Source organism: Pocillopora damicornis, chromosome 5, assembly GCF_964200805.1.
Source record: "Pocillopora damicornis chromosome 5, jaPocDami1.2, whole genome shotgun sequence".
In the NCBI taxonomy this organism is placed as follows: Eukaryota; Metazoa; Cnidaria; class Anthozoa; order Scleractinia; family Pocilloporidae; genus Pocillopora; species Pocillopora damicornis.
In genome coordinates this window covers 21,739,516-21,883,694 of record NC_142674.1, presented here as the reverse complement: position 1 = coordinate 21,883,694, position 144,179 = coordinate 21,739,516, and the positions used below count along the sequence as shown (strand labels likewise).

The window sequence follows — 144,179 nt, the reverse complement described above, 5'->3', positions numbered from 1 at the left end:
AATTCCACTTCGTTACGTAAACATAATCATGACTGAATCTATCAGATCACTATGGGAGATTATGCTGATGTTTTTTCAGTTCGTTAAATCCACGTGCGACCTTTGTTGTCAAAATGAGACCTCCATAGCAAAGTTTGGCCAATAAATCTCATCTTCAGAATAAACATCTCAGGACTTTTGTATGCTAGTTATCTTGTGTTATTGATGAACAGGATCAATACTGAAAACTATCTAATGGTAATCAGATATTAGCTCTTTCAATAGAAACCCAATGAGACACCAGACACTAAAAAGCAGCTCAATTTCGTAAGCCACGCATTGCGGACCTATTTTATGTTTAGGTAGGACCCGCGAGCGAGCAGCAAACCTGTGTTCTGATCGGCTACCCGAGAGTGCAAAATGTGTTTTGTTTTAATTCCCACTTTGATACCCCACAAAAGGAAAAAAAGAAATGCTTGTAGCTTGTTGATTATCTCGTATAATGTTGTAACCAAAAAGTATATTGTTGTCACAAGAATAGAAGCTTTTCCAGTATTTTTGTCTAAAATAGAGGTCACAGATTCGTCCTAAATGACAACAAAACAAAAATCATAACGAAACAGCAGATTCATTTGGCAATTCCATGTTGCACGAAAACATTTTGTTCTCACGTAATATATCCTTTGATCCTTTGCTGACGAAGCCTTCGTCTCGCTCCTTAAAATGCAATGGGGGAAATTGGCCGATGTACAGCCTTCTTAAGCTCACACTTGTTCAGGAATACGCACGCATAAAGGAAGTATTAGATAACCGCGCGCGGATACGAATTTTACCATCGAGTGTTCATGACATCTTTTGCACCTTCAAAGAGATAATTCAATTCAAGCAGATAAATTCGTATCCACAAGCGGACATGTATCATCCTTTTTATTCAAAGTTATCGATTGTAAATTTGAATGAAACACAATTTTTATGTAAGAGCATGGAAAACAGAGATCCGCTACATCGAAACTCAGCTCGACGGAAAACAATTCAATTTCGGACATTGAAATACAACAATTTCTTATTACAAGAAATATTGAATTCAGCTTCAGATAAAGAGTTAAAAAATGTTTTAAAAAAAGCCTTCATGGAAAGTAAACTGTCATGTTGATAAATTCGGTTCTAATAACGACCTTGATACCTTTATATGTGAAGATATAAATGGTACATTTACAGCGTGCGGTGGAGATGTCACGTTTTGAAAACTGAAAAATTGTAATATTTCTGACAACCATATTACCGTTGTTATATTACCATATATCGCGAATGTTACGATATCAAAAGAAACGAAGGGATTGTGTATTTTTTTTTTCAACCTCAAGCTTCGTTTGTTTTCGATAGATAATTGCTGGTTTTGACTTTGACGAGAACTATAATTATATACATCACGTTATCTAGCTCTGTCACATACTCATCACGCGCCTCTACCGCATAATGATCACGCACATTTAAATCTTTAACACCCGTGATCTAATTGTTAATTCTCTCCTCTAGCGGCTACATGTTTCCTTTCATAGGAGATACGGAAATTTGGTGTTAGTTCAAAGAGAACAAATTCTACCAGATAAAACTTTGAGTATTTTCATTACCTGTTTGCTGGATAACGTACTGATATTACAGGGATAAGTTGCAAGTTATTTCATCTCTAGGAGTTAGAGAGTTTAGGAAATTGCATCGCGTGCAGTCTATTTAACCACGAGTCAAATGAGCGAAACCAATGAAATTTATAAGTGTATGTAAATGAGATATTTTCACGTCTGACAACAATAACCTGAGAAAATTCGACTGAAATTAAACTTAATTGTTGTCAGCTGCACGAAAATTAAGATTACGATCTTTCATTATAAATGACATGAGCTCTAAACAGCTCTAATCAGTTGCAGACTGAAAATTGGTTTGTACCTGTTAAACTGTCATCCTCTGAATCCCTGTATTCTCCAAATGATGTCATTTGTTAATTCTACATGCCTGAAAATATCAAAAATAACATTTTGCTTTACAACAATTTCGATGAAAAAATGAACAAGGTTACATATTCACGAGTTTAAAAGATCTAACCTCGTCTAATACCCAGTTTCGTGATCACAATTGCTATTCTTCTCTAAGAGAGTTATTGTGCTTGTTTTTTTGTTTGTTTGTTTTATTCTCTCTATGATTATTACTTGTTTACATGTTTCTGCATGACGATTAATTTATCTTGTAATTTAAATTTAGTTATTTCCGTTTTGGTGCAAAACACTCTCAATCCGCAAAATTCCTTTTCTCCTCAGAGCAGGCCATGTTACACTCTGTCATAATTGAATCGAAAATGATAAATTCATACCGTGAATTATATTGTACCAATGCAATTTCTCTTCAAGTGATCAACTCGATATGTCCCTTGATCAATATGATACACATTTATTTTTGGTTACTTTCCATGAGCGTTACAGTTCTCTTAAATTTTCATTTTCCGCTTTCACCGTGACAACTTCATAAAGTTTCTAAAAATAATAGCGGTAAACATTTTTCTTGTAAATAATTCCCGCCAATTCTGCACGAAATATTTTTGCAGTCAAAAGCGTAAATGTCCAGTGCAATTCAGTGGCGCTCTAGATCTCATCCCGATACAATCAGTTTTGGAATAATAAAATCTGTTCCTTTCTAATATGAAAACGATGCTGATTCACAAAATCCAGATGGGTTTGTCAGTATGTAGTCGATTTCCGAACAAGATTAAATGGGCATCCATGTCTCAGTTGTTTGCATTCACTGTCTTTCTTTTACATGCAAAAAAATTTAGTGTTACATCGAGATACTTTGCTTTTACTGATAACTTTTTCTGTTCTCAAAGATCACTCCCTTTTTGCTGCATTGATATCTACTTGTACTTTGTAATAACAAGTTGCACATATTCATCACCGGAGGAGATACAAAGCTAAAGAAATCACATCGATAATATGTATTCTTTATGTTTATTTTTTTTTCCAATTTTCCCGTCTTTCGATTATAATATCCTACATATTTCTTCATTATCTTTCCTCACCTGAAGACTACTTGCAATAAATTCAACTCCAATAAAGTTCTTTCCCAAGAAAATAATTGACTTCTCGCTTTTATCTAGAGAAAAGCATATTCAAATCGTTACGCGTCTTGTAAAGAATTAAAGCGAATACCATAAGTACTCTTCTTAGAGAAATATCCGAGGAAGTTATTCCTGAATTTTCTAAATCTATGCACTCCATGCATCTTTGTGTACAGAAACCCTCAGTGTATCTTACAGGAATTTTATAAATAAATTGTTACTGAACCAGTTGTCGTTAATTTGGAAGAGAAATCTGAGGCCCTAACTCTCTTTGTCTTTGAGCTCCAGAATTGTCTGCTGAGTTTGGATGCAGTAAGCGAGGCCATAAATAAATGTATTATAGTTCATACAGACAAGTGACACACATGATACTGAAATCAGAAATACTGCAGCTTCAAAGATCCCTCATGGGAATATAAATAAGCTACCTCAAGGTCTGGTATGTTTATCAACATGTCAGCATTGATATTTACTCTGTCGTTTAACTTGATCTGACGGATAGGGTCTTTTTTTCGGTCGTCGGTTAGAAATGTTTTTTTTTCCTTTCTCACGAAGGAGCTTGAAATTTCCTTTCTTTCACTATGTGTTGTTTAGACATGACACTTTCTACATCGATGACCTCGGCAGTATGCAGGATGATCCTTTATGTATCCACTGTATGTCATGGCTCATTGACGAGAAATCTAAAGCTATGTGGGTGAACTTCAGATCGTAAGATCCGATGGCCTTGAGAGGAAAGTTAATGATTTCCTTCCATCCCCCCGCGTTCGTGACGAGTGAATAAGATCGATATTTCTTTCATTCGTTTGTCTCATGTTTCAAATTATTTCTATTTGTATCTTTAGGTATCTTTAGTCAATACCCGTTTATCTCATTCACTGCATTAGGTCGCTATTAACTTATTCTGTCCTCACCTTACCTACTGTGAAAATGTGATTTGCCCCACAAGTGTGTAACAAAACGGTGCACGTGGTAACACCAGCAGTATTGAAGAAGCTGAATATGAGCTCATCGAACTCGAAACAGAAAATCGTGTATCATTGTTTATTTCGTGATCCATGATTCTATTTTGTAGCTACGCTGTTTCACTATTTATACGCCAGGTGAGACTGGGCCTCAGACAACATCTTTTAGGTTTTCATTAATCAGGAGTATAGCGCAATGAAATAAACATTCTCTTTTTAATTTTTTCGCTGATGTGATAATCGTTAAACCGCCGCCTGTTTAGGTTGTAGAACCGCGGACTGCCATGCGGGAGGCCGACGGTTCAGGCCCTTAATCGGACCAACACTCAGGACCTTGAAAGGACCGAGGAGAATGAGCTACTTTTGCGGTGACATCTGTAAATGGTTAGACGCTCTAGTTTTCTCAGAACAGAACGATAAACTGCAGGCCCCATCTCCTGGATTTTCTCTGTACTGGTTAACAGGGAACGTTAAAGAATCCTCGCAGTTTTCGCAAAAAGTAGGGAACGCTGCTCCCGGTGATGTGGTGTGGCCTTGTTTCCAAAAATTAGAAAAACTGGAGGCGCCTGCTAAATTTCTTTTAAAAAAGATGTGAACTGCTCAATGCAGTCTTGATAAAGTTCTCTCCAAAGGGTTGTAAGTCGCATCAGAGAATATCAATATCGTTGTTATTATCCTTATTGTTGTTGAAAATCCAGTCCTTTCAGTGATACTCAACGATGACTCCATAAGTCAGATCTAGATTTATCAAAGGAATGTATTGAGGCCAAAATCACTCGTACTTGTCCAACACACAATCTTTAATATTCTTCAACAAACAAAATAAACTTAAAAATTGAAGCGAAGTTAACAATTGGAGCGAAATGAAGATTTCAAGCGGTTGCTAAAATACGAGACTCACTTTAGACGATTCCTCTTTCCCAAGGAGAAATCTGATTATGTTTTTTTTTTAAACTCTTTTGTTACTATTATACTTCGGCAAATTAAAAAAAAACATATTTAATTAATCAAATGAAAGTGAAAAACGATTCGATAGACACCTGTGAAAAGCACTTTGGGTTGATGGCTTGGGTTGATAGCTTTTACGGATAACGGTTAAAATTTTGGCCATTTTACGGCTTACGCGTAATATCTTTGAATTTCTGACAAGGGAACTCTTTTTTTACGGTAAACTTTTTTAACGACTATTGGGTAAAATTTACCATTACCATTATTTTTTAAAATAATTTTTCAGCTGTAACTCGTATAATTTTAGAAATATATTTGTAGTTTTTATATGTAGTTTTCAATCTCTACGACAGTATTGTTTGTTTCAACTCCAGGGCTCTTCTAGATACCAGACGCGAGGCTGAATGGGCTACTCTGGAGCGGCAAAGTTCATCATTCTACTGATGTATTTATCTATGTACCTGATTTTTCCTTAAAATATCACCCCTAAATCACGCATGAAGGTCACAACAATAAAGGAAATGATCACAAAACTAAAGAAGCTCTTGATTGGTACACAAACTCTCCTTGTCAACACCTTAACAAGTCCACCTTAGGAAACGTACTGCGACACCGCCAAAATAAATGTAGATCCAATAAACCAAGCCAGTCTCGACCTAGTCTTCTTGAACGAGCTTGCGCGGCTACAAAGGTATAGTCTATTCCATGCATGTGGCTGTTTCCTCGTAGAATAAGGTTTCGTTCTTTTGCTTCCGCGCTTTGTGAGAATTTTCCTCCTGTTATTGTTAGTCGATCGGTGATGGACAAGGCTGGACTTTTCCAAAGTATTGGTTTAAGCGAGCAGAAAGCTCAGGAAACACTGTAGAATGATGCGCTTTCGAAGCGACTGGAATCTATCATAACTTTGGTGAGTAAAAGCTTGGAGTTTTCATTCGATAGATTTTAATAGCCTGTGATTTTTGTGGAGTATTAACTGATCATGGATGCACTTGCTTGAAATAATGTTTGTATATTTTTAGTGATTTCGATAGATTGGCTGAGAATGTTTGTTAAAGGTGCTACTGCAATCCCTCTATCTTATATCAGCTCGATGGAAAAAAAAATATTTTTAAGTTACTAACCTTGTTTTCTTGGTCCATACTGTAAATTAAGTGTAAGTACTGTAAATATTTTTAAGAAACAACTGAAAACGCATCTTTTTAAACAAGCTTACTTTTAACTGTGTGAACATTTTTAGACTATCTACTATATAGATTTTTAATCACTTTTTTAATTTATTGTTAAATATAATTTCGTTTTCATTTTGTAATCTAACTATCATATTCTCTGGGGTTTCTTTTGATATTTTTTAAATTTATTGTAAAGTGCATTAGATCATATACCTTTAATGAATTTTATGCTATATAACTATTAAATTTATTACTATTATTACTATTATTATTATTATTATTATTATTATTATCTTTATCATTATTACAGAACATGGTTTTTTTATGCTGGGATTTTACCCAATGGAATTTTTTTGACCTGTGCAAAAAAAATCGGTCATAAGTTACAGTATGGACCTTGAACTTGGTGATTAAGAAGTACTTATTGTTTAGTTGGTGATTAATTATTTCAAAGGTATTTCAGGGGATTGATAAATTTGACGGTCCTGTCTGATTGTCTGAGTAAATTGAGAAGGACTGCAGTTGGTGGAAGTGAGTGACATTTTAAAAATCATTGTGGAGGTCATCATCAGAATGGAGACAAGATGAAGACTTCCCCTGGGGTTGTCAAAATATCACGAACTAATATGAACATTAGTACTTCTCCAGACTGCCTTTGTCTGATTGAACAACATAAATAAATTCTACCCCTGGGTTCAATCAGGTAATTAATATTCATATTATGTGTTACTTTTATTTCATCTTAGCTGCAGTGGATTTTATGAAGGCCAATCCAGTTCTGCCTGTTGATGTGGCTGCCTTTGAAAAAAATTGTGGTATTGGAGTAAACATCACACCTGATCAGATTGAAGACTGTGTAAGTAAGAAATTGAAAGATTTGATTTACTCTTTTAAAGTAGCTCACATCAGTTTCACTTAACTTACTTGAATTGCAAGGTACTGTATATCAGTTGAAAGGGAGAATCACTTACATGTACAACAACTTAACCCTTTAACCTCTAAGAGTGACTAGCATCTAATTTCTCCTTACAATATCACCCCTGAATCACACAATAATGTCATGAGAATAAGGGAAATGATCATTAACAGAAGAAACTCTTGATTACTAAACAAATTCTCCTTGTCAGCACCTTGAGAAATGTATGACGAGCAGTATGGAGAATATGCATACTAATGTTAGGCTGTAGAGGGTTAATAATACCATTACTAATACTAAGGATTAAGATAACACTCATTTCAGGAACTTTTTGTTTGATATTATTTGTCTTTTTTTTTTTCCACAAGGTTGAAGAACTTATCAAGAAACACAAGGAAGAATTGTTGAAGAAACGCTACAAATTCAATGTTGGAATAATAATGGGTGAGTTTAGAATGAGACTTTATTCTTTCACAGTGTCTAATGAGCCCCTTTCTCCGATGAACCTTCTCAAATGAGTCCCCTCTCTCATAAGGCCTCCCTCCTGTAAATAGTCCCTCCCTAATAAGCCCCTCACTGACAAGCCCCTCTCAAATAAGCCCCTCTGTAAAAAGGCCCCCTCTAATGTGCCCCTTGTCTGAAAGCTCTGAAAATTATAAACCCTCTTGTGAGCTTATTTAATAGGTATTGTTTGTATTAGTAAAGATATATGACCTGTTTTTACTTTGTTTGAAATTTTAGGAAAGGCGAGAGAGAAGTTAAAGTGGGCAGATGGAAAAGCTGTGAAAGCAGAAATTGATTTCCAGGTTTGTAATACAATTAGCTTGCTATAAATCAGTCTTACTGTCAGCTTGTCATTCTGTATGTCCATCAGTTGTCACTCCATCCATCAGTTTTGCCAGGAACATCGAACTCACACCAGGTCAAAGGAAGCCTTCACTGCTGACAGAAATAAGTTGCCCTTAGACTGAAGAAAATGTCCTATATTAGATAGAAGATCCATGATTGCTGTCACAAGTAGACTAAGTTATGTTATGAACATTTGTTGGAAGAAATTGAAAACAATTATGCTCCAAAATGTTCAAAAGCAGGAAAATATTGATGTTTGAATATTAGGGACTTATGTTTTAGAAGGTTTGATTTCACACTGGTGTAACTATTAATATTTAACAATGGCTCTTTTGTTGGATGGTATTTATTGTTGGTATTTTGACTCTTTTACAGATCTTAGATTTGCTTGGACCTAAAACTGAAGCAGACATGCTGGCTTTCAAAACAAAGGTGATGTAATTAGAGACTTGTATTTATAGCACCATATTTTAAAGTTTCCACCTTGATATAACCAAGTGCATAGAACCAGACAATGAGCGGCATAAGTGATTGATGGAGATGGTTTATAAGTCACTCTGAGGGGTCAAAGGGTTACCCCTTTAACTCCCATGAGTGACCAAGACAGAATTTCTCCTTACAATAACAATACAATATCAAGCAGACAAGCGATGAGAATGAAGAAAAATATCAGTTAAAGGATTATGAGTTGATCCAATACCAAATTCTCCAAACACAAATCACAAGAACTGTATGGGAGATAGTAAGGAGGATTACTAATGAGATCTTGGGAGTTAAAGGGTTAAGGATAATTTACATATATGAACCATTTTTCAAACAATATTGTATGATTTGAAGTTTGGTCCTTTTACCCTCTCAGAGTGATTAGCATATAATTTCTTCACATAGTATCATCCTTTTACCCTCTCAGAGTGATTAGCATATAATTTCTCCTCATACTATCATCCTTTTACCCTCTCAGAGTGATCAGCATATAATTTCTCCTCATAGTATCATCCTTTTACCCTCTCAGAGTGATTAGCATGTAATTTCTCCTCATAGTATCATCCTTTTACCCTCTCAGAGTGATTAGCATGTAATTTCTCCTCATAGTATCATCCTTTTACCCTCTCAGAGTGATGAGCATGTAATTGCTCCTCATAGTATCATCCTTTTACCCTCTCAGAGTGATTAGCATATAATTTCTCCTCATAGTATCATCCTTTTACCCTCTCAGAGTGATTAGCATATAATTTCTCCTCACAGTATCATCCTTTTACCCTCTCAGAGTGATCAGCATGTAATTTCTCCTCATAGTATCATCCTTTTACCCTCTCAGAGTGATCAGCATATAATTTCTCCTCATAGTATCATCCTTTTACCCTCTCAGAGTGATTAGCATGTAATTTCTCCTCATAGTATCATCCTTTTACCCTCTCAGAGTGATTAGCATGTAATTTCTCCTCATAGTATCATCCTTTTACCCTCTCAGAGTGATGAGCATGTAATTTCTCCTCATAGTATCATCCTTTTACCCTCTCAGAGTGATTAGCATATAATTTCTCCTCATAGTATCATCCTTTTACCCTCTCAGAGTGATTAGCATATAATTTCTCCTCATAGTATCATCCTTTTACCCTCTCAGAGTGATTAGCATATAATTTCTCCTCATAGTATCATCCTTTTACCCTCTCAGAGTGATCAGCATATAATTTCTCCTCATAGTATCATCCTTTTACCCTCTCAGAGTGATTAGCATATAATTTCTCCTCATAGTATCATCCTTTTACCCTCTCAGAGTGATTAGCATGTAATTTCTCCTCATAGTATCATCCTTTTACCCTCTCAGAGTGATGAGCATGTAATTTCTCCTCATAGTATCATCCTTTTACCCTCTCAGAGTTATTAGCATATAATTTCTCCTCATAGTATCATCCTTTTACCCTCTCAGAGTGATTAGCATATAATTTCTCCTCATAGTATCATCCTTTTACCCTCTCAGAGTGATCAGCATATAATTTCTCCTCATAGTATCATCCTTTTACCCTCTCAGAGTAATTAGCATGTAATTTCTCCTCATAGTATCATCCTTTTACCCTCAGAGTGATTAGCATATAATTTCTCCTCATATTACATCCTTTTACCCTCTCAGAGTGATTAGCATGTAATTTCTCCTCATAGTATCATCCTTTTACCCTCTCAGAGTGATCAGCATATAATTTCTCCTCATGGTATCATCATTTTACCCTCTCAGAGTGATTAGCATGTAATTTCTCCTCATAGTATCATCCTTTTACCCTCTCAGAGTGATTAGCATGTAGTTTCTCCTCATAGTATCATCCTTTTACCCTGTCAGAGTGATTAGCATATAATTTTCCTCATAGTATCGTCCTTTTACCCTCTCAGAGTGATCAGCATGTAATTTCTCCTCATAGTATCATCCTTTTACCCTCTCAGAGTTATTAGCATATAATTTCTCCTCATAGTATCATCCTTTTACCCTCTCAGAGTGATTAGCATGTAATTTCCCCTCATAGTATCATCCTTTTACCCTCTCAGAGTTATTAGCATGTAATTTCTCCTCATAGTATCATCTTTTTACCCTCTCAGAGTGATCAGCATATAATTTCTCCTCATAGTATCATCCTTTTACCCTCTCAGAGTGATTAGGATACAATTTCTCCTCATAGTATCATCCTATTACCCTCTCAGAGTGATTAGCATGTAATTTCTCCTCATAGTATCATCCTTTTACCCTCTCAGAGTGATTAGCATATAATTTCTCCTCATAGTATCATCCTTTTACCCTCTCAGAGTGATTAGCATGTAATTTCCCCTCATAGTATCATCCTTTTACCCTCTCAGAGTGATTAGCATGTAATTTCTCCTCATAGTATCATCCTTTTACCCTCTCAGAGTGATTAGCATGTAATTTCTCCTCATAGTATCATCCTTTTACCCTCTCAGAGTGATCAGCATGTAATTTCTCCTCATAGTATCATCCTTTTACCCTCTCAGAGTGATCAGCATATAATTTCTCCTCATAGTATCATCCTTTTACCCTCTTAGAGTGATCAGCATGTAATTTTTCCTCATAGTATCATCCTTTTACTTTCTCAGAGTGATTAGCATGTAATTTCTCCTCATAGTATCATCCTTTTACCCTCAGAGTGATTAGCATATAATTTCTCCTCATATTACATCCTTTTACCCTCTCAGAGTGATTAGCATATAATTTCTCCTCATAGTATCATCCTTTTACCCTCTCAGAGTGATTAGCATGTAATTTCTCCTCATAGTATCATCCTTTTACCCTCTCAGAGTGATGAGCATGTAATTTCTCCTCATAGTATCATCCTTTTACCCTCAGGGTGATTAGCATATAATTTCTCCTCATATTACATCCTTTTACCCTCTCAGAGTGATTAGCATATAATTTCTCCTCATAGTATCATCCTTTTACCCTCTCAGAGTGATTAGCATATAATTTCTCCTCATAGTATCATCCTTTTACCCTCTCAGAGTGATTAGCATATAATTTCTCCTCATAGTATCATCCTTTTACCCTCTCAGAGTTATTAGCATATAATTTCTCCTCATAGTATCATCCTTTTACCCTCTCAGAGTGATTAGCATATAATTTCTCCTCATAGTATCATCCTTTTACCCTCTCAGAGTGATTAGCATATAATTTCTCCTCATAGTATCATCCTTTTACCCTCTCAGAGTGATTAGCATATAATTTCTCCTCATAGTATCATCCTTTTACCCTCTCAGAGTGATTAGCATATAATTTCTCCTCATAGTATCATCCTTTTACCCTCTCAGAGTGATTAGCATATAATTTCTCCTCATAGTATCATCCTTTTACCCTCTCAGAGTGATTAGCATGTAATTTCTCCTCATAGTATCATCCTTTTACCCTCTCAGAGTGATTAGCATGTAATTTCTCCTCATAGTATCATCCTTTTACCCTCTCAGAGTGATTAGCATGTAATTTCTCCCCATAGTATCATCCTTTTACCCTCTCAGAGTGATTAGCATGTAATTTCTCCTCATAGTATCATCCTTTTACCCTCTCAGAGTGATCAGCATGTAATTTCTCCTCATAGTATCATCCTTTTACCCTCTCAGAGTGATCAGCATATAATTTCTCCTCATAGTATCATCCTTTTACCCTCTTAGAGTGATCAGCATGTAATTTTTCCTCATAGTATCATCCTTTTACCCTCTCAGAGTGATTAACATGTAATTTCTCCTCATAGTATCATCCTTTTACCCTCAGAGTGATTAGCATATAATTTCTCCTCATATTACATCCTTTTACCCTCTCAGAGTGATAAGCATATAATTTCTCCTCATAGTATCATCCTTTTACCCTCTTAGAGTTATCAGCATATAATTTCTCCTCATAGTATCATCCTTTTACCCTCTCAGAGTGATCAGCATATATTTTCTCCTCATAGTATCATCCTTTTACCCTCTCAGAGTGATTAGCATATAATTTCTCCTCATAGTATCATCCTTTTACCCTCTCAGAGTGATCAGCATGTAATTTCTCCTCATAGTATCATCCTTTTACCCTCTCAGAGTGATTAGCATGTAATTTCTCCTCATAGTATCATCCTTTTACCCTCTCAGAGTGATCAGCATGTAATTTCTCCTCACAGTTTTATCCCAGAATCAAACACTAAGGTTATGAGAAAAGAGGAAATGATCATCAACTAAAGATCTGTGCTGAGATGTTCAAAGCTGGGTTAAGGTAACCCAGGGTTAGTGTGAAATTTGCTTTCAGATCTGAAAGCTGTAAAAGAAAATTCAGTACCATTCCTTTTGTCTACAATTTGATGATTAGATGCCTGAATAAGAATAAAGGTAATTATCTGGAAAAGGCTTTTAAAAAAAGTGAATGAAGAAACTCAGATTAAAATTTTACCCTGGGTTAACACTAATTGGACTTTGAGCAACCAAACTTGGAAGCTTCTGATTGTTAAACAAATTCTTGTTTAGGAAATGTGTTGGAAACAGTATGGAGAATATGCTTACTGATGTTAGGGTGTTAAGGGTTAATGTTATGGACTGTACCTGTATTGATCATAGGAGGCCAAGCCCAGCAAAGAGGGAAAGCCAGCAAAAGAGTCTTGTTCCGCAGCTGCAGAGGTTTCATTGAATGGTGATACTGGAGATGATGAAACAAGTTCTTTGTTTGGAGAGGCAAGCAAGTTCCACAAACCAGGTGAATATACAGTAGATCAGGATACAGGCCACATTACATGGTTTGTGATCAGTTTTAATCTAATCTGTTTCCAGCCATGATACTCTGGCATGTATCTAATAATTCGTCTTCATATTTGCCTCTCCTGTCTTATTATATCCCACCAAACTAAAATTTTTCAGTTTTTATAGTTTTGTGGTTAGCCAAAATTATTTTACCCTTTGAACTTTTAAAATGACTGGCATTTCTTCTTACAGACAATATCACCTCCAAGTCACAATAAAGGAAATGATCAGCTCTTGATTGTTAAACAAATTCTCCCCATCAGCACCTTAGGAAAGTAATAAGAATAGCTTGGAGAATATGCATACTGATCATGTTCAGGAGTAAAGGGTTGACTCATTTTGGTGAACTGTGGCTCCTTTACGAATAGTAAGGCCATGATGCAATAATGTTTATTATAATGGACATGTAAAATACCCTTAATCTCTTGGTAACTTTTTTTTTAGTTATGTCTATGTGCTAATGGACTTTCTCTCAACCTTTTTTAAACTTAGGTGAGAACTACCTTACACCTGCCTATGTTGTAACCCCTAAGACAATGACACTGCTAAAGGAACATTTAGAAAGAACTGGAGGAAGAGTAAGTGTCAGATAGTTTTACTGTTCAAGTAATGAAATGATTTGTACAGGATCTCGCAGTTTCAATGTTGTGCAATGCACCATACTTTGGGGATGTGTACATGTTATGAACTATCACACTTTATTATTTTTATTGTAATTTACTGTTTGAGACCATTTTTGCTGCAACACAACATGCTTAGAAATGTTTGATTCTGTCCTACTGTGATTATTGTGCTATTGCAACTACTGAAATTTGTGAAAAGAGGTTGAGTATCCAAAGAAACTGTGGTGCTGAGTCAGTCAGAGACATTACAAGGTAAAACTTGTTCTAACAATTGAGTTGTTAATTAATGTTAATTGGCCACTGTAAAGAGTTATTGAAGCTGACATTTCAAGCAGTAGCTCTTTGTCAAAGTGAAATTTGTAGACTTCCATATTTATTTTCATTAATTAATTATTATTTTCTGTCATTTTTTTCTGTGTTTCCTGAGTTAACATGCAGTACCCATGCAGTCATTGCAGAGCATCTTCTGACAAGCTAAATATTACATGGAGTTTATTGAGGGTTCTACTTTTCCAGGTGCAAGTTTTACAAGATTTCCTCCTGAACCCAATGGCATTCCTCACATTGGTCATGCCAAAGCTATCAACTTCAACTTTGGTTATGCAAGAGTAAGGTTTATGATACTGTATCACATCAGAATGCTCTGATAGCTTTTTCTGATTGTTTAATCTAATCGTCCAGATAAGGGTAGTCTGGAGAAGGAATGTTTTGGTAGTGCTTACTGATCTTTCAACAATCTAAGTGGAAGTCTTTATTGGAGTCTAAAGAAGAGTTTTTTTAGTTGAGTGGTATAAGTTGTGTGGTTTATGGGGTGAAGTGATGGTCAGTTTTTGCAGTGATGGTGTTTGCTGTTAGAATTAAAGTAGTATAAGTCTGTGGTGATTGGTAAGTTTGATCTATTGTGATGTGAGGTTGTTCTTTTTGGTTTGTTGGTTAATATGTAAAGTCATGAATAAGATGGTGCCATGTGCATTATATAACATGGGGAGTGATACAAGATTAGCTCAAGACATGGTGATTTGGAGGGACATTGTTAAGGCATTACCTGTGCCACTGGGCACAGTGAGGTTGAGTGTATGCTGCCAGTTATTGTTGAAATCTGTTGTATTTACCAGACTCCTGGCACTAAATCTCATGTTTATGTTATCATCATTATCATTTCTATCTTAACATTTAAAGATGCAATTGCCATTACAGTCATGATCGTCATTAAAGTCCCCATCCTCATTACCATCATAAATCTCATCACCATTATTAGTGTTATTGATATGTATTTATTATTTCCTATTAATTCTCCTCAGGCCCACAACAGTGTTTGCTACTTGAGATATGATGACACAAACCCAGAGAAGAAAAAGGAAAAGTTTTTCACAGGAATTTTGGATTTGGTCAAATGGCTTGGTTAGTAAAATAGTTTTGTTAAGGAAGATTTCCAGGAAAAGCTCAATATTTTCTGTTGACATATCTCTCTTATTTATCCTCTTGTCAAGTTTAAGAAGTTTTAACTGTCATTAAAGAATTTATGAATGTGAATATATGAAAGTCATATATTTGAACTGCGTATAAAGAAGTTATGCCCATCGTCAAAAATTAATCCTTTGATCCCTAAGAGGGAGGACATGTAGCAATATATCACACTTTAAGGTGACAAGAATAAAGGAAATGAACATGAACTAAAGAAGTTTTTGATTGTTAAATATTAAATTCTCCCAGTCAGCATCTTATGAAATGTATAGAGAAAAGTATAGAGAACATGCATACTGATGGCAGCATCTAAAGGGTTGATTCACAAATTTCCAAGTGGATTCATTTGCAATCCCTGTTTGATCATCTCTATCATTAGCCACATTTGATTCTTGGTGGGTTATTGATGCCTTTTACTAACCAAGTTCAAGGTCTGTGCTGTAAGTTACAGATCAAGTTTTTTTTTCTGTTGGGTTTTATGGGCCAATGGGAAAGTATGTGGGACATGTACCCTCTTGGAAAAAAACAAGGGTCCATAACTTACTGTACAAATTAAGAAAATGAGATTAGTAAGATATTTATTTTATTTCTGGATTCAAATAGAGAGGAAAGATTTCAATTCAAACAAACTTTTGAATTTAGCAGGGTGCACCATGAGATTTTTTTTTTTTTTATTTATTTATTTTTTTTATTTTCACTTAAAGCACAAATACTAGAATAATACAAACAAATACAAAGTTAATTACACTAACGCTTACGCTACTCACTAACACTAATTACGAAATACTGCGTTACATTACATTCACAGTCGGCTAGATTTAATTTATGTTGTGGTTATATAATAATATAAACCTAATTTGTACAAATACTTCTACATCAAATTCCTTTTTTGGTAGAACGACTGTATATACTGTTAATACCCGATACTCATCTATTGAGTTACAATAACATGTTTTCCCATTTTTTATAATGAATAGATTCTTTTTTATTCTTTTTTGCAATCAAAAATTCAAATTTCCGAGTTTCAGATGTTTTAGCCTTCAGTAAGGATACAGACGGCTTGATATTTTTACAACGACATGAATAAATGGTATATTTTCCAAGAATGATTATGTGATTTAACAAACAATTCCCAGGGATATTATCGGAAATACCAAAGAGGATTGTTACCTCATCAAGCTTATCAATTTTCATATTGTAAGTATTTAACCAAGAAATAACCGAAATCCAAAAGTTTTTAGTGTAGCTACAGCTGATTAGAAGATGCTCAAGAGTTTCTTCGTGATCTCCACAAAAGGTACACATCGGAGAAGGAACCAAATTCATTTTATATAGGATTTTATTGGTGTAGAGAATACGATTTAAGATTTTGTATTGAAAGGCTCTCGTTCTAGTGTCAAGAGTGACTCGACCCGGCAATAGATAAATATTTTTCCAGTCTATATTACCTGAAATATTGTATACGGAATTAAACTTAGATTGGGCAGTCGGAGAAATCTGGATTCGTTTGACCAGGGTGGAATAGATTGATTTTGAAGTCATTCTAGTTATATCTTGAACATCGTCTGAAACAGTTTTGTCAATTCGGTTGTTGTTATTCTCTCCAACGTTAAGGAGCTGTTTCCAGTTAGGCGGAATGGCGGAAAAAATGCCTTGTAGGAGTAAGTAATCTGACAAGGAGAGATTTTTCTCTCTAAAAGCGTCCCACCTTTTTAATTTTGAGTCATTTGAGAGAATATCTCCAAGTTTCACAAAACCTGCTTCTTTTATTCTCTTGTTGTATATTGATTTCTTGTTAATCAAGAGGTTCTGGTTGTTCCAGATAGTCACATTTAAAACGTCCTGTTTTGTAGCTATTATATCGTGATTGCCATTAAAGTCAGACAAAACTTCAAGACATTCTTTATAAAAAGAAGGTAGTTTACAGGGTAGGCGCGATGGATTGAAATTGCACTGAAGCAGAAAACTGGTTCCTACATTCCACACCATGAGATACAGCCTACAAAATCGACCAATCATAGTGCAAATGCTAACAAATTATTATCTCTTTATTGTTCTCTTTCCTAACTAAACCAAAATTGAATTGTGTGTAGCTTCTCCACCAGACTTTGTCATCACACTTTCATTTGTTTTTTTTTGTTTTGGTTTTTTTCAGGTTTTGAACCATGGAAGATAACCCATGCTTCAGACAATTTGGAAAATTGTATGATTTTGCTGTAGAGCTCATCAAAAGGTAAACATTTATCACATTGATGTGCATCTATAACAACAAATCTTCTAGTCACAGTAATGACAAATTTCCTTTTTTTTTTTTTTTTTTTTTTCCATCAACTTTGTGATGATTTAGGGGACAAGCATATGTCTGTCACCAGCAGTATGAAGAAATCAAAGGCCACAATCCCCCACCCAGCCCCTGGCGGGACAGACCAATAGAGGAATCACTGAGGCTGTTTGAGGTTTGCTTGAATGTTGTTTTTCTTAAATAGTTTATGTAGGGGTGGCAATGGTAAAATCCTAGACTCCCAAGATGCGAAGACTCCTGTTTAGAAACCTAAGACCCAAACAGTCTCATACAAGTCTCTGTTACATGCGGTTGCTTTACCCAGATTGTTGCGAGGTACTTGTAATGAGGAGAAAGTTATGATACCCTCTTCTGTGTTGGTTTTTGCCATATATTGACAAGCACCAGGTTAACCATTTAACTCCCAGAAGTGATCAACATGAAAGTCCTCCTGATAATATCCTTACATTTTCCCGCAAACAGCTAATGAGAATATTTAAACTTATCAGGTAAAAGTTGTTGTCTTGATCTAACAGCAAATTCTCATAACTAATTTACAAGGAAATGTGTAGCAGCTAGAGGGGAGAATTACCAATCAGATCTTGGGAGTTAAAGGGTTTGACCAACAAGCAACCCTTCAGTTACTTTTTACAGCAGAAATGGCCTTCGGTTCTTTTTTTTAAATCTTATTACAAACAAAACACATTTGTCTAGTTTCAGCCGGATGCGGATGAATTACTTCAATAACTGTCAGTAGTTTTTAAAACCGTCAATTCTAACAATCGTAAAATAAATACTGTCTAGGCTAAAACTGTCACAATTGGTAACAGGTATTGCTGTATATCAGTCTGAGCTGAATCTCTTGTTGTGTGATAAGCGCGCCCTGAACAACCGATCTACCCATGACAAACATGTGTAGACATTTATGACTAGTACTAAGCCTGACGGAATGCAGTTCAATTCGGTCCGTAATTCATCAAGTGATTGACAAAATTATAACAGCACGCATATAACGCGTGTAGTCACACAGGCATGTTGCGTTAAATGGCCAGCTACAAGTATTCAGTTCAGTTTTCAAGTACCGTGTTTTAAGGTATCTATTTTCGTCCAAACATCTCCAACAGAGCTTATATCGCCGTTCGTCTCTCTTTGTCTTTCAGGTTTAAGTTGGGTGCCCCGTTAGTGGCGCATGTCCCAAAAGGCTGTCAACCGCTGGTTCCTGGCCGTGACTCTCCAACGCAACCCATCTCTTGTCAAGTTCCGCCGCCAAGGCCGCCATCTGACGGCGTTTGTTGTGACTCTTGGAAGCGTCAACTTTAATCTGACGTTCCGTTGTAAAACTTTGAGTCTAACTCAGCAGGAAGAATACTGTTCGCTCGATGTGGTTCTCTTTGCCGGAGATCTGCTATAGTTTGGGATAAAGATCACAAAATGTAGGGGGTTCCCTCTTTAGTTACTACGGTATGATATAGTCTGTATCTGGGTGTTGTTGTTGTTGTTGCTTTTTTTTGTTGTTTTTGTTATTTCAGTTTTTGTTTGTTTCTTTTTTAGTCAAAATGTTACTCCTCTAATGGAAACTGCTCTAAATTCTGGGCTAAGCTTTATTAAACACGTAGATTGTGGTAGAGGAGTGAGTAAGGAAGCACACAAAGTACTTATTGAAAAAACAAAAAAATTGTAGATTTCTATTGCTGGCTTCGGAAATGGGAATTATGTTATCTGGAAAGCATGGAGAGGCAAATGGTAGCATTTGCAACTGAAGATGATTTTTTTGTAAACCTATTTCTATAATTATTTGTGTGCGTAAGAAGTAATGGTAATAGGATTGAGTAGAGTCCAGTTCGTTCTGTAATCATACGAGTGATAACAAAATCAGACGACCGCGAGGCGGAAGTCCGATTTGTTTAACACGAGTATGATAACAGACTGTCCGATAAAAGCATTTGCAATTTGGCAAAAAAAAAGTGCACAAACAGAGGTTTAAAATATATCAACAACGTTGAAAGTACGCGAATTTTTGAAAATCGCAAAAATTTTAAGTTTTGAAAGTCCCGCCAAAATAAGAAATCATTAGGTACGAGCAGTCATTCGTGCGACAAGAACGCTGGAGAGCGCAACTGCGCGAAGTGTTGGGGGTTGCCACTTTCCGACCACCATTAGTTTTTTACTTTTTCGCTCGACAGACTAATGAATTACGAATCCGCAGCTCTCAGGTTATTTATCTACTAAAGAAAGGAAGCATTCAAATGACGCACGTACTAAAATTCCTCGTGTGCGTAAAAAGGTGAATGATGTTATTTCTGCGGTATCCGGAACTGAAGCGGAGAGCCTCTCATCGCATTTGAATTCAGTAGAGCCGTCTATCCAAGTCACCCTTGAGCGTGAAAAGGATATACATTTGCCCTTTTTTGATTTAAATATGTCCAGAGGGGTTCGTAGGAATTTAGAGACAAAAGCCTATCGTAAACCCACCCACACCGACAAATACCTCGCTTTCGATTCTCACCACCCTATTTGCCATAAAAAGTCTGTAGCCAAACTTTACTCAGGAGGGCTGACTGTCTACCATCTTGACTCAATTCGAAGGCTTAGGAGAAGAAATATGTTTCTAATGTCTTTAAGGTGAATGGCTTTAAAAAAACTTTTCTCTGCAACTGCCAAAAACCAGTTACAACTAGTAGCACTCCTGATGAAAGGGAACCAGCGACTGGTTTTGTTGTTATTCCTTACATTCAGGGTGTTACGGAACCCATCAAGAGAATTTTGAATAGCCACAACATTAAAGTTGCTTAAAAACCTTTTCAGAATTTGGGGCATATTTTTGCCAAACCTAAGGATCCTGTCACGAAAGAACAACGAACCGACGCCATTTATTCTACTCCTTGCAACTACTGTGTTAACGAATACATCGGACAGACCAAAAGTCAGTTTGGTACACCTTCGAAAGAGCATCAAAAACCCATTTTTTTTTTTTTTTTGCAAAAAAGAAAATTCAGCTTTATCGGAGCACACATGCCTAACTAACCATACAATTGGGCGGGATAAGTCTAAAATTATCACCAACAATCGGCGTTACCACCAACGCCTTTTTTTGGAAGCTTGGCATGTTAACTCCGCCCACGTTCCTTTAAATCGTGATGATGACGGCTTACTTCCTGACGCCTATTTACACCTCGTCAGAAAAAAGGCAGCTAATTAGTGATCGTATAAAAGGACCTCTTGTTGCAGCGTTTAGATCACCCTTGATGAAGGCACTAGACAGGAGTGTTGAAACGTTGGGTCTATGAATTGTAACTTCTTCGGTTCATTCATTAAATCTGTAAACCAGAGTAGCATCAAACCATGGCAGGTGAATAATCCCCTCCCACAATTTGTTTTGTTTCTATCGCTTGCTGCTTTGTAATAACTACTGATTAGTCCTATTGTGTAATCACCCTTTGTGATCCTTCCAGAGATTTTAAGCGTTACTCGCGCGTTACTCGCGCGTTACTCGCGCGTTACTCGCGCATTGCACGCGCTCTCCGTACGTAAACTTAAGAAAAAATATGAACATTGTATCTCGAATTCGGTTTCAAATAAACTAAAGCAAACTCTGGAGAGAGTTTTTTTCACAAAGAAGACTTGTTATTCTATTAATGCAACAAAATAATCACACCTATGTTATGTGCCGCGTCCTTGAAGGGAAACAAACAGAAAAGTGATGCTGTCCGCGCTCCGGCTGCGTAAACTTGTTTTAGCCTGGACAGTATTTATTTTACGGTTGCTAGAATTCGGTTTTAAAAACTAATGACAGTTCTTAAAGTAATTTATTCGCGTCCGGCTTAAACTAGACAAATGTGTTTTGTTTGTAATAAGATTAAAAAAAACAGAAGCCATTTCTGCTGTAAAGAGTAATCACCAAACTTGTTTCTTGCGATTGAAAGCAGTCTAAACGCATTTAAGTAAAATAAAGTGCTGAGACAGTTAAATAAAGTTAATTGATTTGTTCAACAAAAGGAGCGTTTTGTTTAACAATAGTTAATATGAGTTATTTACCCTTTATTATTTATGGATTGGTTAGGATAACTGAATACTTTTGCTAAGATTGTTTCCGAAGAGAGACTTAGACGCGCAAGTACTGTACTGGAGAGAGGTGGTCTGAATAAGACACAATATATTTTGAACTCTCGATGTGCGTATGCTCGATGTGTACATTGCCACATTTAAAGTGAGAAGTTGAGCCGGAACAATAGACCATTTCTTGATACGTGAAATATTGGATTCGTGGGACTACCGGCGAAACCGGATTTCATTCAATTTAGTTTGCTCGTTTTAATCCGGGCGGGGATCCCAGCCGAGACCCGGCTGGCACCGTGGTAGAAATCACTGGCATCCCAAATCTTTGGCACCTGGAAGAAGCAGTACAAAGAATGTGATTATTACTACATTATTTAGAGAACAGTACCCCGAGGGAAAAAAAATCTATCATTTGGGGCAAAACAAGTATAACGATTGTGAAAATAATCGGTCAATAGCCTAACGGAAACAGTGATGACCGTTTTTTTTTTTCTTTTAGGGTGTTCGGCAGGAACTTGCGAAAATACCGGTGTACGCTTCAGAGGGTAATGACATCAGGGAACTCTTCTTTTTGTCTTATAACTATCCATTTCATTCTTTCATAAATTTACCAGGACAGTTAAATCGAGCAACCGCGTTTAACGCGTGATTGAGTGTTATCACTGAGTGTTATCACCGTTAAATACAGGTTAACAAATAAAAGACAAAAAAACAACATTTTATACCATAATTTCTCATTTATTTAACGTGTAGCTTATTTTCAGTTCAAAAATGTATCGAATAAAATCAACAAAATGATGATGCAGCGTAAAAACATAACAATAAATTAGAATTCTAACAGTTAGACCTCTTGGTAATTAATAATGGTAATTGAACTGAGTGGAGTGCAATTTGGGTTGAAATCATTTGCGTGATTTCAAAATCGAACGAGCGTGCAGCGCGAGTTCGATTTGAAATCACAAGTATGATTTCAGACTAAAATTGCACGACACGAGGTTCAATTACCACTTTATAACATCCATTTGAAAATTCTTGGGACTTGGTCAGTTCAAATATTTTGTTGATGCAGTACTGAGCCGGTCTGAAAATTCATCCATCTTTTGGGGGAAAAAGTAAGAGTTTTGGAAACAAAAGTTGCAAAGATGCGATTCGTGAATAAATCGCATCAATTAGAGCCAATCAGATTACGGAGACCACCAGTGATTTCAAAATGGGTGTAATAAATAAATATATATATGCAGCGTTTCCTCTCCATTAACACACATTGTAAATCTCTCCATTACTCATGGTATCGTTCCGGATGATTTGAAAATTGCTCGTGTCATACCTATTTTTAAATCAGGTGACAAAGCTCTCTTCAGCAACTACAGACCTATTTCTGTTCTACCGTGCTTTTCAAAGTTTTTGGAACGAATAATTTACAACCGTATTATGAATTATCTCAATGACTCCGAAGTCTTATGTGATAATCAATATGGCTTTAGAAAAAATCGCTCTCCTAGCCTTGCGCTTATCGATTTGTGTGACAAAATTTCTTCTGCATTTGATAGAAAAGAACATGCCATTGGAGTATTCCTAGATCTTTCGAAAGCATTCGATACGGTAAATCACGACATTCTTTTTGAAAAACTCAATCATTATGGGATCCGTGGTCTGGCACTAGAATGGGTCAAAAGTTATCTTTCTGAGAGGACACAATTTGTCGAATTTAATAACGTTAGATCTGCCCCACAGGGGATTCCCTGTGGGGTGCCTCAAGGTTCTATTCTTGGTCCCTTATTTTTTATCCTGTATGTTAATGATTTGAACAATGCTTCCCTGCTTGATGCAATCTTGTTTGCTGATGATACAAACTTATTTATCTCCCATAATGACCCTGTTTACCTAATCAACACATTAAATAGAGAATTAAACAAATTGTCAACCTGGTTTGCAGCAAACCGGCTCTCCTTGAATTTAGCCAAGACTAATTTTATGGTATTCAAGCCTTGGCAAAAGAAGCAATCCTTTGAATTTCAAGTTTTCATAAATGAGCAGCCTATTCTTCGTGTTTCTGAGACCATGTTTTTGGGTGTTTTATTAGATGACAATTTGACCTGGAAATCGCATATATCCTTAACAGCAAATAAATTATCCAAATCTATAGGTATTATTCATAAATCTAGGTTTTTTCTCTCTACTCACTCCCTTCGTACTTTATACAATTCTATGATCCTTCCATATTTGTATTATTGCAATTTAGCTTGGGCTGGTACCTATAAGTCAAACCTTCAAAGAATTGTAACCTTACAGAAACGTGCGTTAAGAATAGTAAGCAATTCTACATACATTGCCCATACTGGCCCTATTTTAAAGGAACTTAAACTCTTAAAATTTCATGATATCCATTCGTTTCAATTAGGTACTTTTATGTTTTCATTCGAGAACTCTACACTCCCTTCCAAATTCAATAACTTTTTTTTACTGAATAGTCAAATCCACAATTACAATACTAGGAATGCTCAGTCCTTCCGTTTGCCACTGTGCAGAACGAACACCAGGAAGTTTTCAATTTACTTTCAAGGTCCAAACTTTTATAATTCGTTAAATTCTGACATAACTAGTTCTCCCTCCTCCGCTTCTTTTAAAAGAAAGCTTAAGGAATTTCTTCTCTCTAAGTATTAGCTTCTGTAAGGCAGTAATTCTTAACTAACTTACTTAATATGTGTGTGCGTGTGTGTGTGTGTGTACGTGTGCGCGGTCAAAGTTAATTACCATAAGTCCATATTGTAATTCTAATATAAGATTAGTTATTTTAAGTGAGAAAACCTGACTTGTTATAAGCCTCGTGGTTTCTTTCAGGTTTTCTCGCCATTTATTTTCTGTCATCAATTTTCTTCATTTTTTTTTCCATGTGTAAATGTCGTATATGGCAAATAAATATTGTATTGTATTGTATTGTAATAAACCACCAAATCACTTGCGTAGTTTTATTGTGTAATATTTGTCAGAAACAAATAATCCTGAGAAGAAAGATAATCTACGATGAGTTGAGAAAATTTGAAATCTAAATACTAACATTGATTTTGGGAGACAAACATGGACTAAATTTTACTTCAGAGAGAATGCGTCGTTTAAGTCGAGTGGTTCAGCCCTAAGTGACCGTTCCATACAACCCGAACGGGCCGATGGGACTCAGTCAAGAATGACCACAACCGCTAAATAGAGACCACCGCGGAAAAGCGTTGAAAGTGAGAATGTTTAAGAGGAAAAAAATCGGGAATTTTACAACCGACCGCTTAATGCAGGTTCGACTATTAATTCGGAATTAGCCAATCAGCGCACGTGAAGAGCTCTATTCACCTGTATGGCCTATACTAAAAACCGCCGTAAGGTGGGTAGATGGAGTAGAGTTATGGAGCACGAAGAGAAAGTCCAAGCAGTTACGTAGGGAAATTCATATCTTTACCTTCTGAAATCGTAGCTCTAAGATTCTTGAGAATCCGCCCTGTGATGCTACACATGAAACCACGTAGCCATTTACACTCCCGACCGGGTGGATAAACGGAACCTCGACCCACCCCTCCCCCCTTCCCATGGCTCTTTCTTGAAATTAAAATGACTGTAATATATGCCATCGTCAGTAGAGACGCCCCCCTAAAACATTTCCGTCGTCGCAGTTTTTTAGATCTGGGGTGAAGTCAAAATATCAGGGCTTACTGACTTTTCGGATCCGGTTCACGTTCTTAAAAGAGGGAAGGAGATTTATCGTTGCTCGTCTTGACGTCGGCGAATATCTCGCATGATATATTTTTTTTTGCGTTAACTTAATTAAGCATTTTAGATTGAACATAACAGGAATGCCCAGTGGATCTGTGACAAAGCTCTTCCCATGCCCGTCTCTCCTAGTTTGATCCTTACTCCTCAAAAAACCAGCACTCTAAATTCAAATTGCGAATGCCACCTTACAAACTGTTTTTATTTCACATCTTGCATGTCACCCAGTCGAGGGTCTCAATGGGGTTAAGCGTTAGCAGTAGATCGGTCAAAAAACTAGCTGTTAGACGTAAAAAATTGACAAATGTTAACAGTTTATTTAGAGAAAAAAAAATTTAAAAATCTTTCCTTCCCTCAGTGTGTTACTTTGTGTTATTCTGGGTTAACCGCAGCAGAAAAATGGCCACAATTTAGCCGTTAAAAAATCCCCTCGGTCGGCCCTCCTCAGTTTCAAGAAAGTTCCGGTTTTTTGAAACAGGCTGTTTTAGTTCAGTTTGCAATCGTGGAAAAAAAAATTCATCAATATTATCTCATGATGAGGACGCTTTCGATAAAGAGAATAAAGCACCATCTCCCAAAGTGGAAGGTAATTTATTTTTCCTGGCCTCCAACGATATATGACAAAACATCATAACTGTAGCATTACATGCAAGAGGAGCGCGTTGCGTGACGGCTACCAACGAAACTAGAGGATATAAAATCTGAAAATATCGAGGTTTATATCTCATTTAATAACTCTATCAAAGGAAATGGGAAAAGTTGAGCGAATTAGACATAGGTGCGGACACTACTTCAAACGACAATGTGACAAAACATTCTCTCTCGCGCAACGAACTAAAGGAGTGCGTAGCGTGACATCCTAAGAAACGGTTCCCAATGATCGTCATTAGCAGTTATACAGTCGGAAATCGAAGTTTATCTCTCATTCAATTAACCTTTTCAAAGAAATGGACAAAAGTTATTAAGCGAATTCTACTTCAAACGACAAGAAATGGCTTATGCAGGTTGATGCAGAAATGTCCTTCCCTTTGTTATTGATTTCCTCTTCCATTCTGACAAAATGCCAAGCGACTTGTTTCATTGTTTGACATTCAAATGTTAGTTTATTGTACTTAGATAATATGTAAACAATCTAAATCGAGTGACTAAATAAAATCATCTAACTCCAACTTCCAGCTCGTTCTGAGCTTCTTCTAATGCTTTGTAGGCCAGTTACTAAAATTAAAATAAAACTTCTCGTTTTGCCTTTAGACGATTAGTCTAAACAATATACTTAAACATGATGAATCGTCCTGCTTGTAAAAAATAACACAATTTATCGCACTCAAAATTAAAGGAGAAATCTCAGAAAATTAATTCATACCAAGACTAAATCCTTGCCATTACGGCCAAACTCTATCATTGTAAGTCTAGATAAACCTAATTATGATCGGCTGAAACTGACTTTGAGTACCAATGACTGGGTACAAGTCCTCTAAAAGTTAATCATAATTTCAATCTGACATAAACTAAGATAATCTAGCAATCGGAAAACTGATTACTGTCAAATTTCCATGGAAATTCTCCACACACGCACATGGCTGTAACAGCTTTACATCACTCATGAGAAAAAAAACCGATTGAGAAAAATCTGCAAAAAAAAAACTGTGGAAAACGATTTCAAGACGTTTCAACTTCGACGTAAACGTAACGCCTTAATCCTCTTAGTAGGTAATACTTAGATTAAAAATAACTTTTTACATAGCAAGTCATGATTTCAACAGGATATCAAAGATGAAGCCCGTAAGAGCAGTTCAGACAAGCAAAAAGTCAACTTTTGAATCAAAGAAAATCCATCCTCTTGTTAAACTTGACTTTGGACTTCTTTTGGTTCTTCCTGCTTTGAAAAGAAGACTCTTGAAAAAGATTTCATCGGTAGCTTACTGGTTTCTGGTCCAAATATGAACAGTTACAGCTATCCTAAAACTCCCTGGGATTCCAATGCTCACTGCCTTAACCGAAAAAATAAAAGAATGTAAGTTTAGGGAGGATAATCGAGTTTCCATGAAATATTTCCTAGCACCTGAAACTATACATTGCACAACAGGATTGTTTTAAAACAAATTTGCTGTTTTTCTCCTGTCGTGTTTCCAAAAAAGAATGTATCGTAAACGTGTCCACTTGGTCGTACTGTATCTTAATTTGCCGGAGCAAAAAATAAATTCATAACCCAACTGAAAGGAAAATAATACGCAACTATCAGGGCGCGCATATAAGTAATAATTACGATTTAATGTAACTTTTTACTGAATAGAATGTATAAACAGAGTATTTACTTACTGCAGCCTCTAAATATCCTTGAAATCCAGGTTGACGTCGTCACCAATGAGTACAAATGGTGCCCAGTAAATCTCCTTCTTGAACTTATCGATTTCTCTCATACACTTCATGGCCTGATTGAGAGCTTCACTTGCCTTCTTGCCTTCGGCAAGTGCGTCGTAGAAGAAAGTCATGAACTCCAGGGTTCCCTCGTCGCCAATCGCCCACAAGGTTGCCACAACAGATCTAGCACCGGCACCCAAAAGTGCACGCGCCATACCGACCACACCCTCTGCCATGACCTCCCCACGAGCAGTGTGACAGCAGCTGAGTACAACCAGACGTGCTCTTAGCCCAGCTTCTATGACGTCTTTCATCGTCAGTAGATAGTCTTTCTCTTGCGGCTGAGGGTTTTCTCTTGTGGTGTTTGGTGCCAGGATAACTTCTCCAGTTTCCAGTTTACCGTGCGCTGCAATGTGAATTAACGCCACTGATGATATTCGTTTTAACACTTCATCTTTTGTTGCCATTTGTCCAGTGAGGGGGGAAACATGGAGGATACGTCCAATCATCTCCACCTCTTTCCTTGCACCTGGAAGTTGCACCAAAAGACTTCCTTGATAGATGATATGTTTAAAACATGGATCGCCGACAAGCAATGCACCAGTCTTCATGTGAAAGTCAGCTGGACAATCATGAATTAGTTTCAACGTCGTCAGAGAGGGAAGGACACGAATTCTGAAAGAATCACTCAGATATGATGACTCAGAGTCCTGCAGTGCTGCATAAGGCACAAGGCAAAATGGCCCCTCAGGAACAAATGTGATCTCGTCGTTGCCTTCGATCAGGTCAGCGATAGGAGCAACGATGATGTCATGCAGCTTCTTTAAAGCACTTGATTGGGAGTGCCTCACATCAACTGGGATCACTTGATTGGCCACTTTCTCTTCTGTCGGCGAATCAAGCGGAAGATTTCCGATTGGAACAGTATCTCTTACACCGATCTCCTTCAGAGCACTTTTGTTCAGTAGCTGGATGAAACATTTCAATTCCCTCTCATACTTATAATTGTTGACCTTTACCTCTCTCATCTGGATGTTACTATCACTGAGGCAAACCCAGAAGTAAACGCATGGTCCATTAATAGCTATGAAAACTGTGCTCAATGGAACCCAACTCAAAGATGCGCTGTGCGTTGAAGAATCTCCAGGCTGATATTTTGTGGTCATGAGATCTCTCAGACCTTGAGCACGTCCTTTCTCTGCGGCAAGAAGAGCCTTTACAACTTGACCTTGCTTGAGATTTATACGCCACAAACCTTTGTATGCACATTGGTGCTGATTACGATAAGAAATCTTCCACTGATCGTTGAGTTGAAGACTGGCCCTGATATCATCATACAACTGTACACTCGAGTCATAACAGTCAAAGGCCGTCAAGAGATTTCCTTGGCACTCAAAATGTTTTCCAAGAAAACAGAGTGAGAACGCCTCTCCAGTCTTATCTCCCACTTCTTTAGCAATTTCTAGATAACGTTGATAGTACTGCATGGCTGTTTTACACTGTCCTAGACTGCCATAAGCGTTGCCGAGACTGCCATAACTTCTTCCCTCTCCGGCCTTGTCTCCCACTTCTTTAGCAATTTCTAGACCACGTTGATAGTACTGGATGGCTGTTTTAAACTGTCCTAGACTGTAATAAGCGTCGCCGAGACCGCCATAACTAAATCCCTCTCCGGCCTTGTGTCCCACTTCTTTAGCAATTTCTAGACCACGTTGATAGTACTGGATGGCTGTTTTAAACTGTCTTAGACTGCAATAAGCGTTGCCGAGATTGCAATAACTTGCTCCCTCTCCGGCCTTGCCTCCCACTTCTTTAGCAATTCCTAGATGACGTTGGTGGTACTGGATGGCTGTTTTAAACTGTCCTAGACTGCGATAAGCGTTGCCGAGACCGCTATAACTGTTTCCCTCTCCGGCCTTGTCTCCCACTTCTTTAGCAATTTCTAGATGACGTTGATGATACTGGATGCCTGTTTTAAACTGTCCTAGACTGCAATAAGCGTTGCCGAGATTGCAATAACTTTTTCCCTCTCCGGCCTTGTCTCCCACTTCTTTAGCAATTTCTAGACTACGTTGGTGGTACTGGATGGCTGTTTTAAACTGTCCTAGACTGCGATAAGCGTTGCCGAGACCGCCATAACTGTTTCCCTCTCCGGCCTTGTCTCCCACTTCTTTAGCAATTTCTAGATGACGTTGATGGTACTGGATGGCTGTTTTAAACTGTCCTAGACTGCGATAAGCGTTGCCGAGATTGCAATAACTTCTTCCCTCTCCGGCCTTGTCTCCCACTTCTTTAGCAATTTCTAGATGACGTTGATGGTACTGGATGGCTGTTTTAAACTGTCCTAGACTGCGATAAGCGTTGCCGAGATTGCCATAACTGTTTCCCTCTCCGGCCTTGTCTCCCACTTCTTTAGCAATTTCTAGATGACGTTGATGGTACTGGATGGCTGTTTTAAACTGTCCTAGACTGCCATAAGCGTTGCCGAGATTGCAATAACTTCCTCCCTCTCCGGCCTTGTCTCCCACTTCTTCAGCAATTTCTAGATCCTTTTGATGATACTTGATTGCTGTGTGAAACTGCCCAACACGACAATAAGCACATCCGAGACTGGCATAATTGTGTGCTTTGACTTTTAGTTCGGCATTCGATTTCCTTAGTAATTGAAGCAGACGTTCGTTATTGTTTTCAATCTTAAAACGTGTCAAGGGTAGATAAATCACGAGCTGTTTTGCGAAAATGCAATGGAAATCTCTATTTAAAAATAGTGAGATTATTGTATAAAACCCTAAAATTAGAATGATAATTCGAACGTGGGTTTTTTAAAGAGATTTGATTTCAAGTTATTCGAGAGTGTTAACCAGCTCTGAAGCGCATTTATTAGTTTAGGTTCAGTCGTCATGGTGATGCTCGTTTGAAGTTAAAAATGAGGGGCATTCAGCAGAAACTCTAGGAATTAGTTAATATGGCCTCTTCTTTTAAGTGAAGTTTCGTGGAATAAAAGAAAGAACTCCTTAATAATATTTTAGCTTCTTTAAACTGCTCAGTGCAGTATAAGAGAACATCGTTTGCATAATGTGTAGAAGAATCTGCCTGGAACGTATTGATTTTCCTCGAAATATTATTCGCATTGCATCAAGTATCACGTTTGAAACATTCGTTAAAGGATACTGTCAATCCCATATGCAACCAGCTCCTTGCTTCTTTATAGCAGCAAAGTTCGACACAAGCTCTGGCTCCTGAAAAGGAGAGAATAATTGGTGGTGCGAGGTAATTTATCACTGTTAAGGTATGAAAGTATTGATAAAATTGACTTAATTTGTCATTTAGCTGGGAACAAAAATTGTCACAATGAAGGAAAGTTGAACTTGTAGAAGAACTGAAAATGAACAATAAGGAGCTAATGCAAAGCGGCTACCAATTAAGCTCCAATTGATAATGATAACGATGATTTTATCTCGCGCATTCTTCACTTTAATGTGCTCTAATACGCTTTTCAGCACTTTTCGGGGAAGTTTTCGGACAGACTGCATTGAGCAGTTTAACTTTTGAAGAGGAATTTTTCAGGTGCCTCCTTGCCGGGTTTTTTAACGTCTCCTGCTAAGAGTTACAGAGAAGATGCAGGAAACGGGGGTTACAGTTTTCCGTCCATACCCGGTACATGAATAACAAACCATTTGCAGATGTCATGGCCAGGTGGCAGCACATTCTCCTCAGATGTTTTTAGACTGAGTGTTGTTCTGGTCTAGGGCTTGAGCCCTCAACCTCCGGCGCTCTACAACGTGAACTAACCAGGCGGTGGTATTTAAGAGCTTATTGACTTTTGCTTATGCTTTTACCCACATAACAGACATTGACAAACCAGATACAATTGACATTTGGGGTGCAGTTACCTGCCACAAACCACACAATCCTCTTTTGACGAAATCAGAGAAAAGAATGTTGATGGCTTATATCTGAAAAACTCACCTTTCTCAATAGCTTTGATTAAAGTGGGTTCCAATTGAACAGCAACTGTTGCATCATCGACACATTCCACGTACTTTGCTGTGAAATTCAAGAAATAAGATTTGAAAAAGTGGTCATCAAATGCAATTGCGGCAAAGACGCATGAAAAAATTACAATTGCATAAATTTCTGTTCATTTATGAGGATCATTTCTTTGCTTAACCTTGATCTGCTCAAGGTTGATATCTCTTTCTATGCTTCTTTTCTGCAGTTTCTCAATTTTTTTCCTTTTCTTGGGGCAGATTGTGTATTCCGTTATCTTGTAACGCTGCATGAGAGATTTATATATTTAGAAATGAAATTGTTACCTAAACGGAAATGAGCTGTTGCCCTGTTGCTGTAAAGCTTGGCGTTCAGCCGTTTATCTTTGCAGTTCACTTGAAGTCCTTCCGTGTAGGAGATTATCGCATTATTAGCTTCTCCTTGTCTGTATTCTTTGTTACCTTCCTCGAGACATACTTTCGCTATCCCTGAAAACATACCGTTTTAATGATTTAGTAATGATTTAGTAATGATTTAGTAGTGAGTAATACGACCCGCGACCAATGATACCGACTTTATACTTCCAAACAAAGTGTTAAGTTAAAGGAGCTTAGAGCTATGAAAAACGAAAATCAGAAAAGTCTGGGCTGTAGCTTGGCTATTACTAGTTCAAGTTTCTCGGTTTACATTTGGGTCTAGAGACTTTCACAAACCTCCTTTAATACCTGGCTTACGTTTTCCAAAATATCACAAGTTTCACCAAGGGATCCTATTTGAACTTAGCTTTGTTTGCAATCGCCCTTCAAGAAAGTTTATCTGTGCATTTTGTTTGCTTTGAAATATGCAAGCTTTTAGGAGTTTTAGCTGTAGTTTGGCTATAACCAGATCAAATCTGTTCGGTTTACATTTAGGTCCAGAGGCTCTCCAAAAACCCTTTTACACCTGCGTTACGCATGTTTTCTCTTTTTTTGTGTGTGACTTGGTTTTTCTCATACATGTAGTTGTTTATTGAGAACATACTCGAAGAGGCTAAATGGAGAAAATCTGATTGGGAAAGTACAATTTTCCCGCGAAGTTCCATTTCGTCTGTTGTAAAAGTCAGCGGTTCTATTATATTATTGGCTGGTGGTTTACAGCGTGGGCCTGGTGTTTTCATAACTGTCCGAAAAGGCGCGAATGATCTAGAGGACCAAAACAGGCGATACGACGAAGACAAAATGCCTCCTCTTCTCTGTTGAATTCTAATATTGCGTAAAATTTCCTCCGAATATGTATTGAACAATGAGGGACAAAAACTTTCCTCGTGGTGGCCCCAAAAGTTACCCGTTTGCAAATTTTCAATACTGGACTTTAACAGGTCTACTGGTACCAACGGCTCTCTCTCGACGAAAATGACTTTCACACTAAAAATGACCACATTTTGGGTATTTTCAAATACAAAAGGATAATATTTCTTCTTCGCAATTATCATTCATTTTAGGTGCAAATTGTAGATACATCTTTATTCTTAAAAACACCTGGCGTCGAATTAGAAGTTAGCACTTCTAAAACTCAGAAAACTGAGTTTTACCAAGCCTAGGGGGCCAATTTTGTCACATTCTTTTCTAATTTAGGGCTCTTCAAAGCAAAGTCGCGTTCAGATTTATCGGTTATGAATAATTAATGATGTCTACGCATTCTGCTCGATAGGACCGAGCAATAAATTGTTTTTCCTCTGTTTTATATTTTACTGGTAACAAAGTTTGAAATTTGAAGAAACAATCTTTTGCTGTTTCGAAAACTTATCCACAGAACATAAGCAAATTTTGATGTAAATGTGACAAAAATTTCTTGATTCACCAGGTGTTCTTACCTCTTAAAGGGTCATCGTATACATCCAATTCAGCGTCACTTGACTTAACTTGACTTTTCTCTGTTGCTGAAACTACAGAGAACTTTGTTAGTGATCACGTCTATGTGCAATTACAACTAGCATTCTAATACTGGCGTATTTACTGGATCACTTAAAACCTTCGAGTCGGAATGATCCAAAAAATTGTGCATCAGAATTAAGATATACTTAATCAACAAACAGTACAAAATCACCATGACGAAGTCTTTCCCTGTTGCTTTTTCTCACCTGTGGCTGGAAACTCATTTTTCACCTCCAGTTCTTCTCCCGTTGTTGGGAGGTTGCTTTCTGCCATAGCTAGAAGTAAAATTGGATCAATTGTTCTACGTTACATTGCTAATAATCAAAAAGAGGAGACTCAGATGAAAATAACCTAAAGAAAACATTGCACACTTAATCATTGAGGAAGAATGAGAATCTCGAGGTTTTCTCCGTCACGCTGTTGTGGTTGCGTGACAGCTCCGGTCAAGTTCCATGGGTTGCGTCATGTTTGTTTTTTCATTTGTTTGTTTGTTTGTTTTCGTAGTCTCATCTGATAAAATGCCGATCAAGGCTGTCCCTTAGTTGTACGCGGTAGACACGGATAAGCATGGATCAAAAATAATGCAATAAAAGACTCTTTCTCTCATTCCTTCATTTTATCGCGTGTGAGGCTGCGAGAATTCGCGAAACTTATTCGAAACCGAAACACCTTCAACGGTTTGCGTAACCGTCACGAATTCTGCTAACACCCCGCGAGCCTATTGCGTAAAGAAACACGTTTATAAAGTTACTCACGTGAAAAATGTCCCTCAGAGTAACGAAAATTGCTGGATATAGTCTTTTTTCGACAGAATAATAAGTTCTAGTAAATAAACTCCTTCATTTATTTTTTTGAAGGAGCCAAGAAATTTGAACAACTGGAAGTAGCTAGTCCCTTTTGTTGGGGAAGGACCCGATTTGTTCATTTCGAATTAAAAAAAGGCACTGAATACGAGGTTATTTTGAGGGACTGGAAAAGATGGCACTGGAAAGTGTCTTATTCATCAAAATTCTTGTTATCAAGAAGCTTCATCTGCAACAAATTGAAAGCCAAGCGCAACACATAGACTCCTACATAGCTTAATCTTGTAGGCCATCGAATGAATTCACTGCCAGGCCATATGAGCATTTGGGGGAGGAAGTAGACTGAAAGCGAAATAAAACTAAAAAAAAAGCATTTCGATATCGGAAAGCAAAAGAGAACTTTAAAATTTTATGTGAACGAATTGCTGATCAAAAAAAGAATCTTTTGCAGTATAATAGCAAATAGGAAATTTGGGAATTTCCGTGAAGCTGCTGAGGTGGTCTTGCCCTACAGCACAGGATTCTGCTCCAATATCAGCATTTACTGAGCCCACAGTTTTATCTTCCAGCGCACGATGAAAACGCGCAAACATTGTGCCCATTTAGTAAGTCATCGCGCGAAAAGGTCCATCTACTAAAACTGAACTCTGACAGATAATCAGTGAGAAATGATACTACTAACCACCTTGTAGCTACCCAAGAGTGCAAAAAAAAAGGGAAAAAAGAAATGCTTGTAGCATGTTGAATACCTTGTATAATAATATTGTAACCAAAAAGTATATTGTTGCCACATGAATAAAAGCTTTTCCAGTATTTTTGTCTAAAATAGAGGTCACAGATTCGTCCTAAATGAAAACAAAACAAAAATCACAACGAAACAGCAGATTTATTTGGTAATTCCAAGGTGCACGAAAAGATTTTGTTCTCATGTAATATATCCTTTGATCTTTTGCTGACGAAGCCTTCGTCTCGGTCCTTAAAATGCGATGGGGGAAATTGGCCGATGTACAGCCTTCTTAAGCCCACACTTGTTCAGGAATACGCACGCATAAAGGAAGTATTGGATAACCGCGTGCGGATACGAATTTTACCATCGAGTGTTCATGACATCTTTTACACCTTCAAAGTGATAATTCAATCAAGCAGATAAATTCGTTTCCTCAAAGGGACATGTATCATCCTTTTCATTCAAAAGATATTGATTTAAAACTTGAATCAAATACAATGTTTTTTCTAAAAAGAACATCGAATACAAAGATCCGCTGCACAAAAACTCAGCTCGCCGGAAAACCAATTCAATTTCGGACATTGCAATACAACAATTTCTTATTACAAGAACTATTTCCTTAAAAAAGAATTGAATTCAGCATCAGGTAAAAACAACAACAAAAAAATTTTAAAAAAAGCCTACTTGGAAAGTAAAACTGTCATGTTGATAAATTCGGTTCTAATGACGACCTTGATACCTTTATATCTGAAGATATAAATGGTACATTTACAGCGTGCGGTGGAGATGTCACGTTTTGGAAACTGAAAAAATTGTGGTATTTCACCGACAACCATATTACCGTTATTATTATTACCATATATCGCGAATATTACGATATCAAAAGAAATGTAGGGATTGTGTATTTTTTTCAACCTCGAGCTTTGTTTCAAATTTCGTTTTTTTTCTAGAGATAATTGCTGATTTTGACTTTGACGAGAGCTATAATTATATACATCACGTTATCTGGCTCTGTCACATGCTGATCACGCGCCTCTACCGCATAATGATCACGCACATTTAAATCTTTAACTCCCGTGATCTAATTGTTAACTCTCCCCTCTAGCGGCTACATGTTTCCTTTCAAAGGAGATACGGAAGTTTGGTGTTAGTTCAAAGAGAACGAATTTACCAGATAAAACTTTGAGTATTTGCAATACCTGTTTGCTGGGTAACGTATTGATATTACAGGGATAAGTTGCAAGTTATATCACCTCTAGGCGTTAGAAGGTTTAGGAAATTGCATCGCGTGCAGACTATTTAACCACGAGGCAAATGAGAGAAACCAATGAAGTTTATGAGTGTATGCAAGTGAAATATTTTCACGTCTGACAACAATAGCCCGAGAAAATTCGACTGAGGTTAAACTTAATTGTTTTCAACTACAAAAAAATTAAGATTACGATCTTTCATTATAAATGACATGAGCTCTAAACAGCTCTAATCAGTTGCAGAATGAAAATTGGTTTGTACCTGTTAAACTGTCATCCTCTGAATCCCTGTATTCTCCAAATGATGTCATTTGTTAATTCTACATGCCTGAAAATATCAAAAATAATATTTTGCTTGACAAAAATTTCGAGGAAAAAATGAACAAGGTTACATATTGACGAGTTTAAAAGATCTAACCTCGTCTAATACCCAGTTTCGTGATCACAATTGCTGTTCTTCTCTAAGAAAGTTATTGTGCTTGTTTTTTTGTTTGTTTGTTTTATTCTCTCTATGATTATTATTTGTTTACATGTTTCTGCATGACGATTAATTTATCTTGTAATTTAAATTTAGCTCTTTCCGTTTTGGTGCAAAACACTCTCAATCCGCAAAATCCCTTTTCTCCTCAGAGCAGGCCATTTTACAGTCTGTCATAACTGAATCGATAAGGATGAATTCACACCGTGAATTATATTGTACCAATGCAATTTCTCTTCAAGCGATCAACTCGATATATCCCTCGATCAATATGATACACATTTGTTTTTGGTCACCTTCCCATTAGCGTTACAGTTCTCTTAAATTTTCATTTTCCGCTTTCACCGTGACAACTTCATAAAGTTTCTAAAAATAATAGCGGTAAACTATTTTTCTTGTAAATAATTCCCGCCAATTCTGCACGAAATATTTTTGCAGTCAAAAGCGTAAATGTCCAGTGAAATTCAGTGGCGCTCTAGATCTCATTCCGATATAATCAGTTTTGGATCATAAAATCTGTTCCTTTCTAATATGAAAACGATGCTGATTTACAAAGTCCAGATGGGTTTGTCAGTATGTAGTCGATTTCCCAACAAGATTAAATGGGCATCCACGTCTCAGTTGTTTTCATTCACTGTCTTTCTTTTACATGTAAAAAAATTTAGTGTTACATCGAGATACTTATTTAGACATGACACTTTTGACATCGATGATTTCAGCAGTACGCAGGATGATCCTTTATGTATCCACTGTATGTCATGGCTCATTAAAGAGAAATCTAAAGCTATGTGGGTGAACTTCAGATCGTAAAATCCGATGGCCTTGAGAGGAAAGTTAATGATTTCTTTCCATCCCCCCGCGTTCGTGACGAGTGAATAAGACCGATATTTCTTTCATTCGTTTGTCTCATGTTTCAAATTATTTCATTTGTATCTTTAGGTATCTTTAGTCAATACCCGTTTATCTCGTTCACTGCATTAGGTCGTTATTAACTTATTCTGTCCTCACCTTAACTCCTGTGAAAATGTGATTTGCCCCACAAGTGTGTAACGAAACGGTGCACTTGGTAACACCGGCGCTATTGAAGAAGCTGAATATGAGCTCATCGAACTTGAAACAGAAAATCGTGTATCATTGTTTATTTCGTGATACATGATTCTATTTTGTAGCTACGCTGTTTCACTATTTATACGCCAGATGAGACTGGGCCTCAGACAACATCTTTTAGGTTTTCATTAATCAGGAGTATAGCGCAATGACATAAACATTCTCTTTTTAATTTTTTCGCTGATGTGATAATCGTTAAACCGCCGCCTGTTTAGGTTTTAGAACCGCGGACTGGCATGCGGGAGGCCAATGGTTCAGGCCCCTAACCGGACCAACACTCAGGATCTTGAAAGGACCGAGGAGAATGAGCTACCTTTGGTATGACATCTGTAAATGGTTAGACGCTCTAGTTTTCTCAGAACAGGACGATAAACTGCAGGACCCATCTCCTGGATTTTCTCTGTACTGGTTAACAGGGAACATTAAAGAATCCTCGCAGTTTTCGCAAAAAGTAGGGAACCCTGCTCCCGGTGTTGTGGTGTGGCCTTGTTTCCAAAAATTAGAAAAACTGGAAGCACCTGCTAAATTTCTTTTAAAAAGTTGTGAACTGCTCAATGCAGTCTTGATAAAGTTCTCTCCAAAGGGTTGTAAGTCGCATCAGAGAATATCAATATCATTGTTATTATCCTTATTGTTGTTGAAAATCCAGTCCTTGCAGTGATACTGAACGATGACTCCACAAGTCAGATCTAGATTTATCAAAGGAATGTATTGAGGCCAAAATCACTCGTACTTGTCCAACACACAATCTTTAATATTCTTCATAAAACGAAATAAACTTAAAAATTGAAGCGAAGTTAACAATTGGAGCGAAATGAAGATTTCAAGCGGTTGCTAAAATACGAGACTCACTTTAAACGATTCCTCTTTCTCAAGGAGAAATCTGATTATGATTTTTTTTAAAACTCTTTTGTTACTATTATACTTGGGCAAATTAAAAAAAAACATATTTAATTAATCAAATGAAAGTGAGAAACGATTCGATAGACACCTGTGAAAAGCACTTTGGGTTGATGGCATGGGTTGATGGCTTATTGGCGCAGTGATAACCTAGTAAATAGCTCAAACATACTGAAAAAAATTTTATCAGTTTTTGTATATCTTTATCTGAGAGTCACATGTGACTAAACAAAAACGGAGAAGTATGTATTGATGGCTTGTTTTCATGAATCTAGGATTTCGGGAATCGCTGTAAACTACACGATCACGCATTTAGTAATATTTCTTCTTCTAATGATTGATACTGGAAGAAAATAGTAAGGGTGTCACGCTGTTTTATATGCCCATTATAAAAATATATTTGTATTTGCATTTAGCTCACGGGTAAAAATCCCGTGAAAATTGTTTAAAAGAAATATGTCACAGTAGTTATTTTATGACAACCACAAAATACTCAAAAGAAAATCAAGAAACTGAGGCTCCTCTTCAGGACGATCTTGTACATCTCTTGAACTTTTCGTGGGAACAAGTGCTGAAGCTTTCATAACCTATTTTAAATTTAATTGCTGTACTATAAACTTGTGTGTTCGACCCTCGACGAACGCCTTCGATATAGCGTCACCCGAGCTCGTCGGTAGTAGCCGATGATTTCCAGAGTCCATGGTTCGGCCAGATATGTTTTCTTGCCTGTTTGATCGTAAGAACTCTGGGTACAGAATAGTTTCAACGCAGGGTGTTAAACATCATGAGCAGCCATGGAGGACTTTCCTGGTAAGTAGCTGCGTTTTCTTCCTTATTCTTTTTTAACAAGGATAAGGCACTGATGTTAAAGGATCGAGAAGAAAACATAGTTACTCACCAGGAAAGTCCTCCGTAGCTGCCCACGATGTTTTTGACAGTTTCAGGTCAAATAAGCAAGAAAACATGTCCTGCCGAACCATGAAAGCTGAATACCATCGGCTACTACTAACAAGCTCTCCAGCATAAAATAGCTTTCTCGAGACCACCGAAAATTATACTCTACAAATTCAGCGCAAATAGCAGGTGTTTTTTGTTTATCACGTCCCCGAGTCCCCGCGCGTTCCCGAGTCCTCGCGTCCCACGTCCCCGAGTCCCACTTCCCCGAGTCCCACGTCCCCGAGTCCCACGTCCCCGAGTCCCACGTCCCCGAGTCCCACGTCCCCGAGTCCCACGTCCCCGAGTCCCACGTCCCCGAGTCCCACGTCCCCGAGTCCCACGTCCCCGAGTCCCACGTCCCCGAGTCCCACGTCCCCGAGTACCACGTCCCCGAGTCCCACGTCCCCGAGTCCCACGTCCCCGAGTCCCACGTCCCCGAGTCCCACGTCCCCGAGTCCCACTTTTAGTCACAGCCCAGACACGAGGCTGAATGGGCTACTCTGGAGCAAAGTTCATCATTCTATTGATGTATTTATCTATGTACCTGATTTTTCCTTAAAATATCACCCCTAAATCACGCATGAAGGTCACAACAATAAAGGAAATGATCTTAAAACTAAAGAAGCTCTTGATTGGTACACAAACTCTCCTTGTCAACACCTTAGCAAGTCCACCTTAGGAAACGTACTGTGACACCGCCAAAATAAATGTAGATCCAATAAACCAAGCCAGTCTCGACCTAGTCTTCTTGAACGAGCTTGCGCGGCTACAAAGGTATAGTCTATTCCATGCATGTGGCTGTTTCCTCGTAGAATAAGGTTTCGTTCTTTTGCTTCCGCGCTTTGTGAGAATTTTCCTCCTGTTATTGTTAGTCGATCGGTGATGGACAAGGCTGGACTTTTCCATTGGTTTAAGCGAGCAGAAAGCTCAGGAAACACTGAAGAATGATGCGCTTTCGAAGCGACTGGAATCCATCATAACTTTGGTGAGTAAAAGCTTGGGGTTTTCATTCGATAGATTTTAATAGCCTGTGATTTTTGTGGAGTATTAACTGATCATGGATGCACTTGCTTGAAATAATGTTTATATATTTTTGGTGATTTCGATAGATTGGCTGAGAATGTTTGTTAAAGGTGCTACTGCAATCCCTCTATCTTATATCAGCTCGATTAGTTCTTCGTAGGCTGATGCAATAACTGGTACTTACATGTAATAGTAACATTAGTGGATAACATAAAGTCTTAAGTTTTTCTCTTTCTTACGATTCTTGCAATAATTGGAAATCTTGTTTATGTGTGATGAAATTAAAATTAATGCACAACTGGAATGAAGATTTGTTATGTAAATGAACATATATTGGTTTTGAACAGTACATTGGTAATACATTGAGTACAAATTGAGTGAGTGAGAGGACTGGGCGAGAATGTACTAGGTTTGTATGTCATGACTCAAAGCTAAATATTCGCTGTCCAACTGGACCTAACTCAGTCACTGAGGGCTGATTATTTAAACAAAGTTTAGCTGTTGTTTAACAAAACCACATTGAAACAATCCTCAGTTTAACTAAACCCTTTATCTGAACATTTTTTTTGGGAACAGGGTCGAGATAGCTGAAAGCTTGCAGTGAAAGGGCATTTTTAAGTCAATCAACCCTCTTATAGAGTGTGCCTCAGGCCCATTGATTGTGTAAAACCTTGGTTTATCCTAGACCTTGTGTAAATATCTGGCTTTATGTTCATGCAAACAGTCTTTTTTATCCTTCTGTACTTGCATCCTGCATGTTCATTTGTAAAGCAGGGCTGAGTTAAGATAACCCAGGGTTAGTGTGAAACCTGATTTCAGATGTGAAAGTTTAAAAAGAAATTCTAATTTTGGTTCAGACAAGTATTTGATGATGGCAGTAGGTCATGTGTTCAGGCGCTTTCGCAGTTTTCAGCTATTTCTTTCCCTTATCTTTACTGGGGAAGTTGTTTTCGCTCTCGCGAGACCGCATACATCTGATAATCATGATTTTACACGGTTTCCTCTTCATGGACCGTCGATTGGATTGTTTGACCGAGCTGTCGCCTACAACCAAACACGATGCGGCCGCCATTACACACCGACTATCAGTTGCAAAGGGTTTTCATCCTCGAGAGTTGCCTACTATCCAAACTCCGTCTCAAGCTTCCAAACATCATTTCTAATGAGAAGTGGTGATATTAATCCAAACCCTGGCCCAGTTAACTCCAGCACTGCAAACCCAGAGCCACGACAAGATGGGTTTAACCTCCGCGGGCTTCACACATTTTATGCAAACGCTCGCAGTATCATCAACAAACTCGACCTACTTGAGTTGGAAATGTCGCGGAGGAACTACGATTTAATTGTACTAACTGAGACGCATTTGAACCATTCCATTCTCGACTCCGAAATTTTCCCTTCACACTACACTGTCTTCAGGAAAGATCGTACGACCAATGGCCGTCATGGCGGTGGTGTGTTAATTGCAGTTCGAGATTGCATTCCAGCTACTCTTCGCGTAACGCATCAGTGTGAGTCTGAATTGCTTTTCATTGACTTGCTCTACTCTCACGAGCGGCGGATAACCCTTGGTGTGTTCTATCAGCCCCCTGGAGGAGATACAAAGCCTTTAGAAGACCTCCGGATCTGTATTCAAGAATTGAATTCAACAGCCGAATTAATTCTGCTCGGAGATTTTAACTTGCCGGACATTGACTGGTCATGCAATAGAGCTCTGCATCAATCAGATATTTATATTCATTTAATTGACATAATCCAGGATAATTTCTTAACGCAATTAGTCAGAGAGCCTACAAGGAATCAGATTAATCAGATATTGTGGATCGATTACTCGTTGGAGATTGTTTTTCTGATCACAGATCCCTTAGTTTCAGGATCCTCTGCTCGCCTTATGTACAGCGTAAATCCCAGAAGCTTCTCTATTCGTACAGCAAGACTGACTGGACACATTTGAAGTCTTTATTATCTTATATTCCTTGGAGCTGTGCCTTTTTCAATGATGACATTGATTATAACTGGTCCTGCTGGAAAGACTTGTTGTTTACAGCTATGGATCAATGTATTCCCTTGTGTCAAAGCAAGAGAAAAAGTAATGCACCTTGGATAACAAAGGTCCTCATTAAACTGTGCAGGAAAAAGAAATCGCTTTATAGCAAAGCTCGAAAAAGTGCCAACCCCGTCCTTTGGGAGAAATACCGAAAGCTAAACAATGCTGTGAAAAGAGAATGCAACCAAGCTCGCTGGACTTACATCAATAACATGGCCTTGGAACTTGACTTCAGTGGTGATTCTAAGCCTTTCTGGAATTACGTTAAGCGTAAACGCAATGGTACTAATAATTTAGTATCCTTAAATGTTGGCGACGAAGTCTTGACAGATGATTCTAGCATTGCTAGCAGCTTAAACTCGTACTTTTCCTCTTTATTCACTATTGAGGACCTCGCAAATATGCCTTCCTTAGAACCTACAGTCAGCGAGAAACTCGATGTTATTTCTTGCACTTCTGGCGAAGTAATGAAGTGTCTCAAGTCCCTCAATCCGAACAAGTCCCCGGGACCAGATCGTATTTCACCAGTAATTTTAAGATCGTGCGCATTGGAGTTAGCTCCTTCGATCTCATATTTGGTAAACAAATCTTTCCAGCTTGGGCATTTGCCCGAAGACTGGAGGTCATCTCGCCAAGGCTTTTGACAGTGTTCCCCACGAGCGCCTACTTATTAAACTACGTAGCCTTGGTATTGTAGGAAACTTAATCAACTGGCTAAGGCGCTTCCTCACCTGCCGTAAGCAACAAGTTGTTGTTAGAGGTACCTTTTCTGAATGGGCGCCCATGGTATCTGGTACCTCGCAGGGCACCATCCTTGGCCCAATTTTATTCGTGTCATACATAAATAATATTGCTGACTGTGTTTCGTCCAATATTAAATTGTATGCGGATGACACTAAGATCTATAGAGAACTCCGTAATCCGACTTCTGACATACAAACACTTCAATCTGATCTTGAGAGCCTCGGCCACTGGGCGAATACATGGCAATTACGTTTCAATGAGGAAAAGTGAAGCAATGCGTATAACGGATTACACTCTCGGCTCAGTCTCTGAATCATTTTGAAGTAATCTAAAGTTTTTAAGAATGATGCATTTAACTGCGTGGTTGTGAGGGTGAAATTTGAGAGTGAATGGAATGCGATCGGTATTTTCCTTCTATTATGTTTGTAGGGCTGACTATCGATGAATTTATTGGACGCCCTATCTTTTCCAATACAAGTACTTTTTCACTGCTTTACAAATCTTTGGTGAGACCTCTGTTAGAGTATGCTGTACCAGAAAGATATACATGCAATCGAGAACGTGCATCGAAATTAGCTCTCAGACAGAAAGGAGGTGAAATGCCATACAAGGAACGATGTAACATTTTAAATAGGCCTCTTTTATCCACACGGAGAACCAACTTTTCACTTGTGGAATGTTACAAGATTGTTTTTGGCCTCTCCCATTTAGACTTTCAAGAATTTTTTGAATTTACAAAAGTGCACTCCACAAGGGCTAATCGTTCTTATAAACTTTACTTCAAATCTTTGAGGATAAATTGTTTTAAAAATTCTTTTTTTATTAGGGTAGTTAGCGATTGGAACAATTTACCAAAGCATGTTGTAGAGGCAGGGACTCTGGAACTTTTTAAATTAAGATTAAAAATATTTTTAAAATTGTAAACATTAGATAGTTCCTTTCTTCTTCTTCTTTTTTTTGTTTTGTTTTTTTTCTGTACATAGTTCTACATTTGTTACTTTTTATTTTTTATTCAGGGGAGTTGTTATATAGGACTAACCTCCAAACTCCCCTTTTCAAATTTTTATATATAAATTTATTTGTATATAGAATTTGAATAAAGGTGTATGTATGTATGTATGTATGGTATAACTTTTTTTGCCTTTTTTGCCTTGGATCCTATAAAAAAAAATCACGAAAATTATCCCAAGAAGGCTATTGATCAAAGGAATAAAGAAACCGTGCTTAAAATTTAACTTTGGATTAGTGCTAATTGGCCTTTGAACAACTTGCCTCAGAGTGCTAATGGAGATGAAGTAATCAAGACACAAAATGAAGCAACCAAAATAAGGACAAGCAAGATCAATTTTGAGTTGTACTTTTTTAAGCCCATGGTTACTCTGTAATCTTTTGGCCTTGTAGTTGATCTCCTTTTTCCTTTTTGCCCTTTTCTTTGTATCTAATGAATTGTGAAGACATGCTTGTACCTTTGTGAAACAGTCAGTATGACACTAGGCTGGGGCAAATAGATTTTAGTGTCTATCGTACAATTGTCCTACGCTGTAGAATTGATGATTGCTATTTCTTGTGTTCACTGCTTCTCTATGCTTAGATTGAGCATCACAATTTTTTTGTTTTTAACAGGTGAAAGAAAAATCCAAAGACACGATTGAAAAACCCACTGGCGTTTTGATGTACTCCTTGGCAAGCAGCAATATCAAAGATGAATCACAGATCAAGTTTGTTAGTAACTACACTGCAAACAAGAAGTTGGCATCTGCGATACCACTGACAGGTATAATGTTGCTATCTAGCGTAAGAAAGGGAGGAGAAGCTGGAATTGATCAGGTTTTTTATTATATCTCTGAATTACTATGTGCATCATGATTGGTCAGTTCATATTTAGCCTTTTTTTACTATATGGTGTGCTAAATCAAAAAGTGTGTTTAGGTCAAAATCTACACCCTCTAATTTAACCCAGAGATGGAAAAAAAAATATTTTTAAGTTACTAACCTTGTTTTCTTGGTTCATACTATAAATTAAGTGTAAGTAGTGTAAATATTTTTAAGAAACAACTGAAAACGCATCTTTTTAAACAAGCTTACTGTTAACTGTGTAAACATTTTTAGACTATCTACTATATAGATTTTTAATCACTTTTTTAATTTATTGTTAAATATAATTTGTTTTCATTTTGTAATCTAACTATCATATTCCCTGCATTTTCTTTTGATATTTTTAAAATTTATTGTAAAGCGCATTAGATCATATACTTATAATGAATTTTATGCTATTAGGTATTAAATTTATTATCATCATCATTATTATTATTACAGAACATGGTTTCTCTATGCTGGGATTTTCCCCAATGGAATTTTTTTGACCTGTGCAAAAAAAATTGGTCATAAGTTACTGTATGGACCTTAAACTTGGTGATTAAGAAGTACTTATTGTTTAGTTGGTGATTAATTATTTCAAAGGTGTTTCAGGGATTGATAAATTTGATGGTACTGTCTGATTGTCTTGGTAAATTGAGAAGGACTGCAGTTGGTGGAAGTGACTGACATTTTAAAAATCATTGTGGAGGTCATCATCAGAATGGAGACAAGATGAAGACTTCCCCTGGGGTTGTCAAAATGTCGCAGACTCATATGAACAGCAGTCCTTCTCCAGACTGCCTTCATCTGATCAGATGACATAAATAAATTCTATCCCTGGGTTCAATCAGTTAATTAATATTCATGTCATGTGTTATTTTTATTTCATCTTAGCTGCAGTGGATTTTATGAAGGCCAATCCAGTTTTGCCTGTTGATGTGGCTGCCTTTGAAAAAAATTGTGGTATTGGAGTAAACATCACACCTGATCAGATTGAAGACTGTGTAAGTAAGAAATTGAAAGATTTGATTTACTCTTTTAAAGTAGCTCACATCAGTTTCTCTTAACTTACTTGAATTGCAAGGTACTGTATATCAGTTGAAAGGGAGAATCACTTACATGTATGACAACTTAACCCTTTAACCTCTAAGAGTGACTAGCATCTAATTTCTCCTTACAATATCACCACTGAATCACACAATAATGTCATGAGAATAAGGGAAATGATCATTAACAGAAGAAACTCTTGATTACTAAAGAAATTCTCCTTGTCAGCACCTTGAGAAATGTATGACGAGCAGTATGGAGAATATGTCTACTGATATTAGGATGTAAAGGGTTAATAATACCATTACTAATACTAAGGATTAAGATAACGCTCATTTCAGGGACTTTTTGGTTTGATTTTATTTGTCTTTTTTTTTTCACAAGGTTGAAGAACTTATCAAGAAACACAAGGAAGAATTGTTGAAGAAACGCTGCAAATTCAATGTTGGAATAATAATGGGTGAGTTTAGAATGAGACTTCATTCTTTCACAGTGTCTAATGAGCCCCTTTCTCCAATGAACCTTCTCAAATGAGTCCCCTCTCTCATAATGCCTCCCTCCTGTAAGTAATCCCTTCCTTATCAGCCCCTCTCAAACAAGCCCCTCTGTAATAAGGCCCCTCTAATGTTCCACTTGTCTGGAAGCCCTGAAAATTATAAATCCTCTTGTGAACTAATTTAATGGATATTGTTTGTTTTAGTAAAGATATATGACCTGTTTTTAATTTGTTTGAAATTTTAGGAAAGGCGAGAGAGAAGTTAAAGTGGGCAGATGGAAAAGCTGTGAAAGCAGAAATTGATATGCAGGTTTGTGGTACAATAGCTTGCTATAAATCAGTCCTAGTGTCTGCCTGTCATTCTGTATGTCCATCAGGTGTCACTCCATCTGTCAGTTTTGCCAGGAACATCAAACTCACACCAGGTCAAAGGAAGTCTTCACTGCTGACAGGAATAAGTTGCCCTTAGACTGAAGAAAATGTCCCCTATTAGATAGAAGATCCATGATTACTGTCACAAGTAGAGACTACTATATTATGAACATTTTTTGAAAGAAAGTTATAGAGAACCATGCTCCAAAATGTTAAAAAAAAACAGAAAAATATTGATGTTTGAATGTTATGGACTTATCTTTTGGAAGGTTTGATTTCACACAGGTGTAACTATTCTATATTTAACAATGACTCTTTTGTTGGATGGTATTTATTTTTGGTATTTTGACTCTTTTACAGATCTTAGATTTGCTTGGACCTAAAACTGAAGCAGACATGCAGGCTTTCAAAACAAAGGTGACATAACTAGAGACTTGTATTTATAGCATCATATTTTAAAGTTTCCACCTTGATATAACCAAGTGCATAGAACCAGACAATGAGTGGCATAAACAATTGATGGAGATGGTTTATAATTCACTCTTAGGGGACAATGGGTTACCCCTTTAACTCCCATGAGTGACCAAGACAGAATTTCTCTTTACAATATCAATACAATATCAAGCAAACAAGTGATGAGAATAAAGAAAAATATCAGTTAAAGGATTATGAGTTGATCCAATACCAAATTCTCTGAACACAAATCACAAGAACTGTATAGTAGATAGTAAGGAGGATTACTAATGACATCTTGGGAGTTAAAGAGTTAAGGATAATTTATATATAGTAACCATTTTTCAAACAATATTGTATGATTTGAAGTTTGGTCCTTTTACCCTCTCAGAGTGATTAGCATGTAATTTCTCCTCATAGTATCATCCTTTTACCCTCTCAGAGGGATTAGCATATAATTTCTCCTCATAGTATCATCCTTTTACCCTCTCAGAGTGATTAGCATGTAATTTCTCCTCATAGTATCATCCTTTTACCCTCTCAGAGTGATCAGCATATAATTTCTCCTCATAGTATCATCCTTTTACCCTCTCAGAGTGATTAGCATATAATTTCTCCTCATAGTATCATCCTTTTACCCTCTCAGAGTGATTAGCAGATAATTTCTCCTCATATTACATCCTTTTACCCTCTCAGAGTGATTAGCAGATAATTTCTCCTCATATTACATCCTTTTACCCTCTCGGAGTGATTAGCATGTAATTTCTCCTCAAAGTATCATCCTTTTACCCTCTCAGAGTGATTAGCATGTAATTTCTCCTCATAGTATCATCCTTTTACCCTCTCAGAGTGATTAGCATGTCATTTCTCCTCATAGTATCATCCTTTTACCCTCTCAGAGTGATTAGCATATAATTTCTCCTCATAGTATCATCCTTTTACCCTCTCAGAGTGATTAGCATGTAATTTCTCCTCATAGTATCATCCTTTTACCCTCTCAGAGTGATTAGCATGTAATTTCTCCTCATAGTATCATCCTTTTACCCTCTCAGAGTGATTAGCATATAATTTCTCCTCATAGTATCATCCTTTTACCCTCTCAGAGTGATCAGCATATAATTTCTCCTCATAGTATCATCCTTTACCCTCTCAGAGTGATCAGCATGTAATTTCTCCTCATAGTATCATCCTTTACCCTCTCAGAGTGATCAGCATATAATTTCTCCTCATAGTATCATCCTTTACCCTCTCAGAGTGATCAGCATATAATTTCTCCTCGTAGTATCATCCTTTTACCCTCTCAGAGTGATTTTACCATTTGAACTGAATTTGAACTACTTAACCCATTTGGACTTGGGTTACAAAACTGATAGAGATCATTTTATTTTGAGATTATTACCAACAATAACTTGTTCTCTCGCACTGACTGTTTACTCTGGGGAATACAAATGTGCAATGCTGGACTGCACAGAAATCAAAAGTACATTTTAATAAGGAATTGTTGTTGATTGTCCAACATCATACATAGAGAGAAAAGCCCCACATTGTAATCTTCGGGTGTTAGAAAATAGGTACTCTAAAATACAAGTAAGCATGGTTCCCAGCTCACACTTTATTATTTTTTATTGTAATTTGTAGACTTCCATATTTATTTTCATTAATTAATTATTATTTTCTATCATTTTTTTCTGTGTTTCCTGAGTTTACATGCAGTGCCTACACAATAATTACATAGCATCTTCTGACAAGCTAAATATTACATGGAGTTTATTGAGGGTTCTACTTTTCTAGGTGCAAACAAGATTTCCTCCTGAACCCAATGGTATACTTCACATTGGTCATGCCAAAGCTATCAACTTCAACTTTGGCTATGCAAGAGTAAGGTTTATGATACTGTATCACTTCAGAATGCTCTGATAGCTTTTTCTGATTGTTTAGTCTAATCATCCAGATAAGGGTAGTCTGGAGAAGGAATGTTTTGGTAGTGCTTACTGATGTTTCAACAACCCTAGTGGAAGTCTTCATGGGAGTGAAATGAAGAGTTTTTGTTAGTTGAGTGGTAAAAGTAATGTGGTTTATGGGGTGAAGTGATGGTCAGTTTTTGCAGTGATGATATTTCTGTTAGATTCAAGTAGTATAAGTCTGTGGTGATTGGTCAGTTTTGATCTATTGGGATGTGAGGTTCTTTTCGGTTTGTTGGTTAAATATGTAAAGTCATGAATAAGATGGTGCCATGTGCATTATATAATGTGGGGAGTGATGCAAGATTAGCTCAAGACATGGTGATTTGGAGGGAAATTGTTAGCTGTGCCACTGGGCACAGTGAGGTTGAGTGTATGCTGCCAGTTATTGTTGAAATCTGTTGTATTTTACAGACTCCTGGCACTAAATCTCATGTTTATGTTATCATCATTATCATTTCTGTCTTAACATTTAAAGATGTAATTGCCATTACAGTCATGATCGTCATTAAAGTCCCCATCCTCATTACCATCATGAATCTCATCACCATTATTAGTGTTATTGATATGTATTTATTATTTCCTATTAATTCTCCTCAGGCCCACAACAGTGTTTGCTACTTGAGATATGATGACACAAACCCAGAGAAGAAAGAGGAAAGTTTTTTACAGGAATTTTGGATATGGTCAAATGGCTTGGTTAGTAAAATAGTTTTGTTAAGGAAGATTTCCAGGAAAAGCTCAATATTTTCTGTGGACATATCTCTCTTAGTTTTCCTCTTCTCAAGTTTAAGAAGTTTTAACTGTCATTAAAGAATTTATGAATGTGATTATATGAAAGTCATATATTTGCTTCAGACAATTTGGAAAATTGTATGATTTTGTTGTAGAGCTCATCAAAAGGTAAACATTCATCTCAGTGATGTGCATCTATAGCAACAAATCTGCTTGTCAGAGTAATGACAAATTTCCTTTTTTATTTATCAACTTTGCGATGATTTAGGGGACAAGCATATGTCTGTCACTAGCAGTATGAAGAAATCAAGGGCCACAATCCCCCACCCAGCCCCTGGCGGGACAGACCAATAGAGGAATCACTGAGGCTGTTTGAGGTTTGTTGAATGTTGTTTTTCTTAAATAGTTTATGTAGGGGTGGCAATGGTAAAATCCTAGACTCCCAAGATTCGAAGACTCCTGTTTAGAAACCTAAGACCCACACCAAACAGTCTCATACAAGTCCCTGTTACATGCGGTTGCTTTACCCAGATTGTTGCGAGGTACTGGTTATGAGGAGAATGTTATGATACCCTCTTCTGTGTTGGTTTTTGCCATATATTGACGAGCACCAGGTTAACCATTTAACTCCCAGAAGTGCTCAAAATGAAAGTCCTCCTGATAATATCCTTACATTTTCCCGCAAACAGCTAATGAGAATATTTAAACTTATCAGGTAAAAGTTGTTGTCTTGATCTAACAGCAAATTCTTATAACTAATTTACAAGGAAATGTGTTGCAGCTAGAGGGGAGAATTACCAATCAGATCTTGGGAGTTAAAGGGTTTGACCAACAAGCAACCCTTCACTTACTTTTTACAGCAGAAATGGCCTTCGGTTCTTTTTGTAAATCTTATTACAAACAAAACACATTTGTCTAGTTTCAGCCGGACGCGAATGAATTACTTTAATAACTGTCAGTAGTCAATTCTAACAATCGTAAAATAAATACTGTCCAGGTTAAAACTGTCACAATTGATAACAGGTATTTCTGTATATCAGTCTGAGCTGAATCTCTTGTTGTGTGATAAGCGCGCCCTGAACAACCGATCTACCCATGACAAACATGTGTAGACATTTATGACTATTACTAAGCCTGACAGAATGCAGTCCAATTCGGTCCGTAATTCATCAAATGATTGACAAAATTATAACAGCACGCATATAGCGCGTGTAGTCACACAGGCATGTTGCGTGAAATGGCCAGTTACAAGCATAACGTGAACTTTACACTGTCCCATTGGTGCACTAATCAATACTGTAGTAAAGTTCTCGAACGTGATTAGTTATCACCAGCCCGATTTGAGCTCTAATAGGACAGTGTACACTTACTTTTCAAGCCGACCTTCAAAAAAAAGATTGCATTCTGGGTGATATAGAACAGTTTTAAGCCTTTCACGAGGAGAAAAAGAAACATCCCTACCTATGTAACCTTTTTTTCACCTTGAGTCTGAAGTGCTTAAGTATTCCATTCAGTTTTCAAGTACCGTGTTTTAAGGCATCTATTTGTCGCCAGATCTCCGACAGGGCCTGTATATCGTAGATTTGGCATCGGGGCAGGACGCTCTGAAGCTTTGTAATAATGGTTTTTAAATGACTTTTCGTTGCCATTCCAAAACAATAGTGAAGGAAAAAAAGACATTTTGTCTCCCTTTTTATTCAAAGCACGAGAGAAATTTCTTCCTTTTGGTCTATTTTATCTATTGCTATGATTCCTTTGTTGTCATGAACTAACTTTTTGAAGGGTAATTAACTTGAAATACTCGACGAAGTCCCTCCAGATCTCGTCCAAACATCTCAAACGCAGCTTATATCGCCGTTCTTCTCTCTTTGTCTTTCAGGTTTAAGTTGGGAGCCCCGTCAGCGGCGCATGTCTGAAAAGGCTGTCAACCGCTGGTTCCTGGCCGTGACTCTCCAACGCAACCCATCTCTTGTCAAGTTCCGCCGCCAAGGCCGCCATTTGACGGCGTTTGTTGTGACTCTTGGAAGCGTCAACTTTAATTTGACGTTCCAATGTAAAACTTTGAGTCTAACTCAGCAGGAAGAATACTGTTCGCTCTCTGTGGTTCTCTTTGCCGGAGATCTGCTATAGTTTGGGATAAAGATCACAAAATGTAGGGGGTTCCCTCATTAGTTACTACAGTATGATATAGTCTTTATCTGGGTGTTGTTATTGTTGTTGCTTTTTTTGTTGTTTTTGTTTCTGTTTTTTCAGTTTTTGTTTGTTTTTTTTTTATTCAAAATGTTACTCCTCTAATGGAAACTGCTCTAAATTCTGGGCGAAGCTTTATTAAACACGTAGATTGTGGTAGAGGAGTGAGTAAGGAAGCACACAAAGTACTTATTGAAAAAACAAAAAAAATTGGAGATTTCTATTGCTGGCTTCGGAAATGGGAATTATGTTATCTGGAAAGCATGGAGAAGCAAATGGTAGCATTTGCAACCGAAGATGATTTTTTTGTAAATCTATTTCTCTGCCAAGCGGGCTTGCACGCTCTGAAGCGCTTTCAAGAAAATATCGACGGCATTGTAATTACTCCTGCAAAGTCTTGTTTGCTGAACTATCTGCCATTTTCGAATCAATCAAAGAAAACTGAGTTTGTTTCAATTTTAGTCTCCCTTGTCTGACAGCTTGGTACAGTTAGCGAACTCCAACATCGTGAAGATGGACTATCGAATCACGACTTCGCCGCTCTCAAGTTAATCTTTCGTAGTATGAGAGCAGTTCAAATCTTGCGCGCGCTACACAAGTCAGACATAATTATTTTTGCGCGTAATAAGTAATGGTAATAGGATTGAGTAGAGTCCAGTTCGGTCTGTTATCATAGGAGTGATAACAAAATCGGACGACCGCGCAGCGGAAGTCCGATTTGTTTATCACGAGTATGATAACAGACTGTCCGATAAAAGAATTTGCAATTTGGCACAAATAGTGCGCAGAGAGAGGTTAAAAATATATCAACGACGTTAAAAGTATGCGAATTTTTGAAAATCGCAAAAATTTTAAGTTTTGAAAGTCCCGCGAAAATAAGAAACCATTAGGTACGAGCAGTCATTCGTGCGACAAGAACACTGGAGAGCGGAACTGTGCGAAGCGCTGGAGGTGGCTACTTGCCGACCACCATCAGTTTTTTACTTCTTCGCTCGACGGACTATTGAATTAAGAATTCGCAGCTCTCAGGTTATTTATCTACCAAAGAAAGGAAGCATTCAAATGACGCACGTACTAAAACTCTTCGTGTGCGTAATAAGGTGAATGATGTTATTTCTGCGGTATCCGGAACTGAAGCGGAGCGCATTGGAATTCAGTAGAGCCGTCTATCCAATTTACCCTTGAGCGTGAAAAGGATATACATTTGCCTTTTCTTGATTTAAATGTGTCGAGAGGGGTTCGTGAGAATTTAGAGACAAAAGTCTATCGTAAACTCACCCACATTCTCACCACCCTATTTGCCATAAAAAGTCTGTAGCCAAAACTTTACTCAGGAGGGCTGACTGTCCACCATCTTCACTCAATTCGAAGCCTGAGCAGAGGAAATATGTCTTTGGTGTCTTAAAGGCCAATGGCTTTACAAAAACTTTTCTCCGTAACTGCCAAAAACCAGTTACAACTAGTAGCACTCCTGATGAAAGGGAACCAGCGACTGGTTTTGCTGTTATTCCCTACATTCAGGGTGTTACGGAACACATCAAAAGAATTTTGAATAGTTACAACATTAAAGTTGCCTCAAAAAACCAGACTTTGGGGCATATTTTTGCCATTTATTCTATTCCTTGCAACGACTGTGACAACGAATACGTCGGACAGACCAAACGTCAGTTTGGTACACGTTTGAAATAGCATCAAAAAGCTGTTTTCTTTTCCAAAAAAGAAAATTTAGCTTTATTGGAGCGCACGTGTAACCATGCAATTGGGCGGGATAAGTCTAAAATTATCACCACTAATCAGCGTTACCACCAACGCCTTTGCTTGGAAGCTTGACATGTTAACTCCGCCCACGCTCCCTTAAATCGTGATGATGACGGCTAACTTCCTGACGCCTATTTACACCTCGTCAGAAAAAAGGCAGCTTTAGTGATCGTGATGAAAATTAGTGATCGTATAAAAAAACCTCTTGTTGCAGCGTTTAGATCACCCCTGATGAAGGCACTAGACAGGAGTGTCGAAACGTTGGGTCTATGAATTGTAACTTCTTCGGTTCCTTCATTAAATCTGTAAACCAGATTAGCATGAAACCATGGCAGGTGAATAATTCCCTCCCACAATTTGTTTTGTTTCTTTTGCATGCCGCTTTGTAATAGCCACTGATTAGTCCTATTGTGTAATCACTCTGTAGGATCCTTCCAGAGATTTTAAGTGTTACTCGCGCGTTACTCGCGCATTGCGCGCGCTCTCCGTACGTAAACTTACGAAAAAATATGAACATTGTATCTCGAATTCGGTTTCAAATTAACTAAAGCAAACTCTGGAGAGAGTTTTATTCACGAAGAAGACTTTTTATTCTATTAATGCAACAAAAAAATCACACCTATGTTGCATGCCGCGTCCTTGAAGGGGAACAAACAGAAAAGTGATGCTGCCCGCGCTCCGGCTGCGTAAAGTTGTTTAGCCTAGACAGTATTTATTTTATGATTGCTAGAATTCGGTTCTAAAAACTACTGACAGTTCTTAAAGTAATTCATTCGCATCCGGCTAAAACTAGACAAATGTGTTTTGTTTGTAACAAGATTAAAAAAAAAAAACCGAAGGCCATTTCTGCTGTAAAAAGTAGTAACCAAACTTGTTTCTTGCGATCGAAAGCAGTCTAAACGCATTTAAGTAAAATAAAGTGCTGAGACAGTTAAATAAAGTTCATTCCTTTGTTCAACAAAAGAAGCGTTTTGTTTAACAATAGTTAATGTGAGTTATTTACCCCTAATTATTTATGGATTGGTTAGGATAACAGAATACTTTTGCTAAGATTGTTTCCGAAGAGAGATTTAGACGCGCAAGTACTGAACTGGAGAGAGGTGGTCTGAATGAGACACAACGTATTTTGAACTCTCGATGTGTGCCTTGCCACATTGAATGTGAGAAGTTGGGCCGGAACAATTGACCATTTTTTGATACGTGAAATATTGGAATCGTGGGACTACCGCCGAAACCGGATTTCATTCAATTTTGTTTGCTCGTTTTAATCCGGGCGGGGATCCCAGTCGAGACCCGGCTGGCACCGTGGTAGAAATCACTGGCATCCCAAATCTTTGGCACCTGGAAGAAGCAGTACAAAGAATGTGATTATTACTACATTATTTAGAGAACAGTACCCCGAGGGAAAAAAAATCTATCATTTGGGGCAAAACAAATATAACGACTGTGAAAATAATCGGTCAATAGCCTAACGGAAACAGTGATGACCGATTTTTTTTCTTCTAGGGTGTTCGGCAGGAACTTGCGAAAATACCGGTGTACGCTTCAGAGGGTAATGACATCAGGGAACTCTTCTTTTTGTCTTATAACTATCCATTTCATTCTTTCATAAATTTACCAGGACAGTTAAATCGAGCAACTGCGTTTAACGCGTGATTGAGTGTTATCACTGAGTGTTATCACCGTTAAATACAGGTTAACAAAAAAAAGACAAGAAAACAACATTTTTATACCATAATTTATCATTTATTTTAATGTGTAGCTTATTTTCAGTTCAAAAATGTATGGAATAAAATCAACAAAATGATGATGCAGCGTAAAAACATAACAATAAATTAGAATTCTAACAGTTAGACCTCTTGGTAATTAACAATGGTAATTGAACTGAGTGGAGTGCAATTTGGGTTGAAATCATTTGCGTGATTTCAAAATCGAACGAGCGTGCAGCGCGAGTTCGATTTGAAATCACAAGTATGATTTCAGACCAAAATTGCACGACACGAGGTTCAATTACCACTTTATTACATCCATTTTGAAATTCTCAAATGAAGGACTTGGTCAGTTCAAATATTTTGTTGATGCGGTACCTGACTGAGCCGGTCTGAAAATTCATCCATCTTTTGGGGGAAAAAGTTAGAATTTTGGAAAAAAAAGTTGCAATGGTGCGATTCGTGAATAAATCGCATCAATTAGAGCCAATCAGATTACAGAGACCACAAGTGATTTCAAAATGGGTGTAATAAACCACCAAATCACTTGCGTAGTTTTCTTGTGTAATATTTGTCAGAAACAAACAATCCTGAGAAGAAAGATAATCTACGATGAGTTGAGAACATTTGAAATCTATATACTAACATTGATTTTGGGAGACAGACATGGACTAAATTTTACTTCAGAAAGAATTCGTCGTTTTAGTCGAGTGGTTCAGCCCAAAGTGACCGTTCCATACAACCCGAACGGGCCGATGGGACTCATTCAAGAATGACCACAACCGCTAAATAGAGACCACCGCTGAAAAGCGGTGGTCTCTATTTTGCGGTTGTGGTTGTGATCAACCGTTAAAAATTCCCCTCGGTCGGCCCTCCTCAGTTTCAAGAAAGTTCCGGTTTTTTGTAACATGCTGTTTTAGTTAAGTTTGCAATCATGGAAAAAAAATTCATCAAAATTTTCTACACTCGAGGAACCACACCAACCTAGGGTACCTCTCATGATGAGGACGCTTTCGATAAAGAGAATAAAGCACATCTCCCAAAGTGGAAGGTAATTTCTTTTTCCTGGCCTCCAACGATATATGACAAAACATCATAACTGTCGCATTACATGCAAGAGGAGCGCGTTGCGTGACGGCTATCAACGAAACTAGAGGATATAAAATCTAAAAATATCGAGGTTTATATCTCATTCGATAACTCTATCCAAGGAAATGGGAAAAGTTGAGCGAATTAGACATAGGTGCGGACACTACTTCAAACGACAAGATGTGACAAAACATTCTCTGTCGCGCAACGAACTAAAAAAGTGAGTAGCGTGACGTCCTGAGAAACGGCTCCCAATGATCGTTATTGGCAGTTATAGAGTCAGAAAATATCGAAGTTTATCTCTCATTCAATTAACCTATTCAAAGAAATGGACAAAAGTTATTAAGCGAATTCTACTTCAAACGACAAGAAATGGCTTATGCAGGTTGATGCAGAAATGTCCTTCCCTTTGTTATTGATTTCCTCTTCCATTCTGACAAAATGCCAAGCGACTTGTTTCATTGTTTGACATTCAAATGTTAGTTTATTGTACTTAGATAATATGTAAACAATCTTAATGGAGTGACTAAATAAAATCAGCTCGTTCTGAGCTGAATCTAATGCTTTGTAGGCCAGTAGCTAAAATTAAAATAAAACTTCTCGTTTTGCCTTTAGACGATTAGTTTAAACAATATACTTAAAATGAATCGTTCTGCTTGTAAAAAATAACACAATTTATCGCATTCAAAATTAAAAAAGAAATCTTAGAAAATTAATTAATACCAAGACTAAATCCTTGCCATTACGGCCAAACTCTTTCATATTAAGTCCAGATAAACTTAATTATGATCGGCTGAAACTAACTTTAAGTACCAATGACTGGGTACAAATCCTCTAAAAGTTAATCATAATTTCCATCTGACGTAAACTAAGATAATCTAGCAATCGGAAAACTGATTACTGTCCAATTTCCGTGGAAATTCTCCACACACGCACATGGCTGTAACAGCTTTACATCACTCATGAGAAAAAAACCGATTGAGAAGAATCTGCAAAAAACCCTGTGAAAAACGATTTCAAGACGTTTCAACTTCGACGTAAACGTAACGCCTTAATCCTCTTGGTAGGTAATACTTAGATTAAAAATAACTTTTTACATAGCAAGTCATGATAATTTCAAGGCATCATATGAAAAAAAAACAGTTGTTTCAGCAGGATATCAAAGATGAAGTTCGTAAGAGCAGTTCAGACAAGCAAAAAGTCAACTTTTGAATCAAAGGAAATCCGTCCTCTTGTTAAACTTGACTTTGGCCTTCTTTTGATTCTTCCTGCTTTGAAAAGAAGACTCTTGAAAAAGATTTCATCGGTAGCTTACTGGTTTCTGGTCCAAATATCAGCGTTTAGAAGTATTCTAAAACTCGCTGGGATTCCAATGCCTTAACTGAAAAAATAAAAGAATATATGTTAAGGGAGGATTACTGAATTGCCATGAAATATTTCCTAGCACCTGAAACGATACATTGCACTACAGGATCAGTGTTTTAAAACAAATTTGCATCATGTTTCCAAAAAAGAATGTTATTACCGTAAACGTGGTTGTACTGCATCTCAATTTGCCGGAGCAAAAAATAAAATCCTTAAACCAACTGAAAGGAAAATAATACGCAAGTACCAGGGCGCACACGTAATTAATAATTATGATTTAATGTAACTTTTTACTGAATAGAGTGTATTAACAGAGTATTTACTTACTGCAGCCTCTAAATATCCTTGAAATCCAGCTTGACGTCGTCACCAATGAGTACAAATGGTGCCCAGTAAATCTCCTTCTTGAACTTATCAATTTCTCTCATACACTTCATGGCCTGATTGAGAGCTTCACTTGCCTTCTTGCCTTCGGCAAGTGCGTCGTAGAAGAAAGTCATGAACTCCAGGGTTCCCTCGTCGCCAATCGCCCACAAGGTTGCCACAACAGATCTAGCACCGGCACCCAAAAGTGCACGCGCCATGCCGACCACACCCTCGGCCATGACCTCCCCACGAGCAGTGTGACAGCAGCTAAGTACAACCAGACGTGCTCTTAACCCAGCGTCTATGACGTCTTTCATCGTCAGTAGATAGTCTTTCTCTTGCGGCTGAGGGTTTTCTCTTGTGGTGTTTGGTGCCAGGATAACTTCTCCAGTTTCCAGTTTACCGTGCGCCGCAATATGAATTAACGCCACTGATGATATTCGTTTTAACACTTCATCTTTTGTTGCCATTTGTCCAGTGAGGGGGAAAACATGGAGGATACGTCCGATCATCTCCACTTCTTTCCTTGCACCTGGAAGTTGCACCAAAAGTCTTCCTTCATAGATGATATGTTTAAAACATGGATCGCCGACAAGCAATGCACCAGTCTTCATGTGAAAGTCAGCTGGACAATCATGAATTAGTTTCAACGTCGTCAGAGAGGGAAGGACACGAATTCTGAAAGAATCACTCAGATATGATGAGTCAGAGTCCTGCAGCGCTGCATAAGGCACAAGGCAAAATGGCCCCTCAGGAACAAATGTGATTTCGTCGTTGCATTCGATCAGGTCAGCGATAGGAGCAACGATGATGTCATGCAGCTTCTTTAAAGCACTTGATTGGGAGTGCCTCACATCAACTGGAATCACTTGATTGGCCACTTTCTCTTTTGTCGGCGAATCAAGCGGAGGATTTTCGATTGATGATATGTCATGCAGCTTCTTTAAAGCACTTGATTGGGAGTGCCTCACATCAAATGGGATCACTTGATTGGCCACTTTCTCTCTTACACCGATCTCCTTCAGAGCAGTTTTGTTCAGTAGCTTGGTGAAACATTCCAATTCATCCCCATACTTATAATTGTTGACGTGTACCTTTCTCATCTGGATGTTATCTTCACTGAGGCAAACCCAGAAGTAAACGCATGGTCCATTAATAGCTATGAAAATTGTGCTCAATGGAACCCAACTCAGAGATGCGCTGTACGTTGAAGAATCTCCAGGCTGGTATTTTGTGGTCATGAGATCTCTCAGAGCTTGAGCACGTCCTTTCTCTGCGGCAAGAAAAGCCTTTACAACTTGACCTTGATTGAGAATTATACGCCACAAACCTTTGTATGCACTTTGGTGCTGATTACGATAAGAAATCTTCCACTGATCGTTGGGTTGAAGACTAGCCCTGATATCATCATACAACTGTACACTCGAGTGATAACAGTCAAAGGCCATCATAAGGTTTCCTTGGCGCTCAAAACTGCTTCCAAGAGAACAGAGTGAGCACGCCTCTCCAGTCTTATCTCCCACTTCTTTGGATATTTCGAGGTGACGTTGATAACACTCGATTGCCGTTTTCAACTCTCTTTGACGGGAATGAATCTCGCCCAGAAGGCAATAACTTCCTCCCTCTCCGGCCTTGTCTCCCACTTCTTTAACAATTTCTAGATCACGTTGATGGTACTCGATTGCTGTTTTGAACTGTCTTAGACTGCAATAAACAGCGCCGAGATTGTAATAACCTTTTCCCTCTCCGGTCTTGTCTCCCACTTCTTTACCAATTTGTAGATGACGTTGATGGTACTGGATGGCTGTTTTAAACTGTCCTAGACCTTGATAAGCGTTGCCGAGATTGCCATAACCTTTTCCCTCTCCGGCCTTGTCTCCCACTTCTTTAGCAATTTCTAGATGACGTTGATGGTACTGGATGGCTGTTTTAAACTGTCCTAGACTGCAATAAGCGTTGCCGAGATGGCAATAACTAATTCCCTCTCCGGCCTTGTCTCCCACTTCTTTAGCAATTTCTAGATGACGTTGATGGTACTGGATTGCTGTTTTAAACTGTCCTAGATCTTGATAAGCGTTGCCGAGATTGCCATAACTTCTTCCCTCTCCGGCCTTGTCTCCCACCTCTTTAGCAATTTCTAGATCACGTTTATGGTACTGGATGGCTGTTTTAAACTGTCCTAGACCTTGATGAGCGTTGCCGAGACCGCAATAACTTCTTCCCTCTCCGGCCTTGTCTCCCACCTCTTTAGCAATTTCTAGATGACGTTGATGGTACTGGATGGCTGTTTTAAACTGTCCTAGACTGTTATAAGCGTTTCCGAGATTGCAATAACTTATTCCCTCTCCGGCCTTGTCTCCCACCTCTTTAGCAATTTCTAGATGACGTTGATGGTACTGGATGGCTGTTTTAAACTGTCCTAGACTGAGATAAGCGTTGCCGAGATTGCAATAACTTCTTCCCTCTCCGGCCTTGTCTCCCACCTCTTTAGCAATTTCTAGATCACGTTGATGGTACTTGATGGCTGTTTTAAACAGTCCTAGACTACGATAAGCGTTGCCGAGACGGCAATAACTTCTTCCCTCTCCGGCCTTGTCTCCCACCTCTTTAGCAATTTCTAGAGCACGTTGATGGTACTGGATGGCTGTTTTAAACTGTCCTAGACTGTGATAAGCGTTGCCGAGATTGCCATAACTTCTTCCCTCTCCGGCCTTGTCTTCCACTTCTTTAGCAATTTCTAGACCACGTTGATGGTACTGGATGGCTGTTTTAAACTGTCCTAGACCTTGATAATCGTTGCCGAGACCGCAATAACTTCTTTCCTCTCCGGCCTTGTCTCCCAGTTCTTTAGAAATTTCTAGAGCACGTTGATGGTACTGGATGGCTGTTTTAAACTGTCCTAGACTGCGATAAGCGTTGCCGAGGCCGCAATAACTTCTTCCCTCTCCGGCCTTGTCTCCCACCTTTTTAGAAATTTCTAGACCACGTTGATGGTACTGGATGGCTGTTTTAAACTGTCCTAGACCTTGATAAGAATTGCCGAGACCGCAATAACTTCTTCCCTCTCCAGCCTTGTCTCTCACCTCTTTAGCAATTTCTAGAGCACGTTGATGGTACTGGATGGCTGTTTTAAACTGTCCTAGACCTTGATTAGCGTTGCCGAGACCGCAATAACTTCTTCCCTCTCCGACCTTGTCTCCCACTTCTTTAGAAATTTCTAGATGACGTTGATGGTACTGGATGGCTGTTTTAAACTGTCCTAGACTGCGATAAGCGTTGCCGAGACCGCAATAACTTCTTCCCCCTCCGGCCTTGTCTCCCACCTTTTTGGAAATTTCTCGACCACGTTGATGGTACTGGATGGCTGTTTTAAACTGTCCTAGACCTTGATTAGCGTTGCCGAGACCGCAATAACTTCTTCCCTCTCCGGCCTTGTCTTCCACTTCTTTAGCAATTTCTAGAGCACGTTGATGGTACTGGATGGCTGTTTTAAACTGTCCTAGACCTTGATAAGCGTTGCCGAGACCGCAATAACTTCTTCCCTCTCCGGCCTTGTCTTCCACTTCTTTAGCAATTTCTAGACCACGTTGATGGTACTGGATTGCTGTTTTAAACTGTCCTAGACCTTGATAAGCGTTGCCGAGATTGCCATAACTTCTTTCCTCTCCGGCCTTGTCTCCCACCTCTTTAGCAATTTCTAGATGACGTTGATGGTACTTGATGGCTGTTTTAAACTGTCCTAGACTGCCATAAGCGTTGCCGAGATTGCAATAACTTCTTCCCTCTCCGGCCTTGTCTCCCACTTCTTTAGAAATTTCTAGATGACGTTGATGGTACTGGATGGCTGTTTTAAACTGTCCTAGACTGCCATAAGCGTTGCCGAGATTGCAATAACTTCTTCCCTCTCCGGCCTTGTCTCCCACTTCTTTAACAAGTTTTAGATCCTGTTGGTGATACTTGATTGTTGTGTGAAACTGCCCAACATGACAATAAGCACATCCGAGACTGGCATAAGTGTTTGCTTTGACTTTTAGTTCGGTATTCGATTTCCTTAGTAATTGAAGTAGACGTTCGTTATTGTTTTCAATCTTAAAACGTGTCAAGGGTAGATAAATCACGAGCAGATTTGCGAAAATGCAATGGAAATCTGTGTTTTAAAAATAGTGAGAGTATTGTATAAAACCCTGAAATTGGAATGATAATTCGAACGTGGGTTTCTTAAAGAGATTTGATTTCAAGTTATTCGAGAGTGTTAACCAGCTCTGAAGCGCATTTATTAGTTTAGGTTCGGTCGTCCTGGTGATGCTCGTCTGGAGACAAAAATGAGGGCCATTCAGCAGAAACTCTGGGAATTAGTTAATATGGCCTCTTCTTTTAAGTAGAGTTTCGTGGAATAAAAGAAAGAACTCCTTAATAATATTTTAGCTTCTTTAAACTGCTCAGTGCAGTATAATGGAACATCGCTTGCATTATGTGTAGAAGAATCAGCCTGGAACGTATTGATTTTCCTTGAAATATTATTCGCATTGCATCTCGTATCACGTTTGAAACATTCGTTAAAGGATACTGTCAATCCCATATGCAACCAGCTCCTTGCTTCTTTATCCCAGCAAAGTTCGACACAAGCTCTGGCTCCTGAAAAGGAGAGAATAATTGGTGGTGCGAGGTAATTTATCATTGTTAAGGTATAAACGTATTGATAAAATGGACTTAATTTGTCATTTAGCTGGGAACAAAAATTTTCATAATGAAGGAAATTTGAACTTGTAGAAGAACTGAAAATGAACAATAAGGAGCTAATGCAAAGCGGCTACCAATTGATGATGATAACGATGAAATTGTCTCGCGCATTCTTCATTTTAACGTGCTCTTATGCGCTTTTCAGCACTTTTCGAGGAAGTTTTCGGGCAGACTGCATTGAGCAGTTTAACTTTTGAAAAGGAATTTTCAGTAGCTTCCTTGCCGGGTTTTTTAACGTCCCCTGCTAGATTAAGATTATTAAACAATTTGCAGATGTCATAGCCAGGTGGCAGCACATTCTCCTCAGATGTTTTTAGACTGAGTGTTGTTCTGGACAAGGGCTTGAGCACTCGACCTCCGGCGCTCTACAACGTGAACTAACCAGGTGGTGGTATTTGAGAGATTATTGACATTTGCCTATGCTTTTTACCCACATAACAGACATTGACACACTAGATACAATTGACATTTGGGGTGCAGTTACCCACCACAAACCACACAATCCTCTTTTGACGAAATCAGAGAAAAGAATGTTGATGGCTTATATCTGAAAAACTCGCCTTTCTCAATAGCTTTGATTAAAGTGGGTTCCAATTGAACAGCAACTGTTGCATCATCGAGACATTCCAAGTAGTTTGCTGTGAAATTCAAGAAATAAAGTTTGAAAAAGTGGTCATCACATGCAATTGTGGCAAAGACGTATGAAAAAATTAAAATTGCAAAAATTTCTGTTCATTTACAAGGATCATTTCCTTGCTCAATCTTCATCTGCTAAATGGTGATATCTCTTTCTATGCTTCTTTTTTGCAGTTGCTCAATTTTTTTCCTTTTCTTGGGGCAGATTGTGTATTCCGTTATCTTATATCGCTGCATGAGAGATTTATATATTTGGAAATGAAATTGTTACCTAAACGGAAATGAGCGGTTGCCCTGTTGCTGTAAAGCTTGGCGTTCAGCCGTTTATCTTTGCAGTTCACTTGAAGTCCTTCCGTGTAGGAGATTATCGCGTTATTAGCTTCTCCTTGTCGATATTCTTTGTTACCTTTCTCCAGACATTCTTTCGCTATCACTAAAAGCACACCATTTTAGTATTAATGATCTAGTAATGAGTAATACGACCCTTAACCAATGATGCCAACTTAATACTTCCAAACGAACTGTTAGGTTAAAGGAGCTTAGAGCTATGAAAAATGAAAATCAGAAAAGTCTGGGCTGTAGCTTGCCTATTACCAGTTCAAGTTTCTCGGTTTACATTTGGGTCTAGAGACTTTCACAAACCTCCTTTAATACCTGGCTTACGTTTTCCAAAAAAACACAAGTTTCACCGGGAGATCTTATTTGAACTTAGCTTTGTTTGCAATCGCCCTTCAAGAGAGTTTATCTGTGCATTTTGTTTGCTTTAAGTATGCAAACTATCAGGAGTTTTGGCTTTAGTTTGGCTATAACCAGATCAAATCTGTTCGGTTTACATTTAGGTCGAGAGGCTCTCCAAAAACCCTTTTACACCTGCGTTACGCATGTTTTCTCTTTTTTTGTGTGTGACTTGGCTTTTCTCGTACATGTAATTGTCTATTGAGAACATACTCGTAGAGGCTAAATGGAGAAAATTTGATTGGGAAAGTACCATTTTCCCGCGAAGTGCCATTTCGCCTGTTGTAAAGGTCAGCGGTTCTATTATGTTATTGGCTGGTGCTTTACAGCGTGGACCTGGCGTTGTCATAACTTTCCGAAAAGGCGTAAATTATCTAGAGGACCAAAACAGGCGATACGACTAAGACAAAATTCCTCCTCTTCTCTGTAGAATTCTAATATTGCGTAAAATTTTCTCCAAATTTGTATTGAACAATGAGGGACAAAATCTTTCCTCGTGGTGGCCCCCAAAAGTTACCCGTTTGCAAATTTTCAACACTCGACTTTGACAGGTCTACTGGTACCAATAGCTCTCTCTCGACGAAAATGACTTTCACACTAAAAATGATCACATTTTGGGTATTTTCAAATGCAAACGGATAGTACTTCTTCTTCGCAATCATCAGTCATTTTAGTTGCAAAATGTAGATACATCTTCATTCTTAAAAACACCGTGCGTCGAATTAGAAGGTAGCACTTCTAAAACTCGGAAAACTGAGTTTTACTAAGCCCAGGGGGCCAATTTTGTCACACTCTTCTCTAATTTAGGGCTCTTCAAAGCGAAGTCGCGTTCAAATTTATCGGTTATGAATAATTAACGATGTCTACGCATTCTGCTCGATCGGATCGAGCAATTAATTGTTTTTCCTTTGTTTTATATTTTACTGGTAACAAAGTTTGAAATTTGAAGAAACAATCTTTTGCTGTTTCGAAAACTTATCCACAACATAAGCAAATTTGGAAGTAAATGTGACAAAAACTTTACTGGGAAGTCTTTCAAAAACTCTTGATTCACCAGGTGTTCTTACCTCTTAAAAGGTCATCGTATACATCCAATTCAGCGTCACTTGAAGTAACTTGACTTTTCTCTGTTGCTGAAACTGCAGAGAACTTTGTTAGTGATCACATCTATGTGCAATTACAACAAGCGTTCTAATACTGGCGTATTTACTGGATTACTTAAAACCTTCGAGTCGAAATGATCCAAAACATTGTGCATCAGAATTAAGATATATTTAATCAACAAACCGTACAAAATCATAATGACTTAGTCTTTCCCTGTTGCTTTTTCTCACCTGTGGCTGGAAACTCATTTTTCACCCCCAGTTCTTCTCCCGTTGTTGGGAGGTTGCTTTCTGCCATAGCTAGAAGTAAATTGGATCGATTGTTCTGCGTTACATTGCTAAAAATCAAAAAGAGGAGACTCAGATGAAAGTAAGTTAAAGGAAATATTGTATACTTAATCATTGAGGAAGAATGAGAATCTCAAAGTTTCCTCCGTCACGCTGTTGTGGTTGCGTGACAGCTCCGGTCAAGTTCCATGGGTTGCGTCATGTCTGTTTTTTCATTTGTTTGTTTCTTTGTTTTCTTAGTCTCATCTGATAAAACGTCGTTCAAGGCCGGCCCTTAGTTGTACGCGGTAAGCACGGATAAGCATGGATCAAAAATAATGCAATAAAAGACTCTTTCTCTCATTCCTTCACTATATCGCGTGTGTGGCTGCGAGAATTCGCGAAACTTATTCCAAACCGAAACACCTTCAAGGGTTTGCGTAACCGTCACGAATTCTGCTAACACCCCGGAAGCCCATTGCGTAAAGAAACACGCTATGTCATGATCCAAGATACTTATTCCCTACTGGATTTGTCACGGTGAACAGAGCGCTTGTCACGTGGTTTACTATTGTCGAAGATAGGTTCCAGTCTATGCTCGGCTAAGTTATCTAAGCTTCAAAGCTTCAGAAAGCGACCATTTTGCAAAGGTGGCTGCAACACGCTGTCAAAGATCGTTTTTTTACCTAGTTTTTCATTCATCTTTGTTACGTAGATTTCACATGCCAGCTTTCCTATAGTCGGCTTGTCTTCTAAATGCGGATTACAGCATAAAGTTGTGCTCTCACAGGCCAACGTTTCATGGTCTGGACCTTTAGTGCAGGTCGCACCACATTGAAACTTAAGAGTCATTATTGACTCTCTGTGCGGTCACATTTAACGAAAGTCATTTACCGGAACGTTTTTTATCCTGAATTTCTGTTTATATCACATGCTCAGTAAGAAAATTACTTAACCAGTCTCTTAAGTACATGCTAAGATAAAATTTTGGTTAAACTGCAGAACACCCTGCCTCCCATGGCATTACATGTCATCGAATACGAATAGAATAAACCATCATTAGCCAGTAGTGAAAATAGGACTTTTTTGTTGTCATTACAAAAACACTCACTGCTGTTGTCTGGAAATTCAATTTGACGGCCTCTTTAAATAAAATTATACTTTCATGTTTACATAGCTAAAGCAATAAAAGTCACAAACATCTAATGCCTAACCTGAAACTGCGGTTTGTCGTTAACATGGTGCTAAATGTCTATTGTGATTGATTCCAAACTTTGGGGAGTAATCCATTGAAACTCAGTTACAAAGTGGTTTTGCTTATATTAAAATATGAATAGGAGCCTAGTGCTTTAAAGTTTTAACTGAAATGTGATTAGTGTTATGTTTTCCAAGTTATGGCCAGAATTACTCAGACCTTAACATTTCATGACTTCCTTCAAGCTTGGCAGTCTTCTAGATTCTCTTCATAATGATTCAGATAAGCATTGGTATCTATTCTTGGTAGCAATAAACGTGTATTAGGCCTTTATTTGGTAGACTACAACTCCTTCTCAGTTACTTGTTTGGTTTGGTGAACTCATCACAATACTGATATACATGAAAAATTACACTTTTTTGATTGGCTGAAAATAGGTAGGTGCCTTTTTCATTTATCGTTAGTGAAAAAGTAATAACTCGTGTCCAAACTAAAATAAACTAGGCTAAACTAACAAATTTTGATAGCACACACTTCATTTAGTCAATACTGTCAAATTTATCTGCCATCAGTTTGTTGATTTCCTGTGAATGTGTATCTTTCATGTATACATTATGAATAATTAATAACATGATTTCTCATATGATAAGCACTTGTAAATTTTTCAAATACTTTAAACTGCACAGACGCTATGAGCTCAGCATTTGTTGTTTGTGAAAAATTTACTTCTGCTTATTTAGAATACCAAAGTACACTTTAATTAACTTAGCTTAGACTTTGTTGAGTTTTTATAGAGACAGTTCAATGGAACTGACATTTGTTACGTTTATAGTTAAAAGTTAGAGCTACTTGATGTGGATTAGATAACCATCAGGTATCCTCAGGGACCCAGGGTTCTGACCACGTCTGTAGACTCCTTAGAAGCACAGTCTTAACAGATCAGTTCCAAACTGTCATAGTCATTCTGAATTTTGATTGGTACCAGAAGTTCAATCTTGTTCTGGCAAATGAGAGTGAAGCAGGTCTCACAAGTCCTCTTGTGTGCTCTAATACAAAGTGATACATGAAGTTCAGTTGCTTACCATGTTTGTTTTGGACCTTTTTGTACGGTAGATTAGCACTTTGCATGATGATGTGAAGTTGACCATTTGCATGATGATGTCAAGTTCACCTATTCATTTCTCCACATAACTTGAATTTGGTAGACTCGCTGGCATGAAATTACAATTTCAATAATAAGAAAACTTCATACCATCAAGCACTTGCCTGTACATTGAACTCTGCTGTGTTTAAGTTATGTCTCTGATTACTGTCCCTGAACCTCCAGGTCAAATTGTAAATCTTATTGGGTTAAAAATTATTGCAACGTTAATGTAATGTTACTTCAGAGTACTTAACTCAACATATGATTTATTAAAATATTGCTTGTGTTCTGATCTTGTAATGCACCTATCTTTTTTCCCTAGACTCTTCCATTCGCAAACTCATATTTACCTACCTGAACTAAATTTTTTTGTGTTCTTTATTGAAAATACAGTCCCACAAAACCTAAATACAATAATTATAGAAAGCGTTTTGCTCTCAACCAACTGAAAGTTTAACTTTATGCCCTAATGAACTAAAGAAACCTACACTCAGCATTGTGTCACTTTACATGTAGGTATTGTCCAACATTAGTCATACATTCAAACCAAATCAAGCTCCCAATGATTTCTAGTGTAGATTACATCATTTCCCGAATGTCCCTGCCCTTCTCCAAATTTTCGTCCTTGTGTACTGGTACACAAAATGTCAAAAATATTCATATGAAATTCTTCCCTAGAGTACATTTCACATCACTTGCCTTGGAAAAGACAATCAACCTACAAACTTCAGAAGTAAATTCCACTTCGTTACGTAAACATAATCATGACTGAATCTATCAGACCACCATGGGAGATTACGCTGATATTTTTTTTTAGTTCCTTAAAACCTGAGGTTACATGTGCAACTTTTGTTGTCAAAATGAGACCTCCATAACAAAGTTTGGCCGATAACTCTCATCTTCAGAATAAACATTTCAGGATTTTTGTATGCTAGTTATCTTGTGTTATTGATGAACAGGATCAATATTGAAAACTATCTAATGGTAATCAGATATTAGCTCTTCTAATAGAAACCCAATGAGAAACCGGACACTAAAAAGCAGCTCAATTTCGTAAGCCACACATGTACGCATTGCGGACCTATTTTATGTTTAGGTGGGACCCGCGAGCGAGCAGCAAACCTGTGCTCTGATCGGCTACCCAAGAGTGCAAAATGTGTTTTGATTCCCACTTTGATACCCCACAAAAGGAAAAAAGAAATGCTTGTAGCTTGTTGAATACCTCGTATAATGTTGTAACCAAAAAGTATATTCTTGTCACAAGAATAAAAGCTTTTCCAGTATTTTTGTCTAAAATAGAGGTCACATATTCGTCCTAAATGACAACAAAACAAACAAAACAAAAATCACAACGAAACTAGCAGATTCATTTGGTAATTCCATGGTGCACAAAAACATTTTGTTCTCATGTAATATATCCTTTGATGCTTTGCTGACGAAGCCTTCGTCTCGGTCCTTAAAATGCAATGGGGGAAATTAGCCGATGTGGTACAGGCTTCTTAAGCTCACACTTGTTCAGTAACACACAAGTATAAAGGAAGTATTAGATAACCGCACGTTGATACGAATTTTACCATCGAGTGTTCATGACATCTTTTGCACCTTCAAAGACATAATTCAATTCAAGCAGATAAATTTGCATCCACAAGCGGACACGTATCATCCTTTTTATTCAAAGTTATCGATTGTAAATTTGAATGAAATACAATTTTTATGTAAGAGCATCGCAAACAGAGATCCGCTACATCGAAACTCAGCTCGCCGGAAAACAATTCAATTTCGGACATTGAAATACAACAATTACTTATTACAAGAAATATTGAATTCAGCTTCAGATAAAAAATTAAAAAATGTTTTTAAAAAAAGCCTTCATGGAAAGGAAATTGTCATGTTGATAAATTCGGTTCTTATGACGACCTTGATACCTTTATATGTGAAGATATAAATGGTACATTTACAGCGTGCGGTGGAGATGTCATGTTTTGAAAACTGAAAAAATTGTAATATTTCAGACAACCATATTACCGTTGTTATATTACCATATATCGCGAATGTTACGATATCAAAAGAAACGAAGGGATTGTGTATTTTTTTTTTCAACCTCGAGCTTAGTTTGTTTTCGATAGATAATTGCTGGTTTTGACTTTGACGAGAACTATAATTATATACATCACGTTATCTAGCTCTGTCACATACTCATCACACGCCTCTACCGCATAATGATCACGCACATTTAAATCTTTAACTCTCGTGATCTAATTGTTAATTCTCCCCTCTAGCGGCTACATGTTTCCTTTCATAGGAGATACGGAAGTTTGGTGTTAGTTCAAAGAGAACAAATTCTACCAGATAAAACTTTGAGTATTTTCATTACCTGTTTGCTGGATAACGTATTGATATTACAGGGATAAGTTCCAAGTTATTTCATCTCTAGGAGTTACAGGGTTTAGGAAATTGCATCGCGCGCAGACTATTTAACCACGAGTCAAATGAGCGAAACCAATGAAATTTATAAGTGTATGTAAATGAGATATTTTCACGTCTGACAACAATAACCTGAGAAAATTCGACTGAAATTAAACTTAATTGTTGTCAGCTGCACGAAAATTAAGATTACGATCTTTCATTATAAATGACATGAGCTCTAAACAGCTCTAATCAGTTGCAGAATGAAAATTGGTTTGTACCTGTTAAACTGTCATCCTCTGAATCCCTGTAGTCTCCAAATGATGTCATTTGTTAATTCTACATGCCTGAAAATATCAAAATAATATTTTGCTTTACAACAATTTCGATGAATAAATGAACAAGGTTACATATTCACGAGTTTAAAAGATCTAACCTCGTCTAATACCCAGTTTCGTGATCACAATTGCTGTTCTTCTCTAAGAAAGTTATTTTGCTTGTTTTTTTGTTTGTTTGTTTTATTCTCTCTATGATTATTACTTGTTTACATGTTTCTGCATGACGATTAATTTATCTTGTAATTTAAATTTAGCTCTTTCCGTTTTGGTGCAAAACACCCTCAATCCACAAAATGCCTTTTCTCCTCAGAGCAGGTCATGTTACTCATAACTGAATCGATAAGGATGAATTCATACCGTGAATTATATTGTGCCAATGCAATTTCTCTTCAAGTGATCAACTCGATATATCCCTCGATCAATACGATACACATTTGTTTTTGGTCACCTTCCCGTTAGCGTTACAGTTCTCTCAAATTTTCATTTTCCGCTTTCACCGTGACAACTTCATAAAGTTTCTAAAAATAATAGCGGTAAACCTTTTTCTTGTAAATAATTTCCGCCAATTCTACACGAAATATTTTTGCAGTCAAAAGCGTAAGTGTCCAGTGAAATTCAGTGGCGCTCTAGATCTCATCCCGATACAATCAGTTTTGGAATAATAAAATCTGTTCCTTTCTAATATGAAAACGATGCTGATTCGCAAAATCCAGATGGGTTTGTCAGTATGTAGTCGATTTCCGAACAAGATTAAATGGGCATCCATGTCTGAATTGTTTTCATTCACTGTCTTTCTTTTACATGTAAAAAAATTTAGTGTTACATCGAGATACTTTGCTTTTACTGATAACTTTCTCTGTTCTCAAAGATCACTCCTTTTTTTGCTGCATTGATATCTACGTGTACTTTGTAATAACAAGTTGCACATATTCATCACCGGAGGGAGATACAAAGCTAAAGAAATCATATCGATAATATGTATTCTCTATGTTTATTTTTTTTCCAATTTCCCGTCTTTCGATTATAATATGCCACATATTTCTTCATTATCTTTCCTCACCTGAAGACTACTTGCAATAAATTCAATTCCAATAAAGTTCTTTCCCAAGAAAATAATTGACTTCTCGCTTTATCTAAAGAAAAGCATATTCAAATCGTTACGTGTCTTGTAAAGAATTAAAGCGAATACCATAAGTACTCTTCTAAGAGAAATATCTGAGGAAGTTATTCCAGGATTTTTTTAAATCTATGCAGTCCACGCATCTTTGTGTACAGACTGACCCTCAGTGTATCTTTCAGGAATTTTATAAATAAATTGTTACTGAACCAGTTGTCGTTAATTTGGAAGAGAAATCTGAGGCCCTAGCTCTCTTTCTCTTTGAGCTCCAGAATTGTCTGCTGAGTTTGGATGCAGTAAGCGAGGCCATAAATAATTGTATTATAGTTCATACAGACAAGTGACACACATGATACTGAAATCAGAAATACTGCAACTTCAAAGATCCCTCATGGGAAGATAAATAAGCTTCCTCAAGGTCTGGTATGTTTATCAACATGTCAGCATTGATATTTAATCTGTCGTTTAACCTGATCTGATGGATAGGGTCTTTTTTTCGGTGGTCGGTTAAAAATGATTTTTTTCCTTTGTCACGAAGGAGCTTGAAATTTCCTTTCTTTCACTATGTGTTATTTAGATATGACACTTTCGACATCGAAGATCTCAGCAGTATGCAGGATGATCCTTTATGTATCCACTGTATGTCATGGCTCACTGACGAGAAATCTAAAGCTATGTGGGTGAACTTCAGATCGTAAAATCCGATGACCTTGAGAGGAAAGTTAATGTTTTCCTTCCAACCCCCCGCGTTCGTGACGAGTGAATAAGATCGATATTTCTTTCATTCGTTTGTCTCATGTTTTAAATTAATTCTATTTGTATCTTTAGGTATCTTTAGTCAATACCCGTTTATCTCATCCACTGCATTAGGTCGCTATTAACTTATTCTGTCCTCACCTTAACTCCTGTGAAAATGTGATTTGCCCCACAAGTGTGTAACGAAACGGTGCACTTGGTAACACCAGCACTATTGAAGAAGCTGAATATGGGCTCATCAAACTCGAAACAGAAAATCGTGTATCATCGTTTATTTCGTGACCCATGATTCTATTTTGTAGCTACCGTGTTTCGCTATTTATACGCCAGGTGAGACTGGGCCTCATACAGCATCTTTTAGGTTTTCATTAATCAGGAGTGTAGCGCAATGACATAAACATTCCCTTTTTTTATTTTTTCGCTGATGTGATAATCGTTAAACCGACGGCTGTTTCGGTTGGAGAAATCCCTGAAGTTACTATGCCAAATGAATATAACAATAGCCTTGATTAACAAAAAGGAAATCATAAGGTTTTTCGTCCTTTCAGAACCTTGATCTCACCCATCTGTTAACGACCAAATCATGCTAAGCATCGATCAAAAAGGTTTTGATCCTCGACCTTAGAGGTTGGTCAAGATGTCGCTGCACAAAGCTGTTTGGGTGACATTATGTTTGTTAATGCTCCTCATTTTATCTTCGTTGTGTTATTTTGGAACTTGGAAGATTACTATCGGTGGACTTGCAGATGATTTCGGTAAGACTCTCTTTTCTTAATTGATAACTAGGAACTCTTCCTCGACAAAAATGGGAACAACGATTTCTTCGTAAAATGTTTAAGTATTGTTTAAACGCAATGGAAAAACAGTTACAACCTTATTGGCAAAGGTACATAATCCATATCTCTACTCAGCTGTATCAGTGTAATTAATTCTTTGCCACAACCCATCAATTAAGGTGAGTCCTTGAAAATTTCTAATCATCGAATTAAAAACTACAAGTTTTCGTAACTTCTTTTTTTTTAAAATAATTTTTCACCTGTAACTCGTATAATTTTAGGAATATACTTGTAGTTTTTATATGTAATTTTCAATCTCTACGACAGTATTGTTAGTTTCAACTTCAGGGCTCTTCTAGATACCAGACACGAGGCTGAATTGGCTACTCTGGAGCGGCAAAGTTCATCATTCTATTGATGTATTTATCTATGTACCTGATTTTTCCTTAAAATATCATCCCTAAATCACGCATGAAGGTCACAACAATAAAGGAAATAATCACAAAACTAAAGAAGCTCTTGATTGGTACACAAACTCTCCTTGTCAACACCTTAGCAAGTCCACCTTAGGAAACTTACTATGACAACGCCAAAATAAATATGGATCCGTAGAAAACCAAGCCAGTCTCGACCTAGTCTTCTTGAACAAGCTTGCGCGGCTACAAAGGTATAGTCTATTCCATGCATGTGGCTGTTTCCTCGTAGAATAAGGTTTCGTTCTTTTGCTTCCGCGCTTTGTGAGAACTTTCCTCCTGTTATTGTTAGTCGATCGGTGATGGACAAGGCTGGACTTTTCCAAAGTATTGGTTTAAGCGAGCAGAAAGCTCAGGAAACACTGAAGAATGATGCGCTTTCGAAGCGACTGGAATCTATCATAGCTTTGGTGTGTAAAAGCTTGGGGTTTTCATTCGATAGATTTTAATAGCCTGTGATTTTTGTGGAGTATTAACTGATCATGAATGCACTTGCTTGAAATAATGTTTATATATTTTCAGTGATTTCGATAGATTGGCTGAGAATGTTTGTTAAAGGTGCTACTGCAATCCCTCTATCTTATATCAGCTCGATCAGTTCTTCGTAAGCTGATGCAATAACTGGTACTTATATGTAATAGTAACATAAGTGGGTAACATAAAGTCTTAAGTTTTCCTCCTTTTTACGATTCTTGCAATAATTGGAAATCTTGCTTATTTGTGGTGAAATTAAAATGCACTACTGGAATGAAGATTTGTTATGTAAATGAGCATATATTGGTTTTGAACAGTACATTGGTAATACATTGAGTACAAATTGAGTGAGTGAGAGGACTGGACGAGAATGTACAAGTTTTGTATGTCATGACTCAAAGCTAAATATTCTCTGTCCAGCTGGACATAACTCAGTCACTGAGGGCTGATTATTTAAACAAAGTTTAGCTTTTGTTTAACAAAACCACATTGTAAACAATCCTCAGTTTAACTGAACCCTTTATGTGAACATTTATTTTTTGGGAACAGTGTCAAGAGAGCTGAAAGCTTGCAGTGAAAGGACATTTTTAGGTCAATCAACCCTCTTATATAGTTTGCCTGAGGCCCAGTGTAAAACCTTGGTTTATCCTAGACCTTGTAAATATGGCTTTATGTTCATGCAAACACTCTTTTTTATCCTTCTCTACTTGCATCCTGCATGTTCATTTGTAAAGCAGGGCTGGGTTGTTCAAAGCTTGGTTAAGATAACCCAGGGTTAGTGTGAAACCTGATTTCAGATCTAAAAGTTAAAAAATAAATTTTTAATTTTGGTATAATTTTTTTGCCTTTTTTTATCTTGGATGCTATCAAAAATTGTGAAAATTATCCCAAGAAGGCTATTGATCAAAGGAATAAAGAAATCCTGATTAAAATTTAACTTTGGATTAGTGCTAATTGACCTTTGAACAACTTGCCTCAGAGTGCTAATGGAGATGAAGTAATCAAGACATAAAATGAAGCACCCAAAATAAGGACAAGCAATGACCAATTTTGAGTTTTACTTGTTTAAGCCCATGGTCACTCTGTAATCTTTTGGCCTTGTAGTTGATCTCCTTTTTCCTTTTTGCCCCCTTCTTTGTATCTAATGAATTGTGAAGACATGCTTGTACCTTTGTGAAACAGTCAGTATGACACTAGGCTGGGGCAAATAGATTTTAGTATCCATGGTACAACTGTCTTACACTTTAGAATTGATGATGGCTATTTCTTGTGTTCACTGCTTCTCTATGCTTAGATTGAGCATAACAATTTTTCTGTTTTTAACAGGTGAAAGAAAAATCCACAGATGCAGTTGAAAAACCCACTGGTGTTTTGATGTACTCCTTGGCAAGCAGCAATATCAAAGATGAATCACAGATCAAGTTTGTTAGTAACTACATTGCAAACAAGAAGTTGGCATCTGCGATACAACTGACAGGTATAATGTTGCTATCTAGCGAAAGAGAGGGAGGAGAAGCTGTGATTGATCAGGTTTTTTATTATATCTCTGAATTACTATGTGCATCATGATTGGTCAGTTCATTAAGGCTTTTTTTTTACTACATGGTGTGCTAAATCAAAAAGTGTGTTTAGGTCAAAATCTACCCCCTCTAATTTAACCCAGAGATGGAAAAAAAAAATATTTTTAAGTTACTACCCTTGTTTTCTTGGTTCATACTGTAAATTAAGTGTAAGTATATAGTGTAAATATTTTTAAGAAACAACTGAAAACGCATCTTTTTAAACAAGCTTACTTTTAACTGTGTGAACATTTTTAGACTATCTACTACATAGATTTTTAATCACTTTTTTAATTTATTGTTAAATATAATTTTGTTTTCATTTTGTAATCTAACTATCATATTCTCTGGGGTTTCTTTTGATATTTTTTAAATTTATTGTAAAGTGCATCAGATCATATACCTTTAATGAATTTTATGCTATATAACTATTAAATTTTTACTATTATTATTATTATTATTATTATTATTATCATTATTATTATTACAGAACATGGTTTTTTTATGCTGGGATTTTACCCAATGGAATTTTTTTGACCTGTGCAAAAAAAATTGGTCATAAGTTACAGTATGGACCTTGAACTTAGTGATTAAGAAGAACTTATTGTTTAGTTGGTGATTAGTTATTTCAAAGGTGTTTCAGGGATTGATAAATTTGATGGTACTGTCTGATTGTCTGAGTAAATTGAGAAGGACTGCTGTTGGTGGAAGTGACTGACATTTCAAAAATCATTGTGGAGGTCATCATCAGAATGGAGACAAGATGAAGACTTCCCCTGGGGTTGTCAAAATATCACAAACTGATATGAACATTAGTACTTCTCCAGACTGCCTTTGTCTGATTGGACAACATAAATAAATTCTATCCCTGGGTTCAATCAGGTAATTAATATTCATATCATGTGTTACTTTTATTTTATCTTAGCTGCAGTGGATTTTATGAAGGCCAATCCAGTTTTGCCTGTTGATGTGGCTGCCTTTGAAAAAAATTGTGGTATTGGAGTAAACATCACACCTGATCAGATTGAAGACTGTGTAAGTAAAAAATTGAAAGATTTGATTTACTCTTTTAAAGTAGCTCACATCAGTTTCACTTAACTTACTTGAATTGCAAGGTACTGTATATCAGTTGAAAGGGAGAATCACTTACATGTACAACAACTTAACCCTTTAACCTCTAAGAGTGACTAGCATCTAATTTCTCCTTACAATATCACCCCTGAATCACACAATAATGTCATGAGAATAAGGGAAATGATCATTAACAGAAGAAACTCTTGATTACTAAAGAAATTCTCCTTGTCAGCACCTTGAGAAATGTATGATGAACAGTATGGAGAATATGCATACTAATGTTAGGCTGTAGAGGGTTAATAATACCATTACTAATACTAAGGATTAAGATAACACTCATTTCAGGGACTTTTTGTTTGATTTTATTTGTCTTTTTTTTTCCACAAGGTTGAAGAACTTATCAAGAAACACAAGGAAGAATTGTTGAAGAAATGCTACAAATTCAATGTTGGAATAATAATGGGTGAGTTTAGAATGAGACTTTATTCTTTCACAGTGTCTAATGAGCCCCTTTCTCCAATGAACCTTCTCAAATGAGTCCCCTCTCTCATAACGCCTCCCTCCTGTAAATAGTCCCTCCCTAATAAGCCCCTCTCTGACAAGCCCCTCTCAAATAAGCCCCTCTGTAAAAAGGCCCCCTCTAATGTGCCCCTTGTCTGTAAGCCCTGAAAATTATAAATCCTCTTGTGAGCTTATTCAATGGATATTGTTTGTATTAGTAAAGATATGTGACCTGTTTTTAATGTGTTTTAAATTTTAGGAAAGGCAAGAGAGAGGTTAAAGTGGGCAGATGGAAAAGCTGTGAAAGCAGAAATTGATTTCCAGGTTTGTGGTACAATAGCTTGCTATAAATCAGTCTTACTGTTTACTTGTCATTCTGTATGTCCATCAGTTGTCACTCCATCCATCAGTTTTGCCAGGAACATTGAACTCACACCAGGTCAAAGGAAGCATTCACTGCTGACAGGAATAAGTTGCCCTTAGACTGAAGAAAATGTCCTATATTAGATAGAAGATCCATGATTGCTGTCACAAGTAGAGACTAAGTTATGTTATGAACATTTGTTAGAAGAAATTGAAAACAATGCTCCAAAATGTTCAAAAGCAGGAAAATATTGATGTTTGAATATTAGGGACTTATGTTTTAGAAGGTTTGATTCACACTGGTGTAACTATTAATATTTAACAATGGCTCTTTTGTTGGCTGGTATTTATTGTTCATATTTTGACTTTTTTTACAGATCTTAGATTTGCTTGGACCTAAAACTGAAGCAGACATGCAGGCTTTCAAAACAAAGGTGACATAACTAGAGACTTTAATTTATAGCGCCATATTTTAAATTTTCCAGCTTGATATAACCAAGTGTGTAGAACCAGACAATGAGCGGCATAAGTGATTGATGGAGATGATTTATAAGTCACTCTCAGGGGTCAAAGTGTTACCCCTTTAACTCCCATGAGTGACCAAGACAGAATTTCTCCTTACAATATCAATACAATATCAAGCAGACAAGTGATGAGAATGAAGAAAAATATCAGTTAAGGGATTATGAGTTGATCCAATACCAAATTAATGAATTTATGCCCATTGTCGAAAATTAATCCTTTGATCCCTAAGAGGGAGGACATGTAGCAATATATCACACTTTAAGGTGACAAGAATAAAGGAAATGAACATGAACTAAAGAAGTTTTTGATTGTTAAATATTAAATTCTCCCAGTCAGCATCTTATGAAATGTATAGAGAAAAGTATAGAGAACATGCATACTGATGGCGGCATCTAAAGGGTTGATTCACAAATTTCCAAGTGGATTCACTTGCAATCCCTGTTTGATCATCTCTGTCATTAGCCACATTTGATTCTTCGTGGGTTATTGATGCCTTTTACTAACCAAGTTCAAGGTCTGTGCTGTAAGTTACAGATCAAGTTTTTTTTTCTGTTGGGTTTTATGGGCCAATGGGAAAGTATGTGGGACATGTACCCTCTTGGAAAAAAACAAGGGTCCATAACTTACTGTACAAATTAAGAAAACGAGATTAGTAAGATATTTATTTTATTTCTGGATTCAAATAGAGAGGAAAGATTTCAATTCAAACAAACTTTTGAATTTAGCAGGGTGCACCATGAGATACAGCCTACAAAATTGACCAATCATAGTGCACATGCTAACAAATTATTATCTCTTTATTGTTCTCTTTCCTAACTAAACCAAAATTGAATTGTGTGTAGCTTCTCCACCAGACTTTGTCATCACACTTTCATTTGTTTTTTTTGTTTTGGTTTTTTTCAGGTTTTGAACCATGGAAGATAACCCATGCTTCAGACAATTTGGAAAATTGTATGATTTTGCTGTAGAGCTCATCAAAAGGTAAACATTCATCACACTGATGTGCATCTATAACAACAAATCTTCTAGTCACAGTAATGACAAATTTCCTTTTTTTTTTTTTCCATCAACTTTGTGATGATTTAGGTGACAAGCATATGTCTGTCACCAGCAGTATGAAGAAATCAAAGGCCACAATCCCCCACCCAGCCCCTGGCGGGACAGACCAATAGAGGAATCACTGAGGCTGTTTGAGGTTTGCTTCAATGTTGTTTTTCTTAAATAGTTTATGTAGGGGTGGCAATGGTAAAATCCTAGACTCCCAAGTTGCAAAAACTCCTGTTTAGAAACCTAAGACCCAAACAGTCTCATACAAGTCCCTGTTACATGCGGTTGCTTTACCCAGATTGTTGCGAGGTACTGGTAATGAGGAGAAAGTTATGATACCCTCTTCTGTGTTGGTTTTTGTCATATATTGACAAGCATCAGGTTAACCATTTAACTCCCAGAAGTGATCAACAAGAAAGTCCTCCTGATAATATCCTTACATTTTCCCGCAAACAGCTAATGAGAATATTTAAACTTATGAGGTAAAAGTTGTCGTCTTGATCCAACAGCAAATTCTCATAACTAATTTACAAGGAAATGTGTTGCAGCTAGAGGGGAGAATTAACAATCAGATCTTGGGAGTTAAAGGGTTTGACCAACAAGCAACCCTTCGGTTACTTTTTACAGCAGAAATGGCCTTCGGTTCTTTTTGTAAATCTTATTACAAACAAAACACATTTGTCTAGTTTCAGCCGGACGCGAATGAATTACTTTAATAACTGTCAGTAGTCAATTCTAACCATTGTAAAATAAATACTGTCTATGGTTAAAACTGTCACAATTGATAACAGGTATTTCTGTATATCAGTCTGAGCTGAATCTCTTGTTGTGTGATAAGCGCGCCCTGAACAACCGATCTACCCATGACAAACATGTGTAGACATTTATGACTAGTACTAAGCCTGACAGAATGCAGTCCAATTCGGTCCGTAATTCATCAAATGATTGACAAAATTATAACAGCACGCATATAACGCGTGTAGTCACACAGGCATGTTGCGTTAAATGGCCAGTTACAAGCATAACGTGAACTTTACACTGTCCCATTGGTGCACTAATCAATACTGTAGCAAAGTTCTCGAACGTGATTAGTTATCACCAGCCCGATTTGAGCACTAATAGAACAGTGTACACTTACTTTTCAAGCCGAGCTTCAAAAAAAATAATTGCATTCTGGGTGATATAGAACAGTTTTAAGCCTTTCACGAGGAGAAAAAGAAACATCCCTACCTATGTAACCTTTTTTTCACCTTCAGTCTGAAGTGCTTAAGTATTCCGTTCTTAACGTTAACATCAGTTTTCAAGTACCGTGTTTAAGGCATCTATTTGTCGTCGGATCTCCGACAGGGCCTGTATATCGTAGATTTGGCATCGGGACAGGACGCTCTGAAGCTTTGTAATAATGGTTTTAAATGACTTTTCGTTGCCATTCCAAAACAATAGTGAAGAAAAAAAAGACATTTCGTCTCCCTTTTTATTCAAAGCGCGAAAAAAATTTCTTTCTTTTGGTCTATTTTATCTACTGCTATGATTCCTTTGTTGACATGAACTAACTTTTTGAAGGGTAATTAACTTGAAATACTCGACGAAGTCCTTCTAAATCTCGTCCAAACATCTCAAACGCAGCTTATATTGCTGTTCCTCTCTCTTTGTCTTTCAGGTTTAAGTTGGGAGCCCCGTCAACCGCGCATGTCTCAAAAGGCTGTCAACCGCTGGTTCCTGGCTGTGACTCTCCAACGCAACCTATCTCTTGTCCAGTTCCGCCACCAAGTCCGCCATTTCACGGCGTCTGTTGTGACTCGTGGAAGCGTCAACTTTAATATTAATAATAATTAATAATTTATTACTTATATAGCGCAAAATATATGTGGATATGATCTAATGCGCTATACAGTAAGACTAAGCAAAATAAAATATGAAAACGAACTATAAAAGGCTAAGAATATACAATTTGACTAACTAAAAAAAAAAAGTATGAAAACGAACTATAAAAGCAATCACGAACATGCCTGTCTAAAGAGATGTGTTTTAAGAAGTGTTTCAAAACAATTAAGATCCTTTACTGCTCTTATATTTGAGGGCAATCTGTTCCAAAGTTTAGGAGCAGATGCCATAAATGATCTATCACCTAAAGTTTTCTTAGTTATGGTCCTGGGTGGCAATGATTATAGTTCTGACTGAGATCGTAACATCATACGTCCGAATTGTTGCTTAACGTTAATTAGATCCGTAATGTACTGAGGTGCCAGCCCGTGGATAGCCTTGAACGCTAAAATAAGTAATTTAAATTCAATTCTGAAACAGACAGGTAATCAATGCAAGGAAAACAAAGTAGGAGTTATATGACAAAAACGAGAAAGGGAACAAACAAGACGGGCAGCATTGTTCTGAATACGTTGCAACTTGTTGAGATGTGCGGCTGGTAGACCATACAGCAAACCATTGCAATAATCAACGCGTGCGGTGATGAATGCATGCCCGCGTGTTTTTGGAGTCTTTAGATAAATACTTTCTGATGCGTCTGGTGTTATACAGGTGAAATGACAAGGTCTTACACATCTTGTTTATATGACAGCCCATGTTCATGTTTTCATCAAACCACGATCCAAGGTTTTTAACGGCAGTCACAGGACTGATAGTAGCGTCACCAACGACCAACCCCTTGCAATTGATGTCGACTTTAGCGAGCTGTTGTCTCGTTCCGATTAGTATAAATTCTGTCTTACTATCATTTACTTTAAGCTTATCTTTAATCATCCAACATCTGATGGCGCTGATACAGCGTTCCATAGCGTCCACTGCGTTGCTTTGAGAAGATGTAGTGTCGGGCCTAAATTATAAATACAATTGAGTGTCATCTGCGTAGGCGTGTGTCCGAGGAAGATGACCTAACAAATTAAAGAAGCTCTTAATCTGAATTTAATGCTTAATACAGTGAGAGTTATTAAAACTTTCAGCTTGTATCAAAGATAAGCATTTATGCTCCTTATCGAGAGTGGTAATTAAAAAGGATTCCTATCGATCGTTTAGGGTTCCACCATCACCCCACTCATGGTGGTCTGCAGCCTTCAGTTACTCAAATAACTCCAAATAACTGAACAATTGCTACATCTAGTTTTGGAGACTATCCATCCAGTTGAAGAGATGCAGGTCGACGTAAAAGACTTGAATATTTCTGGATAAGCACGTGGAGAAACAATGGATGAGACAGGTTTGCACATGATCTCTGAGATAACCAGTTGCTTATTCAGTGATAATCATTTGAACCAAAGTCAAATTTTCGCCGGAACTGAGTTGGTTTGTTATTTCTCTTTTCCTGTATGTCGATATCCAGATAGTTAATCCAGAAGGTCTTCGTGATCAATATTTTTATGAGCCCGCTGTGTTTCTCCCTCACTATTCAATAACAATTAACTGATTGGCAAGATCAACGTTACTAAACCATATCTAGAAGCTCAATAATTTATATCACAAAGAATTCATTGCTCATTCTATAAAAGTTCCCTTTCTTTATCTGATCTCAAAACTAGTTAAGCGTGATGCATTGCGCCATTCGTGATCTCGCTGGCGAGATGGGCTTTAACGTGACGAAAGTTGTAGAGTTACATTCATAATCGAATCCAACCCAAGCTGTTCTGAAGGACTGTTGGAATGTAATCATAGAGGACTTTATGGTCAACGTAGACCAAATTGGATCAAAGCCGGCTGCACAAGAAGAAATTGAAAAATGGAAGAGTGAAAATTGCTAATGTGTAAGGTGCAACAATTAGCAACTGGATCGATATATTTATTAACACTTTTCAAATCGTACTTAGTTGCTTTCCTCTTGGCTTGCATCGTTTTAGATTAGTATTATAATGAAGAAATGTATCGATAAGCTGGAAACCACTCCGCTTCGCGTCGTGGTTTCTTATGCTTATCTCGTGTTCTCCCGATCTCCCGCGTGTTTACATCAGGCTATGTAAACACGGAAACCATTTTACATTTCTTTTATAAAATAACTAATGAAAGAGGAACGAAAACCGTGTTTACATACGCTCATGTAAAATGGTTTATGGCCAATCAGAGCGCGCGTACTATTAGAATTATTTTATAGAACCTTTTGGTTGCCCCCTTTTTTAATATTATATCACTTCTTTCGTCTTCAGTCTGCCTATATCCGGAACGAGGAAAACAAAGCCCTCTGCAGTTGAGGAAATAACGATATTGATCAATTGGATCATATCTCTGACTGCAATTCATTGACGCCGTGGATATGTTCTTAATGTTCAAAGAAAGTCTTCTGGTGAGCGCCGGATACACTAATCTCTTAACAAGGGCCAATATTCAAGCAAAGTTGAACCTGCTTTCCTCATACGTTCATGTAATTGTCCTCTATTTCAAATCTGTAAGTTAAAGTTTTGGCTGATGTGATCGTATCAAATAGAAGTTTAAATGATAACTAATAATATTTGGAAGTTATTTTTTAACGTGTTAAAAATATTTTCATAAAGTTGTGGAGAACTCTGATTCTTAATTACTAACACTACTGGCTTTCTTGTTCCTTTAAAGTTGCGCGGGCGTAAAGGGTCGTGTCGCAAATGTAAATGTATACGATTGATTCCCTTTTCTTAGACCCGCCGTATACGAAAAAACGAGCGGCACTGGGAACAAGTATAAACTCGGCTTCTTGTCTTTCCCAGCTATTCTTTCTTTTCCTCTTAAGAAACTTTAGCATCCGTCTTAGCTTCGCAGTTTATCGGCGAGAAGCTGTGAAAGCAATATCGACAGAGAGCTATTTTGAGAACACACTTCTATTCATGGCCAGTCAAGTGTAGACATGTTCACAATCCATGGGATTTTTCCCGGAAACTCTCAATGTGTTAACAATATATATGGTTTTCCCCTTTTCCTTTTCGTCTCGATCTTGCCATAGGTGCGGTCACGCTTTGGTGGTTAAAAGTTTGTAGCGATGAATATTCGATGGTTAAAGTTGCGATGTTATTTTTGGTTTTATTTACGGCTGGAGCATCAATAGTTTCATGTCATTGTCCGCAGTGATACGAAACATATATTGTAGAGCTGATTCAATTTTGCTGTGTTTGAATTTTAGCATTATCTCATCAGGCACCATTTAAGAATCTTCAGTTTCTAGAATATTGAGAAGTTAGAGCTCTTTTTCTTTATTTCTTGAAGGATTTCTTTGACAAATTTTTATATTCATTAGGTATCTCATTCCAGACTTCGACACCAACACGCGAAAAGGCCTTTCTTTGCATTTTAAGCTTGGAGTACTTAACACTAAAGAGTTGTGACGTTGATGAACGAGTAATATATGTATGGATGTTTGAAGTTCTCGTTAAACGTTTCATGATGTTAGAAGGTGCACTGTCGTTATGAACATCGAGCATTAATTTACATACAGCTTCATAATATAAGAAGGTAACAGGCAGAATTTTTTCATTTACAAATAAGGGGATTGCATGTTCTTTTCTATCAACGAAGTAGATTAGACGTAATATATACTCGCTTTTGGAGAACAATAATTTTGTGTAGATAGTTTTTAGACGCATTACCTCAAGCAACGAGTCCATGAGTAAAATAAAGTAAAATTTAGGATTTATTAATATTTACTAGTACAGATGATGGAACAAAGTATCTCAGCTCAGCAATCATAGCTATGGTCTTACCTATTTTTGTGATGACACAGTTCACATGGTTTTTCCAAGAGAGATTTATCTCTTATGTTCCAAACTGACTCTTCTATTATTTTTTCACCATCTAATAATATACATGGAAAAATTACTCAGTTCTGATTGGTTAAGATAAATGCAGTTTTCAGGTAATTCAGTGCAGAAGAGAGTTAATTCAGTGCAAAGAAAGTAACAAATCAGACATTCTGATTGGTCAATAATCAAAGAAACTCACAGATAACCAATCAAATGCGAGCCTTGGATGTCGCAACAAAATTTGAAAATTTGAACATTTGCGAGCGAAACAATGGCCGGCGTTTTAAGTAGGTTTTCTTTCGCCACCGCAGCTGAAAAACAGCTCAAACAACGAAAACACTGTAAAAAGCACTGCTTTTTGATTGTCAGTTTGGAAAAAGTGGTGTTTAGAGAAGGGGATTGCCGAGGAAATCGAAAATTACGGATCGACCCAGCTTTACACTTTGCTCGAGCGATCCAACGCCGAAATTAAAAATAAACATGGTTAAACCTCGAAAACGACGATTCCATTTCATCGAAAGTGATACGGACACAGACTGAACAATTGCTTTAACTTTTTAGCCGGACTTTGAACTTTTTTTGCGCCTTGAAGATGTGAAGATACCACTGCATATTATTGTTCTGATTGTACGTTGTTGTTGACTGAACGCACGGTTTGAATAAATTAGTTTTGCACTTGATGCGCGCGCTTTGCTTATGTTTAATTACGATAAGCCATCTCGCATTTTTCCATGTATATTATTAACACGTAATCACATGATTTTTCTCGTGCAATTTGGAATAAATAAGCACTTGTTAATTTTTTCAAAGACCACAAATTGCACTCGCCCTACGGGCTCTTGCAATTTTGTTAGTCTTTAAAAAATTTACTCGTGCTTATTTATTCCAAATTGCACTCGAAATCATGTGATTACCTAATGGCACAGGTAAACTGTCCTAATAGGAGTCAAACGTACAACCTCCCGATTGTACTTAATTCGGGTGCTTCACTGACTGAGCGAAAGGAGACTCGTGACAGGCCGGCTCTGGGTTGTTTAACTAGGACCATGGTGTCAAACTTCCTTCATACTGCCAGGAGAGGAGTTTCGATATGTGATGCTTTTACGCAATTAAGAAGTAGGTAAATGAAGATGGTAAATTTTAACTCTGGTGATTTTCAAGTAAAGACGATATTAATCAAGATTTAGGTTCCCGTGCGACATTTGGTTTGTCTCAATTTTCCAAGTTCGATTGATTTCAACCAGTGTTCATCTGCAACCATCCTCGTTTCTTTTTCTGTGCATTTCTGCTTAGGACGTAAAAAGGAGATTAGAAATCTTGATTGTAATCCCTTGAGCATAGCTACAATTTTTTTTTCCGAGGAGGGAGGGGGGTTGGAATGGAAGGGTACAGGTCACGTTTTTCAGCACTCATTACATGAAGGAGACTATTGCAGTGCTCAGCCTTGTTTATCGATCAGCAGGCTCAAGAAAGATCGACAAATGGAGTACTCAGCACTGGAAAATTTTTGACTCGTTTTTTTAAATAAATTTTCCAAATCTTCGCGTTCTCACTTCCTGAATTATGAAGTTTCGATGATGTCACAAAGAATGAGGGGATGGGGGAGGGGGGTACAGGTACCCTTAGTTACGCCTCTCGTAAACTATGATGTTAAGGTTTTTCCTACTTAAACCAAATCTCCTAAAAACTCGGAAATTCATGGAAACATTGCGGCTCCTTAGCTTCTGCAGTTTTTATTATGCAGTTTGTATTATTTTCTCCTGACTAATGCATGCAGTCGAGAGACTGCAGTTTATTTTCTCTTTATGCAGTTCTGCTTCACTTCAGCCTCATTTACCTCAGGTATTTTAAGTAGTTCTATGTAGATGCTTATCTTAGAAATGCATGTCGTTTTATTTTTGTGGAAAGAGCTTATCAAAGTTCCTACGCATTTAATCACACACAAGAACTAGGCCGTGAGGACAATGTAGTGTCTAAAGTGTTGACTCTGTTCTAACAGACGACATCTATCTGTAGTTAAGAGGCAGAGCTGATTTTTAAGGATTATTCAGTGACCGTGAGAACATCTTGTGGACTTGTGCAACTCGCTCGATGCCGCCTCATTCTAGACACGGAGAAATGTAAAATTAAGTTCAAGTCGGCTGCTCTTGCCCTGGTGATACCTGGTGCCGTGACCAAAGCCGTGCTTGCTTTGAACACCGCCCTTAGCTGTCTTCCTCTTCAGACCAAGGCGTCAATTGTCAAAGCGCTCGATGCCAACTTCAAAGTGCTCACAGCCGGGAGCTCCATAGATGACGTTACAACTCAGGATGACGTCAGCAACGACGAAATGTTCGAAGATGACGTCACGATCCGGAAAAAGCTCTGAGCAAGGCAGCCTTCACTGCACCTTGTAGGCTGTTTTCTACGATCTTAAAGTGGATGTTAAGAAAATATGCCCGAGAAATGTGGTCGTGGAGTTCAAGAAAAGAGAGATCTTGGCTTCCTTAAGGAGACAGAGAGTGGTTCTGGATGCGAATCAAAGGCTGCAGATCATCAAAGAACCCCGCGTAATTTTTAGAGGGAAACAAGTCCAGGCAGCAATGACAGCTCTAGTGTTGTGGGTTTCGTCTTGTTTGCAATTTAACACTTGGCAAAACACTTTTGAAGTTGTGCAATGATTGCAGAAAGCCCGCCCTTAAACGCACTGAACGATCAAATGATAAAAGAGGCTTTTTACAAGCACAGTGATAAAAAATTTTGTGATTCCTAGCTGCTTACCCATGTTAAACTACGGAACTAAATTATTGTTTTCTTTCTTTTTCGTTGTTGCGTGTTATTTCGTTCAGTGACCCCTCACCAGAAAACATTTCTAATAAAAGCCGCGAGAATTCTATTTATGCTTTTTGGGCGATGCAGCGATGAAATCCCTGTAAATTTTGTAGTATAGCATATTCTCCCAGCAGGATTGGTTTGGTTTGTCTTACTGGAAAAGGACGAGAGAGAGAATGTGATGTCTGTCAAGTTGTCGTGCGTAGAGAATACGTCTTCTTACGTAACACTAGTGCACTACTCCGCTTATGTCACGCAGACTTAATTTTTTTGGCTGATGCCACTTATCGAATTTGGACCCAACATATTGACTAGCTCCCAGTTGACTTGTTAGCTCAGTTGTTAGAGCACTGCACCGGTATCGCAGAGGTCATGGGTTCAAATCCCGTACGGGCCTGAATTTTTTCGGGTCCTATTTTCAACTACTAGTTCAGTAGTGTCCTTAGCTGCGAGGATCTCTTAAATTAAAATTTTTGGCATTTCGCTCACTGATAGCTTTCCGACTGCTTCACAACCAAGCTGCGCAGACTTAGTAGGGTCGAAATGGACGGAATAGAGCTAGCGTCACGACCCGCTGACTATCCTAAATTTCTGCCCATGCAGTTAGTTACGCGATGTCCGTTCATGGTGAATATACATCTTGGGGAAAGTTCATTGTGCTTTTAATGCCGTCTTTGCTTTAACGTATCGAGAAAAAAGGATTTGGTTGTTTGTTTTCTGTGTAAATAACATATTTCTCTTTTTTTTTGCTGAAAAGCAGAGCTGCTCCAGGGATAGGACGCCTACGTAACATTTACCCACGGATCTTAACCGCCACACGTAAGAACCACCGATATTTCAAGGCAACTACGCTCCATTACTTCGTTAAGTTCGTAACCCTGTCCAGCACTCTCACGTAACCTGTCATAACTAAAATTTGCCACTTAATAATCGACGAGAACCACATCATAAGTCTGGTGCTCTATCACTAAGTTGAAGGAAAATTTTGATAGGACAATTTACTTACTGTTTTCCGCATACTGCTAAGCTCGTATGTGATTTGGCTTTTTCCTGGCTCATCAGAACAATGGTGAATGATACAAAGAGCAAGCGAAATATCAAAGTAAAAAATAATTACCAGGGGCTTTCATTGCCCATCTGTTAAATTGAATTTGTATTTCTATTTTATAAATGATTACATTGCTTAAAAATCAAATCGGATGTGAGACTGAGTTTGCTGTTGTTTGTTTATCAGCGCCAGTCATTGTTTTCAGTGATCTACGTATAATTTTGTTGCTCGTCAGAAGACCAAAATGCACTGCAGTTGCGACAGTTTGAGGAATTTCACAGTCTGATGCACTCACACATGATGGTCCATTTGACCTTTTTTATTGTTCTTATCACATCACTGCCTCTGTTCAAAATCACTAATTCGACATTAGTAGTTTTCTCGCTATAACCTCTTTGTTATTTAATGTCCCCTAAATATTTCGAGTACAAAGACAGCTGCAGTCATTTCGATAGGTTAAGAACTTTCCCTTTCCCTCCGTTGTGTTTATGTAATATCTTCATGAAATCTTTTGCAAGGTTATTGGCTACAACTTGCATGAAGTTATATTTTCAGTCCTTGTCAAATCCGATGGACACAGTGCTGTAGGGCTGCAGGAACGTTCCTTTATGGAGCTCAGGGATAAACTCCAAATTGAAATTGGCCAAATGGAAGCGTCGTTGAAATTACAGTTTGCACCAATATAAACACAGATCAAGTTCTAACTTCAGTATCAGAAATATAACTTACCCGAGTTTTTAATCATAAGAAAATGCAGCTTCAAAATAAGTTTCATCTTATGAATGATGTCTTAAGATTCCTGTAAATCTGTGCTCAAGTTTATTATTTTTTTTATTTTCACTCAGTTTTGAGTGTTTTCTGATTGTGGAGACATCTTTGATTTCATGACTTCAGTCCTTTAGTTTGTTTGGCACACTGTCTTATGTGCCTTATCCGTCTTGGATAGAGCACAGGTGTGGTGTTAACTTTCAAGCTTAGAATATAGAAACAAGCGAGCATTTAAGCATGTAACTTTTTGGTTATTGAATAAGAAACTTTTGTAAAAATTGTAGCAGGATAGTAGTGGTACATTGAAGAAGGAGCTCTGTGAGATTCAAGACCCTTGGTGTCTTTGGCTTAGTCTGACAGGTTACTCCGGTTTTTCCCCCTGACATTCAAAAATAATTTTAATTCGTTTTTTTTGGGTAAGATCTTCCCCCTAGTTTCCCCGTTTTACATCAGTGATCATGGTTTAAACCATCCTCGGAGACGCAGGAGCTGTGAGTCGATTTCAAGACTGGACTGTACTTGGGAGTCCCGCCCTGACTTGAAATCGACTCAGCCCCTGGGTCTCCGAGGATAGGTTTAAACGTTTCCGTTTTCGAATACTCCCAAGTCCAGTCTAGCCAGTATTTCCATATCCTACTTGCAGGAAAAACGTCCACGGTCCCTTTTCTCTGATCCATTAACCTACAGATACTGCGGGCTACGAATAAGAATTGGAGAAGATGAATTATGAGGATGGTCCGATGGATTCCCATCGGGTTCGATGGACATGAATAGAATTCAGTGTTTTCCATTAGTGAAACCGATTATCTGATGGTAGGCAGACATAGAAAAAAAATTTAGTTTGAAAGAAAGGTTTCGAAAGTCTTTAACATCGGAGTTGCAAAGCGGACGATGGGCTTTCAATTTCTCGCACTAGGAGGTTCGACCACCCCAGTCCTGGAAACACACCAACGTTGCCCTTATTCCTAAGCAGACCCCTTTTTACGACGTAAACAAGCACTTAACACAAATTTCACTTACACCTATCCTTTCCAAGTTGGCTGAGGACTTTGTGGTCGATCGTTATGTCAAACCTGGCGGTTATGGGGCTACTGTGAGGGCGATTCTTTTCGACTTCAAAAAAGCTTTTGACCTCATCAACCATCAGATATGGGTCACCACATATGAAATTCCTAAGGATGTCATCTTTTGGATCACCGACTTCCTCACCTCGCGCAAATAGCGAGCTAAGCTCAGCCACGACTACTTTTCGGAATGAGCCGCAGTCCTGGGGGGCGTTCCTCAAGGTATTATTATTGTTGTGATCAAAGAGCTAGATGTTCCTGGCACCGATATCTGGAAGTACGTTGACGATACTTCTTTTTCGGAGACGATAAGCAAGAATCAAAACAGTCATATCCAAGCCGTTGTTGACATCTTAGCAAACTGTGCGTCGTGGATAAGTTTTAATTTAACGAGACGAAATACAAGGAACTGCATAATTATAAAATTTAACACTGACAACACTTCATTTGATCCGGTTGTGGTCAATGGCATGCCTATTGATCTAGTTGCCCGTGCCAAAATACTAGGCTTTAAGACTTGAAAATTGCTGGACAAGTAAGTAGAGAAACAATGGACGAGACAGGTTTTCTCATGATCTCTGAGGTAACCAGTTGCCTATTCATTGATGATCATTTGAACCTAAGTCAAATTTTCGCCAGAGCAAAGTTGGTTTTTCATTTCTCTTTTCCTGCAGGTCGATATTTAGGCGGTTAATCCAGAAGGTCTTCGCAACCAGTATTTTATGGGCCCGCTATGTTTCTCCCTCACTTTTCAATAACAATTAAATTGACAAGGTCAACGTTACTCCACCATGACTGGCAAATCAGTAATTTACATCAAAAGGAAATCATTGCTCATTCTGTAAAGGTGTCCTTTCGTTATCTGATCTCAAAACTAGGTTCACAGTTTTGCAAAGCCAACCACGTCATCGTCAGTTTACCATTCAGAGTGCGAAGACAGCTGATCATATCAAACTCTTTCCCCAGTGCGACGAACATTTGTTTTTCTCGGTTCCAGGTGTACGCAACCACTAACCCCACGTAATGTGCATGCTCTCCGTTGCGAACAGACCAAAGAGGGAAAAAGAAAAAACAAAGCAATTTTGCAATGAATACTCAACATACACCCCCGTTAGAAAGGCGAATCCACGGAAGAAATATACAAACCTGTATGATATTGAGATCGATATGATATTAGATCGATACCGAGGGCCCGTTTCCAACTTGCTAAGAAGTGCATTTAATTGCCTTCCACTACGATTACTAGTTTTCTTGACAGCTTTCTGAAGACAGAATATTTTCTTTCTGAAGGCTTCTGATATGCAGCTATTGATTATTACTCCTCGTATACCTGATTGCTCAAACACTTTGTTTACGATTGTTGAGAGGACCGACTCATGGTTCTCCGTCTTCGTCTTTGCCTTGCTTTGAAATAGTATAGATTAGTAAGCTGAAACGAAAAATTAATCAGGGAAGTTTACGAAAAATCCAGCAAACAAGCGCATTATTTAGACTTCATACTTCAACGAACTTCACAAATCTTACTTGTTCATCTTGTAAGTAAACGATGGCAGATTAATTCCCGAAGCGCTTTCTGAGTTTCCCGATCCCTCTCCTACTGCTTTCACGCTTACAAAACAGGAAAAAATCAAAAGGAGGAAGATACAGCTGTTTTGAAACGCCATTTGACGAGGGTAAACCTGCTTTTTGTTCAACACTTTACATATCAAAACAAAGGAAATTTGTTCCTCTTTTTGATTCTGGCAGCACATTTTTAAAATACGCCTGCGTAAAAGAGATATCGCCCGAGACCCTTCGCTCGGTCGTGTTTTGATCAAAAACCCCAACCGCTCTGAGAAAAGGCAAAAATGACGAGGGAAAAACTTTACCTTCAAGTTAGAAAATTAGCGAAATAGAAAGCCACAATATTCTAGTTTAATATTTCAGAGGTACATTGAGTGCTTTTTCCGTAGAGAATCCGCACAATGGTAAAGCATTCGAAAATTACACTCGATTTGAGTGGGGCGTTGAAGTGGGCGTGGTCACTACATTCATGTTAAGACTATTTGTACCCCATGAGTTTGATATGGTTAAGCTTGATCCTTTGCGCCATTTGTGATCTCGCTGCCGAGATGGGCTTCAAAGTGACGAAAGTTTTAAAGTTACATTCGTTATCAAATCCAACCCAATCTGTTCTGAAGGGCTGTTGGAATGTTATCAAAGATGACCTTACGGTTAAAGTAGACGAAATTGGACCAAAGCCAGATGCGAAAGAAGAAATTGAAAGGTGGATGAGAGAAAATTGCCAATGTACAAGGTGCAAAAATTAGTTGCTGGATTAATTTATTTACTAACTCCTTTTCAAATCGTTCTTAGTTGCTTTTCTCTTAGCTTACATCGTGTTAGATATTTGAGTATTATAACACCTTCTCGTTGCCCTCTTTATTTAATATTGTACCACTTCTTTCGTCTTCAGTTTGTTCATATCCGGAACGAGAAAATCAAAGCTCCCTGCGGTCGAGGATATAACGTTTCTGATGAGTTGGACCATATCTCTGATATCTGTGGATATGTTCTTAATTAATGTTCAAAGAAGGCCTTCTAGTGAACGCTGGATACACTCTATGTCTCAACAAGGGCCAATATTCAATCAAAGATAAACCTGCTTTCCTCATACGTTCTTTTTATTGTCTTCTATTTCAAATCTCAATCTCAAATTTCAATCCGTAAGTTAAAGTTTTGGCCAATGTGATCCTACCAAATAGAAATTTAAATGATAAATATAATATTTAGAAATTATTTTGACATGATAATATGTTGTCATTGGGTTGGGATGTTATTTTAGTGCATTCAGAACTCTGATACTACTTTCTAACACCACTGGCTTTATCGTCCCTTTAAAGTTGCGCGGGCGAAAAGGGTCCCACCGCAAATATCATTGTATAGGGGCCATTCCCTCTTCTTAGACCCCGCCGGATACGAAAAAAAAATAAGTGGCATTAGGAACAAGTATGTACTCGGCTTCCTATCTCTCCCAGCTATTCTTTCATTTCCTCTTCAGAACCCTGAGCATTCTTTTCCACTTCGCAGTTTATCGGCGAGAAGTTGAAAAAACCAATATCGACAGAGAACTATTTTGAGAAAAAAAAATTTTTTTCATGGCCAATCAAGTGCAAACATATTCACAATACATGGGATTTTTACCGGAAACTCTCGATGTGTTAACAATATATAAAGGTCTTCCTTTTCCTTATCTTTTAGACCTTGCGGTCACGCTTTCGTTGTTAAAAAGTGTGTAGCAATGAATATTTGAAGGTTAAAGTTGCGATGTTATTCTAGGTTTTGTTAACGGCTGGAGCGGCAGTAATTTCATGTTATTGTCCGCAGTGATACGATTTACGTGGGTAGTAACTCCACAATCGCATTGTGCTGAAATTGTCCAGCTGAAGTTTCTAGTTTCGCTCTGACGAAGGGCTAACGCTCGAAACGGCAGCTTTATTACGTCTCTGAGGTGGCCAATTCACATCATCAATTCGGTTGAGAAAACCCAGTTTTTTGAGTTTAGAGCTGGGCTAGTTGTAGCTCTGTTAACATTGTACGCTAAGTTTTCCGAACCACATATCGGTCGAGAGTTTTATTTGAAGTACTACAAAGAAACGTAAATATATAATTAGCTACAGCGCAAAAGCAGCAGTCGGCGTGTCTGAAAAGTTAGGAGTTGCAAACCAACTAACCTTTCCAAAGTCATTTATTAGAGGCTTACTGTACAAATGCACAAATAAACTAATGGTATTTTTAACACGACTTTTGATTAGGTGTCAGGCAAAAGGTCCATCACTGAAACCAAGGAAACTTCACCCCTTTCCTGTGCCCCACAAGATAACTCAAGTGACAACTGATGAGGTTTCTCTCTTTCCTTTATTTCTTTCCTTTTTGAATCTTTCTGGCAGCTTTGGATACCAGATTAAGATATTTTGGGAGTTGCAAACCAACTAACCTTTCCAAAGTCTTTTATGAGAGGCTTACTGTAGCACTGAGATGTGTTTTTCTCAATGTACCACTGTCACCTTAAATATCTGACTGCTTGGAATGTTATCAATCAAAACCGCAAAGATTAAAATCTGTAATCTAATTCATTAGTCTGGTCAGAGTTTCTGTACATGTAATAAAGAAACATGGTTATGAATAAACCAGATATCTTTGCTTTGTGTTATTTTCCTCCATTTTTTCTTTAACTTGACTGTGCAACAATACCATATCAGTAAAGTTTAACTGACCAACTGGTAAAAAGTTTCCTTTGATTTAGCCAGTCACATTGTGTGCTAACTTTTACACATGTTCAGGGGCTCCCAAAACAAATTGCAGCACCATTGGTTTGTTGTTTGATCTTTCCAGGCTTTTAATACTAATAAACTTTATGCTGCAAGAATATTCATTTCAGCATTATCAACATTAATTTCATTAACAGGATGACGTATGAGCTGCCGCAAGCTCACCATGCACAAAGAGCAATCGAAAGGCAAGTTACAGGCAAATTATGATTAGTTTGATTAAAGCAGCTCAGTTTTTAAACCTCTATTTTAGGCTACTGGAAAGGAGAGTAAGAACAAAATTGCAGTAAAGTTTGATAAAAGCAGCCAAGTTCTTTTCACAGCTTTAATTTAGTATAAATATTTACCGCATTGCTCCTTGCCCTAATACTGCAGCGTGCTACCTCAAGCTCACTATCAATGGCCTCATAGGGGGCAAAAGCCAAGCAAAGAGGACAAGGCAACAAGAACCTGAGACAGTAAGTTTCTGTGGGAACTTCATCACTCATGACTAAAATACTCCAAGTATTTTTAAAGAAGTTAACAAGAGGCCAAATTGTTAGTTTAAACAATTTGGAAGATTGGACAACGGAAAATCTTCTAATTTGATGAGGGGATACATAAGGCAAAACAATTATACAGTGTAATGTAGTTACAATGTGTCCTTGCATTCAGCGCTTTTTTAGTATGTTCAGCTGAATTGTTCACTTATACACCCAAATCCAACAGCTCTAGCTCTTCTAATATACTTCATTTATTGCAGGGATATGCAACACCATCCCTACGGTCAAAATCTGTTGTCATAGCAGATAGTGCTACTGGAGATATTCTCTCCATAGCACAAATGAGACTTGTTGTCCTAGTAAGTGTAAAGGACTGTAGAAGGAAGAATGAGCAAATAACTAGCCGTGCTCGCAATGAGATGATCAAGTCATCTTTAGTAATAGTAAAAGCAACTATTGGGAGGAATGCACCCTCCCAAAGTTTGAACTGTGAAAATCGTGTCATTGGCGCCTGAGATGAAGGATCCTATTCCTTCAATTCTTCAAGACACTTTCAAGCAATGGGTAAGCATATTTTTAGAAGGTACAATGTGCGCATGTCATGTTATCTATACTACCGCATTAAATTCAAGGTGTAGAAAAATCTACAACAAAAATATTTATTATCCTAAAGGGTTGTTTCTTCATATACTACCTGTGATACATTTTAGTAAGGAAATCATTTTCATTTAAATATCATCCAGAGTACGACCCTAATGCAGCTAAAGAGGGCTTACTACTGTAGAAGATGACAGTCTGCAATTATTCATTATCATAGATAATGAAGTCTTCCTCGAGACAATTAGTTTCTTAAATGGGGTTTTTTGTATAGTTGGAGCTCAACTTGTTTTTAATTTGGAGTATGGACACAAACTAAAGCTGTGTTTTAAAGTCTTGGAGGAGTTTATCTTTGGCTTACCTTAGAAAAATAGGATAAAGCAGTACCAAAATGGTATAGCCAAGCGTCTTTCTTAGACAGTTAGCTGACTTTATTGAAGACTTGGGGCAAATGTTAGATTTTCAGTTGCATGTATTAGCATCATAGCATACCTTGAAATAATTAAGGAAAAATATCTCCAATCCATCTTGAGATTTCTAGCTATATATGTTCATTGATAATTTGATTTTTACATTATGAATATATAAATTAATTTAATTCTATATATAGTGATCATATGTTAAAAAATAAAACCAAACAAAATGGAATATGATTTGGGAATCACATGTTACTAAGATACAAAGAATGAGATAATTAAACATAAGTGAAAATTGTTGGTGCAGTGAATCGTGATGTAATTGTTACATTCATGATAATTTGATGAATATACATCATATATGCATGAATATGTAAATTAATCATAAATTATATTGATCAGTTGTTGAAAAATATAATGAAACCAAATAAAAATGAGGTTCTTTTCATGTTATTTCTGTGTTAAATGAAGAACAATCCTTTTGATGATTCAACAAAGCTTATTTAAAGAATGAAATTCTGCTTATTAGCATATTAATCAGTCTTCAGAAGAGCAAGAATCCTTTAAAATATGAGTCTTCACAAAAGCAAAGTCAGTCTCTGGAGAAGAACAAGAGTCTTAATGATCAATTTATAAAAGAAATATTCATTCTTGGATGAAAGACAAAAATTCCACCGAGAAGACTCAGAAAACTGAGGTTCTTCTTCTCCAACAATAGGCTCTTCAGGGAAGAACAATAATTCTTCTGATAAGCATGCTTAAAATATGGGATATCTTAGGAGGAGAGTAGTGTTTCTTCTCAGAAGAATACATTATTGACTGGTTCTTTTCAAAAGAATTACACTTCTTTTGGTTATTCTTCTAACAAGAATCAGACAAATCAGTTTCTTGTCAAAATAATTTAATTTTCTTTTAATATTCTTCTAACAAGAATCAGGCAAAATCAGATTCTTCACATAAGAATTTTTAACCTTAGGAGAAGACCCATAGTTCTTTCCACAAGAACCAGATGTCTTCTCCTTAAAACCATAATTCTCCTCTGGGGACGAGGAATCTGAACTTATCAATTCTTATCTGAATAGACATGAATCTTGCAAAAAGAATTAAATTTCTGTTCAAAAGAATTGAACTTTAGATTGATTTAGAGTGATAATTTTGTGACGACTAACCACTATTTTAAAGGTGTCCTCTTATAATAAAATAAGGTGGGATTTCGTGATGAAGCTTCCTGTCGAAGGTATGTAGAGGGGATTGTTGACTGTCTTCGTTAAATGATTTGTATGTAAAATGTAAAATGGTTTCCGTGTTTACATAGCCTGATGTAAACACGCTTCCGCTTCGCGTCGTGGTTTCCTACGCTTATCTCGTGTTCTCCCAACCTCCCGCGTGTTTACATCAGGCTATGTAAACACGGAAACCATTTTACATTTCTTTCATAAAATAACTAATGAAAGAGGAACGAAAACCGTGTTTACATACGCTTATGTAAAATGGTTTTATGGCCAATCAGAGCGCGCGTACTATTTGAATTATTTTATTAAATATGTTGGGATCACTCATGTGGCATCTCACTACTGTGCATTGCTGGAAAGCTGTTTGCCCGAGTAGCATTATACCGCCTTCAAAAGATTGCTGAAAGGGTGTACCCTGAATTGGTTGGATTATCACAAATCAAGATATGCTCGCCACTGGCCTGCCAACAGATAACTGGGAGCTACATGCTGCAGATCGGAGAGATTGGAGGTCTGTGTGCAGTCTGGCTCTCCAGGCGGGAGAGGAAAGGCTGAAAGCTGAAGCCGTTGAAAGAAGAGCTAAGAGAAGAGCAGAAATGAACAAAGCAACGTGTGTTCCAGTGGCATGTGTCTTTGTGTGCAGTGGATGCGGCCGTGTCTGCCGTTCTAGAATTTGGCTTTTTAGTCACGAGAGAAAGTGTTTGTCGCAATTGCGCTAGTCATGGCCATGGTCCGACGACTACCTAGAACATCTTCTATATGAGATGTCTTCGTCGCATCCTACTCAAGGTTTCTGGTAAACCAGATCAAAAGCTCTCGATATTAAACGACCACGATACCTCGTTTTGCCGCTCTACAACATACGAGGCTTGATTTTTCAATATCGACAGACAGCTATTTTGACAGGACACTTGACATGGCCAGACAAGTGTTGACATAAATAACAGCAGTGAACGATACATGGGATTTTTCCGGAAACTCTTAATTTGTTAACAATACAAGGGGTTTTTCCCTTTTCCTTATCTTTTAGATCTAGCCTCAGGTGCGGTCACGCTTTTGTTGTTAAAAATTGTGTAGCAATGAGTATTCGATGGTTAAAGTTGCGATTTTATTCTAGGTTTTGTTTACGGCTGGAGCATCAATAATTTCATGTCATTGTCCGCAGTGATACGATTTACGCGGGTTTCTTTCTCCGTTTGGTGACTCCACAATTGCATTCTGCCAAAAATGTACACCTGAAGTTTCTAGCTTCGCTCTGACAAAGGGCTAACGCTAGAAACGGCAGCTTTATAATCTCACTAAAGTGGCCAATTCACATCAATTCAGTTGAAAAACCCAATTTGTTGAGTTAAGAGTTGAGCTAATTGTAGTTGTGTCAAAATTGTAAGCTAAGTTTTCCAAACTTCATATCGGTCGAGAGTTTTATTTGTAGTACCACAAAGACACGTATATAAACTGTTACAGCACATAAGCAGTAAACAGCGTAAACCATTCGCTCGAAGTCTGAAAAGTTGCTTGGTAATTTTGTGACGTAGAACAACATTTTAAGAGGTGTTCTCTAAGCAAAATAAGGTGGGGTTTCCTGCCTTCCCATTTCCGAAGATTAACCACCCAACGGGCTTCGAACATGATTTACGATACAGCGAAGCCAAACAAATTTGTTCGCATGGCTATTAATTTGATGTCAGGGCACATACCGACTGAATTTATCCACTTTTTTCTGGAGGGTGTAATTTGTGATAAGCTTTAGCTGTTGCTTCTGATTAGAAATCGAAAGTCACGCGGGAAAATAACGACAACACCAAAAAAAATTTAAATTTTCTCTGCGAGATTTTCATGATGTTTGGCTTCGAATTTTTACTACATAAGTTAAATCGCGCTCAATACCTCGGTGATCTAATTTAGGAGACTGATCTAAAGAGTAGGAGACTACCAAATGTTTCATATCAAGCGGAAGCATCTGGTACATCTTCTGGAGGAGTCTAAATTTCTGTGGTGCCTTCGTACAGCGAGCGGCAGTTCGGTAGTATGTTTTACGGCAAATACAAAATTTTAACGCGCAACCAACAGCACATGAATGATACACGGTTAACTCTCGGTAGAAATCCTGTTTGTTCGTCATGAGTGGAAACCCTTCAGGCGACCCAAACTACAATGATTGCATCGCGAGATAGATACCTGACTACAAAGGCATTGAGCTCACAAAATAATAAAAAGACAAAACTATTTGGTACAGCCTTAATTAAGTATGCGGAGGTAAGAAAGAGAGTTTTGATGAGCTGATGTACTCACAGAAAAAAGTCTAAAATTTTCTAGCACAAAGCGAAAGAGACATAAAAATATAAATTCCAGCATTTTATTGTATGAAAAAATGAAGGAAATGCTTGCTACTACAAAGGTGGCCCAAGCTCACGTCTGGAGAAAAAGCCAAGATCAATTCATAAAACGTCACGCGTTTGTGTGATTCTGTGTAAAAAGTTACGTGAGGAACCGTTTAGGAACGAAATATGGTCAATTTACAACGATAAATATTTCGAAATATTAACATTTTACTCGTGAAATCAGTAAAACTTACTTACGTCCTGTGTGTCCGTCGTAGTTTCTGGCGATTTCTGTCGTTTAAGCTTGCTAAATAACAAACTGATTTTGGGGACACGTGTTTTTCTTTCTAAAGTGACATCCCACATGACGCCCTCGTGGTTCTTGTACTTCTCGGAAAATCACATCACGTGCTCTAAAGTGGGCTCGACCTTGAATGGTATTGACATTTGCTATGATTGGCCATTGCAGTGGTGTGGTTTACTTTCTTTCTCTTTCACTAAGGCACGTGTTCTAGCATTGGCAAATCACTGTTTGCCACGTCAAAGAGAGCTGATGACCTTTGGGTTTTATTAAGGTAATATTCACGATCCTTAAATCACTTTTGTGAAGATGGTGGAAGGTGAGGTTGTCTTATGCTAGTGAATTTCTCATGAAAAAGACAGACTGTGGACTTTTATTACCATAGCGTAACGTTCTTTAACCGTTTTCCCACAATGGCGGCCCAAGTACGAAACGAGTGTGGAAGGAAAGGTACGAAGATAGCCTATTGAAGTACTCTGCTTTAGTTTTTGTTTCATGATTGCGTTCCTCAATGATTGACATAGATTCCGCCGCTATGTCACGGAAAGTTTCGTTACATAATATGACAATTAATTATATGCAAAGCACATCATTAACTGGAGAGTTTTGGCGGGAAATCGTAGCGGTGACTCTAGTTCTCGGAAAATTACATCAAGCGTTCTAAATTTGGTTTGACCTCGAGTGGTGGCGTAGTTTTCTTTGATGTAAGGAGCATACTCAACGTCGGCAAATCACTTTTCGCCAAGTCAAAAATTATGTGACGACCTCTGGGCTATATAAAGCAATGCTCACAATGCACAAATCATTTTTGCGGAGATGGTGGTTAGTTTCTCTTTTGCAAAGTGCTCTTTTAGTGAGATGCCGACTGTAGACTTCCGTTTTCAAGGCTTAACGTTCTTTAACGGGCTTATATCGTTTCTTCAAAATGGAGGCGTACGAAATAATAGGTATGTATTTTAGTGAGATGGACATGTCACCTTCTGAACTCGAATAGCGACGCGAAACGAAAATGTTATTGAGAGGAATGCGTGACAAACCAAATATCACCAAAATAGCTTTGCAAAGTTAGAATATCGCAAGGATCCTTAGGAGGTCACGCGTCTCAAATAGCGCTCAAGATTTGGCCTTGCAGTGTGGAGCACTCAAGTCGATCGGTTGGCAAAATATGGCTTTCAATGCGCCTCACGCGCTGGCAACGGAAGAAGCTCGAGGACCCCAAGTTGTGGATCGTGCCCCTTTTTTTACTATGAGCGGAAGGGCGGCGAGTATTTCATGCAGGTTTAAGTTTTGATCGAATTTTTTGGGGGGTTTGCTATTATTTTTTGTACGGTTTTGCGGTTTCTAATAGACCCCAATGCGCCCCCACCCCCTCCCCTCAAGTATGCATTGACAGAATGACTGGCTTCTTCGCCCTGCTTCTCCATTTTAACTGTTTCCAAATCTCACCCACTCATTCATATCCTTCTTGTTCAGCCACAGGCGTCCCAGGCTCACGTCTCGAGAAAAAGTAAAAGATTAATTCGTGAACGCGTCACGCGCTGCGTGACGAGGTGTAAAGTTACGCGAGGAGCCTTTGGGAATTTGAACGCGATATAAGAAATAGTAGACCATACTGTAGGGAAAGAAATATGGTCGATTTACGACGCTAAATGTTCAAAAACATGAATGTTTTATACTAAAGATTGATGAAACTTTCTCATTCTTTGAGTGTCCGTTGTGATTTCTGGTGTTCTCTGCCCGCGTTTTAGACTTGCTTTGCTATCACTGTTATTCCTGTTATAAGACAGAATTAAGGCTACACACTACGATTTTCGACCGTAGTCCAAGCGGAGGCGGTTACCACCCACGTCGCTTACCTTGCATCATTACATCACTACATATACGATCGAGAGAAAATTTACCTAGGACCCAAGCTTCTTCCGCGGCCGTGTCCGATCTTGACATCAAAACAGAGGTAGAAGGAAGCGAACTTGGAAACGCTGGTGGAAAACGCTCGTTTTCAGTGTAATGCGCAAGGAGTTTTGGAATAGAGGCATTTTCCAGGTTGGGATGATCTTAAATCGTGAACTTTGGATGAAAAATTGCCAATCGGAATGACAACGGTCGAAATTCTCAACGGTTCCTCGCGTAACTTAGCACCGCGTCATACAAAATGTGATGCTGTTACGAATTAATCTTTTCCTTTTCCTCGAGACGTGAACTTGGTACGCTTGCGATTTGGCGTAAGAGGCTGACTACGCTTCTTTTATTCCTCCTGATACCACTGAGACAATCAATTGACAAGGTCATAGTCATTCAGGGCTTAGGGGCCGACTATGTTCCTCCCTCACTGCTTGCTAACCCCAAGTAGTCAATTGACAAAACGAGTGGTCTATACGTCAGAGTGCTCCGTGAGTGCAGCTACCTATAAACTTCGCGAGTAGAAGTGGCAATGACATGACTTTGGAACAGTTGAGAAATTCATTGTCTCTTCAGCCGACTTTTATCAGACTTGTCCCTAAATGAGGTCTGACTATCGACGTTCTTCACTCGTTCTATGCTCCTTTGTCATTGCTCACCTATGTCCATCTCATTGAAATTTACGGTGAGGCCCTTCTTCTGAAAGAAAAGTGAATGCCCTCCTTATGGCGGTGTTCCGAGTTTCAATTACATATCTCTCTTACTGCCTGTTACTGGCCAAATTTAATTTCCTTGACCTGCTATAACTACCTTAATTTAATTTCAGTCACTCAAGCCTTAGGGAACCACCTACATTCTCTCTCTCAATATTTTAAAATTATCTAAAGAAATGACTGAGTGTATCGCTGTACACCCTCTACTCTAAGGCGTCCCTTTTTTATTTATACTTCCAGTCACACAGATTGTGCATCTTGCTGAAGAGGTTGTCCACCTTCTTGAAGATGGTTTGTTGTCAGAGGTTCAATACGAACTCGCACTCCCTGGACAAGCGAATGGAGAGGCCTTGGAAGAAAAAGGTTTGCTCATGATCTGTGAGATTATCATAACTTATAATGTAGAGGGCAAAATAACGAAATTCTGATTGACTGGGACAGTGGGCATTTATCGTTAACTTTGATGATTACCCCGGGTATAATTACTCGAAGTTGATTGATTCTTAGGTCTTTTGGCAACAGCGAAAAAATTATATTGTTTCTGGTTGTTTTAGAAACGAAAGTGTCTCCTTTAGAAGCAGTGAATGATGCATTTATTGAAGAAACGAGACAAACCACCGAAAATGAACAGAATACTGAAAACCGTTTTCGTGAAGTAGGCAAATCAAGGAGAGCAGGAAAAAAATCTAGAGGTGTGCAACCGCGAAACTCTTGACAAAACACTGTTGAAATTTTATGCCGAGTTCAGAAAATGAAAAAGAGGTCACCGCCTGAGATCGTTTTCAGAAAAGATGATCAATATAGCGCTAGGAAAACTGTGGTGACGAAGCTGAAAAGTTCCGAAGTGCAAAATGAATAATATTACAGGCACACATCAACCTAAGATTTTGACTCAGGAGACGAGCGAGAACAACAAATAATGTTAGGAGTCGTTCACAAGCCAAGAGCTGCAATGAGTCAGCTATTACCACAAAATTGTCCAACATTTGCTGCCTCATGTACCTCAAGCCAACCTGTGTACGATTTCAGTCGCTGTAACGACACATAAATTATTTTTCATGAAGATACTTCAGCCTCCTGTTGACTCTGAGTAGCGTTTGAACCTTTCAATGCAACTTTTAAACGTTTAAAAAAACCATAACAACGGCTTAACTTGTTGTACAACGATAAAATTTCAATCAGCTGATTCGTGCGTTTTACAGTTCATCGACGCTAACTGAACATGGCTTCCTACGAAATTGCACAACAGTGTGCCATGTTGACCATCTGAATAAGAAGTGATTTTGCCCTTTACTTCATAAACAAGTAATCGCATGTTTCCCGGTATAGTTAAGGATTAATATCACTTGCATTTACAGAAGTTGCAGAAATAGACCTTATTCGCCGCCGCGTACGTCACGATGTCTGTTCAGATCGTTTTCACGTGATGCCACAGAATTAATCTCCGCCATGTTGGTGCAGATTTGAGTCACATGTTTCGGCTATTATTTATATGCAAACATGGTCCAAATTTACAACTCTATTCATTTTACGATTTTAAAAAAAATCTATGGCGTGCACCGAAAAAATTGCTATTCCTTCGTCTCAATCAATCAATCAATCCTTTATTTAAACACGTGACACCTAGGAGTACAGAAGTTCTCGTTAAAACGTGTACGTGTATGTACAATTAGAAATAAAGCATAATTTCTGTAAGAATACAAATAATAAGTAAATCTATTAAAAGACTAAAAACAGGATCGAAAATCATGGACATGAGCTATCAATTAGAAGTTACAATATTAACAATATTAACAATAACGATATTTACAATCACTACCATTAAGCCATGTGGGCTTTAAGAGAATGCTTAAATGAAGCAATATCTTGAGATTCTCTGAGTCTAGGGGGTAGCGCATTCCAAAGTTTACTAGCTAAAAATGAAAAAGACCGATGTAAAAACTCAAGATTAAAAGGAGGTAAATCTAGCCTTGTACTGAGCCCGCGTAAACTATACGGTACATTTCTAAAATGAAAAAAATCACTTATATAAGGAGCCCCCTTATCATACAAGCACTTATATAACATAACCAACGATTGGAATTGTCTACGATTCTCCAAAGACTTAATGTCGGCCAACTTGAGGAGGAAGTCGTATGACACAGACTTCGAGAAGCCTAATATAGTTCTTAATATAAAGTAATTAGTTGTCTCTATTTTTGTAGTCTCCGCGTTACCTACTCCCAGTAAAAGGGGACTGCAGTACTCAAGATGAGGGAGGACATAGGCCTTATATAAACGAACTAACACGTCCTTTGAAATAAACTTACGCATTCTCCGCAAAGCCGAAGCCTTTGCGCATCCCTTATTCAGCTGTTGCTTTATGTGCGCTTTAAATGTTAATTTGCTATCTAGGACCACCCCAAGGATTTTGAGTGTGTCCTTTGTATGGACATTAGAATCATTAAGATGGAAATCATACTGGTATGAAGACGGGCCAATAGCGATAGCTTGCGTTTTGGCGGCATTAATCTGTGAAAAATTCATTGAGAACCATCTCGATAGAACGCTCAGATCAGAGTTAATTATATACTGCAATACTGTTGGTGAGACATCAGAGGCGTAATGAGTAGTGTCGTCAGCATATAGCCTCAAGGACGTACTAGTAATAAAGTAATTAAGATCATTAACATACAAATTAAATAGGAGAGGGCCCAACAGGGACCCCTGTGGTACACCAGTTTTAACGGTTCTCCACGAAGAATGTACACCGTCAAGTTTGACTCTCTGTCTTCGTCCAGTAAGGTAAGCGGTCATAGTTTCCAGCGCATCATGCGTAAAACCATATGCCTTTAATTTAGCTAGGAGAAGCGGGTGACAAACAGAGTCAAAAGCTTTACTTAGGTCGATAGCCACCGCTGCAACAGCTTCTCTTCTGTCAAGACAGGCTCTCCAATCTTCAGTCAATTTCAATAAGGCCGTGCAACACGAGTGACCCTTGAGAAAGCCAGACAGGTTCGGTGAGAGTCGCCAATGAAAGGCTTCATAGATTTGATCGAACAATACCTTCTCATATAATTTCGATAAGGAAGTCAGAACAGAGACTGGACGATAGCAGGTCTTATCCGTCATACTTTCCTTCTTGAAAACAGGAACAACGTCGCTGCTTTTCCAAACTATTGGCCATTGACGGTTGGTGATAAAATAATTGATTAAACGGGTAACCGGCTCGGCAATAACAGGTGAGGATAAACGAAGTAGCCTCTGAGATATCTTATCGCACCCAACAGCCTTGCGAGGGTCAAGAGAATCCAAAATTTTCCTTATGTAGCCAACATCAACTGGGACGAGGTCAAAAACATCATCACAAGTTTTCTCAGCAATGACTTTAACGCTAGGATGATCAACAAACTCAACCATTTCCTTACTGTCACCATCACTCCTGGACACCTCGCAAAAGTAGTTGTTAAACATTTCAGCCACCATTAATGAATCGGTAATTACACGCTCATTCTCAATCAGAATTATCTTTGATTGCTTCTTTTCTTTGCTTGGCAACAAAGGTCTTAACTTATTCCAAAACTCACCATGATGTTTAGTGTTTGACGATGCCTCCATGCAGAACGCCTTCAACCCTTTTCGTTTCAGGGATGTGACCTTGTTTCTCTGTTTCTTGAATTCCTCCCAAGAGGTTGTTGTTGGGCTCTTTGCATGTTTCTTAAACAGTCGATTACGACGCGAGATTTCGCGTTGAATTAATGGAGTTATCCATGGCAACTGATCACCTCTGACCCGTTTTTTCTTTATTGGTGCGTGTTTGTCCAACACTTCAGTGTACAATTGATCCCAATGGTGCCATAGATCATCAACGTCGTCATAAATGTAAGCGGAACTCCAGGGAATAGTTTTTAGGTCATTTAAAAATTTTTCTAAGTCAAATTGTCGCATACTTCTGTATTCAATTTCACGTGCCTTAGCCCTAGGTAATTTATTCTTTCGCACCGCATAGATAAGATCGTGATCACTGAGACCCATATGCAAATTACCACAAGTTGCATATCGTTCCGGATGGCTAGCGAGAATGACATCGAGTAAAGACTTTGTTTTTTCAGTCACCCTTGTCGGTTCACTAATTTGGTTTTGCAAACAGAACCTATCACAAAGGTCCATGAGTGAGTTATCCTCAGCAACAACACCGTGCTCCCCAACAAGCAAGTCGATATTAAAATCACCAATCAATAATATTTCCTGACGGCTTGTATACATAAGTTCAATAGCTGATGTAAGCGACGACAAGAAATCAGTAATTTTACAGAATTTAGGTGATCTGTAGCACGCACACACAATAAAGCGAGCCTTTTTAGAATCCATGACATCAAGACATAATGATTCGACTGATTCGGGCTCCAGATTACGTCGTCGACAGACAGGAATATCTTCCCGTACAAAAGCTATCAAGCCACCAGCTCCTTTCTTGCGATCACGTCGAATAGTGTGATATCCCGGTTGTTGGAGAAAACTATCTGAGGTTGTACCATCGAGTTTTGTCTCCGAAATAAAGAAAATGTCAAATAGGCACTTGTTAAGAATATTCTTGACCTCGTCAAGCTTATTTTGTAAAGAGTTGATGTTCAAATGACCTATTTTCAGATTGGATTTGTAGTAACCATTGACGTTCCTAAAAAACCAGTCAACAGTGTCTCCTGAATGTTCCTCCGCAATCTCAAAGACCTCGCCAGTGGAGCTTGAATCACATACCGCCGAAGGTGAGAGATCATCAAAGAAGCTGTCAGAAAACTGAGGCATCGTACAAGAAAAGCAATACCAGATCCCTTCTCTCCGATAGCAGGACAGCTCGTTCTTGCTCATTTTCGTACATTTGATGTGGAATACTGCCGGGCAAGACGAGCAGCGGACGCCATTTTGGTTCCTTCTCATGGTTTTAGCACAATTACTACAAAGTGTTTTAGAAGAATTATTAAAACTTCTTTGAGGCCCTTGAGGGCCGGGATTAGACTCCACGTTTCCAGATAGCTTCAAAAGTAATAGCTGAGTCGTAGCAGTACTGTTACTATAGTACAAAGCACGCCGTCCGAGGTATGCCTTCTTGCTTCTTCGCATGTAATTTTGACGATGCAGACATGAGCTCAAAGAACCAAAGAACTGAAGCTGGGTAGAAACATTACCCATGTCCTTAGGTCCAGCACATATATATTTGGTGGGAGATAAGTATGCGAGACCAGAACCGAATACTCCAAGAGTGAAGAGAGCGAAAAGTAGCAGCGCATACCAACGCGTGTAAGTCGCCATCTTTGATTGCTTGATTGATCCAATTTATTGATCCAATGTCTGATCCAAACCATGTCGTCCAAATTCCATTGTCTCTAAAAGTCACAGAGGGCTATCTAAAGAAGACCTCCACTATTGGAATCGATGCTGTTTTGATAGATAGGAAACCATTGGAGCCTGGTTGCTTACCTCAGGTGGAATCCATAGATTTGCTTTGCTATTTGGTTATTGAGACAAGCTTTTACACGCAGAAACAATTTAAAGCCTTCCGCAGTCTCGAGGCCAACAATCAAATGGTGTCGGGCTTTATTTACAACGCTGAAGGACATATCATCGCAAACAAGTTCGTGGTGTTGGCAAAAGTGCGGCACTCGCAGCGCACGAGCGATATCTTGGTTCACATTTGGATTATTATTGCTAAGGAAGGGATAATAAACTGCCCTCATTGTTTGGATGGGATGCAAGGCAGGCCTTGCCGAATCAGGCCCACACTTAGCCAGTGTGCTATTTTACCTTAAGGCTTTAACAAAGGTAAGTGGAAGGTGCAAAAACCTCTTTGGATAATCTCCTCTCTCTCCTAGTAGACATGTAGTCGTGAATGTTTCTCTACAATGATGAATTTAAGGGCTTCTTAGCTTTTTCATTCATGATTATGCCAAAAAGACCAAAGCCTACATGATCAAAATAATCTTTTATTAAATTTGGAAAATGTTATCCTTCCAATGTGTCTGATTAAAGGGCTGATCACCTCAACATTTTAATTATGAGAACCTGAGAGATAGACAACAGTCACACCATGGATGCTCAGTGACAGCCCTCAATAAATATTCAGAGGAAGGGTTTTTTTCTTTTTGTAACTTTCTCAAAATTGGATGCAGTGAGTCTCAAATAAAAGTTTTATTGAAACACAACATAGTGGGAAAATTTTGACAAAACATCTTCAGTCAACCAACGTCTGCTACTCGCAGCCATGCGACCTTATATCTAGCTTTGACTGCAGCTATATAGAAAGCGGTTGTCGTCTATTTGGACTTTGAGCATATCATTATTGACTCTTAATAAGGCGAAATCTTTTTGCTCCATACTAAATCCTTTTAATTTAATAAATCTTTTTTTTTTCGCTTTTATGGACCTCGACTTTGTCTCGGTAAAAACGTGGAAAAAGAGATCAGCCAATATCCAGCCATGTTGACTTCAAACTTTATCAATAACACATATATACTTGTTGAGATTGTTCACCTAATACAGACCACGTGACCTGAGCGCAAATAAGGTCTATTGAGCCCTCGCGATCGTCCTTTCATGACTTGGGCAATTTAAGCACTTATGATATTAATTCCTAATTCTACTTGGCCCGATGCGATTGCATTTATTAATTGTCTCTTCATCCAAATGTCTGTATTGGTTGATAAACTCTCTTTCTCTACATGTAGATATCAGCGGAATTAATCCAGAGGGTCTTGATCACAGATATAGTAGGGGTGAACTATCTTCGACCTTCGCTCATAAATAGCTTTAAAAAATTCCTTAGGTCAGGATATCAGGGCGTAAATTTTTTTTTTTCTGACAGCCACTTGGCTTCTAAATTTTTCAAAGTGGTAGCCAATTCAAAAAACGTTGGTCGCCATTTTTAGAGACAAAAAAACCCTTTTTTACGCTATGAGAGTTCTAGATAAACCCTCCAAAATTAAGTTCAACAAAGTTCTACAAAGTGGACACTATGTTGGATGATATACAACAATAAACTCACCTAAATCCAAGATGGCGTCTAGTTTTCGATCTAGACGCATGTGCTGCGTTTTGGAAACGAACTTAACGAGAAAGTTTGCCGCGGATTTGTCTTTGCAAATCTTTTTCATTCACTATATCTCTAGGTATGGTTATGATGAAGCATTCTGGTCGCCAATTTGGTTACTACATTTCAGGATTTGGTCGCCAAAGTGAAAAATTTAGTCGCATTGGCGCCTGTGTTAGGCGCAATTTTACGCCCTGGATATCCTCCGCAATTCTCTCCCACTTGTCATTTCCGAATAGGCAGCTGTCCACTTAAATGTCATTTTATCGTCACTAGCAGCTTCGCTGTAGAGTAAAAGAGTTTATGATTTATATCTCAAAGAAATCATTGCTCATTCTGTAAAGATGTGTTTTCTTTATCTGATCTACAAACTAGCTTCACAGCTTTGCAAAGCCAAAAACGTCATCGCCATGTTACCATTCAGCGTGTGGAGAGAACTGATGATTAAGCTAGATCCATTGCGTCCGTTGACAGGTGATTTTCGTGACCTCGCCGACAAGATGGGCTTTGATGTGAAGAGAATTTTCAAGTTTCAGGCGATGCCTAGTCCAACGCAAGCAGTTCTGAAAGGCTGCATGAATTCAACCATAGATGACCTAATGGTTAAACTAGAAGAAATTGGTAGAGACGATGCGAAACGAGACGTTGAAAGGTGGATAAGGGCAAATTGCCAATGTGCAAGGTGCCACAATTAACTGGGTCGATTTGTTTACTAAACTCTTTCTAGTATATTGTACTCAGTTTCATTACTCTTGCCTCATATTATGGAACATATTTCTGTATGACCAAACCTCATCTTTGCCCCTTTTTTCAAAATACAGTTTCACTTCTTTCGTCTTCAGTTTCCTCATGGAACAGGGATATCAAAAACAAAAATCTCTGCAATCGAGGAAGTAACGATCTTCATTAGTTCGACTGTAACTCTGACTGTCATTCATTGACGCCGTGGATATGTTCTTAATGTTCGAAGAAGGCCTTCTAGTGAAGCTGGTTACACTAATGTCTACAAAAGGCCAAATGAGAATAAAAAGGTTTTCACTTGATGGGATGATTTTCATCAAGATGAATCTTTTGGCGTAAAGACGAGGAGGATATTGACTTCCTACATAAAATGTCTTGTGTTTTCCTTTCCCCGAACATAACCCACCCTCCCCTCTCACCCACCCCCTCATCATAGTTGACTTCGACTTTTCGACAAACGATAGATAGTGTTAGATACGATGGTGATCTGTTTTAAGAAGCTGATTCAAAGAGTATGAGATTACGAAATATAGGGTAACCTATGAAGGTATTGAAGTATTGCCTATTAGAATTTGAATTTCTATTTCCCTTTCGCCCTGTGATCGGCAGGATCGCAAGTATGTTTTGAAAGTATTAGAAAATCACTTGCAACCCGCTCGGTTAAATTACATATGACTCAAAGGCCGACTACGTTCTTCTCTCACTGTGACAGAATGACTGGTTATCCACCCTGCGTCTCCACGTTTACGGCTTCCAAAACCCACCCACTCAATAATGTCCTTTCTTTTTGGCTAATAGGCCGACCATGCTTCTTTTGTGGCTTCCTGTTACCACCGAGGTAGTCAATTGACATGGTCATAGTCATCCATGGCTTAGGGGCCGACTATGTTCCTCCCTCACTGCTTGCCAACCCCAAGTAGTCAATTGACTAAACGACTGGTCTGTGCGTCAGGCTGCTCCGTTTGTGTACAACTTCAAAAACAAGTCCTGACACTTCGCGGGGAGAAGTTGCGACGACAATTCGCCGCGTGCGACATGATAAAATTTGTGTCATTCCCTGTCTTTGAGACACAAGTTTACCATTCTGATCAGTCGCGTGAATTACAACTAGTTTGATTTGGGTTCATGCAACTGATTTCAGCGACGAGATTGTGTCGTAAAAGAAGGTAATCATACAAAATGTGACCAAAGTCTAAAGATGCAAATTGTCGTGATGGCTTTGATCCTGTTTTGGAGGTGATGCGGACTGAGCAACTTTTCGCAGAGACCAGTTCCTTCAACTTGTCTCCCTCAATGAGCCCTGGCTCTAGCTGACCAAGTTCTTCATTCGTACTCTATTCATATGCTGTAGATGTTCTTTACCCACCCATGTCCTTCTCATCATAATCAGCAAATTAAAGAAGCTCTTAATCTGAATTTAATACTAAATAGAGTGAGAGTTATAAAAACTTTCAGCTAGTTATGCTCCTTATCGAGAGTGGTAATTAAAAAGGATTCCTACCGATCGTTTAGGGTTCCACCATCACCCCACTCATGTCAGTCTGCAGCATTCAGTTACTCAAATAACTCCAAGATGGAAGAATAAACCAAGTTTATTCCTTTACGACTGGCACATAGCCAAGTGAACAAGTCGTCCATAATTTGCGATTTACGCCAACCTTGTTTTTCGGCCCGGTTCATATTTTAGGTGCCGAGTTCCCATGCACATAGGTATCGACCATGTATTCTTCTTTATGCCTGGTACGGACCAAACGTGTTGCCTTGACTTATTATTAGAGTTCTTGTGATTTAGTCACGTAAAACTAAAGGAAGCATCGGTAGTCTGACTCCTTATTTTATCATAATTAGAGAAATGGTTAAGTTTGTCTCTCTTTTATTGGTGCATCTAGTTTTGGAAACTATTCATCCAGTTGAAGAGAGTCAGGTCAACGTAAAAGATTTGAACATTTCTGGACAAGCATGTGGAGAAACAACAGACGAGACAGGTTTGCTCATGATCTCTGAGATAACCAGTTGCTTATCTAGTGATAATCATTTGAACCAAAGTCAAATTTTCGCTGGAAATGAATTAGTTTGTTATTTTCATTTTCCTGCATGTCGGTATCTTGATAGTTAATCCAGAAGGTCTTCGTAACCAGTATTATATGAGCCCGCTGTGTTTCTCCCTCACTATTCAATAACAATTAACTGAATGGCAAGGTCAACGTTACTATACCATATCTGGAAGCTCAGTAATTTATATCACAAAGAATTCATTGCTCATTCTATAAAGGTTTATCTTTAGGTTCTTTATCTGATCTCAAAACTAGGTTCACAGTTTTTCAAAGCCAACAACGTCATTGGCAGTTTATCATTCAGAGTGTGGAGACAGCTGATAGTTAAGCGTGATCCATTACGCCATTCGTGATCTCGCTGGCGAGATCGGCTTCAACGTAACGAAAGTTGGAAAGCTACATTCATAATCGAATCCAACCCAAGCTGTTCTGAACGACTGTTGGAATGTAATACATAGAGGACTTTATGGTCGAAGTGGACCAAATTGGATCAACGCCAGATGCAAAAGAGGAAATTGAAAAATGGAAGAGTGAAAATTGCCAATGTGCAAGGTGCAACAATCAGCAACGATATATTTACTAACTCTTTTCAAATCGTACTTAGTTGCTTTCCTCTTGTCTTGCATCGTTTAGATATTTTAGTATTATAAAACCTTTTAGTAGCCCTCTTGTTTTAATGTTGTATCACTTCTTTCGTCTTCAGTTTGCATATATCCGGAACGAGGAAAACAAAGCCCTCTGCAGTTGAGGAAATAACGATATTGATCAGTTGGACCATATCTCTGACTGTCATTCATTGACGCCGTAGATATGTTCTTAATGTTCAAAGAAAGTCTTCCAGTGAGCGCCGGATACACTAATCTCTTAACATGGGCCAATATTCAAGCAAAGTTAAACTTGCTTTCCTCATACGTTCTTGAAATTGTCTTCTATTTCAAAGCTGTAAGTTAAAGTTTTGGCTGATGTGATTGTGTCAAATAGAAGTTTAAATGATAACTAATAATATTTGGAAGTTATTTTTCAGCGTGATAAAATGTTGTCATAAAGTTGTGGAGAACTCTGATTCTTAATTACTAACGCTACTGGCTTTATTGTTCCTTAAAAGTTGCGCGGGTGAAAAGGGTCGCGCCGCAAATATAAATGTACACGATTCATTCCCTCTTCTTAGACCCGCCGTATACGAAAAGACGAGCGGCACTGGGAACAACTATGCACTCGGCTTCTTATCTCTCTCAGCTATTCTTTCATTTCCTCTAAAGAAACCTTAGCATCCGTCTTAGCTTCGCAGTTTATCGGCGAGAAGTTGTGAAAGCAATATCGACAGAAAGCTATTTTGAGAACACACTTTTTTTCATGGCCAATCAAGTGTAGACATGTTCACAATCCATGGGATTTTTTCCAGGAAACTCTCGATGTGTTAAAGTTTTCCCCTTTTCCTTTTCGTTTCGATTTTGTTATAGGTGCGGTCACGCTTTGGATGTTAAAAAGTGTGTAGCAATGAATATTTGATGGTTAAATTTGCGATTTTATTCTAGGTTTTATTTACGGCTGGAGCATCAATAATTTCTTTTGGTCTATTTTATCTATTGCTATGATTCCTTTGCTGTCATGAACTAACTTTTTGAAGGGTAATTAACTTGAAATACTCGACGAAGTCCCTCCAGGTCTCGTCCAAACATCTCAAACGCAGCTTACATCGCCGTTCTTCTCTCTTTGTCTTTCAGCTTTAAGTTGGGAGCCCTGTTAGGCGCGCATGTCTCAGAAGGCTGTCAACCGCTGGTTCCTGGCCGTGACTCTCCTTCGCAACCCATCTCTTGTCAAGTTCCGCCGCCAAGGCCGCCATTTCACGGCGTCTGTTGTGACTCTTGGAAGCGTCAACTTTAATTTGACGTTCCAATGTAAAACTTTGAGACTAACTCAGCAGGAAGAATACTGTTAGCTCGATGTGGTTCTCTTTGCCGGAGATCTGCTATGGTTTGGGATGAAGATCACAAAATGTAGGGGGGGTTCCCTCATTAGTTACTACAGTATGATGCAGTCTGTATCTGGGTGTTGTTGTTGTTGTTGCTTTTTTTGTTGTTTTGTTTTTGTTGTTTCAGTTTGTTTGTTTGTTCGTTTTAGTCAAAATGTTACTCCTCTAATGGAAACTGCTCTAAATTCTGGGCTACGTTTTATTAAGCACGTAGATTGTGGTAGAGGAGTGAGCAAGGAAGCGCACTAAGTACTTATCGAAAAAACAAAAAAAAATGTGGATTTCTATTGCTGGCTTCGGAATGGGAATTATGTTATCTGGAGAGGCAAATGATAGCATTAATGCAACTGAAGATTATTTTTTTGTAAATCTATTTCTCTGTAAACGACAATGGATTCTATATATTAATTAATTTTCTTTGGTACATTTGACTTTGATGGTTTTTTTTAAAGATAATATATCAAGTATTAGAAAGTAATCTATACAAAAAAAATAGGAAGCAGTTTACGTTTGGCCAAAAGCCAAGTATATACCTAGAAAGAAAAAAAGAAAAGAGAAAAAATAATAAATATTGCGGTTTGCCCAGGTGTTTTAAGCGAGTTTTAATCATTATTATTATTATCATGATTATTATAATTATTATCGTCATTATCATGATTATGATTATTATTATCATGATTATTATTATTATTATCATTATTATTACCATTATTATTTTTGTTATTATCATTATTATTATTGTTATTATCATTATTATTACTGTCATTATTATCATCATCATTATTATCTTTACTATTATAATTATAATCATTATTATTATTATTGTTATCATTATAATTATTGTTATTATTATTATTCCCTGCTATTACAGAGCATTTAAAAAAGTTATGAAGTAAAAAAAAGTAAAACGTTGTTGCACGAGACAAAAAATGTTGTCAATCAATGAGGTCCGTGACCAGGCGAAAGATTTGGGAAGGGAGGTGTGAGTTAGGAATTGAGGAACACAGAACCAGCGGCAAGAGAGAATACGTAGTTGGCAGACAGTTGCGAGCATTTACCACACAGGTGTTTCGGCGAAGGCAAATATCAGAACGATTTCTTTCACACGTGCTAATTATTCATATTTCGATACAAGTCTTGATTAAGACATGGACTAAAAAAATATACTAGGAACAAAGAAAATGAATTCTTGTCTTGCAGGCTACTTCGAAAGACTTTGCGCGAAGGCTTGACATACCGTAATTAACCAGACAAGAAGAGCTCAGAGCGGGCTTGCACGCTTTGATGTGCTTTTAAGGAAATATCGACAGCATTGTAATTACTCCTGCAAAGTCTTGTTTGCTGAACTATATATGCCATTTTCGAATCAATCAAAGAAAACTGAGTGTGTTTCAATTTCAGTCTCCCTTGTCTGACGGCTTGGTACAGTTAGCGAACTCCAACATCGTGAAGATGGACTATCGAATCACGACTTCGCCGCTTTCAGATTTATCTTTCGTAGTATGAGAGCAGTTCAAATCTTGCGCGCACTACGCAAGTCAGACAATGATTTCTGTGTTTGATAAGTAATGGTAATAGGATTGAGTCAAGTCCAGTTCGGTCTGTAATCATACGAGTGATAACAAAATCGGACGACCGCGAAGCTGGAGTCCCATATGTTTATCACGAGTATGATAACAGACTGTCCGATAAAAGAATTTGCAATTTGACTAAAAAAAGTGCGCAGAGAGAGGTTAAAAATATATCAAAAACGTTGAAAGTACGCGAATTTTTTGAAAATCGCAAAAATTTTAATTTTTGAAAGTCCCGCGAAAATAAGAAACCATTAGGTACGAGCAGTCATTCGTGCGACAAGAACACTGGAGAGCGGGACTGTGCCGACCACCATCAGTTTTTTACTTTTTCGCTCGACGGACTATTGAATTAAGAATCCGCAGCTCTCAGGTTATTTATCTACCAAAGAAAGGAAGCATTCAAATGACGCACGTACTAAAATTCTTCGTGTGCGTAAAAAGGTAAATGGTGTTATTTCTGCGGTATCCGGAACTAATGTGGAGCGCATTTTAATTCAGTAGAGCCGTCTATCCAATTTACCCTTGAGCGTGAAAAGGATATACATTTGCCCTTTCTTGATTTAAATGTGTCGAGAGGGGTTCGTGAGAATTTAGAGACAAAAGTCTATCGTAAACTCACCCACACCGACAAATACCTCGCTTTCGATTCTCACCACCCTATTTGCCATAAAAAGTCTGTAGCCAAAACTTTACTCAGGAGGGCTGACTGTCTACCATCTTCACTCAATTCGAAGGCTGAGGAGAGGAAATATGTCTCTAGTTTAAAGGCCAATGGCTTTACAAAAACTTTTCTCCGTAACTGCCAAAAACCAGTTACAACTAGTAGCACTCCTGATGAAAGGGAACCAGCGACTGGTTTTGCTGTTATTCCCTACATTCAGGGTGTTACGGAACCCATCAAGAGAATTTTGAATAGTCACAACGTTGAAGTTGCCTCAAAAAACCAGACTTTGGGGCATATTTTTGCTATTTATTCTAATCCTTGCAACGACTGTGACAACGAATACGTCGGACAGACCAAACGTCAGTTTGGTACACGTTTGAAATATCATCAAAAAAGCTGTTTTCTTTTCCAAAAAAGAAAATTTAGCTTTATTGGAGCGCACGTGTAACAATGCAATTGGGCGGGATAAGTCTAAAATTATCACCACTAATCGGCATTACCACCAACGCCTTTGCTTGGAAGCTTGGCATGTTAACTCCGCCCACGCTTCCTTAAATCGTGATGATGACGGCTAACTTCCTGACGCCTATTTACACCTCGTCAGAAAAAAGGCAGCTTTAGTGATCGTGATAAAAATTAGTGATCGTATAAAAAAACCTCTTGTTGCAGCGTTTAGATCACCCCTGATGAAGGCACTAGACAGGAGTGTCGAAACGTTGGGTCTATGAATTGTAACTTCTTCGGTTCCTTCATTAAATCTGTAAACCAGATTAGCATGAAACCATGGCAGGTGAATAATTCCCTCCCACAATTTGTTTTGTTTCTTTCGCATGCCGCTTTGTAATAGCCACTGATTAGTCCTATTGTGTAATCACTCTGTATGATCCTTCCAGAGATTTTAAGTGTTACTCGCGCGTTACTCGCGCATTGCGCGCGCTCTCCGTACGTAAACTTAAGAAAAAATATGAACATTGTATCTCGAATTCGGTTTCAAATTGCTTAGTGAGAGAGTTTTATTCACGAAGAAGACTTTTTATTCTATTAATGCAACAAAAAAAATCACACCTAGTTGCATGCCGCGTCCTTGAAGGGGAACAAACGGAAAAGTGATGCTGCCCGCGCTCCGGCTGCGTAAACTTGTTTAGCCTAGACAGTATTTATTTTATGATTGCTAGAATTCGGTTCTAAAAACTACTGACAGTTCTTAAAGTAATTCATTCGCATCCGGCTAAAACTAGACAAATGTGTTTTGTTTGTAACAAGATTAAAAAAAAAACCGAAGGCCATTTCTGCTGTAAAGAGTAGTATCCAAACTTGTTTCTTGCGATCGAAAGCAGTCTAAACGCATTTAAGTAAAATAAAGTGCTGAGACAGTTAAATTAAGTTCATTCCTTTGTTCAACAAAAGAAGCGTTTTGTTTAACAATAGTTAATATGAGTTGTTTACCCCTAATTATTTATGGATTGGTTAGGAGAACTGAATACTTTTGCTAAGATTGTTTCCGAAGAGAGATTTAGACGCGCAAGTACTGTACTGGAGAGAAGTGGTCTGAATGAGATACAACGTATTTTGAACTCTCGATGTGTGTATTGCCACATTTAATGTGAGAAGTTGAGCCGGAACAATAGACCATTTTTTGATACGTGAAATATTGGAATCGTGGGACTACCGGCGAAACCGGATTTCATTCAATTTGGTTTGCTCGTTTTAATTCGCGCGGGGATCCCAGCCGAGACCCGGCTGGCACCGTAGTAGAAATCACTGGCATCCCAAATCTTTGGCACCTGGAAGAAGCAGTACAAAGAATGTGATTATTACTACATTATTTAGAGAACAGTACCCCGAGGGAAAAAAAATCTATCATTTGGGGCAAAACAAGTATAACGATTGTGAAAATAATAGGTCAATAGCCTAACGGAAACAGTGATGACCGATTTGTTTTTCTTTTAGGGTGTTCGGCAGGAACTTGCGAAAATACCGGTGTACACTCCAGAGGGTAATGACATCAGGGAACTCTTCTTTTTGTCTTATAACTATCCATTTCAATCTTTCATAAATTTACCAGGACAGTTAAATTGAGCAACCGCGTTTAACGCGTGATTGAGTGTTATCACTGAGTGTTATCACCGTTAAATACAGGTTAACAAAAAAAAGACAAGAAAACAACATTTTATACCATAATTTCTCATTTATCTTAATGTGTAGCTTATTTTCAGTTCAAAAATGTATCGAATAAATCAACAACATGATGATGCAGCGTAAAAACATAACAATAAATTAGAATTCTAACAGTTAGAACTCTTGGTAATTAATAATGGTAATTGAACTGAGTGGAGTGCAATTTGGGTTGAAATCATTTGCGTGATTTCAAAATCGAACGAGCGTGCAGCGCGAGTTCGATTTGAAATCACAAGTATGATTTCAGACCAAAATTGCACGACACGAGGTTCAATTACCACTTTATTACATCCATTTTGAAATTCTCAAATGAAGGACTTGGTCAGTTCAAATATTTTGTTGATGCAGTACCTGACTGAGCCGGTCTGAAAATTCATCCATCTTTTGGGGGAAAAAGTAAGAGTTTTGGAAACAAAAGTTGCAATGGTGCGATTCGTGAATAAATCGCATCAATCACTAGAGAGCTAATCAGATTACAGGGACCACCAGTGATTTCAAAATGGGTGTAATAATCCACCAAATCACTTGCGTAGTTTTCTTGTGTAATATTTGTCAGAAACAAACAATCCTGAGAAGAAAGATAATCTACGATGAGTTGAGAACATTTGAAATCTATATGCTAACATTGATTTTGGGAGACAAACATGGACTAAATTTTACTTCAGAGAGAATTCGTCGTTTTAGTCGAGTGGTTCAGCCCTAAGTGACCGTTCCATACAACCCGAACGGGCCGATGGGACTCAGTCAAGAATGACCACAACCGCTAAATAGAGACCACCGCTGAAAAGCGTTGAAAGTGAGAATGTTTAAGAGGAAAAATATCGGGAATTTTACAACCGACCGCTTAATGCATGTTCGACTGTTAATTCCAAATTAGTCAATCAGCCCACGTGAAGAGCTCTATTCACCTGTATGGCATTTACTAAAAACCGCCGTAAGGTGGGTAGATGGAGTAGAGTTATGGAGCACGAAGAGAAAGTCCAAGCAGACGAAAGGAGCCTAAGTCCAGCAATTACGCAAGGATATTCATATCTTTACCTTCTGAAATCGTAGCTCTAAGATTCTTGAGAATCCGTCCTGTGATGCTACCCATGAAACCACGCAGCCATTTACACTCCCGACCGGGTGGATAAACGAAACCTCGACCCACCCCTCCCCCTTTCCTATGGCTCTTTCTTGAAAATGACTGTAATATATATGCTATCGTCAATAGAGACGCCCCCCTAAAACATTTACGTTGTCGCAGTTTTTTAGATCTGGGGTGAAGTCAAAATATCAGGGCTTACTGACTTTTCGGATCCGGTTCACGTTCTTAAAAGAGGGAAGGAGATTTATCGTTGCTCGTCTTGACGTCGGCGAATATCTCGCATGATACATTTTTTTTTCGTTAACTTAATTAAGCATTTTAGATTGAACATAACAGGAATGCCCAGTGGATCTGTGACAAAGCTCTTCCCATGCCCGTCTCTCCTAGTTTGATCCTTACTCCTCAAAAAACCAGCACTCTAAATTCAAATTGCGAATGCCACCTTATAAAACTGTTTTTATTTCGCATCTTGCATGTCACCCAGTCGAGGGTCTCAATGAGGTTAACCGTTAGCAGTAGATCGGTCAAACAACTAGCTGTTAGACGTAAAAAATTGACAAATTTTAACCGTTTAATTACAGAAAAAGAAAAAGAACTTTAAAAATCTTTCCTTCCCTCAGTGTGTTACTTTGTGTTATTCTGGGTTAACCGCAGCAGAAAAATGGCCACAATTTAGCCGTTAAAAAATCCCCTCGGTCGGCCCTCCTCAGTTTCAAGAAAGTTCCGGTTTTTTGAAACAGGCTGTTTTAGTTAAGTTTGCAATCGTGGAAAAAAATTCATCAATATTATCTCAAGATGAGGACGCTTTCGATAAAGAGAATAAAGCACCATCTCCCAAAGTGGAAGGTAATTTCTTTTTCCTGGCCTCCAACGATATATGACAAAACATCATAACTGTCGCATTACATGCAAGAGGAGCGCGTTGCGTGACGGCTACCAACGAAACTAGAGGATATAAAATCTGAAAATATCGAGGTTTATATCTCATGTAATAACTCTATCCAAGGAAATGGGAAAAGTTGAGCGAATTAGACATAGGTGCGGACACTACTTCAAACGACAAGATGTGACAAAACATTCTCTGTCGCGCAACGAATGAAAGAAGTGCGTAGCGTGACATCCTAAGAAACGGCTCCCAATGATCGTCATTAGCAGTTATAGAGTCAGAAAATATCTCTCATTCAAATATCTCTCATTCAATTAACCTATTCAAAGAAATGGACAAAAGTTATTAAGCGAATTCTACTTCAAACGACAAGAAATGGCTTATGCAGGTTGATGCAGAAATGTCCTTCCCTTTGTTATTGATTTCCTCTTCCATTTTGACAAAATGCCAAGCGACTTGTTTCATTGTTTGACATTCAAATGTTAGTTTATTGTACTTAGATAACATGTAAACAATCTAAATGGAGTGACTAAATAAAATCATCTAACTCCAACTTCCAGCTCGTTCTGAGCTTCTTCTAATGCTTTGTAGGCCAGTAACTAAAATTAAAATAAAACTTCTCGTTTTGCCTTTAGACGATTAGTTTAAACAATATACTTAAAATGAAACGTTCTGCTGGTAAAAAATAACATAACTTACTGCATTCAAAATTTAAGGAGAAATCTCAGAAAATTAGTTAATACCAAGACCAAATCCTTGCCATTACGGCCAAACTCTGTCATTTTAAGTCCAGATAAACCTAATTATGATCGGCTGAAACAAATTTTAAGTACCAATGACCGGGTACAAATCCTCTAAAAGTTGATCACAATTTCCATCTGACATAAGATAATCTAGCAATCGGCAAACTAAGATAATCTAGCAATCGGAAAACTGCTCACTCTCCAATTTCCATGGAAATTCTCCACACAAGCACATGGCTGTAACAGCTTTACATCACTCATGAGGAAAAAACCGATTGAGAAAAATCTGCAAAAAAAACCTGTGATAACGATTTTAAGACATTTCAGCTTCGACGTAAACGTAAGGCCTTAATCCTCTTAGTAGGTAATACTTAGATTAAAAATAACTTTTTACATAGCAAATCATGATAATTTCAAGGCATCATACGAAAACAAAACAGTAGTTTCAGCAGGATATCAAAGATGAAGGTCGTAAGAGCAGTTCAGACAAGCAAAAAGTCAACTTTTGAATCAAAGGAAATCCGTCCTCTCGTTAAACTTGACTTTGGCCTTCTTTTGGTTCTTCCTGCTTTGAAAAGAAGACTCTTGAAAAAGATTTCATCGGTAGCTTACTGGTTTCTGGTCCAAACATCAACGTTTACAGGTACCTTAAAACTCCCTGGGATTCCAATGCTCACTGCCTTAACTAAAAAATAAAAGAATCTAAGTTTAGGGAGGATAATTGAGTTTCCATGAAAGATTTCACAGCACTTGAAACGATACATTACACAACGGGATCAGTGTTTTAAAACAAATTTGCTGTTTTACTCCTGTCATGTTTCCAAAAAAGAATGTTATTATCGTAAACGTGTCCACTTGGTTGTACTGCATCTCAATTTGCCGGAGCAAAAAATAAATTCGTAACCCAACTGAAAGGAAAATAATACGTAAGTATCAGGGCGCACACGTAAGTAGTAACTTTTTACTGAATAGAATGTATAAACAGAGTATTTACTTACTGCAGCCTCTAAATATCCTTGAAATCCAGGTTGACGTCGTCACCAATGAGTACAAATGGTGCCCAGTAAATCTCCTTCTTGAACTTTTCAATTTCTCTCATACACTTCATGGCCTGATTGAGAGCTTCACTTGCCCTCTTGCCTCTGGCAAGTGCATCGTAGAAGAAACTCATGAACTCCAGGGTTCCCTCGTCGTCAATCGCCCACAAGGTTGCCACAACAGATCTAGCACCGGCACCCAAAAGTGCACGTGCCATGCCGACCACACCCTCGGCCATGACCTCCCCACGAGCAGTGTGACAGCAGCTGAGTACAACCAGACGTGCTCTTAGCCCAGCTTCTATGACGTCTTTCATCGTCAGTAGATAGTCTTTCTCTTGCGGCTGAGGGTTTTCTCTTGTGGCGTTTGGTGCCAGGATAACTTCTCCAGTTTCCAGTTTACCGTGCGCTGCAATGTGAATTAACGCCACTGATGATATTCGTTTTAACACTTCATCTTTTGTTGCCATTTCTCCAGTGAAGGGGGATACATGGAAGATACGTCCGATCATCTCCACTTCTTTCTTTGCTCCTGGAAGTTGCGCCAAAAGTCTTCCGTCATAGATGACATGTTTAAAACATGGATCGCCGACAAGCAATGCGTCAGTCTTCATGTGAAAGTCAGCTGGACAATCATGAATTAGTTTCAACGTCGTCAGAGAGGGTAGGACACGAATTCTGAAAGAATCACTCAGATATGATGAGTCAGAGTCCTGCAGCGCTGCATAAGGCACAAGGCAAAATGGCCCCTCAGGAACAAATGTGATCTCGTCGTTGCCTTCGATCAGGTCAGCGATAGGAGCAACGATGATGTCATGCAGCTTCTTTAAAGCACTTGATTGGGAGTGCCTCACATCAACTGGGATCACTTGATTGGCCACTTTCTCTTCTGTCGGCGAACCAAGCGGAGGATTTTCGATTGGAACAGTATCTCTTGCACCGATCTCCTTCAGAGCAGTTTTGTTCAGTAGCTTGGTGAAACATTCCAACTCTTTCTCATACTTATAATTGTTGACGTGTACCTGTCTCATCTGGATGTTATCTTCGCTGAGGCAAACCCAGAGATAAACGCATGGTCCATTAATAGCTATGAAAACTGTGCTCAATGGAACCCAGCTCAGAGATGCGCCGTGCGTTGAAAAATCTCCAGGCTGATATTTTGTGGCCATGAGATCTCTCAGAGCTTGAGCACGTCCTTTCTCTGCAGCAAGAAGAGCCTTTACAACTTGACCTTGATTGAGATTTATACGCCACAAACCTTTGTATGCACTTTGGTGCTGATTGCGATAAGAAATCTTCCACTGATCGTGGAGTTGAAGACTGGCCCTGATGTCATTATACAACTGTACACTCGAGTGATAACAATCAAAGGCCATCATAAGATTTCCTTGGCACTCAAAACTTCTTCCAAGAGAACAGAGTGAGCACGCCATTCCAGTCTTATCTCCAGCCTCTTTGGATATTTCTAGGTGACGTTGATAACACTCGATTGCCGTTGTCAACTCTCTTTGATGGAGATGAATACTGCCAAGAAGGCAATAACTTCTTCCCTCTCCGGCCTTGTTTCCCGTTTCTTTAGCAATTTCTAGATAACGTTGATGGTACTCGATTGCTGTTTTGAACTGTCTTAGACTGCAATAAACAGTGCCGAGATTGCCATAACTTTTTCCCTCTCCGGCCTTGTCTCCCACTTCTTTAGCAATTTCTAGACTATGTTGATGGTACTGGATGGCTGTTTTAAACTGTCCTAGACAGCAATAAGCGTTGCCGAGATTGCCATAGCTAATTCCCTCTCCGGCCTTGTCTCCCACTTCTTTAGCAATTTCTAGATCATGTTGATGGTACTGGATGGCTGTTTTAAACTGTCCTAGACTGCGATAAGTGTTGCCGAGATTGCAATAACTTCTTCCCTCTCCGGCCTTGTCTCCCACTTCTTTAGCAATTTCTAGATGACGTTGATGGTACTGGATGGCTGTTTTAAACTGTCCTAGACCTTGATAAGCGTTGCCGAGACCGTTATAACTTCCTTCCTCTCTGGCGTTGTCTCCCACTTCTTTAGCAATTTCTAGATGACGTTGATGGTACTGGATGGCTGTTTTAAACTGTCCTAGACTGCAATAAGCGTGGCCGAGATTGCAATAACTTCCTCCCTCTCCGGCCTTGTCTCCCACTTCTTTAGCAATTTCTAGATGACGTTGATGGTACTGGATGGCTGTTTTAAACTGTCCTAGACCTTGATAAGCGCTGCCGAGATTACTATAACTAATTCCCTCTCCAGCCTTGTCTCCCACTTCCTTAGCAATTTCTAGATCACGTTGATGGTACTGGATGGCTGTTTTAAACTGTCCTAGACCTTGATAAGCGTTGCCGAGATTGCCATTACTTCTTCCCTCTCCGGCCTTGTCTCCCACTTCTTCAGCAATTTCTAGATCCTGTTGATGATACTTGATTGGTGTGTGAAACTGCCCAACACGACGATAAGCACATCCGAGACTGGCATAAGTGTGTGCTTTGACTTTCAGTTTGGCATTCGATTTCCTTAGTAATTGAAGGAGACGTTCGTTATTGTTTTCAATCTTAAAACGTGTCAAGGGTAGATAAATCACGAGCTGTTTTGCGAAAATGCAATGGAAATCTCTGTTTAAAAATAGTGAGATTATTGTATAAAACCATTAAAATTAGAATGATAATTCGAACGTGGGTTTCTTAAAGAGATTTGATTTCAAGTTATTCGAGAGTGTTAACCAGCTCTGAAGCGCATTTATTAGTTTAGGTTCAGTCGTCATGGTGATGCTCGTTTGAAGTTAAAAATGAGGGGCATTTAGCAGAAACTCTAGGAATTAGTTAATATGGCCTCTTCTTTTAAGTTAAGTTTCGTGGAATAAAAGAAAGAACTCCTTAATAATATTTTAGCTTCTTTAAACTGCTCAGTGCAGTATAAGAGAACATCGTTTGCATTATGTGTAGAAGAATCTGCCTGGTATGTATTGATTTTCGTTGAAATATTATTCGCATTGCATCTCGTATCACGTTTCAAGCATTCGTTAAAGGATACTGTCAATCCCATATGCAACCAGCTCCTTGCTTCTTTATCCCAGGAAAGTTCGACACAAGCTCTGGCTCCTGAAAAGGAGAGAATAATTGGTGGTGCGGGGTAATTTATCACTGTTAAGTATGAACGTAATGATAAATTGGACTTAATTTGTCATTTAGCTGGGAACAAAAATTGTCATAATGAAGGAAATTTGAACTTGTAGAAGACATGAAAATGAACAGTAAGGAGCTAATGCAAAGCGGCTACCAATTGATAATGATAACGATGAATTTATCTCGCGCATTCTTCATTTTAATGTGCTCTTATGCGCTTTTCAGCACTTTTCGAGGACGTTTTCGGGCAGACTACATTGAGAAGTTTACCGTTTGAAAAGGAATTTTACAGGTACCTCCTTGCCGGGTTTTTTAACGTCCCCTGCTAAGAGTTACGGAGAAGATGCAGGAAACGGGGGTTACGGTTTTCCGACCATATCTGGGAGAAGATTATCAAACAATTTGCAGATGTCACAGCCAGGTGGCAGCACATTCTCCTGAGATGTTTTTAGACTGAGTTTTGTTCTGGTCTAGGGCTTTAGCCCTCGACCTCCGGCGCTCTACAACGTGAACTAACCAGGCGGTGGTATTTGAGAGGTTATTGACATTTGCTTATGCTTTTTACCCACATAACAGACACTGACACACCAGATACAATTGACATTTGGGGTGCAATCCTCTTTTGACGAAATCAGAGAAAAGAACGTTGATGACTTATATCTGAAAAACTCACCTTTCTCAATAGCTTGGATTAAAGTGGGTTCCAATTGAACAGCAACTGTTGCATCATCGACACATTCCACGTAGTTTGCTTTGGAATTTAAGAAATGAGGTTTAAAAAAATGGTCATCACATGCAATTGCGGCAAAGACGCATGAAAAAATTACAATTGCATAAATTCCTGTTCCTTTACGAGGATCATTTCTTTGCTTAATCTTGATCTGCTAAAGGTTGATATCTCTTTCTATGCTTCTTTTTTGCAGTTGCTCAATTTTTTCCTTTTCTTGGGGCAGATTGTGTATTCGTTATCTTGTAACGCTGCATGAGAGATTTATATATTTAGAAATGAAATCGTTACCTAAACGGAAATGAGCTGTTGCCCTGTTGCTGTAAAGCTTGGCGTTCAGACTTTTATCTCTGCAGTTCACTTGAAGTCCTTCCGTGTAGGAGATTATCGCGTTATTAGCTTCTCCTTGTCGATATTCTTTGTTACCTTTCTCCAGACATTCTTTTGCTATCCCTGAAAGCACACCATTTTAGTGTTAATGATTTAGTAATGAGTAATACGACCCTTGACTAATGATGCCAGCTTTATACTTCCAAACGAAGTGTTAGGTTAAAGGAGCTTAGAGCTATGAAAAACGAAAATCAGAAAAGTCTGGGCTGTAGCTTGGCTTCAAGTTTCTTGGTTTACATTTGGGTCTAGAGACTTTCACAAACCTCCTTTTATACCTGGCTTACGTTTTCCGAAAAAACACAAGTTTCACCGGGAGATCCTATTTGAACTTAACGCTGTTTGCAATCGCCCTTCAAGAGAGTTTATCTGTGCATTTTGTTTGCTTTAAAATATGCAAGCTATCAAGAGTTTTAGCCGTAGTTTGGCTATAACTAGATCAAATCTGTTCGGTTTACATTTAGGTCGAGAGGCTCTCCAAAAACCCTTTTACACCTGCGTTACGCATGTTTTCTCTTTTTTTATGTGTGACTTGGTTTTCCTCATACATGTAATTGTTTATTGAGAACATACTCGAAGAGGCTAAATGGAGAAAATCTGATTGGGAAAGTACCATTTTCCCGCGAAGTGCCATTTCGTCCGTTGTAAAAGTCAGCGGTTCTATTATATTATTGGCTGGTGGTTTACAGCGTGGGTCTGGTGTTATCATAACTGTCCGAAAAGGCGTGAATTATCTAGAGGACCAAAACAGGCCATACGACGAAGACAAAATGCCTCCTCTTCTCTGTAGAATTCTAATATTGCGTAAAATTTCCTCCGAATATGTATTGAACAATGAGGGACAAAAACTTTCCTCGTGGTGGCCCCTAAAAGTTACCCGTTTGCAATTTTTTAATACTGGACTTTAACAGGTCTACTGGTACCAACAGCTCTCGCTCGACAAAAATGACTTTCACACTAAAAATGACCACATTTTGGGTATTTCCAAATGCAAAAGGATGATACTTCTTCTTCGCAATTATCATTTATTTTAGGTGCAAATTGTAGATACATCTTTATTCTTAAAAAGACCGTGCGTCGAAATAGAAGTTAGCATTTCTAAAACTCAGAAAACTGAGTTTTACTAAGCCCAGGGGGCCAATTTTGTCACATTCTTTTCTAATTTAGGGCTCTTCAAAGCGAAGTCGCGTTCAGATTTATCGGTTATGAATAATTAATGATGTCCACGCATTCTGCTCGATCGGATCCAGCAATAAATTGTTTTTCCTTTGTTTTATATTTTACTGGTAACAAAGTTTGAAATTTGAAGAAACAATCTTTTGCTGTTTCAAAAACTTATCCACAGAACATAAGTAAATTTTGACGTAAATGTGACAAAAATTTCACAGGGAAGTCCAAAAAATCTTGATTCACCAGGTGTTCTTACCTCTTAAAGGGTCATCGTATACATCCAATTCAGCGTCACTTGACGTAACTTGACTTTTCTCTGTTGCTGAAACTACAGAGAACTTTGTTAGTGATCACATCTATGTGCAATTACAACTAGCGTTCTAATACTAGCGTATTTACTGGATAACTTAAAGCCTTCGAGTCGAAATGATCCAAAAAATTGTGCATCAGAATTAAGATATACCTAATTAACAAACAATACAAAATCACTATGACGAAATCTTTCCCTGTTGCTTTTCCTCACCTGTGGCTGGAAACTCATTTTTCACCTCCAGTTCTTCTCCCGTTGTTGGGAGGTTGCTTTCTGCCATAGCTAGAAGTAAAATTGGATCGATTGTTCTGCGTTACATTGCTAAAAATCAAAAAGAGGGAGACTCAGATGAAAGTAACTTAAAGAAAACATTGTATACTTAGTCATTGAGCTGGTTTATAAAGTTACTCATGTGAAAAATGTCCCTCAAAGTATCGAAAATTGCTGGATATAGTCTTTTTTTTGACAGAATTATAAGTTCCAGTAAATGACTCCTTCATTAATTGTTTTTGAAGGAGCCAAGAAATTTTGGATAACCGAAGTAGCTGGTCCCTTTTGTTGGGGAAGGACCCAATTTGTTCATTTCGAATTAAAAAAAGGCACTGAATACGAGGTTATTTTCAGGGACTGGAAAAGATGGCACTGGAAAGTGTCTTATTCATCAAAATTCTTGTTATCAAGAAACATCATCTACAACAAATTGAAAGCCAAGCGCAACACATAGACTCCTGCATAGCTTAATCTTATAGGCCATTGAATGAATTCACTGCCGGGCCATATGAGCATTTGGGGGAGGAAGTAGACTGAAAGCGAAATAAAACTGAAAAAAAAAGCTTTTGATATCGGAAAGCAAAAGAGAACTTTAAAATTATTTGTGAACGAATTGTTGATCAAAAGAAGAATCTTTTGCAATATAGTAGTAAATAGGAAATTTCCGTGAAGCTGCTGAGGTGGTCTTGCCCTACAGCACAGGATTCTGCTCCAATATCAGCATTTACTGAGCCCACAGTTTTATCTTCCAGCTCACGATGTAAACGCGCAAACATTGTGCCATTTAGTCAGTCATCGTGCGAAAAGGTATATCTACTAAAACCGAACTCTGACAGATAACCAGTTAGAAATGATACTATTAACCACTTTGTAAATACGTAGTTCGACCATTTGAATACAAAAATTTATTCACCGTCGACGATGACCGTGTCAAGTTTCGCGAGGAGGTGGATTGATGTTCCAGGGCGTTTAAGAAAAAATTAGTATAATTAATCGTGTCGTTGACGAGGTTTCGTTTTCATACGTGATCAAGAAGTCGTAGTCGTCGTGATTCTGGTGTTGACACGTTTTTCCAATTTCTCTGCTATTTATTGTGTGGCTTACACAACCTGTGCAGCCACATTATGGCACGATCGGATTTATTTATTTATTTGTCCACGAGAGTCGAGCGCCTTTCACGTGGTCTAGTATCGTGGTATCGTACAGCGCACTAATCTGAGTCAGCCATCTTGATTGTAAGCGTGGTCTCGAGTAACTTTTTCAGGTGATCGTATCACGCGTTACTTCTCCTCACACAAGCCAACACACCCAGACCCGCCTTGTGTTATAAGTGCAGCTTGTGCAAGAGCTTTTAAGTTCCTAAAAGACAATATTTAACCGCTTGAATCTTCGGTACGGGTTGTACCACACTGAAAGGAGTCATTGCACTCTCACAAGCCAACAACTATCGGCTTGATCTATCGGTGCGGGTTGCACCACTGAGTGTCTGAAATTTTTTGAAAGTGTATAAAAGTGTCTGAAGCCACCCGAAAGTGCCAGGAAGTGAAATAAGTTGTATTGCAGTTGCTTTCTCCTTGCACTGTTGAGAATTCACGGAGGCATATCTCGAAACGAGAAAAGTAAGTATGGGAATCTCGATTGAACAATACCGGTCAAGTAATGGCTTTCATGACAATTTCGTGAAAACAAAGGATATCTTATCACGTTTTAATGATCATTTTTGGAGTTTAATGTTTGTGATGTTCTATTTAAATGTATTTTACTTGCCAGTATTGAAACAAGTTGTTGGACAACACAAAATGTGGAATGATGTGATGTTTTGGTTTTCACAAATGATTTTCTACAATGCCTATATTTCATTGCTTATAAGGCAGGCAAGTGATGAAGAGGAAAATCCAGGCCCTACAATATTTAATGTCATCAATCTAACAAGAACAATATGTGCTGATTACAGTCAAGGAAATGAAGCTCTCTTTGGTGAAAATGCTGGTAAGCAATGGGTAGCAATGTCACTTACTGCTATTATTTATCATCACATAGAAGATATCAGTTTGTGGACTTCTTCCACTTTGAATAATATTCTTACCATTGGAAATAATTTTTATACTTCTATAAGATGTTCTATCCAGACAAATGATTATTTGCTTTTAACTGATGTTTCATGCATTGTTTCAATTTACAATAAAGTGTACACATTAGAATATAGTGAGTCATTAACAGGAAGTTTCTTCATGACATCAAATAATGGGCCATACATGTCTCTTCAAAATTCTCTGACAGAAGTGTTTTCAAATTGTCAACTTAACTACAATTGTTGTTTGTTAGCGATTGGAATTAATACTGTTGCAGTGATTAAGAATTCAGAACAAAGCTTTAAAATTTTTGATGCTTATTCCAGGGATTTGCATGGGATGTGCCACTCATTTGGGAAATGAACTTTGCTTACCGTTGAAGGAATTGAAAACCTTGTATCATGTTTGAAAATTTTCCTGCTTACAAATAGGGGTTGTTCCTTTTGAAATTAAAGGTGTCTTTGTCAGAGATAATGAACTTGATTTGTAAAATGTTCACGAGAGTCCAAAAATTGAACATTTGCCTTTCAGAAATAAAAGAAACCAAACAAAACACAGAAAAGGAAGCAAAAGTCTTTAACTGAAACACCAGAAGAAAAAGAAAAACGATTGATTGCTAGACGTGACTATGAGAAACGAAGAAGGGTAAATGAAAGTGAGGAATCAAGGGAAAAGAGGCTGGCCCAGCAGCATCTGAACAGGGAAAAGAAACATGCAAATGAATCTTCTGAATCAAGAAAAAGAGGCTGGCAACCCAATCTCAGTGTCAAAGACAAAAAATTGCAAATGAATCAGCAGAATGTAGAGAGAAGAGACTGTTAAACCAACGTCAATATCAGAATGATACAAGACACATAATTGTGTTCACCCAGGCTTTCTGTTGGAAATAAACTTTGTTTTTTGTGCTTGCATTTCCCTAAGTTTTTATGCAACTGTTGGTTTATCCTGTAACTGTTTTTGTGTGGTTTACACAAAGTGTAAACCATGCTATGTCATGATCCAAGATACTTATTCCTGGCTGGATTTGTCACAGTGAACAGAGTGCTTGTCACGTGGTTTACTATCGTCAAAGATAGGTTCCAGTCTATGCTCGGCTAAGTTACCTAAGCTTCAAAGCTTCAGAAAGTGACCATTTTGCAGTGGTGGCTGTAACGCGCTGTCGAAGATGGTTTTTTTATCTAGTTTTTCATTCATCTTTGTTGCTTAGATTTCACACGCCAGCTTTCCTACAGTCAACTTGTCTTCTAAATGCGGATTACAGCATGGAGTTTTGCTCTCACAGGCCAACATTTCATGGTCTGGACCTTTAGTGCAGGCCGCGCCACATTGAAACTTAGGAGTCATTATTGACTCTCTGTGCTGTCACATTTCACCTTAGTCATTTACCGGAACATTTTTTATCCTGAATTTGTGTTTATGCCACATGCCCAGTAAGAAAATTGCTTAACCAGTTCTTTTAGTACATGCTAATATAAAATTTTGGTTAAACCGCAGAATACCCTGCTACCCGTGGCATTACATGTCATCGAATATGAATAGAATAAATCATTTTTAGCCAGTAGTGAAAATAGGACTTTTTTGTTGCCATTAGAAAATCAAACACTGCTGTTGTCTGGAAATTCAATTTGACAGCCTCTTTAAATGAAATTATACATTCATGTTTACATAGCTAAACCAATAGGTCACAAACATCTAATGCCTAACCTGAAACTGCGGTTTGTCATTAACGTGGTGCTAAATATCTATTGTGATTGATTCCAAACTTTGGGGAGTAATCCATTGAAACTCAGTTACAAAGTGGTTTTGCTTTTATTAAAATATGAATAGGAGCCTAGTGCTTTAATATTAATTGAAATGTGATTAGTTTTATGTTTTCCAAGTTATGGCCAGAATTATTCAGACCTTAACATTTCATGACTTCCTTCAAGCTTGGCGATCTTCTAGATTCTCTTCATAATGATTCAGATAAGCATTGGTATCTATACGTGGTAGCAATACATGTGTATTAGGCCTTTATTTGGTAGACTACAACTCCTTTTCAGTTACTTGTTTGGTTTGGTGAATTCATCACAATACTTATATACATGAAAAATTACACTTTTTTTGATTGGCTGAAAATAGCTAGGTGCCTTTTTCATTTATCGTTAGTGAAAAAGTAATAACTCATGTACAAAATAATATAAACTGGGCTCAGCAACAATATATCACATTAGAAACCAATCAGATTTACACAAAGTAGATTGTTCTGGGAAAGCTTGGATACTTTTATGTATATTCATTTGATAAACACTAACAAAATTGCATTCCTGAGTAATAATTCAGCTGAAGGACAAATTTTGATGGCACACACTTCATTTAGTCAATACTGTCAAATTTATCTGCCATCAGTTTGTTGATTTCCTGTGAATGTGTATCTTTCATATATACATTATGAATAATTAATAACATGATTTCTCATATGATAAGCACTTGTAAATTTTTCAAATACTTTAAACTGCACACATGCTATGAGCTCAACATTTGTTGTTTGTGAAAAACTTACTTCTGCTGATTTAGAATCCCAAAGTACACTTTAATTAACTTAGCTTAGACTTTGTTGAGTTTTTATAAAGACAGTTCAATGGAACTGACATTTGTTACGTTTATAGTTAAAAGTTAGAGCTACTTGATGTGGATTAGATAACCATCAGGTATCCTCAGAGACCCAGAGTTCTAATCACATCTGTAGACCCCTTAAGAGCACAGTCTTAACAGATCAGTTCCAAACTGTCACAGTCATTCTGAAATTTGATTGGTACCAGAAGTTCAATCTCGTTCTGGCAAATGAGAGTGAAGCAGGTCTCACAAGTCCCCTTGAGTGCTCTAACACAAAGTGATACATGAAGTTCAGTTGCTTACCATGTTTGTTTTGGACCTTTTTGTACAGTAGATTAGCACTTTGCATGATGATGTGAAGTTGACCATTTGCATGATGATGTCAAGTTCACCTATTCATTTCTCCACATAACTTGAATTTGGTAGACTCACTGGCATGAAATTACAATTTCAATAATAAGAAAACTTCATACCATCATGCACTTGCCTGTACATTGAACTCTGCTTTGTTTAAGTTATGTCTCTGATTACTGTTCCTGAAATCTATTATGGTGACACTCTATCTCTATTGAACTTTCTGTTAAATAAAACCTCCAGGTCAAATTGTAAATCTTATTGGGTTAAAAATTATTAGCAACGTTAATGTAATGTTACTTCAGAGTACTTAACTCAACATATGATTTATTAAAATATTGCTTGTGTTCTGATCTTGTAATGCACCTATCTTTTTTCCCTAGACTCTTCCATTTCCAATCTCATATCTACCTACCTGAACTAAATTTTTTTGTGTTCTTTATTGAAAATACAGTCCCACAAAACCTAAATACAATAATTATAGTAAACGTTTTGCTCTCAACCAACTGAAAGTTTAACTTCATGCCTTAATGGACTAAAGAAACCTACACTCAGCATTGTGTTACTTTCTCCATCTACGGGTATATAACGAACTCACAATTGACCAGCTCCCAGTTGGCTTGATAGCTCAGTTGGTTAGAGCGCTGCACCGGTATCGCAGAGGTCATGGGTTCGATTCCCGTTCAGGCCTGAATTTTTTTCAGACCTTATTTCTCAACTGCTTAAGTTGAGTACATACTGCGATGATCTTCATTTGCTTAAAATGTATTTTCCGCAGTACAAATATATGACTTTCATGTATTCTTATCACACTCTTCTCCATCTACGGGTATATAACGAACTCACAATTGACCAGCTCCCAGTTGGCTTGATAGCTCAGTTGGTTAGAGCGCTGCACCGGTATCGCAGAGGTCATGGGTTCGATTCCCGTTCAGGCCTGAATTTTTTTCAGACCTTATTTCTCAACTGCTTAAGTTGAGTACATACTGCGATGATCTTCATTTGCTTAAAATGTATTTTCCGCAGTACAAATATATGACTTTCATGTATTCTTATCACACTCTTCTCCATCTACGGGTATATAACGAACTCACAATTGACCAGCTCCCAGTTGGCTTGATAGCTCAGTTGGTTAGAGCGCTGCACCGGTATCGCAGAGGTCATGGGTTCGATTCCCGTTCAGGCCTGAATTTTTTTCAGACCTTATTTCTCAACTGCTTAAGTTGAGTACATACTGCGATGATCTTCATTTGCTTAAAAATTAGTCATACATTCAAACCGAATCAAGCTCCCAATGGCTTCTAGTGTAGATTACATCATTTCCCAAATGTCCCTGCCCTTCTCCAAAGTTTTGTCCTTGTGTACTGATACACAAAATGTCAAAAATATTCATATGAAATTCTTCCCTAGAGTTCATTTCACATCACTTGCCTTGGAAAAGACAATCAGCCTACAAACTTCAGAAGTAAATTCCACTTCGTTACGTTAACATAATCATGACTGAATCTATCAGACCACTATGGGAGATTATGCTGATGTTTTTTCAGTTCCTTAAATCCTTCGGGTTACATGTGCAACCTTTGTTGTCGAAATGAGACCTCCATAACAAAGTTTGGCCAATAACTCTCATCTTCAGAATAAACATTTCAGAACTTTTGTATGCTAGTTATCTTGTGTTATTGATGAACAGGATCAACATTGAAAACTATCTAATGGTAATCAGATATTAGCTCTTCTAATAGAAACCCACTGAGACACCAGACACTAAAAAGCAGCTCAATTTCGTAAGCCACACATGTACGCATTGCGGACCTATTTTATGTTTGGGTAGGACCCGCGAGCGAGCAGCAAACCTGTGCTCTGATCAGCTACCCAAGAGTGCAAAATGTGTTTTGTTTTGATTCCCACTCTGATACCCCACAAAATGAAAAAAATAAATGCTTGTAGCTTGTTGAATACCTCGTATAATGTTGTAACCAAAAAGTATATTGTTGTCCCATGAATAAAAGCTTTTCCAGTATTTTTGTCTAAAATAGAGGTCACAGATTCGTCCTAAATGATAACAAAACAAAAATCACAACGAAACAGCAGATTTATTTGGTAATTCCAAGGTGCACGAAAACATTTTGTTCTCATGTAATATATCCTTTGATCCTTTGCTGACGAAGCCTTCGTCTCGGTCCTTAAAATACAGCCTTCTTAAGCTCACACTTGTTCAGGAATACGCACGCATAAAGGAAGTATTAGATAACCGCGCGCGGATACGAATTTTGCCATCGAGTGTTCATGACATCTTTTACACCTTCAAAGTGATAATTCAATTCAAGCAGATAAATTCGTTTCCTCAAAGGGACATGTATCATCCTTTTCATTCAAAAGATATTGATTTAAAACTTGAATCATATACAATTTTTTTCTAAAAAGAACATCGAATACACAGATCCGCTGCACAAAAACTCAACTCGCCGGAAAACCAATTCAATTTCGGACATTGTAATACAACAATTTCTTATTACAAGAACTATTTCCTTAAAAAAGAATTGAATTCAGCATCAGGTAAAAACAACAACAAAAAAAAGCCTACATGGAAAGTAAAACTGTCATGTTGATAAATTCGGTTCTAATGACGACCTTGATACCTTTGTATCTGAAGATATAAATGGTACATTTACAGCGTGCGGTGGAGATGTCACGTTTTGGAAACTGAAAAAATTGTGGTATTTCACCGACAACCATATTACCGTTATTATTATTACCATATATCGCGAATGTTACGATATTAAAAGAAACGTAGGGATTGTGTATTTTTTTCAACCTCGAGCTTTGTTTCAAATTTCGTTTTTTTTCGAGAGATAATTGCTGGTTTTGACTTTGACGAGAGCTATAATTACATACATCACGTTATCTGGCTCTGTCACATGCTGATGACGCGCTTCTGCCGCACAATGATCACGCACATTTAAATCTTTAACTCCCGTGATCTTATTTGTTAATTCTCTCCTCTAGCGGCTACATGTTTCCTTTCAAAGGAGATACGAAAGTTTGATGTTAGGTCAAAGAGAACGAATTCTACCAGATAAAACTTTGAGTATTTGCATTACCTGTTTGCTAGATAACGTATTGATATTACAGGGATAAGTTACAAGTTATATCACCTCTAGGAGTTAGAGGGTTTAGGAAATTGCATCGCGTGCAGACTATTCAACCACGAGTCAAATGAGAGAAACCAATGAAATTTATGAGTGTATGTAAGTGAAATATTTTCACGTCTGACAACAATAGCCCGAGAAAATTCGACTGAGGTTAAACTTAATTGTTTTCAACTGCACTAAAATTAAGATTACGATCTTTCATTATAAATGACATGATCTCTAAACAGCTCTAATCAGTTGCAGAATGAAAATTGGTTTGTACCTGTTAAACTGTCATCCTCTGAATCCCTGTATTCTACAAATGATGTCATTTGTTAATTCTACATGCCTGAAAATATCAAAAATAATATTTTGCTTTACAACAATTTCGATGAAAAAATGAACAAGGTTACATATTCACGAGTTTAAAAGATCTAACCTCGTCTTATACCCAGTTTCGTGATCACAATTGCTGTTCTTCTCTAAGAAAGTTATTTTGCTTGTGTTTTTGTTTGTTTGTTTTATTGTCTCTATGATTATTATTTGTTTACATGTTTCTGCATGACGATTAATTTATCTTGTAATTTAAATTTAGCTCTTTCCGTTTTGGAGCAAAACACTCTCAATCCGCAAAATTCCTTTTCTCCTCAGAGCAGGCCATTTTACAGTCTGTCATAATTGAATCGATAAGGATGAATTCACACCGTGAATTATATTGTACCAATGCAATTTCTCTTTAAGTGATCTAGTCGATATATCCCTCGATCAATATGATACACATTAATTTTTGGTCACCTTCCCATTAGCGTTACAGTTCTCTCAAATTTTCATTTTCCGCTTTCACCGTGACAATTTCATAAAGTTTCTAAAAATAATAGCGGAAAACTTTTTTCTTGTAAATAATTCCCGCCAATTCTGCACGAAATATTTTTGCAGTCAAAAGCGTAAATGTCCAGTGAAATTCAGTGGCGCTCTAGAACTCATCCCGATACAATCAGTTTTGGAATAATAAAATCTGTTCCTTTCTAATATGAAAACGATGCTGATTCGCAAAATCCAGATGGGTTTGTCGGTATGTAGTCGATTTCCGAACAAGATTAAATGGGCATCCATGTCTCAATTGTTTTCATTCACTGTCTTTCTTTTACATGTAAAAAAATTTAGTGTTACATCGAGATACTTTGTTTTTACTGATAACTTTCTCTGTTCTCAAAGATCACTCCTTTTTTGCTGCCTTGATATCTACGTGTACTTTGTAATAACAAGTTGCACATATTCATCACCGGGGGGAGATACAAAGCTAAAGAAATCACATCGATAATATGTATTCTTTATGTTTATTTTTTTTTCAAATTTTCCCGTCTTTCGATTGTAATATGCTACATATTTCTTCATTATCTTTCCTCACCTGAAGACTACTTACAATAAATTCAACTCCAATAAAGTTCTCTCCCAAGAAAATAATTGACTTCTCGCTTTTATCTAGAGAAAAGCATATTCAAATCGTTACGCGTCTTGTAAAGAATTAAAGCGAATACCATAAGTACTCTTCTTAGAGAAATATCCGAGGAAGTTATTCCTGAATTCTCTAAATCTATGCACTCCATGCATCTTTGTGTACAGAAACCCTCAGTGTATCTTACAGGAATTTTATAAATAAATTGTTACTGAACCAGTTGTCGTTAATTTGGAAGAGAAATCTGAGGCCCTAACTCTCTTTGTCTTTGAGCTCCAGAATTGTCTGCTGAGTTTGGATGCAGTAAGCGAGGCCATAAATAAATGTATTATAGTTCATACAGACAAGTGACACACATGATACTGAAATCAGAAATACTGCAGCTTCAAAGATCCCTCATGGGAAGATAAATAAGCTACCGCAAGGTCTGGTATGTTTATCAACATGTCAGCATTGATATTTACTCTGTCGTTTAACTTGATCTGACGGATAGGGTCTTTTTTTCGGTCGTCGGTTAGAAATGTTTTTTTTTCCTTTCTCACGAAGGAGCTTGAAATTTCCTTTCTTTCACTATGTGTTGTTTAGACATGACACTTTCGACATCGATGAGCTCAGCAGTATGCAGGATGATCCTTTATGTATCCACTGTATGTCATGGCTCATTAACGAGAAATCTAAAGTTATGTGGGTGAACTTCAGATCGTAAGATCCGATGGCCTTGAGAGGAAAGTTAATGATTTCCTTCCATCCCCCCGCGTTCGTGACGAGTGAATAAGATCGATATTTCTTTCATTCGTTTGTCTCATGTTTCAAATTATTTCTATTTGTATCTTTAGGTATCTTTAGTCAATACTCGTTTATCTCATTCACTGCATTAGGTCGCTATTAACTTATTCTGTCCTCACCTTACCTACTGTGAAAATGTGATTTGCCCCACAAGTGTGTAACAAAACGGTGCACGTGGTAACACCAGCAGTATTGAAGAAGCTGAATATGAGCTCATCGAACTCGAAACAGAAAATCGTGTATCATTGTTTATTTCGTGATCCATGATTCTATTTTGTAGCTACGCTGTTTCACTATTTATACGCCAGGTGAGACTGGGCCTCAGACAACATCTTTTAGGTTTTCATTAATCAGGAGTATAGCGCAATGAAATAAACATTCTCTTTTTAATTTTTTCGCTGATGTGATAATCGTTAAACCGCCGCCTGTTTAGGTTGTAGAACCGCGGACTGCCATGCGGGAGGCCGACGGTTCAGGCCCTTAATCGGACCAACACTCAGGACCTTGAAAGGACCGAGGAGAATGAGCTACTTTTGCGGTGACATCTGTAAATGGTTAGACGCTCTAGTTTTCTCAGAACAGAACGATAAACTACAGGCCCCATCTCCTGGATTTTCTCTGTACTGGTTAACAGGGAACGTTAAAGAATCCTCGCAGTTTTCGCAAAAAGTAGGGAACGCTGCTCCCGGTGATGTGGTGTGGCCTTGTTTCCAAAAATAAGAAAAACTGGAGGCGCCTGCTAAATTTCTTTTAAAAAAGATGTGAACTGCTCAATGCAGTCTTGATAAAGTTCTCTCCAAAGGGTTGTAAGTCGCATCAGAGAATATCAATATCGTTGTTATTATCCTTATTGTTGTTGAAAATCCAGTCCTTTCAGTGATACTCAACGATGACTCCATAAGTCAGATCTAGATTTATCAAAGGAATGTATTGAGGCCAAAATCACTCGTACTTGTCCAACACACAATCTTTAATATTCTTCAACAAACAAAATAAACTTAAAAATTGAAGCGAAGTTAACAATTGAAGCGAAATGAAGATTTCAAGCGGTTGCTAAAATACGAGACTCACTTTAGACGATTCCTCTTTCCCAAGGAGAAATCTGATTGTTTTTTTTAAAACTCTTTTGTTACTATTATACTTCGGCAAATTAAAAAAAAACATATTTAATTAATTAAATGAAAGTGAAAAACGATTCGATAGACACCTGTGAAAAGCACTTTGGGTTGATGGCTTGGGTTGATGGCTTTTACGGATAACGGTTAAAATTTTGGCCATTTTACGGCTTACGCGTAATATCTTTGAATTTCTGACAAGGGAACTCTTTTTTTACGGTAAACTTTTTTAACGACTATTGGGTAAAATTTACCATTACCATTATTTTTTAAAATAATTTTTCACCTGTAACTCGTATAATTTTAGAAATATATTTGTAGTTTTTATATGTAATTTTCAATCTCTACGACAGTATTGTTTGTTTCAACTCCAGGGCTCTTCTAGATACCAGACGCGAGGCTGACTGGGCTACTCTGGAGCGGCAAAGTTCATCATTCTACTGATGTATTTATCTATGTACCTGATTTTTCCTTAAAATATCACCCCTAAATCACGCATGAAGGTCACAACAATAAAGGAAATGATCACAAAACTAAAGAAGCTCTTGATTGGTACACAAACTCTCCTTGTCAACACCTTAACAAGTCCACCTTAGGAAACGTACTGCGACACCGCCAAAATAAATGTAGATCCAATAAACCAAGCCAGTCTCGACCTAGTCTTCTTGAACGAGCTTGCGCGGCTACAAAGGTATAGTCTATTCCATGCATGTGGCTGTTTCCTCCAACATGATCTCGAGACCGAAATTACGATTATCGTTATTTCTAAATTGGCACCAAATTTATGGATATAGTAATTTCGTGGCACTCTTTACCAATCCTCTTTAAACGTGTTAAATAAAGAGAAGGACTCGGTTGCACTGTCTTACAACATTCAAGATGGCGGAGGAAAGGGGTAAATGTGCGTTCAGTTGTGATCAGCATGATCTCGACACCAAAATAACGATTACCGTTATTTCTAAATTGGCCCTGAAATAACGAATATCATAATTTCAGTGCATGTCTGAGACCTTCGGGCTCGAAGCTTGAGAACTAGTATTCAGGGAAAGATAAAATGGCGGCTTACGGCGGCGAAGGAAATCTCAGTAGTTTAATATTTAGCGTGAAAAGGTTTGGGTGTTGTGATCTGGTTCTCAAGTTAAAAAAAAATCACGGTCTGCAATGGCCCTACCACCTTTTGAACAACAAGAAAACATTGAAACGGTGGTAAAAAGCAGCAAGTTTCGAAGTCTAAACGAAAGATGGGTAAGCTGAGTTTCAGTCAAATATCATGACATTTGGGATGTAATTTCGATACCGAATAAATAGTTCTACATGGTTATACACGCATAGGATTCTGTTGTGTTCACGTGAAGGCCATTTCAGCCATTCCTGCCACTTGTAAGTGGTAGGAAATAAAAGATATGTATAGTTGTTTCGTATTGAAGCCCTGTGAAATCAAAAATTTGATTTATTTCTTCTTTGTTTTAGGTGGTCATTATCCATTACTTTGGAAGTCGATGCTGATGAGAAAGAAAAAATGTTTATGATTATTTCCCCTCTCGTACATTTTACTATTCAGGTACCAAATAATCTTGATACTGAAGATCATTGCATCCATTATGAAAAAATTACCCTTGATTGCTTTGTCAACTGGAATGTATAATGTAATATACCTTGTGATTTGTGGGATTTTCACAAGTAAACTAGAAATACTTGAAGAGGGTAATGATGTACTTAATGCAGAGCATTTGGTACAAAGTCTGCTTTGCTGTAATCTACCTGAAGGTGCTTTTTATATGCTAGTAAGACTTGCACAGCCCAGTCAAAATGTTTTTGAGTAGTAGAAAAGCTGGCCAAACCTCTTCCTGAAAAGCAGTCTGAAAAATGTGAAGTTAGCGGAAGGTACTTCATTGTAGGCGGCCAAATTGTAAGCTGCCAGCCCATTTTGAGTGAGCAGTAAAACTCAAGATTGGCTATTTTAGCTAATTTTATTGAGAACCAAATTCCCAGCAACGGGCACAATTTTACTGGGCCATTTGTTATTTAACTACTTAGTAATATTCTTATTAAAATTTACTGCATTCCTTTCTAATAATTTGCTGTTGATTGTATGCTGTATATAGCTTATGATTTGTGTGATTTTCACAAGTAAATTAGAAATACCTGAAGATGGTAATGATGTACTAGATAATGTACTTGATGCAAAGCTATTTTGGTGCAAAGTGTGTGCCTTGTCTGTAGGTGATTTTGCATGCTAATAAGACTTGTAATTCAAATAATACACATCAGCTGGAGTGGGAATATTAAAAGAAAAATAATAATATTTAGCTATACCAAGTTCTGGTTTTATGTCCGAAGTGTGTGCCTTGTCCATAGGTGATTTTGCATGCTAATAAGACTTGTAATTCAAATAATACACATCAGCTGGAGTGGGAATATTAAAAGAAAAATAATAATATTTAGCTATACCAAGTTCTGGTTTTATGTCCAAATTAAGCACTTAGTTGAAGATCACTACACTGCTCAGGTCCAGAAGGCTGAAAGAGTACTGTCTGCTGTTAGTTTGATTTTTGTCATTTCTATTGATTTATTTTATTTATCAATGTTTCTTTGAATTGTAATTCATTGATCTCTTTCAATAGTGCAGGTTCGCTCATGTAACCTAATCTTCCACTTATGTATGTATGTATGGATGAGCTCAGTCAAAATGTTTTTGAGTGGAAGGCAAGCT

General features: G+C 37.9%; 7 protein-coding genes, 1 long non-coding RNA gene and 2 pseudogenes across 13 annotated transcripts; 6 read left to right on the top strand and 4 right to left on the bottom strand.

The window, feature by feature from the left end:
- Window positions 1-6,113: 6,113 nt before the first annotated feature.
- Window positions 6,114-22,337, top strand: LOC149045969 (glutamine--tRNA ligase-like; annotated as a pseudogene). The gene is made up of 11 exons (XR_016186693.1): window positions 6,114-7,023; window positions 7,452-7,527; window positions 7,825-7,889; window positions 8,308-8,364; window positions 13,012-13,147; window positions 13,684-13,773; window positions 14,331-14,422; window positions 15,116-15,215; window positions 17,434-17,511; window positions 17,626-17,734; window positions 18,720-22,337. The product of XR_016186693.1 is annotated as a glutamine--tRNA ligase-like (transcript).
- Window positions 22,338-27,563: 5,226 nt separating this feature from the next.
- LOC149045967 (uncharacterized) lies at window positions 27,564-67,381 on the bottom strand. Its single transcript, XM_089205988.1, has 7 exons — window positions 67,216-67,381; window positions 64,696-64,857; window positions 64,349-64,426; window positions 63,616-63,683; window positions 60,658-63,136; window positions 59,140-59,143; window positions 27,564-30,342 (listed from the first exon to the last, which is right to left on the bottom strand). Exons 1-7 carry the CDS (start codon window positions 67,379-67,381, stop codon window positions 27,699-27,701), a joined length of 5,601 nt encoding a protein of 1,866 aa, XP_089062114.1. The 3' UTR covers window positions 27,564-27,698.
- Window positions 40,293-53,217, top strand: LOC149045968 (glutamine--tRNA ligase-like). 2 transcript variants are annotated; one of them, XM_089206697.1, is made up of 10 exons: window positions 40,293-40,821; window positions 45,274-45,424; window positions 46,402-46,511; window positions 46,939-47,014; window positions 47,296-47,360; window positions 47,783-47,820; window positions 49,667-49,753; window positions 50,437-50,535; window positions 50,840-50,948; window positions 52,451-53,217. In XM_089206697.1, the coding sequence occupies exons 2-8, from the start codon at window positions 45,322-45,324 to the stop codon at window positions 50,459-50,461; spliced, it is 504 nt and encodes a 167-aa protein (XP_089062823.1). In that variant the 5' UTR covers window positions 40,293-40,821; window positions 45,274-45,321; the 3' UTR covers window positions 50,462-50,535; window positions 50,840-50,948; window positions 52,451-53,217. The 2 variants fall into 2 exon arrangements, with proteins under 2 accessions (XP_089062823.1, XP_089062822.1); XM_089206696.1 differs by having other exon boundaries at window positions 47,783-47,839.
- Window positions 67,382-74,889: 7,508 nt separating the features above from the next.
- LOC149045965 (glutamine--tRNA ligase-like) lies at window positions 74,890-88,785 on the top strand. 2 transcript variants are annotated; one of them, XM_089206695.1, is made up of 9 exons: window positions 74,890-75,144; window positions 76,535-76,685; window positions 77,693-77,802; window positions 78,229-78,304; window positions 78,602-78,666; window positions 79,083-79,139; window positions 80,134-80,211; window positions 80,317-80,425; window positions 81,938-82,211. In XM_089206695.1, the coding sequence occupies exons 1-7, from the start codon at window positions 74,947-74,949 to the stop codon at window positions 80,152-80,154; spliced, it is 678 nt and encodes a 225-aa protein (XP_089062821.1). In that variant the 5' UTR covers window positions 74,890-74,946; the 3' UTR covers window positions 80,155-80,211; window positions 80,317-80,425; window positions 81,938-82,211. The 2 variants fall into 2 exon arrangements, with proteins under 2 accessions (XP_089062821.1, XP_089062820.1); XM_089206694.1 differs by lacking the exons at window positions 80,134-80,211; window positions 80,317-80,425; window positions 81,938-82,211 and adding an exon at window positions 84,426-88,785.
- On the top strand, window positions 87,866-88,785 carry LOC149045966 (uncharacterized; annotated as a pseudogene).
- Window positions 88,786-101,629: 12,844 nt separating this feature from the next.
- Window positions 101,630-116,364, top strand: LOC149045963 (myeloid differentiation primary response protein MyD88-A-like). 3 transcript variants are annotated; one of them, XM_089206703.1, is made up of 6 exons: window positions 101,630-101,785; window positions 104,188-104,310; window positions 113,641-113,736; window positions 114,061-114,357; window positions 114,509-114,747; window positions 115,530-116,364. In XM_089206703.1, exons 1-4 carry the CDS (start codon window positions 101,749-101,751, stop codon window positions 114,156-114,158), a joined length of 354 nt encoding a protein of 117 aa, XP_089062829.1. In that variant the 5' UTR covers window positions 101,630-101,748; the 3' UTR covers window positions 114,159-114,357; window positions 114,509-114,747; window positions 115,530-116,364. The 3 variants fall into 3 exon arrangements, with proteins under 3 accessions (XP_089062829.1, XP_089062828.1, XP_089062830.1); XM_089206702.1 differs by lacking the exons at window positions 113,641-113,736; window positions 114,061-114,357; window positions 114,509-114,747; window positions 115,530-116,364 and adding an exon at window positions 111,386-113,618 and having other exon boundaries at window positions 101,633-101,785; XM_089206704.1 differs by lacking the exons at window positions 113,641-113,736; window positions 114,061-114,357; window positions 114,509-114,747; window positions 115,530-116,364 and adding an exon at window positions 111,090-111,526 and having other exon boundaries at window positions 101,635-101,785.
- On the bottom strand, window positions 105,714-109,233 carry LOC149045964 (uncharacterized). The gene has a single exon (XM_089206681.1). The coding sequence runs from the start codon at window positions 109,114-109,116 to the stop codon at window positions 105,769-105,771; it is 3,348 nt and encodes a 1,115-aa protein (XP_089062807.1). The 5' UTR covers window positions 109,117-109,233; the 3' UTR covers window positions 105,714-105,768.
- Window positions 116,365-123,268: 6,904 nt separating the features above from the next.
- On the bottom strand, window positions 123,269-125,659 carry LOC149045962 (tetratricopeptide repeat protein 28-like). The gene is made up of 2 exons (XM_089206638.1): window positions 123,908-125,659; window positions 123,269-123,594 (listed from the first exon to the last, which is right to left on the bottom strand). Exon 1 carries the CDS (start codon window positions 125,377-125,379, stop codon window positions 123,916-123,918), a length of 1,464 nt encoding a protein of 487 aa, XP_089062764.1. The 5' UTR covers window positions 125,380-125,659; the 3' UTR covers window positions 123,269-123,594; window positions 123,908-123,915.
- On the bottom strand, window positions 125,387-130,096 carry LOC149045961 (hsp70/Hsp90 co-chaperone CNS1 homolog). The gene is made up of 7 exons (XM_089207826.1): window positions 129,901-130,096; window positions 129,634-129,705; window positions 128,112-128,273; window positions 127,767-127,844; window positions 127,002-127,069; window positions 126,346-126,522; window positions 125,387-125,452 (listed from the first exon to the last, which is right to left on the bottom strand). The coding sequence occupies exons 1-7, from the start codon at window positions 129,965-129,967 to the stop codon at window positions 125,387-125,389; spliced, it is 690 nt and encodes a 229-aa protein (XP_089063952.1). The 5' UTR covers window positions 129,968-130,096.
- A 625-nt stretch (window positions 130,097-130,721) lies between these two features.
- LOC149045960 (uncharacterized) lies at window positions 130,722-135,331 on the top strand. Its single transcript, XR_016186695.1, has 2 exons — window positions 130,722-131,946; window positions 132,561-135,331. It is a non-coding gene; the product is annotated as an uncharacterized LOC149045960 (long non-coding RNA).
- Window positions 135,332-144,179: the final 8,848 nt, after the last annotated feature.

What these genes read in the sequence shown, in the direction of transcription:
- LOC149045964 (XM_089206681.1), bottom strand. Translation starts at nt 109,116, where the DNA reads ATGGGTAATGTTTCTACCCAGCTTCAGTTCTTTGGTTCTTTGAGCTCA.
- LOC149045961 (XM_089207826.1), bottom strand. Translation starts at nt 129,967, where the DNA reads ATGGCAGAAAGCAACCTCCCAACAACGGGAGAAGAACTGGAGGTGAAA. An exon ending in AATCCAAGCTATTGAGAAAG is followed by an intron (nt 127,070 to 127,766) that starts GTGAGTTTTTCA and finishes TCTCCTTTTCAG; the next exon opens with GAGCCAGAGCTTGTGTCGAA. An exon ending in GGTTGCATATGGGATTGACA is followed by an intron (nt 126,523 to 127,001) that starts GTATCCTTTAAC and finishes ACACGTTTTAAG; the next exon opens with ATTGAAAACAATAACGAACG.
- LOC149045968 (XM_089206696.1), top strand. Translation starts at nt 45,322, where the DNA reads ATGTACTCCTTGGCAAGCAGCAATATCAAAGATGAATCACAGATCAAG. An exon ending in CTGATCAGATTGAAGACTGT is followed by an intron (nt 46,512 to 46,938) that starts GTAAGTAAGAAA and finishes TTTTTTCACAAG; the next exon opens with GTTGAAGAACTTATCAAGAA. An exon ending in TCAACTTTGGCTATGCAAGA is followed by an intron (nt 49,754 to 50,436) that starts GTAAGGTTTATG and finishes AATTCTCCTCAG; the next exon opens with GCCCACAACAGTGTTTGCTA.
- LOC149045965 (XM_089206694.1), top strand. Translation starts at nt 74,947, where the DNA reads ATGTGGCTGTTTCCTCGTAGAATAAGGTTTCGTTCTTTTGCTTCCGCG. An exon ending in ATCTGCGATACAACTGACAG is followed by an intron (nt 76,686 to 77,692) that starts GTATAATGTTGC and finishes ATTTTATCTTAG; the next exon opens with CTGCAGTGGATTTTATGAAG. An exon ending in CTGATCAGATTGAAGACTGT is followed by an intron (nt 77,803 to 78,228) that starts GTAAGTAAAAAA and finishes TTTTTCCACAAG; the next exon opens with GTTGAAGAACTTATCAAGAA.
- LOC149045967 (XM_089205988.1), bottom strand. Translation starts at nt 67,381, where the DNA reads ATGACTCTTAAGTTTCAATGTGGTGCGACCTGCACTAAAGGTCCAGAC. An exon ending in AAAGATGAATGAAAAACTAG is followed by an intron (nt 64,858 to 67,215) that starts GTAAAAAAACGA and finishes GTGTGCTTTTAG; the next exon opens with TGATAGCGAAAGAATGTCTG. An exon ending in AATCAAAGCTATTGAGAAAG is followed by an intron (nt 63,684 to 64,348) that starts GCGAGTTTTTCA and finishes TCTCCTTTTCAG; the next exon opens with GAGCCAGAGCTTGTGTCGAA.
- LOC149045963 (XM_089206702.1), top strand. Translation starts at nt 101,749, where the DNA reads ATGGCGGCCCAAGTACGAAACGAGTGTGGAAGGAAAG. An exon ending in AAACGAGTGTGGAAGGAAAG is followed by an intron (nt 101,786 to 104,187) that starts GTACGAAGATAG and finishes TTATACTTCCAG; the next exon opens with TCACACAGATTGTGCATCTT. An exon ending in AGAGGCCTTGGAAGAAAAAG is followed by an intron (nt 104,311 to 111,385) that starts GTTTGCTCATGA and finishes TCTACAAACTAG; the next exon opens with CTTCACAGCTTTGCAAAGCC.
- LOC149045962 (XM_089206638.1), bottom strand. Translation starts at nt 125,379, where the DNA reads ATGGCGTGCTCACTCTGTTCTCTTGGAAGAAGTTTTGAGTGCCAAGGA.